Genomic DNA, 144179 nt, shown 5'->3' on the forward strand with positions numbered 1-144179 from the left:
AGGTATTTAGCTTTAGAAATGACATGCCACTTTATACATATTAAGGCATGTTCAAAATTCCTAAAAATGATGTTTATCTATGGGACAACAACAAAACAAGCAGCAACAGAGAGGCAGAAGCTTTGGAGCAAAAGCCAGTATGATCAGCCAGCCACTCCCCAGCTAGCTCCTTTCCAACATTTCTGGATTGCAACTTTCAGAATTCTTAGTCTTTGGCCATGCTTATGGGAAATGTTGGGTGTTGCAGTTCTAGCACATCTGGGTCAGGTGCCAGGCTGGGGAAGGCTGTAGCAGGTAGACTTTTGGCTCCAAGTTGTAAACAGGTAAAAAGGGGAGTTCCAAGCCTGAAAAGGCTGGATGCCAACTTAGCAGGTTCCCGTTGTGGAACATCAGGTGCCATCTCCAACACAACGCTTGAGGGCTGCCAAAGCCAGTTCAATCTATAACACATTAATTTTGCATTCTTTGCAAAGAGCGTTTTTTCCTTGGTGGAAAGCAAATGACAGGAAATACTTACTGAAGGCATAGAGTACTTTTGCTACATCAGAAGCCTAAAAGATTCAGTCCATCTGAGTATTCCAATGCATCTCTAAACTCCCAGATTAGTGGAAAAAAGATGTCAAATAGTTACAGAGCATGAAGGAAGGATATACATCTATATTTGAAGAGAACTGTAAGGAATCAAGGCTGTTGGAAAGTATTAATTTTCTATCCCAGAAGGTTGCAACCCTCACAAATGCAGATGTGAGCAACAATTGTGATTATTCAGTATTCAGCAATGATGATGGGAAATGCACTTTATACATGCTCAAATTCATGAGTTATCCTACCTACAGTCAATCAATGTATGTATTCAGCATTCATGATGGGTCTCAAGATGGCATAAGGGAGATTTGATTTAAAGCAATCTCTTCAAGATGGTCCATAGCCAGACCAGCTTAGTTTCTTGCAGGATTGATCCACACAGCGTGAAGGAAATTACAGCAAATAGATTGCAACTAAGCATCAGGATTCCATGTCATGGCAAACTATGAGTTTTTAAAACCATGTTTTGTTGAATGAGCCACGAATAGCTGGCTTCAGATGTCACACCGTTCTCTACTGGATTCGTGAAGTGACTGTAATGCCCTTATGATAAGACCGTTGTGCATCATTCCAAACTTACAGCATTTCTTGCAATCTAGCAGACTGGGTTTTCAAAAATGTATCGATGGGTCCTCTTCCTCCTTCATTGTAGTTATTCAGACTTATTACTGTTTACTAGTCAAGTACTTTGGAATGAGGCTTATTTGGTATTTGACTTTTTAATGGATAACAGCAACAGAACTGAGTCTGATGAGTCTGCAAATGTGCGTTTGCATTGTGAGCTTGTTATGTGTTGCCTTAATTTTTGTAATGATTAACTATATTTTCCATTTTGTATGCTGGTCCAGACCTATGTATTTAAGATGGGCAGCTATATAAACTTGCTAAATAAATAAGTAAATAGCGTTTGTTAATTTTTTGATGATACTGCAGAAGACAGCTACTAGACAAATATTTTTACTGTCCTATTTTGTTTTTAGCTGTGTTTGTGCATGTATGAGTACAGAAGCACTGCTTTTAACTTGGATACTGCTTGTACATTTTGTGTTTTTTCTCTTTTATGGTATAGATTCTGCATGGGTAATGCTTATATGCATTTTCTATATATTGCTTCTCAGCCTTTTGGCTAAGATCAAGTATAGTGTGTGTGGGTGTGAGATTTTTCTCCAGGCCTTGGTTGTGTTGATAAATTGTTTTGTTTTTGCTAGTTGGGGCTGTAGCCACAATAAATTCATTATATCTGATTTTTTTTTTAAAAAATCACTGGATATTTTTCCCAGAGCTCCCACAGATTTTAAAAGTAGTTGGCAATAGCAGGGCAGCAGCAGATTGAACAGATGCTGCCCACAGATCTGTTGTAGCTGCCAAATCTTCCTTCCTAAATGGGGGCAGGAAGCAGCTTGCAGCCATTTGCCTGGCACAGCTGCTTCTATATCAGGACTCAAGGAGAGAAGAGGAAACCACCTTACTTGCCTGCCCACTTTCTGCTGCTGCTTAGGACTAAGATGAAGGAGAGGTCATTTTCCAACAGACTGGAGGATGGTGAATCAAAAATCAACAGCACGTGGTCAGTATGATACAGCAGTTTTGTTTTACAGGTAGTCCCTGTTTAGTGACTGCCTCATTTAGTGACCACACTTATGATGAAAAAATAACTTTATGACCAATCCTTGCATTTATGACCTTTGCAGGTCTGTAAAGCAATGGAAAACTGAAGTAAGATCATAGGCACAGTCACGGTTTCACTTAGAGACTGCTTTGCTTAACGTCTGAGTTGCCAGTCCCAATTGTGGTTGCTAATTGAGGAGTACCTGTACTCATTTAATATGTTCATATATCACTTTCTGATATTACAATCTTGCAGCAGTTCCAACAGTTTAAATATATATATTTTAAAATTTAAGATTTTGTTTTGGCCCAATTTATTACTTTTTGAGTGTGACTCCTGGAATGCTGCTCAAAGGCTGATTACAGATTACAGCCATGGAACAGATAGCATATCCTTCGGTTAGTTTCACATTAAGGGCTCACACATAGTACTGTACTAAAATGTTGCTTGTCTGGGGTTAGCTTGGTGTGCTGTATAAAACCCAGCTGTCATGGCTCATAAATCATGGTTTATGATTCAGTGTAATATGTAAACCAGGCCACTGTAGCATATTCAAACCTTGGTAAAAAATAAACTTTGATTTATCACAATGTGTGAACCCAACTTGAGACTTGGATTTCTCTCGGCCTGAAAGCACTGGTTAAACATGGCCAGCCAGTCATTGGCTGGGTTTATACAGTGTGCTAAGCTATGGTTTATAAGCCATAAGAGTTTGGTTCACATCCTGCTACACCATAAGCCATAGTTACCAAACCACAATGGCTGGGTTTTTGGCAATATGCTAAGTCAAAATCAAATAATCAAGTATGGCTTAGTTTGATTTGTGGGGCCAGTGATAATCTCTTAGCCTAATCAAACTCACATGGTTGTTGAGATGATAAAAATGGGAGGAAAGGAGGAAAAAAAAACTGCCTTGAGTTTCTTGGACAGGTAGGATATAAATGAATGAATTAATATACCAGCATTCTGTTTGCCGTATGTTACAGGAAGTCGTTAAAAAGCACCAGTGGGCACTTTTCTCTGTTGTAATGGGAACTTACTCCTTTGTAACTCATTAAATCCCACTGCCCTGTTGTCTTCTAATATGCAGAGGGAAAAAGCAGCCTTTTGCCCCACCTTTTTAATGGAAAGTAGAGGCATTCTGATCTTTAAAGTCAGTAGGATTTGGAGGGGAGGGGAGAGTTATCAATTACAATCCCTATGAGACAGACAAAGATCTTGGGTTAAGCACTTAGATAATACTAACGGCTAACACATTTATCAAAAAAGTTGAGTGTAAACTTATGACAGGGAGCAGCAGTTTTCACTTACCTTGGCTAGCTACCAGCCACTTTGCAGATGCGACCCATCTGATTTGGTATTGTGCTTTTCCTTTTCCATGTTTCTGTTTTATGTTGCTATAATTGTATGTGTCTGTGTATTAAATTTATATGTACAAACCATGCACTCCTGGGACAGGTTGTCATGCAAGTCACTGGCAAAACACTCTTCTGCCACTGGAGTATGAGCAGAAATATCTGCAGATTTATAATCCATGGAATGTGCTCTGCAACTCACAGAAAAGCCTTATGAGCAGTGCTCAGAAGAGACACCTGCTTTTCACTGAGTCCAAATTAAAAATTCCATGGAAAAGTGGGAATCCATCACAAACATTTCAAAGAAAATGGTTGACTGTCATCCAAGACTGTGTTAACTAATACTGGGCTACTGGGAAGAGAAGAAAAATAGGCTCAGTGATACAGTTCTGGTCTCAAGATGATATGAGAACTGACTGAAAATAATCCAGACTAATTTTGATTATAATAAAGACGTTTTATTTCTTTGTAGTTTTTTTTTTTTTAGTTTTTGCTGTACTATCCTTCTGTTCCAAGATGGGCCAACTGTTTTACAGCTATGCTATAATACACTGTAGCAATTAAACAACAGACAAAACGCAGTAAGATAATATTTCTTGCAGTTTACAAACCAAAACAATACAGAAAGAAACCACAGTTTTTCTAAGGGCTGACTAACTCTTTAAAAATTATTTAAGCATTTGAAAACAGCAAACAAGAACTGAAAGCCAGACAGAATAGATGTGCTTCCCTATGGATCCCTGAAACAAAGGACTAGAAGTTACTCATAGAAAAATAGATTTTGTCATCTCATAGGGTAAAAGATACTGAGGGAGGGGCAATTTGGAGCAGGGAAAAGGCAATATTAAATTTGTCATCTTGCTCAGAATAGCTTCCCACAATGTGTCTTACAAGTTATCATGCATGCAGATCCATAGGCACTGCCCAATGCTTGAAAATGGCAAAGTTGCAAACAAAACTTAAAAATTGCCTACAAAAGGCATATAAAAAGAAACATACAGATGACGCTTACAGTTTTTCTTCAAGGGATGATTTTTGAGCATGTGAATGCAAAGATCGGCTTCAATCAACACAAGGCATGAGACTCTTCTCGGTGTTTGGGGGGGGGGGCAAATAAGATATCCAGGAAGCAGCTAATCTTTCTCTCGTTCTGTATATATTGTGCTGTCCAAATGGACAGGTGTGATTGTTCTATAGATCTTGATAGCCTATTCATTATTCAAACTTACTTATTTTATTAGTTAGATTGATATCCTGCTTTTCCTATGATATCAGAAAGGAGCCAATCACACGTTGCTGCTAGAACTGCAGTTCAGGAATGTCAGGGACTTACAGGTTAGTCACCATCACTTTTCAAAGATCGGGTGCTGTTCAAGGGGATGTCCTGGAAAAAATAGCATTTAATTTTCTTATGTATTTTTATTGCACTGTTCTTCTTGTAATAATATTTTATTGAAATTTTTAAATTACAAGGTTAAAAGTCAAAAATGAAAAAGAAAATGAAAAATACAAATTATAAGAAAAAGGAAAAGAAAACGTGAGATAAAGTAAAGGAAAAGAAGAAAGGCATGAAAAATAGATAGCTTCCAATCTATCTCTGGTCTTGAGAATAGTAAGAGTGTCATAGGTGCTAGTTTTTAATGCATTAAATAGGAATAATTCTTTGTCAAAACATATCCCATTACATTTATAATTTAATCTTCAAATCCCCATGTAAGCTTCGCCCCGCCTGCATTTTGTAAATAGTCCATCAATGGTTTCCATTCCTTAAGGTAATTATTTGATTTTTCTTTTAATAGACAAGTCAGTTTATCATTTTCTGCCATTTCCATCAGTTTTAGCAACCATTCTTGTATTATTGGTAGTGTCTGGGTTTTCCAGCACTGTTCTTCAAAATACTTTAAAGTATGAGTTTGGTCCCCTGTTTTTTATTTTTATAATAGCCCTGGGATGTAGATTTGGTTCAGGGCATAGGACTGGCCCATTTCCTGAGCCCAGGAAGCTCTGTCACAAGACACGGATAGGAATCCTCACCATTGGCCACTAAACCTGCTTTTCTAATCATATACCACACTGCCCACAATTACTGCCTCCATGGGAGTCTTTTAGTTGTGGACTCCTACTTTCTTTCCTTTAAAAGACAAACAATGAAGTGGTACTTTTGCTTTTTTTTCTAACCAAGGAGGTTTTAATTCCAAAGGGGCTAACTTTCAAAGGTTTCAAATATTAGTTGAAACTGTTTGGCAGATAGGAAACCTCAGGGGTAGAAGGAGCTGGCAGGCAGGTAAGAAAAGAATTAAGCCTCCCACCCCCTACTGTTTATCTGCTGCCATTTCTCTCGCCTCTAAATGCATTTCACAAATGAATAACAGTTCATAAGTGCTTTTGGCATAATGTGAAATTAGTTATTAATTTCCCAGCTGTCAGAATGGACATCCCCACAGGTCTGCATCACATTCTGGGAAACGTACATTCACTGCAGAAATTGGGGGTGGGGTGGGGTGGGGGGAGATCAGAAGGGTGAGATGAATTTAGTTCTGTGCTTTTGTAATCCAGGTATTGCCCTGCCTCTAGTGGATCTCCCTTGCCTCCACTGCCTGGAAATCTCCATTTGGGTAGATAGAGAAGGATGTTGCATTTTGTAGAACCTCTTGGTTAGCCAGATACAGATTCACAAGATTCTCTGCTGCCTGCTTTGCACTTAGGCAGGCACATGACGTAAGCCAACAGCCTCCAAATCATATTCCAAAGAGGCACTGCCATGTGGGCCACACATGTATGCGGAGCTCAGGAGCTCTTACAGCTGCTGCTGCCTCTTAAAAAAAGCCTTTTGGTTGGTATTTCATTCTATTGAGGAGCATGTTGGGGATCCTGATATTGATAGTGCAGGAAAGAGCCAGTGATGCCTGCATTCAAGACCCACTGGGGGGAATCAATGAGGGGAGTTTTAGTCCAGCCTGTCTGGAGGGTACCACATTGGAGAAAGTTGATCTGGGGAGTGTACTGGTGCCATTTAATCCATCCTGGTTGGCAAGCCATAAGGATTAAGTTCACACAACATGCTAAATCACAAAGTGATTATGTTTATTTTGAGCTTAGTATGTTGTATGAACTCAGCTGGTGGGTGGGGAGAAAGAAATGGGCTGACAGGCTCTGCTGGATTCACTGACTTATGTGGAAGCTGGCTGTGATTCCTGCCTCCTGTTACAATTTCCTTTAACCTGCCCCAGCTTTGTTACTGAGGCAGAATAGGATCGGGCTGTTGGGACAGCTAATTTCCCCTCAAGGACTGGTGGACTGATATCAGCCTTACCAGGTAGACCAGACAGGAAACATGACCAGATGAGCTAATTCTATTTTATTGTAAGGCTACATTGACAGAATCTTGCAAGTCTGAAAGCACAATTCCCACCTCCCCTGCCCCACCCCAGTTTCTTTTATACCTTGAGAAATTAGGGAGGTTCTCTTCTGAGCCTCTTGCCCTGCTTACTATCCAATTGCAAACTATGCTGTCTCTTATCTGACTGTCCCCTAGGCTGCATCCCTGGGCCCAGTCTCCCAAGGTCATTCCCACATACTATTACATCACATACTGTTACAATTGAACTTTACCATAGCAGTCTGGATTCTATGCTTCAATAGAATGGAATGATTAGGGTGGCTTTCCCCAAACTGGCACCCTCCAGATGTGCTCGGACTGTAACTCCCAGAATCCCTAAGTAGCATGACTTTGTTCCAATAGCTTGGGATTCTGAAAGCTGCAATCCCAAAACCTCTGGAGTATACCACACAGGCAGAGCTAAGGGGCCTGGGAAGAACAGTGAACCGACTGCCACCATTACTATCTAGCATCTGCCACTGGAGGCAGCTGTTTCATGCTGTCTAATGGTAGAGCTGGTTCCATCATCCTACTCAGAATGCCAGGGTAGTTTTTAATGAGAGGCCCAGAGAAAGCCTTCGTTCTGCCTGGGGCCCAGACAGGGAGGGAAGCTGCTTGAGGAGGTGAAGTAGAGCAAGAGAATATCAAGTAGAGAGAAGGCGACAAAAGCAGGCACGGATGAGCCAAGGGCTGGGGCAACCCTTCCTGCAGCAGATGGGCAGCTAGCAAGAAGCTTCCTGCCAACTTGCCCGATTTGGAAGAAGCAGTTGGGAGGGGGGAATAGCAGACCTGGTGCTAAGCCCAAAATTAAACAGAAATGTACCACAGGGAGGAAGAAAGCCTTCACCATTCCTCAGACTTCATACCCAGTTGTGCCAGAAGGGGGGGAGGGGGTTGTGTGTGTGTGTGTGTGTTGGCTGAGCACTTTTTTCCTAAGAAATACAAACAGCAAGAACAATAAAGGGACCTTACTAGGCAGAGACTCAAGGAGAAAGAAAGCAGATGGTTTCCGAATGCCAGGGTGCTTATTAAGTAAACAGAAAAAAGAGTGGGTCGTAGGACACAATTTGGGGATTTACTCAAAGCCATAAAGCCCAGAGATAGGATTGGAGAAGGAACTGCAGAACTCCCTCTGCTCCTAGCCCTGTCCCTAGAGAAGTTCCCTGCAGGATTAAGATTCCCCAGCTGGCAGAAGGGAAGAGACCAAAGACAAAGTCTTTGTAATGTTTGAGAAGGTGGCATCAACAGGATAATGGCCCTAACAAGAATGGGTGACACATCTGGGTCCTGCTCCTACTGGAAGTTTCCAGCCTTCTAACCAGAGAGGTGGGGGTCTGAGAATGGGAAAAAGTAATTCTGCGCCAGTATGAGGTAACCCAATAGTTTTACCAACAGAGGTTTGGAGGATATTTCTATGACCCACAAAAAGGGGTTAGGGAATTGTGGGTCAGGTTGCTGATTTAAGTAATCAAATGGCTGCCACCTGTCCTGAAAACCAAAGAACAAGAGGTAGAAGAGAGAGTCCTTGAACAGTTCTTGCAAGTCCTACAACTCTACTTAGCGACTGGGTTCAAGAACATATCTTGAGAGGGGCAAAATGGCAGCAGAACTAATGGAGGGTTATTTGGCAGCCTGGAGAGCAGAAGACGGATGTGGAGGGATTTCTGAGTCCCTGAGAAGGAGGGGTAGCTGCAAAGAAAAAGAAAATCCAGAAAACAAAGCCTCTTAAGGCAGAGTGAGCCAGAGAAAAAGAAACCTCAGAGAAAGTGAAAAAGCACTAGTGGACAAAAATGTCTGTTGTATTTGGGATAACACAAGACACTGGGCTAAAGCCTGCTCCAAGCAAATATCAAAAACCACAACTTTAACTCTTCAACACAGTTTCCAGTAGAAAGTGGGAATGAAGTCAGTGGCCAGGAGGTAGAGGGGCTCTTAGACAATGGCAGTGGGAGAATATTAGTGATGCCATACCTGGTCAGAAATGTTCACAGAATGTTTAGTGTCTTCGGGATAACTAGAAAAGTCCCACTGGTTGAAGCCTGGATCCGAACCTCAGACCAGAAGCAGAAACTACTGGCATTGTGAAAGGCTGCTGTACAAAGTAATGATTGACACTGACATGCCAATGTGTAGGTTAAGTGGCAGTTAAAAATACTACACTACAACCCCAGCAGCAAGAAAAAGGTAGCTGGAATCACAACCAGGACTCAAGCAAAAAACTTAGAAAAGCAATGGGAGGAAAGAAGAAGTTGTCTGCAATTTTGCCTTCCCACCCAGATCCCATTGTTCCTGGAAAACAGCCACATAAAGAGAAAGCCAGAGGCCAGCCTTAGAACACAGATGGGGGTGGATGCAAGGCCATTCCAAGAGCAAGGCCTTTTCTTAGAAAGCTGTAGCAAGGCAGTGGTGGCAAAGCATGGCAAGTAGGTAAATAATCTTGCTTTGTTAAAAAAAAAAAAAAGGGAACCCTATTTTGAGTTATAGGAGACCCTGGGAGGGTAGAAAAGGTGGAGCAAGTGAAATTCCACATAAGTTCAGAGCAGACTTACTGAAACTTGCCCATGCCAACCCTTTAGCAGGCACAGGGGACAAGGGGGAAAAAATTAATGAAGCTTTGAGACAGACTCTTTTGGCCAGGAATGACCAAGGATGTGGAAGCCCATTGTCAATCCTCTCCAGAGTGCTAATACATTAGACCTGAAAGGAAACAGGACAGAGCAGCCATGAAAAGGATGACACTGATGACTGTTACATTTTCAGGAACTGCCATGGATATAGATGGATGCTTGCCAAAGTTAGCTGAAGAAAATCAGTACATTTTGCTTGTATGTTATTATGCCACCAGATACCCCAAGGCAATGTCCTTGCACACAATATTGCCCAACATAACTGGGCAAACTTTAAGTACTATTTTTTAAAATTTCTTTTTCACTCCCTTTTCAAAATAACATTTGCTTGAAAAATTGCATGCATGCTTGAATTAATGTGGCCCTAATAAGGGTATACAGTACTCACATATCGATTTTGAGGGTTTTTTCCTCATGGACCAGTACTGTAAAGCTAAAATTGCTTTTTCTATCTTTTCCAGCAACTTTTCTATCCCTCTCCCACCCCAAGAAGCTTAGCAACAAAATTACAAGGTCAGGCTAATATTGCAGAAGTTGATAGCATAACATGTCAGGAAGTGAATAAAATCTGCCACAGGTTTCTAGCAGAGTAAAATGGAGTTTAAAAAAAAAGCACAAAACCCATGTACATTGTAGAAATTGTATAAAAACAAAAATGTGGAGTTTCCTATATATTTTTTTAATAGAATATAAAAATTTTAACAGAACAGAATAATCAGAACAGAATAAACAGAATAAGCTGTGACACTTATGTGGACTGGGTTTAAACCCTTCCGCATATTCCTAGTAACAAGGAATATGGCTTTAAATGCAACAAAGTACCTTTGTAAATGCATGTAGGTATGGAAGTGACATTTTCTTTCTATTCTGGGGCGTGCCTAATGCAATGATTCAACAATACAAATACTGATTTAGCTGAGCCCAACACAGAAAGCAAGTTTGGAATTCACATACCCACTTCTGATTTCATTTGATGCCTCCTCCTTCTTCATTGTTTGTAGCAGCAGCATGAAAATACTGTTTTCTGAATTATGTATTTCCTTAATTGGTCGAAAGGTTATCCATCCATCCATCCATCCATCCATCCATCCATCCATCCATCCATCCATCCAAAAAGCCATGGCATATTTATCTAATTATTACAGCCTAATTAAAAGCTGCTGTAGTTCTACAAAAGGGAAATTAACCAATATGCTCCAGTTCTGTGAAAGGGAAACTGGATCACCTATGACCCAGATAAGCCTTCTGTAGCTGCCAATCAGAGCAGGCAGCTCAGCCAAACCAATGACCCCAGAAACCTATTTGGGTCAATACTTCTTACATTTGAGAGAAACCCCCCATCTGAAGCAATCTTTATGATAAAACCCTTGTTGTACAGAAAACCATAGATTTTGGCCAGAGGAAGTTGAAACTGCCCATGGCGATGTTCCATCACTTCATAGGTGAATTTATGAGAAGAAGAGCTATATACATATGGATGGTCAGCTTGTGTATTGACTCCTGGAAAGGTTTTTTTCCTTCCCTTCCCTTTTCTTCCCTTCTTTATCAAAGTGAAGGTTGAAAGAGTATATTGCTTTGCTGGCAACAAAGCCTAAGTGGTAATGAAGGTTATAAAAAGTGATTTTACGATCAGCATCTGAAAAAAACATGTCCTCACCTTCCACACTACTGCAGTTGGTTGGAGCCATTCATTATGGAGAAGATACTGGCAAGCTGGAGAGAGTTAAGAGGAAAGATAATCAAAGAAAAACTGGAGAGGATACAGAAAGGACAGTCCAAGAAAAGAGATTCTAGGAAAGGGAAGAACAACACAATTACATCTTATGGAGTACTCAAGTCTGAACAATATATCTGCCTCAGTTTTGGGCCAACTCTCTGCCCTTCTGTTGCTCATGTCCCTCTAAAATCCAGTCCCAAATATCAGTTTCAGACCTTTTTCTTCATCCTAGTCAGATGTTCACATATTCCATGAAGACACAAAACACAGACATTTTCTTCCTCACACATCACACTGATGTACTGCCCAATCTGCAGAGGGTGGGAAGCCTCCTCAGCATGTTATGTGAAGACCTCCTCTGATGTGGCTGGTAGTAGTATAGATATTTGAAACAAGCAAATAAATCACCATGTAATTATGAGGCTCATGGGATGACCACGGGACAGTCAGCATCTCTTAACCTAATCTCCTGCGCAGGATTGTTGTAAGGATAAAATAGGAGTGGGAAGAAACCATCTAAACTATTCTTCCTTGAAGGAAAAGGTTGAGTAAAATGTAATGAATAAATCTGTGAATCAGTTTTATTACTTCTAAAACAGTTTATAAATAAAGATGGCTCCTGCTTCCAGAGCATCCTGCAGAGACAATACCTACTGTGGCTCTACTATTAGGCCCAATGATGCAATTCCCAGGACAAGTGATCTTCAATATCATGAAAAGGATTTTTATTGCCAAGAAAGGGGAAGAGACTTGATAGATCCCGCCCCCCCCCCACGCCATGTACAGAAATAACCTGACTTTGACTGGACTTGGAGATAGATATGGGCATGGTGGGAAGGAAATAACTTACAAAAAATCTTGGACTGGTCCTTAAGCTCAACACTAGGCACCAGATGTGTTCACAGTGCAGCTCAGCAGGAGCTTGTGTGCACTGAAGCATGCCATGTTTCTAAAGTGAGATGGTAAGAAGTCTTGAAACAACCACATCCAGTCCTCAGATTAGAGCTATCTGAATCTATGATGCCTCCATAAACCCCACCTCCCCATAATTCACCCTCTAAATACCAAAAATATATACTTCAAACTCATCCCTGCAGGTTCACATTCTTCAAACAGTGATAGATGCACCCCTGGAGCAAGTAAGAACTTCATAGATGATCTGCAATCCATCTCCTCTTTTTCAAATGTCTGGGCTGCATTCTGAATCTCTGATTCAGAGAGCACTTATCAAGAAAACAGAAAGTGTCCTGGCTAAAGTTTTAACATGGCATTCATTATTAAAGCCACAATTAAAGCCATAAAATGTCTGATGAGCAACTAGAGAGTCTATTCAAACTAAGTCATGCTATTGCTGCACAATACCCAGAACTGATTTATTGAGCAGAGAAAGAGTTGTAACATTCAGAAACGCTGGTTCTTAACCAAGTAGGCAATTTAGTTACTCTTAAGGCAGGCAAGTTGGAGCTGAGAAGGCAATGCCATGAGATACAAGGCAGGACTGGCAAGATACAGGAAGCTCTGAGTCTGCGCACAAAGATGGCCAATTTTGTTGAGTCAGACAATTGGATCCTTGTTTCTGTCACAATTGATCTAATGGAGGATGTGGAACAGAGTTGTTTGAGATCAGGGAAGTGAAAAGCATTGCAATATGTTGGAAGTGAAAGAAAGAGAGAAGCCCTAAAAATAAGGCTGGTCTTCCTATGAAGCAATATAAATCTTTAGATCACATAGATCTGTGATTTCAAGCTATAGATTCCAGGAGACATTCTTCCCCTCTGATTCTCCATGTGCATCATTTAAAATGTAAATGAACTCCACTTGCTAGCAGGATTAACTTTTTTAGTTTAGCTGCAGCATACAAACAGGGCTTTCCTTCTTCACTATATTTTGTCATAATTAGCTTTTTTTCCCCTTGTTACAATGCACGGTACAAATTTGTGTGTGTGTGTATAAAGATGAATATCAGCTGATAATCTATTTCATGAACAGATGTGCCTATACTATTGAAAAAAAATGGAAATCTATATAATATGTACAGAAAAAACTCTAAGTATATAGTGTGCCCTAAGAGTCAGATATAATTGTATTCCATTCTGCCATAAAGTGTCAATCTCATCTTGTTTTTTGTCAGAACTAGCCAGGTTGCAGCCTACCCCAGTCTGGCACTCCAGATGGGTTGGAGTACAACTCCTGTAAGTTTCAGTCAGCATGGTCAATCCACCTGGAGGCCAAGAGATTTGGCAAGGCTGGGGCATAACATTAAAAAGAATGGCTCCAGATAATTCATGGCCATCTGGATAACTTCTGAGGGTCACATGTCCCACACCACAGTTAACTGCCAGCTTACCTTCTTCCTGGTTAGTTTTACCCTGATCCCTCTGCCTACATTCATCTCTTCAGCCAGGTGGACTCTGATTAGAAAAAAAAGAGAACAGAAATGCAGGATTGCATGAGGGCACTGGGTGCTTCCACAGAAGCATTTCCCAAAGGCATGGCCAGATTTTCTTTTTAATGGATTTTGCAGGAGAAGGAAGATAGGAAAGAAAAAGGTGAAAGCAGCAGCGAGAAATCACAAAAAGGTTTCTCAATGGCAACAGCCACTGGTCCCTGGGCCCACCTCTGCGTTCCCATTCAGTGGTGGAATCACTGGAAGTGATTTAAAATCTTTTCCTCACTCGCTGAGCTTAACTTAACATCTTTCCTCAACTTTCAGGAGGACTTAAAAGAAGTTTTATGGGTGGAAGAGATGTAGTGAACCAAGAACCAAGTGATTTTCTTTGATATGTTCTTCCTGGGGGCCTGAAAGAAGGAGGGGTTGTCACGTCTCCGTTATTTGTGCGCTCTTTAAACCACCCAGCCAGTGGGAGGAGAACATCGATCGTTTTAATACTAATTTAAAAAAAGGGGGCCGAGCTTACCAGTTACAGAAAGCAGGTGCTGTCCGGCTCCCTCAGTTACTAGCGCTGCCTCCGTTGCCACCGCTGCTCTTCTTCTCTCCCTCCCGCCCCCATCCCGAGACGCGCCTTGGGGAGGGAATGTTTAAGAAGCCTCCTGCCTCCCCTCATCTCCTGGCCGGCATCTTCCTTCCCTGCGCCCAGTTTTACCTCAGACGATCATGGAGAAGACGATGATCTTGCTATGGGGCTTGCTGCTGCTTTCCAGGGTGAGTGGAGGGTGCCAGTAGGGAACCGGCCGAGGACCGACGGAGCGAGACGCGCTGGGAGGAATTAGGGAATGGATGGGAGGATGGAGAGCGCGCGCGCCCCTCCTCCCCGTCAGGCGCCCGTTCCATTCCGGGGAGGGCAGAATTGGGATGGGGCGAGTTCGCGGCTTTTTTTTTTTTCGGGGGTGGGGGGAAGGAAAGCCTAGACGGGTGAGTATCGCAGCGATGGGCCCTGTCTAAGGTGCTTTGGGGTGGAAGAGGGGGTCTAGGACGCAGAAATGGGGCGGCGGCGGTGACGGCTGCCCTCAGGGTGGCGAAGTGACCGCCGAGAGCTTCGCCGCTCAGGCGTGGGAAGGTTGGGATGCGCGCGCGTACGTCACGTGTGAACCTTCGCGAGAGCAGAAGGCATAAGCCTGGCAAAGGGAGAAGGGCTGATGGAGTGAACTTTTGGTGCGCCCCAATCCGATACAGGGATGAGGTGGTGATGATGGTGTTGTAATAATGCATAACAAATGCAAACTGTAAAGATGGTAGACCGAGCGGGTAATTCTTAGAGGGACAGCGGGCAGCGCCGCAGCCCTCGCTCTCGCCCTCTCCGCCTACCACACCTCACCTCTGGTCGTTGGAATCCCCCGAGCAGAAATCAGTCCGGCCGAGGAAGGCGTGAAGAAGGAATCTGGGGATGGCGATTAGAGTCCTGAGTGGGGGCGGGATGTGGCAAAAGGCCGCCCCGGTCCGGGAAGCGGGTGTGGCGCTTCTCCGAGGGGGATCCCAGAGAGCGATCTTCTTTCCCATCCAGCTCCTTTGTGATGGTTGAGCGGAAGGGGATGGAAGCGCGCCCGCTGGAAGCGAAAGGGCGGATTTGGGGTTCGGAGACTTGATTTCACTTTCCTTCTTAACAATTCCCGGGGGAGTGAAGAGATGTGGGATAATAAAGGAGGAATATTTTCGCGTGGCTTCAGAAATGATTGGTTGCGTACTCCTCGTGCATAGGGAATTTAGCATTTCCTATTGCGGACGAACGGGATGAGAGTAGATGAAGGGGCGGGTATCCGGACAAGCGCCAAGTAATTCAGCAGCAAAACTTCAAAAGTCTACCAAATTCCCACCGACCTTTCCTCAGACGAAGTGTGGGTGGTGAGGAGAGGGTCATCTTCGTTTCACATCTCTTCTGGAAAGTGAATTAGGCTGAAAGACAAAGATTTGCTCAAGGATGTTCGCTCGTTTTTAAGTGCTAATAGAAGCCGCAGGGAGGCATTTTTTATATTGAAAACGAGCTCTTGGAGAAGGACTTAACACTTCCTCTTCGCAATTTTTTTTTAATGGTTAATATTTCGCTGTTCCCAGATATTTTATTCTGCCGGCAAATAACGGCTTTGATTCCATGGATGTGTAATTTTATACTGTGGCTTTGAGACATGCTAGAAAAGGCACCGAGACTCCCTGATGCTGTGGCAGAAGCTTCATTTGAAATGGTATTCAGCTGTAAAACCATGCAGCTGCAAAGAGGACCTCTGAGCATGTGAAGAGGTCATATAAAAAGTTCTCTTTAATCATTTGATCAAGGGGAAGTCCCTTGAAAGAAAGCCTTCTAGTAATCGTGATTTAGGGATAAATTTAAACAGCATGCTCAGATATCAATACACCCCCAGTACTTTGCAGGTTCAGTGGAACAAGAATATGGAATTCTACCCCAAGGAACCATCTAATGTTTGACAATAGGGAGAGAGAAGGTGGAAAGGTATCATGGCATGGACATGGGGATCAAGCGGTAAGTGTAATGGAATCCAGCGATACATGTTTAGGTTCTGTAGTTGAAGGTGTAGCTGGGCAAGAATTATGTGTAGTTCTATAGAAAAAATGATGGGCAATGAGGCACTCAGAGAGGACAAGTCATGTCATCAGGATCATGAGTTGGCCCTGAAGGTCAGGGTCCCCAAACACAGCTGAGTTCCACTACTACCACATTTACTGTAAGACTGTGTTAATACCATGCTCTTAACTTGCAGTTCACAAAACAGGTCAAACCATAAACAGCCTGGGTTTGTCAAGCATGCTTATATGCAAAACAGCTCCAGGTTCAAACTAACTAAGCTTTGCATCTTTTGCAAATGCTTGGTCTTAAGCTCTCATGGCTAACAGAGTGTCCAAGCACAACTTGGGTGAAGTTGTCCTCAAAAGTGAAAAGCATTGTGAGTGCTGTAGTAAGGCCGGAGTTTAAATGCACTATATGAAAAGTGGAGTAATATCAATTTTGTGGAGAGTCTCAGGCATAGAAGGCAGGGAAAGGAGGGTGTGGTTTCTCAGCCCTGGCAACTCAGTTTTAATGAGTTAAGCACTGTCTACATCTCCTCTGCCTGTCTCCTCAAGCAGTCTCCAACAGATGAGTACAATCCATTCTTTCAGTGCTGAGCATAATCTTCGGAGGTGCCCTTCTGCCTGTTTGTGAATGCAAGTGGGGAGGGGGAAGTGGGGGAAAAACTCTCCTGTGGCATCTAGTGTAGCTAGGATTACAACATCAGTCCTTGGGACCTGGAGCCAAGCAGGACTCCAAATTCAGTGCCATGCTGTTTTGTTTTCTTTTAGTCAGCAAAAGCCTGCCAGCTTGCCTGCCTGCCTGCCTGCCTGCCTGCCTGCCTGCCTGCCTGCCTGCCTGCCTGCCTTCCTTCCTTCCTTCCTTCCTTCCTTCCTTCCTTCCTTCCTTCCTTCCTTCCTTCCTTCCGAATAAAAATGCCAAGAGCACCTGTAATTCCTATTTATGGAGCACCTAATCTTCTTTATAAGTAGAAGAAAATAAAATGTGTCTTATTTTGAGGGTCAGTGGAAATGGAAGAGCACATTCAGGAGAGGTAAATTGGAAAGTAAATCCTCCCCCCACCCCCCACTCCCCAGAGTAGTGAGTATATCCTTAATCCTGGCAGGGCTTCTGTATAGCAGAGTCAATAAAATGTGTGTCCGCTTAGGGCTGGTCCTGCAATTAGGAGGATGAGTCGGCTGCCTGAAGCAGATGCTGAAGGGCAGGGAGTGGTGGCAAGAGATTGAAGGCACAGCTGTGTGTGCTGCAATCTGCAATCCTTGCCCTGGACTCGGTAAACCAGCCGGCTGCTTTCAGGTGTCACGGAGGATGCTGTCCCATTGCCAACCCCAAACGAAGATTTGACTGTGAAACCAATTGGTTCTTTGTGTGGAAAGGAGGAGCATTCTGTAGGGCTTGTAATCATGCACAAAAGACTGAGAGAAGAGAGATAGAGGATTAGAAAATAAAAAGCAGAATGTTCCAGGACTAAAAACACTCCAAGCATCAAAAATACAGACCAAGCAATTCAATTAAAATGTTCCAAAACATGTTTATTCCTAACTTTGCTGAAGTGAAGGGGGAAATCTAATGTGCATAATTTCCAGAAACGCCTTCTGCCAGAAGGGGCTTGGGTGTTATTGTGTTGCTAAAAAGAGAAACAGCAGAACTGGGTGGTTGTTATCAGGCCATCTGACTTTTCAAAGTGGCAAGGAGACTTCCATGTTATTCAGGGCATTGTTTGAAAGTTACTGTACATTGTTCTATGAACAGAAACTGGGTGGGGCAAGGGAGTAGGGAGTAGAATATGTAAGGTTCTGATCAAGGGACATTATAGCCTTGCAGAGATGGGGCAACGAGATGGGAAAGAAATCAGTTCCTCCCATGGAATCCCCACATCTTGGATAATCACAGACATCCATGAGGCTGTGCGAAAGGCCATGCCTAACTCAGTGATACAGGACATGTTTTGCATTCAAAAGATCTCAGATTTAATTCCCCACTTCAATGCTGAGCTAGCAGATGATATGAAACATTTTGGTCTGAGATCCTGCAGAACTATATTAGGTCAAAGATTAAAAACATTGGCAGTGTGGTCCCCTAGTATTTTGTGACAGGAAACATACTCAAATTGAGGCTTACGTTTTGCCTTTACTTTTTTTAAATTAATTTTTATTGAAGAAATTTTTTACAGAATAAAAACAATACAAATTTAAACAAAAGGGAAAGTGAAGAAAAGTGATAAGTAAATACGAAAGAGCTAAAAGAAAAGGGTCAGAAAAGAAGAAAAAAAAAGATGTAAAGGAGTGGCTTCTGATCTTCTTTACAGCAGTTATAAATATATTCGTATTTTATCCTCTCTAAGGTTGTATCGTGGCTCCCTTCTTTCCATATTCTACCCTTTCTAATCATCAAACCCATAAATCAAAAGTTCATTTTTTTTCTGTTTTCAGCAAAAAGTCCATAAGGGGTTTCCAGTACCTAATAAAAGTATCTATTGTCTTTTCCCTAATCAAACAAGTCAATTTTGCTGTCTCTGTAAAATTGTCATCTTCACCAATCATTCCTCCGTTGTGGGTATTTCAGAATTTCCCCATCTTTGTGCATATAATCTCGCTGCAATTACTATATACGATTTTCCAGAAGTCTTTTCTAGTTGTCTGTCCATTAGTCCCAGCAAAAAAAAAGTTCTGGTTTCCTTAAGTTTTGCCTTTATTAAAAAAAATAAAAATAAAAAACTCCTTCCAACTCTCCTAGGAAATTAGAGAAAATCCTGGGCCTGCTCAGATGTGTGACAAACCTATCTACTTTGCATAATTACCCTGTCTTTTGAGGCCCTTGCCTCCTAAGAATATGCTAAGTGGCTACCAGAATGTAGTCCTAACCCAGGTCAAAACTAAAAGGGAACTGTATTGGCCATATGAAAGCAAGTTGAAAAACCCATTAGGTCATACAGTATGGTTATTAAGCCAACGCAGAGGTCATCTTTTTTTTAAAAAATGAAGCCTTATTTTTGTGTTCTCTTAATTGATCTAATAAAGGTATTGCCTTACAACATACATTAGAATCTCAACCAAGTTTATTTAGACTTGCCTTCCACTGGAATCAGTAGCAAATCTTTCTGAAGGAGCATTTTATAAGGACACCAGTATGTCTGCGTGTCTAAAAAGGTTGCCTGCTACTGGTTAGTTGGAATCTTCCAGGGCTGTAGATGAGATTGAGAAGCTAAAAAATTGTTTTGCAAGAAAGCAGTGGCAAACCATTTCCATACCACGCAGAGATGTGTCTATGTACAGTCTCTAGAAATCAAGCTCTGCATTTTTCACTTTATAACATAAAACAAGTCTGTCTATTGATCTTTCTGGCCTGCTAGGATCAACTTAACCTCTGGCCCTCTACCATAATCTTAAACCTATAAACTGCTTTTTAAGAACTCGTAACAGGAGATTTATCTGGCCTGCTCCTATTGACTGAGGGAGCCACTTGTGCATTTCCAATTAAAACATAAGAGGGTACTGGTGTGCATAAAATGTACATATGCTAATTTTGTATTTAGATACAAAATGATTTAGATGTAGATCTATAATTTGACTAGAAAAGCAATGTATCTTACCAAAGTGGGAAAGGCCATAGCTAGATCTAATAACTTGTCAGATGCGGGGCTAGATCCAAAGGTAGACCCAGTAGGCCTGCTGTCTGGGGACTAATCACTGAAGTGCCGTTTCAAGGGGCTTGAACGCTTTCAAAATGGCCTGGGGTTGAATCATTCTTGGAATAGAGAATACCCTGAAATGGAAGGCACTCCTTTGGTAGCACTTTATGTGTCCTATATGTAGGACTCATAAGCACTCTGCTCCTCAAGATCTTAGGCAATTATTTAAACCAGGCTAGTTTCTTGTTTAACTGAAGATGCTGAGGATCAAACCTGTGACTTCTTGCATGCAAGGCACCATGCTGTCGCTACTCTATAGTCTTGTTGCACAACAAAACAGGTCTGAGCTTGGTGTCGAAGCCAAAAGACATCCAAACACGAGGTGCAGAATAAAGGGTTGCTTTTATTAAGGTACCAGAACAAAAGGACTCCAGCCTGTAAGGCTGCTAGAGCCCTGAACACAGTTTGGTTACAATTTTTATACTTCCCCAATTCCCTCCCCAGTTCCTCATTGGTCAGGTACTATGGAGTTTACAACCTATCAGATACGCCAAATACAATTCCCGGATGTCCCGCCTTAGTTTACATCTCTCACTACTCTACTCCAAAGCCCCCTTGCCCCTATTTACAATTATCCATATTTGGGACTTCTACTTATGTGTCATCTTGAAAGCTACTGTGTTCCTGTAGTTTCTTAAATAGCTATAGTCTGTGGTTAAACTAGCTGTATCCTGTCGCAACTATCTACATTCTTCCCCTTTTTATATAGGTGCAAACTGCTTTAAGCCTATAGCTAAATTTCACACATCCTGTTTTCCAGGTTGTGGGCCCTCTTGCAAGCGTTTCAGCATGTTACCCACCCCCCCATCCTTACCAGCTGTCCCAACGGTGGGTGATTGGGCTCATACCTCCTCTTCAAAATGGCGTTGGTATGGCCTCAATTCCACATATGAACCTGCATGGAGATTACCCCCGCCCCCCGATCCTGACCCTTCAGTCTCATCCCCATTTTGTCCTCCCGAAGGCTATGAAATAGGTTTGCCTGGGAGTCAGTGAGTTCTGTGGCTGAATGAGGATTAAATAGGTCTCCCCAGCCTTAGTCTGATAATCTAATCCAGCCTTCCCCAACCTGGCCCTGTCCAGATGCTGTCTGAGAATTCTGGGAAGTATAGATCTACCCAGAACAACTTGGGAGGGAGAGCTTTCTTTTAAACTATGTACCACACTAGCTCTCACAGAGTAACTGTCTGGTGCCCACTTGCTCTCATTTTTACACGGCAGGATTGCAAACTTTGTTTGATAATGCAGTGTTGCATCAGTCCCCCGATAGAAACAGCTCATAGGGACCCTGGATTAACTGATGGCACCTTAGAGGCTCACTGATTAATTGTGACAAGATCTGTCATCAGAAGAGCTTATTTCACTGCATCAAGCACTGAACAGGTTCCAGGCCCATATAATTTACAGGATCTGCAGTCAGTGGATGGAGAAAGAACCAAAGGTAACAGGAATTTAGAATAGACTGATTAGTTAGAGACCTAAATACCACTCTGAGTTGTTTAATGCATAACGTAAAATATTCTCCAGGGCAAAGAGGAGAAAAACAACAATAACCAATTGCCATGGTGGGATCAATTTGAGTAAGGAAAAGAATTGTGATCAGATTGGGAAACATCTTTCATCCCTTAAGGCACTCATTATAACTGTCCCAATGCATTTTTGTCGTGTGACTACAGTGACCCTGGGCCCTCCTCGAGATAAACAAGAGGATAAAGAATCAATATAGTTTGCTCTGCCATTAAGGATCTGGAGGAGGGTGAAAAATCACAGCAGGCTGTAATATTTCAACACGTTGTCTTTAAAGAATAAAGAAAGCAAAAACTGACTTACAAGGCTTTACTGGCTTGTGAACCTTCTACTTTGAGATGAGCAGGAGGAGAATTAAAATAAGAGGGAGACAAATGGCCTCTTCAAATTCCCCACCAAATTTGCTGGCAAAGAAATTGGCTGAATGAATTCTTTGAATTTCTCCCAAGGATAGAGGCCATTTTTCAACCATTTCTTGATTAGGACTTCCTATTAATGGCAGGAGTAATGCTAGTGAAAAATCCGCATGGGGCATTGCTTCATTTTTTCTTGTGGTTTAATAGGATCAGAGACGCTATAGACATCTGGAGAGACGGGTGCACAATGAAAGACAAAATATTCACACACATCCTTTGGCCATCTTGTCACTCAACAAATGTAATATCACACCCCACCCATAAGGATGTGTCTGAAATTCTCTTGTCCTTTGAAGTAACTGCTATGGCAAATTCTCTTTCATCAGATTGAATGGGAATGGGTAGGGGGAATGCAGAATTTCTCCATGTGGCATTCATTAAATTCCCCCTCCATAAACCAGCTCAAAGAGCTTTTTTTCCTGCTCATTGCTCACAGAGCACATTTAATAATTTGCTCTTTGTGGCATACTTTTACAATCTGTATTCAGGGTAGATTTCAATCAAGCAGGTCCATGCTTGTGTTCATTTTACAGATAAGAAAACTGAGGATGAATGAGGGTGGTTTGTCCTAAGCCCTATGGTAAATTAGTGTTAGAAATAGGACTTTTCTCATTGCTGAGAAATTGAAAGGGGCAAATTATCCTGTTTATTCCAAATGAGTCAAGCGCAAGACCAGATTTGTGGGTTATGAATATATTTACTATCTGTAGGGCACATTTGCATGGTAATCTCAAAGCAGCATAAGTGTAATCATGGAAATTGCAGTGACCCATCCCTAGACCTTGGTTTATATGCATAGCACCCACGTACCTTGCATGGTCCCACCAATAAATCTAAGCCAGTCATCAGAATTTCCAGGTTGCTCGCAATCTGTTACCTGTAATTCCTATATTCCAACTTCAGTTTGCAGATTATCATGTTATCCCAGTATTCAATGCCCAATATTTTCTGCAGCTGTAAAGATCAAGTGATTTTATTTCTGTCCTTTCTTTCCACTAGAAGTAATACAGTACTCAGAACAGCTAATAGTAGCAAAATGCAGACAAAATGCAGTGCTGTCATTAAAACACCAAGAACAAGTCAATAAAATATATTTCAGTTAAATGCACCCACATCACTATAACTCAAAAAACAAAAGCCTGTTAAAAAGTTATTGTCCTTCTGATGGAAAGCCTACGGTGCCAAGGAGTTCTCTGGCTTGGGAGCTCAATGCTTTGGCTGGGGGAGGATCAGAGAATCATACCTCTTCTAAGGATCTGCAGACCCAAGCAGGTTTATATGGGACAATGGGATCTGCCTTCCAGAGGATTGCTCCTCTTCCAAATATTTATTACTTGCCTACAGTTCCCTGGAAATTGTACCAGTCTGTTAAAAGATGTAATGTAGAACAAAAGATTAGGAACAGAAGAATAGGACTACAAACTTAGGAAAATCATAACAATAATAATAAATACAAAATATAGCATCTATAAAAAACTAGGAGCAAAGCAACATTCTGTGACCCCAGAATGGTTTTCTAAAATCCCTGGGAAATAAATCGGTCTTCACTTGGTGTTGAAAAGACTGCAGCGTAGGTAGTAGATATGGGGTTATTTTTTTAATCATTATCACAATTATTGATAGACACTCTCTCAAGTTGAGTCACCCCTCTCCACTTAGACTTATTAAGCTTATCTCTTAAATCTTAGTGATCCAATAGAAGTTCAATTATTTTTCTTAAAATTTGTTGGGATATTATTGATGTATACATTTTTCTTTACATATTCATATGTTGAGTGTAAAGATTGCATTTACACTTTCATTATGCACTTATGCATAATAATGTATCAGATAAGCCCTTCTGGGGAGGACATTCCTCAAAGTGGATGCCACTATTGAAAAAAAAACTTTCTCCTGTGGCTATTTGGTAATAATACAAATATCATGTGGCCTCAGATTTTATCCCTATGGAATGGTTTATCACAGCACATTTCATCATCGTGAAATATAGCTTTTCATTCCCTTCCATAATCACAAAATTAAATAGTTTTGTGACTTAACAATTTTTGAAATAATAGACTTTTAGAGGTAACTAGTACTACTCAATGCAGGATCCACAGTGAAGAAACAAAGACACCATCATTGACCATTCAGCCTCTACATGCAGATAATTCTTGCTTAGCAACTGCCTCATACAGTGACATTGCAGTTAGTTTCTGACCAATCCTTGCATTTATGACCTTTGCAGGTCTGTAAAGCAAAGGAAACCTGAAGTAAGATCATAAGCACAGCCACAGTTTCACTTAGTGACCAATTTGCTTAACAACCCAATTGTGGTCGCTAAATGAGGACTACCTGTATATCTTACCATTTCTACTGTAGTTCTCTTGGATGCAACAGAGAGCAAGTTTGCTTCCTTTTCTTCAAATATTTGAAGACCCCTCTCATAATTTCCTTCAATCCTCTCCTGGCTAAACAGCTCCTTCAGTCATTCCTTTGAGAACTTGGTTTCCACCTTTCTTCAGAAGTAACTTTCCTTAAGTTTACTGGGATTTTTTCTATCCTAGGAAGCATGTTTAGGACTTTGTAGGGAGACACCTGTGCTGGCAAAAATCTCAGGAGGAGTCTGGTAGCACCTTTTCCAACTAACCAATTTTATTAAAAGGCATACGCTTTCGTGAGCTCACTTTGTCAGATACAGGGTAGCTCCACATCATTCAAGACACTGTACGCATCTGATGAAGTAAGCTGCACCTTATGAAAGTGTATGCCTTTCAATAAAATTGGTTAGTTGGAAAACGTGCTACCAGATTTCTTCTGGTGTTTAGGACTGTAATCTTTGTTTATGAAATAAGATTCCAGTCCAACCCATTGGCCATTCTTTACATGTAGTTCAGCTATCTTGCTGCTGGCTGGTTTACTCAGTGATGAAAGTCACACTGTTGCCTGTTGTTACAAAGTGTAGTAAAAAGGTAGATGTTAATAAGTATGTGCAGAGTGCCCTTTCCTACTGAATAAACCATCTTCCAAGCTAAGCTCTGACACTGCAAAGAAGTTACGAAGCTCTACTCCTGCAATCTTGATAACAAACAGTAAATCAATGCTGCTGTTATCAGTCAGATTAAGATAAATGAAAGAGGAAATCTACCTTGTCTGAAGCAAATCTCAGTTTCTTCCATTACAGCGATAAGCAACCTGGGTTCTCCAGATGTTGTATTCCAATTCCCAGTACCCCTAACTAGTATGGTCAATGGTGAGGAATGATGGGAATTTTAGACAAAAGTCATTTGGGGGGGTATCCTGTATCCCTTTTTTCGATCCATAAGCTAAGGAAATTCCCAAGTCAAATAAAGCAGTCTCAAAGTTTGGAAATGTAACGTTTATCTTCTCAGTTCCTTGTATTCCATTGCATACATATACACACACAAACAAAATATGAGCCCAACTTTAAAAAGCAATTAAATGCTCTCCAAATGTTTCATTATTCTCCCCACTTCCCTTTTGTTCCACATGTTAGAATGCTTTATGAGGCTAATACCTATGTCAACAGGAGTCATGTTAACACAATCAGCTATTAACCAGCGGGAAATGCTGGAGACTTTTTTTCAGTGCAAGAAAACAGTCCTGAAAAATGTGGAAACAGTAATATGTCTTTATTTGTTATTCAAAAATCCAAATAACTGGCCTTTTACAAGAAGATATCCTATAGAATCATATGTTTAAAAAATCAGTGCATAATTAACTATTAAAATAGTAAAAGAAATAAAGTATTGAATATGAGGTCAGATTTAATCATACATAGAGTAGTTGCCATAAAATAAATATGATAAGTTGATATATAAAAATCCCATTGATTTCAGAAACTTTGCTCAAAATATGACAGGATGGATCCAATAAGAGTTGCTTCCACAGTGGACCTTCTTTCGTTATTTCATGGTAACAGGAGTCATCCACACGCTTTGGCTGACATGTTCAAGTTGAGGTTCTGCCTGCCGTTCTTGGCTCAGAGGACCAACGTAGATGTCACATGACTTCTGACATGCCTGAAGTATATAGCCTGGTAAGGTGATTGTCTGCTGCTGCTCTTCCATGTTGTCCCATGGCCAAGCAGACAGGGCTTAATGGTGGGTGACAGTGTCTCCTGTCACAGTGCAAAGGACTGGAAACATGCAGGCAAGCTTTGTCTTTTGGCTGCAGATGTGTGCAGGTGAGGAGAAAAAAACAGCATAAGGGATGGCAGAGCACCAGGAATATTTAGATGCCTGCAAGGAGCCATTGACAGATCTCATGCAGCAACAGTGGGGTCATTAGGAATAAGTCTGTGTGTGTGTGTGGGGGGGGGGGGGTTGCATGTTTTAGACCTTCATAATTTCATTTCAGAAATTAAGTCCTGGAGAACTCCACCAGATAGTTTTCCTCAATCCGGTGCCCTCCAAATATATTAAGACTGCAACTCTCAGAATTCCCAAGCCCAAATATTACAAGTATTAGTTGGGATGTCAGAGATGCTGGTCAATAGATACCTGCAACTCTGTGCATCCATATTCCAGGTGTCAGCTGAACAAGCAGTAGATGTACTGATAGCTTTGGGGCAGGATTTGTTTTCACCAGTAACAAAATGTTGTTTTTTAAGGCACCAGTCTGCCCACAGGACAGGAGCTGTGATAGCTATCTACAGGTATCTGCTGTATCAGCCAGAAGATGAAACAGAATTTGTTCTCTTGTTCCAGACAGCAGAACTAGAATTAATGAATGAAAACGGCAAGAAGCAGATTTTATAAAGTATTAAGAGAAATTTCCTAGTAGTAAGAGCATTTTAATCATGGAAGAGCTTTTTACCAGAATGTGATGAGTTCTTCTGCACTTGAGATTAGATGGCAATTGGGCAGTGATACCATAGTTGCCCCTTGCATTGGAGAATCTGCACTGAACAGTGGAATAATAGACCCATATTACTGGAAGGAACCATTGAAAGCTGGATGATCTCCAAAGTCTGTTCCATTTCTAAAAAATCTTTTTAGTATACAAGATGAGCAGCACTCAAATCAGGACAAAAGCACAGGCTCTTCAAAGAAAGCATAATTGTAACCCTGACTATGACATGGCTAAGGAAGGCATATCGTAGTTGTATGGTAGGAGATTGGATTTCATGAGAAGGGCCCTAAGGAAACCTTTCTATGTTTTGCCCAGCAATGAATAATGTCAAGGGAGGGAGGGAACTCAACATATTGCAGTTTGAGAAATCAATTCACTGTCACTTAGCAAAAAAGTAGCTAATTCTGTTGCATCTGCAGTTCAAGCCAGATTTGTGGGTTCCTCCTGTAGATGAATCTAGGATTGATCACAGTTATCCCCTCAGTTCGGTACACATAGAAGTACACATAGGTAAAAAAATTAGCTCTTACCACACTGCCCAAAATAAATTACATAAACAATTGCAGGTAGTCCTCCACTTACAACCATTTGTTTAACAACTGTTTGAAGTTACGACAACACTGAAAAAAGTGACTTATGATCAGTCCTTGCACTTACGACCATCCCTGCAGTCACATGACCAAAATTTGGGCACCTGGCAACCGACATGTGTTTATGATGGTTGCAGCATCTTGGGTCATGTGATCGCCATTTATGATCTTCCAAGAGGGCTTCCAACAAACAAAGTCAGTGGTGGAAGCTGAGTTCACTTAACAACCACATGATTCGCTTAACAACCATGGCAAAAAAGGTTGTAAAAATGGGCACAACTCATTTAATGACCACATCCCTTAGTGATGGAAATTCCAGTTCCAGCCCCAATTGTGGTCATAAGTCAAGGATTACCTGTAAAGGAACTCTTTCTGTGCTGATTTCCTGCTCTGATCTTATCAACATCTGATGAGCCTCTAATCAGTGCTGGCTTTTATTGGATGTTACTGGGTAATTTGGTCTTTCCTAATAGGGCTATGTATGCTTCAAAAGTGCTGACACACAGCACCTCCCTGCTCTTCATTAAAACAGTACAACATTTTTCAGACTTCAGTATCTGGGGAAAATGTAGCAGGTGCTTTAAGAATCACATTAACTTTAAATGTCAGCTGAAAAAAGTCGGGCTGCTTTAATGAGTAGCAGGGAGGTGCTGTGTTTGTGTGAGGTCCAAAGCACTTCTTTCTAATCATGTTTCAAGTTCACCCTTAATTCTTAATGCATTTCTTTCTTCTTTTTTTTCCAATTAAGCGGCAAGCCCAGATCATTAGCATGCATCTGGAAGGGCCCTTTGCCTCCTCCTGTCTTCTAACAATTGCTAAATTTAGCTGCTTTTCTAATACTTGGACCTCTCTTTGGTAATTTATTAGCCTTTGTGTGCTTCTTTTTCTGCCCTGTTGTTTCTTCTGTCTTCAGATGAGTCAGAAAATCTTGGCTACATCTGTTCTTGTTTCTTATTGTATGTTATGCTTAAATGAGAATTGTTACCTTGATAAATTTTCTACCAACTTCAGAAAAAGTTGCCAACTCTCACCTTTGAACCCGTTTTTTTTCTTAGTGGTTGGGAGGGCATAGCTGAGTTTGAAAAGGCTATGCAGGTTGGACCTGGCATGTACTTGGGAAGCCTACATAGGCTAGACTGGGAAGTTAAAAATATATTTATAAATATCATCTGTGAAGAAAGTACTACTATATTTTTGCTAAGAAAACAACATGTATGTGTTCATGTAGTAATCAGACATCCAGCTCTGCGGATACTTTACTTCAGATATTTTGTTTATTTGTTTATTTATTGAATTTATCCCTGCCCACCTCCCCCTAATGGGGGACTCTGGGCAGCTTACCACTCGTTAAAACAATAAATAAAAATACAATTACATAAAACCTAAAAGCTATAGAAAACAATTACTAAAAAAGAAAGAGTCCAGGAGGCCGATGGTTCAGAGCAGCAAACGCCAGGGCTCTAAGGGGCTAGCCAACCCCACACCCGATGTCTTCCCTCCCCACCCCTGGCCAGATGGCAGAGCCAGGTCTTCAAATCCCTCCAGATTTATCCTCCTTTTCAGTAGCCTTGCAGCCCCCTGCCTTTTACTTAATTTTTGCTGGTGCACAGTGCTGTCCATTTTCCATCTTTTGCACTGGGGGAGAAGATGTGACAGAGACATTTATTTATTTATTTATTTATTTATTTATTTATTTATTTACCTACTTACTTACTTACTTACTTACTTAATTTTTCAACCGCCCATCTCCCCCCAGTGGGGGAACTCATTCAACATGTTTTCCAAAATTACAAGTAGTTCAATCATCTGATTTCTGATAGAGGATCACAATTCATGGCATACGTCTTGGGACTTTATTTCAGCTATTGGATGTGATGCTTCACCTGTCCTTGGCCCACCAGCCACAGTTGGATGGAGAGAGTAAGGGGAGAGACATCACCTTGGAACAATTATTTCACTGCTATGTTAACTTCTGCAAGACAATTGGCCATATCTTTTATCAATGGCAGAGTTTGCTTATGTCCACCCTCCATTTGGCTATTAGTCTTTGAGGCCACCTAATTCTACCAGCCTTTCTTTCTTCCAAACATCTCCCTGACTTCATCCATCCCAGAAGCCTTGCAATTCCTTCAGGAGCTTCAGACAGGAACCCTCCTTCAGGAACAGCTAGACTGTGCCAAAGTCTCCTACACACACATGGCTGACCATTATTGCCCCAAATCCCCCATTGCTGTTGGGCATCACATCTGGCTTTCTATCAAGTATTTCTCCTATATATGACTGTCTATGAAGTTGGATTTTATTGGACTACATCTCATGTTGGCACAAGCAAATTCACTGACTTTTTACTTGCAGCTCCAGCCACATTGGAAGTACATATGGTTTTCCACCATTCCCTCTTGATTTAAAAACATTCTACCTGCCTGGTATGATCTCAGCTCTTCCATCCATTTCTGTCTCTGTAGATGTGGAGGAGTTTTCAAGGTGGAGTCATTCTGGACCCTCATTGCGAGAGAATGACTTGAGAATTTGATTCACTGGAAGGTTACTTCCTGGGAAGCCATAAATGATGTGCATGCATCTCACCTCCTTTGTCAATTCCACTTGCAGTACCCTTGTAAATCCAAACTGCATGATTGGCTACATGAGAAAGTTTCTGCAGTTGGCAGAGATTCTAACTCCAAGTAAGCAGGAGATAGGTAGAAGGTTAGGTGAATAAGGAGGGAGGTGCAGGGATAGATCTCCTATTGCTTCTCAGCTCTCACACTGGAAGAGATTGTATCTCTTCCCAGAAGGGCGAGGGAGAGTTTGACACTGCAGGTATCTTGATAGCTTCTGCCAGAGATGGGCCTTCTGTGATAGACACCAAAGAAGGAAAGGGGAAGTTCTTTCTGTTCTGATTCTGGAGGGCCTTCTGCAATGGCAACAGGGAGCAGGAAAGGAAACACATCTCCTTTCTGCCACTCTGAATCAGGGGGAATGAGGAGTAGTCCCTGATCCTTCCAGACACTTCTAGAAAGGAAGGGGTAGAAGATGGAGAGGAGTATGTTGGGAACTCGTGTTTCCCAGAGCAGGAATACTGGTTATGTCCACATCAGAATATCACCTAGTATTAAGAATGAGAAATGCAAATCAAAGTATCTGTTAAGTCATGGAAAAGGCAGGAAAAAGAATCACCCAATCTAAATTTCAGGGGTATAAGAGGAGTGTACCCTCGTGTTGGCAAATGGCAATCGACTCCTTAAAGTGGCTTCGTTTTAGTATGCAGTAAAGATTTGTATCTAGCCATGCAGTGTCAAGCGTCTGAGTAGTTTCTGCTGAATTCAAGCCAGGGGAGTCTGACAGTAATGCTGCTGTGAATGATGGCTTTCTGAAATGGAGCCTCTGGGTTGTTCCCAGTTTTTTCCCCCCAGCCAGTTCCCTCTTCACGGTGCCCTCTCTGAAGAAATGAAGATGACAGCGTAGGGCTCTCTAGGCCAGTGTTTCTCAACCTCAATAACTTTAAGATGTGTGGACTTCAACTCCCAGAATTCCCCAGCCAGTATGCTGGCTGGGGAATTCTGGGAGTTCAAGTCCACACATCTTAAAGTTGTTGAGGTTGAGCAAGACTATTCTAGGCTGTAGAGATATGGATCTGCAAACAGTGGTCCAATTAAATAAGAGAGATGAGCAAGGAGAAGGTAGTAACTTTTCTTTTCACTCCTCAATACTTGGAGATAATTTCTTTACCAGATATGTTATATCAAAGTCAGGTTGGTTGAAAATCCATTGTGAAAATGACTGGCACATTTTTGTTTGTTTTGGTTACTTTCTTAAGCGATCATAATGGTGAGGATATAATGAATAAGGATATACAGGAGGTGCAAAATCCACAAAATAGCTTATGCTGTAATTCAGCATTGCTGAAAGGGAAATTGAGCTTGCTCACATTAGAGGCTTGTGACGGTTTAGCGAAGGAGAGAGAAATTAGGGTATGTCATAGCTCTTTTTTTCTAGTTCTGTTTGTGAGCTGTCATTACATTTTTCTTTTAAAGAGTAGGTTTTAATTTGTTGTCATGCAAAGGATTAACCCAGCAATTTGAAACTAATTGTGGAAAGCAACTGGTTTTTTGGGGGCGGGGGGTGATTGCTGGATAGACTTTTTTCTGTCCAGAAACCCTCCAAAGGCCTCATGCCGCTGCACACACAAATGGGGAAACAAAACAAAACAATGATTAAATGCAGGGTTGGTGGCTGTTCAGTAAAGTGGAGTGTGCATGGTAGAGTTTCTTTCAGATGACATTATGTTACATCTTTGTTACATCCTTTAAGCACCCAACTCTGTTCTCTACATGATCATAATGATGTAAAAACAACTCTTACTTCTTACTGCACATAAACAAACTTGTGATTTTATTATTGACTAGGTAAATTACCAAGCTAAAACTGAATCTGAAAACAAGAAAAGGGGAAGTCCAAGCATAATGCGTATATAAACTACACAACCTGCATTTTTCATGATCCCTTAAATCAGAGGTGGGGTATTTGTCAGCTTCTAGATGTAGCTAAATTATAGCATCTTCATTGTTATAGAGCTACCATACTGGAGCTGCAAAAATCTAGATGACTTTCTTTGCTAGTACAGTGGTACCTCTAGTTACGAACTTAATCCATTTTGTGACTCTGGTTGCAACTCGAGTTGGTCTCAAGTCGAGGTAAAGTTTCCCATAAGGTTCAATGTAAATCCGGTTAATCCGTTCCGCCCTCCGAATTTGGTCGCACCACGAGGCAAATTTCCCCATAAGGTTCAATGTAAATATGGCTAATCTGCCCTCCGAATTTGGTCGCACCCCGAGGTAAATTTCCCCCATAAGGTTCAATGTAAATACAGCTAAACAGTTCTGAAACATATGCATTTTATTTTTAAACCTCAAAAACCTTCCAAACGCCACAAACACCTTCCAAACGCCACAAAACACACCACAAGCCTCACCGAACGTCTCCTTGCTACCGCGATCTCGCTCAAAGGAAGCCGCGACTGTGTGGCAGCAGGGAAAATGGCTGCGGATCCGGTTCGTAAGTAGAGGCGAGTTTGTAAGTAGAGGTAAATTTTTGGGGCCGGAGCTGGTCGTATCTCGAAAAATTCGTAAATAGGGGCGTTCGTAAGTAGAAGTACCACTGTATCTAGTAATCATCCAGATTTTTGCAGCCCAGATATGGTAGCCTTAATTACTGGCCACTGTAGATGAGGCTTCTGCAATTTGGGCACAACCAACAACTGGAAAGCCATGTTTCTCACCCTGACTTAAATAATCAAGGAGTCCTTTTAAGTCATGGAAAATCCACCCTGATTCAGGGGAAATCTTGAATGAACAGATTTTTGAATTCTACTGTGTTTTCTGAGCAACTAACAGTATCATACACAAACACACACCAGCAATATATTTTATCTCTGTGTTTCTTCAACAAGCTCAAAACAGTCTATTTGCAGTTTCCAGACCATCTCATATTCAGGGTCTAAATTTAGCAGATTCAGTTAACTTTAGTTTCAGCAATACTGTTACACCTGATCATGGCTGATGCAAATGGATTTTGATTTGGCATAGCATCTACAATTTGAGCATTCTGTGCATAATGTTCTGGATGAGACACTGCCGTCCCAAATAGTAGACCTTGTGCCACCAGCCCCAATCACTAGGCAGAGTGTGAAGCTGCTTTTCTTCTACTCCTGGTTTGCATGCTTTACACTCAGCCTTTGAGTGTTGTCCTGAGAACCACATTTCAAAAAGACGATTTTTGTTTGATTTATTGTATTGCTTCTTGCACAAAAATACCAAGAAATTGTGCCAGTGTAATTCAGTGGCTTACTGCCAACTTTCAATAATGTGATTTTAGGGTGTTCCAAGGCTGTGGATGCAAGCCCATAGGCAATCCATGCAACCAACAGACTAGCTCTTTGCGCTCTCTAAGAAAGCAATCGCTTTAATCTGAACATGGCAAAAAAGTGACCTGTAACTGTAGGGACTAGTCCAGGTGGTTGCCAGGAGTCAACACTGACTTGAAGCCACACGCACACACACACACACCCCTCAATGGGAAGCATCTACTTCTCCCAAGTGGATCATTTTGGATCCTGTGCTGACTGTTCTTCTACTCCGTGCCAGATGTTGCCTTCTAAACACAGAGCTCCTTGTATGCAATAGTACCTTACCTGAAAAAAAGAGGCAGATGTTTATTTGTAAGCCAACTCTTCTCCTAAGAGACAAAAATGCATCTCACATCTCCTGACATTTCAATAAAGCATTTTAAAATGCATGTTATCAATTATTTGACCTTTGGATTCTGGGGAAGATCATATCTGTTCTTATTCTTTACTGGTCTAAAATAAATTGTGGGAAGGCAATTTTCTGCAGCCCAGTAAACTATTAGTGGCATAATCTGATTTTATAACAGAGCAAATTTTATTGGCAATAATTAATAAATCCTTATTTTCACAGACTACTATCCTCTTGCAAAACTTACATTGGCTTATTCAGATTAAATTCTGTTTGAGCAAGTGGTTTAGCTTTTGCAAAGAGAGCTAAAATAATTTTCATGTGATGAAATTTAGGGTTTTTTTAAACATTACAAATGTCCACATTTTATTAAATTATTTGGATTTTTTAAAAGGCTAAATCTTAAGTCACACTAATAAATATGAAGGCAGTAAAAGCTTGTTGAATGCATCCCTTTGGCTTGGTTCTATAACAGACTCCATTTAGTGAGTACCACTAAACAACTGATTATGCAATATACTAACCCAAGTTTAGGCTTGGGTTAATATGTTGCATAATCCAACCACTGTGGTTTTTAAACTATGGTTTATGGATTTGCTGATTGTGTGATCCCAGCTAATAATGGTTTATTTAATAAACACTTTTTAAAATAAGCCATAGCTTAGCATGAGAAGCTGGCCAGGTCACATAATGGATGTGTTAAAGACCTAGCAACTTGTTAAAGTTTGATTAGTTTTAATTGTTAGAATAGGAGTGAGGTTGGTGGCATAGTATGTTATGCAAACCCTGCCCATTTTTTAAGATTTCTTTTTTAATCCCACCTTTATTATTTTTATAAATAACTCAAGGTGCTGAACATATCTAATACTCCTTCCTCCTCCTATTTTCCCCACAACAACAACCCTGTGAGGTGGGTTGGGCTGAGAGAGAGTGACTGGCCCAGAGTCACCCAGCCGGCTTTCATGCCTAAAGTGGGACTAGAACTCACAGTCTCCTGCTTTCTAGCCTGGTGCCTGAACCACTAGACCAGTGTTGTCCAAACTTGGCCACTTTAAGATGAGTGGACTTCAACTCCCAGAATTCCCCAGCTGGCTGGGGAATTCTGGGAGTTGAAGTCCACTCATCTTAAAGTGGCCAAGTTTGGACAACACTATCCTAGACAAAACTGGCTCTGTCAGTCTCGGTATATTGTTTGAATCCAGCCACTGCTTACCTATGCCAAGCTCTCCAAAGCTACTTTTTTAAAAAGGAAAAAAAAAAAAGGAAGCCAAACGATGCACTCCTACATACTCTTGCACGTAAGACTAGTTAGTATCATAACATCTTTGTATTTATTAGGCAAAATTAGTTTCTTCCAAAATGAAATTCTGCAGAGCTGCGTTCTCTCTGTGCTGGGTGTCTGTAACATTCAAACAGCTGCTGGCTAGGTTGCCTGATCATTTGTAATCATCTGAGAGAAGGATGTAGGCAAAGAAAAGAGTTTCTCTTATCTTGCTTCTTCTGATATCAGTAATATTTATTTAGTGAGTTCATCTCTGCCCTAAGTAGTTCTGAGAAATACATATTTTTAAGAATTGTTCTCTAATGTTTCATCTATTTTCAAGGCTGTAACTCTGCTTTAATAGATCTGCTGATTAGTTAGTACATTCCGTAAAAGGAAAGGATGATGGGGATGAAGGGAGTTTATTGTAACAAGAGGTATACAACTTTTGGGGGCCAAGAGCTGTGCTTGACTTTTGAGTGGCATGCAAGGGATGGAGTCAGTAAATTAAATTTGATTTACTCTTAATTTAAATTTCCTTGTAAATCACATTTCTTACATGCATTTAATTTACCTGTAGGGACATGTTAGGGAGCCTGCTTATGTTCTGGACACCCTGATGCTTGGTGTGATTCCCTGCCTGAGCATCTGGATCTAGTCTGGGGGCTAGTGTTGGAGTCTCAAACTACATCAGGGAAACTGAGGGGTTGGTGGCAACCGTGGCTTTTTCAAAGTAAAAACTGCTCCAACACATGTAGGTGATCATATGTTTGTTTTAGCCTTGGAGCAGTTGTTTGATGATCTGAATATGGAAAACATTACACTCAGCCACTTGCTTTTGGTCATATCATTTCCTGGTCTAGGTGAGATTGACTGCTCTCTGAGTCCTCCACAGGGCAAACAGGCCTATTAGGATGGTCCACTGAAGGCATCTTATAGATCCAGAGGGATTCCAGGGTGTGCTTGGGGAATTTCCCAGCAATCTCACAGGCAATTCTATTGATTGCCTGATTAGCCACTGCAGTAGAAGATGATTTGGGTGGAGACGTTGCTCACAAGTAGCCTCTCTGTCTTTGCTAATCTTGTTGGCTCCCTGGTTTATTGAAGAACTCCAGAAGACAAAGTTGCCAAAGCAATACCTACTGTGCTGGAAGATGCAGAATGAATCTGGCTTAGCACAGGTATAAGATAAATTTCAAGTCTAGATCATGTCAATAATCAATAAGCACCAGTATTTCTCCTTGATGCAGTGGCTGCCCTTATGGCTGGCTGGCCTTTTGGGGAGGGAAGAACAGGTAGATCTTCTGCTGTGACTATTTTGCACAGCATTTTGTCAAAAAAGTTGCTTAGATTTGCAAAGTCTTGACTCGTCATGGGCAAAGTCTTAGATCATGATTGGGGTGACAACTTGCCATGTTAGCTGAGACTCCTTTTGGCTTGTATGAAGTGGCAGGGTGCTCTCTAGTCTATCCTATCACATGTGCAGGCTAGACCCCTGCCTTTCCTAGCTCCAGCGTCCATCTTGGGCAAGATGGTGTGCAGCAGATGGATGATCTGGGTCTGAAGTCTTCCAGTGAGCTTCTGGTTCCATCCTCCTTTTATAGTATTCTTGCTGTTGTTCTTCTGAACACAACACGAACTGTTCATGAGCTTTGCCTCTGGGTAAAATCTTCTTCTTTTTACTGAATTATGCTATTTTCAAAATCTGCTGCTGTGCCTTTCCTGGCCCTTGTTCATCTATACCTGTTCTTGGCATTTTAGAGATGATTGGCTCTCTGCTGCTGTTACAAAGCTTTTTTTTTTTTTTTTGGTCTTCTTTGGTCACTAAGAGTTCCTCATAGTTTTATTTTGGTTCTTTCTCTGACTATTTTCTATAACAGCTGGTGATGTTCCAATGTCTGGAGGCTGTTGGGGCCTGGATTGGAAGAAATAGGGTGAAGTTGAACCCAAGGAGACAGAGCTGCTGTTTGCTCATCAAGGCTCTCTGTCTGCTCCTGTGTGGTCTCTTGCGGGAGTGGTGCTGCCCCTGAAGCTGCAGGCTTGCATCTTGGGGGGTCCTCTTAGACTAATGGCTACTGCTAGATGGGCAGGTGGAAGGTGTCTAGGAGAAGTTTTGCCCAGCTCCAGATTGTGTTGATTAGTTTTAATTGTTAGGATAGGAGTGGGGTTGGTGGCATAGTATGTTATGTGAACCCTGCCCATTTTGTCAGTCTCAACATCTTACCCATTGTGCCTTTCCTACACTGAGAGGATCTTTTGAAACTCATATCGCTTTTGCAACGCAACTCCATGGGGCTGCTTTAATGATCAGCCAGAAACCATAGTTGATGCAAAATAAGTGGTCTATTTACTAACTGGCACTAGGGGCCAGTAACATATTATACCTGTTCTGTGGACCCTGCATTAGCTGCCAGTACACTTTGAGGTGTGATTTAAAATGCTGGTTTGAATTTATAAAGCTTTATATGGCTTGGCACCAAGGTATCTGTGAGACTAACTTCTTTAGCCAGAATCAACCCTTCTGAAATATGCATCCCGGGAAAATCTGCTGGTGATTTCTCACTTCCATAAAGCCCAGAAGGGATGAAATCAGGAGGCAGGGTTTTTCCATCATGGCTCCTGTTCCATGGACTGTATTTGTTCCGTTGATTGTTTTCTGGAGATTGGTTAAGACAAAGCTGTTCCGGAGGGCTTTTTTAGTTTAATTGGAATGATGCTATCTTGTGAATAAAGATAGTTTATTTATTTGTTGTAATCTGCTCTGATAGTTGTTAAGAATGGATGTTGATTTTATTTTTATTAATTGCTTATTATTGTTTACTGTGGATATTTCATTCATTGTATACTGTGGACATTTTATGACCTTGGACTATGTTGGGTACTGCCAAGATTTAGATTGTGATGATACAGAAATTTAACAAATAAAGAAATAGATTATTCCACATGTATTTTGCATCTTCTATCATGTCAAAATTTACAATTTAATGGCAACTTGTGGATGGGCTTCGGGGCACTGAATGTGGACCTGAAGCCTCAAGGTTATGATCTCCTGTTGTTCAGATAAAAAAGATATTGAATACAAACACGTTCACATTGTTACTCTGAAGATGGTGATTCTCTCCTGGACTCAAATCTTCCTGTGTAAAATGGGGAATTGTAAACTGGAATGACATAGATGCTGCACAGGATTTTACAGAACTGTTTGAAATCTTCCTCTTCAAAATATTCAAGGCTATCTACAACCACGCACCTTTCCAGATCACCATCTGACCAATGGCCATGATCGGTCACACTTTGAAATTGCCTGGTTCATCAAAGGGACTAAAGCAGCTTTCCCCAGGTAGATGCTCTCCAGATATGTTATAGTAGAATTCCCATAGGTCCCAGCCCACAGTAGACTTTGCTCGGGCTGGACTGGGAAGTGTGGAAATTGTAGTGTAGCACATCCATATGGCACCATGGTGAGGAATGCAGACTTTCAGTTATGTTTTCTGCTTGTTTGCCTGTAGCAAAAAGTCGTGTCTTTGGGTATATCTTTGCATCCAGGGTTAGAAGAGGTCTGACCACTGTCTTCTACTTTTCCTCTTGCCACAGGGCTCAGCAGGGACCAAGGAACAGTGCTCCACGGGGAAATACACTACCAGTGGGGAATGCTGCCGACCCTGTAATCTTGGGGAAGGAGTTGCCCAACCTTGTGGAGTAAACCAAACCATCTGCGAACCGTGCCTGGACAGTAAGTAATATATTATTGATTCACTGCACTTATATCCCACTTTTGCTCTGAGAACTCAAGCAGCATTCACAAGGGCTTCTCTTCATTTTACTCCACAAAAACAGTCCTCTTGCATAGGCTGAACTGAGAGAAACTGACTGGCCTGAAGGTACCCATGCTTGAGTGGAGATGTACACAACCTTTTGGATCAGATGTCTAACCCAGTATCTGAAGGACCACTCAGGTCAAAGGAGAAACCTGTCTGCATCCTTTTAAAGGTGGAGAGGATGCTCATGTATGACCAGTGACCTTGATATCCTACTGGACCACCTGTGGAGGCTAGGGATTGGGGGTACTCCTTCAAGTGGGTAGTTCCAGTTGGTAGTTGTGGGGAAGGAGAGGTCTCCAGTCAGCATCCAAAAGATCATCCAGCAGGATACCATAGTCAATGGTATCAAAGACCACTGAGAGACTTTAATGACTTTACTATCTTGGAAACATATGAGCATTGTCCTGAACAGCCCTTCAGATAATATTACTCCTTTGTATTGAGGAGGGAACCAAAGTTGAATGTACATTCTGATATGAACTCACATTTTGAAACATGCTTTGTGGAGGCAAAGGGGAAGCCCAACAAGTAATAGCATTTTTAAAAACCTTAACATAGTTGTTGTTTTTCAAACCTAGTACTTTCTATCTTATTTATCTATTTATCTGATTTACATTCTGTCTTTTTACTTAATCAGGTAGAAAAGTAGGCTATATACTCAGTTAACTAATTATAATAGAAAATACAGAATGAAATGTCGAAAAACATAACTTAAAGCTAATTGTAAATTAGGAGTCAAACACTAGTTGTGTGGGGCTACAGTCCTCATCATTCCCAGGTTTCATGATTATTGGGCGCTTTGGCTGGACATATGTAATGGTATGTAGGAAAGACCTTGGGAGACTGGGCAAGGAGATGCTGCCAAGGTAACGGTCAGATAAGAGACAGCATAGCCTGCAGCTGGATAGTGGATGGGGCAAGAGGCTCAGAAGGGACCCTCCCTAGTTTCTTGGGCTGTAAAGGAGACAGGGAGGGGGGAATTGCAAGATTGATGTCAGCCTTGTAGTGTAAACCAGATAGGAATCACAACCAGATGAGCTACTTATTGCAAAGCTACATTGACAGAATCTTGCAAGTCTGAAATTACAGTTCTCCCCCCATCTCCTTTACAGCCTGAGAAACTAGGAAGGGTCTCTTCTGAGCCTCTTGCCCCACCCACTATCCAGCTGCCTGGAACACACATGTCTTAAAGGCTGCTGCTGCTGCTGCTCTTTCATCTCCACTGATCTGCTGAGATGATTGCCTAACTGTGCCTAATGGTAGAACCAGGCTTCCTGCTGGCCAGGATTAGGCACATTTGAGGAGCCAAACTGATATAGTAGCATAGTTGGGTATGTTTAAGCTGTGTTCTTTTTAGACTGTAAATCTGCATTTATCCAGGTTAGCAGTCATGCATTTTCATCCTTCAAGATTTTCTTTGCACAAAGCTAAATCTGTGGTTGATTACCCGCAGATACCTCTGATGTCTTCAATTTTCTTGGTAACTGAGCTGTTTTATAACTGCTATGGAAATTCTTTGAATATGTATGTTTATGATTCCAATCACATTCAAGGAAGATCTTCTGAGTCATTCTGGTAGAAAACCATTTTCCTCCATTAAATATTGAAAAGTTGGTCCATTTTTTGTTTCAAAAAACAAAGTCCAAATATTTCAGCCCCATTTAGTCTGGAAGCTCTGTGGTTTTCATCTAAATTCCTTAAATGAAAACCATGTTGCACCTTTTTGTGCTATTGTTCTAGAATTACCATCTAACAATGTTTCCCTGGATATACCCTTTTTAAATCCTTTCTGCTTCAGTTTCTAAAAAAATGATAATCTGTCCAGTATTCTGTTACATACTGTGTACTATATTGTAGTACATAATATATCTGTTAGCCCTTCGAGATAGGCCAGGTCAGGAAACAAACACCACAAGAAATACTGGGACTCTCCTTTATTGATACAGGCTATAATAGCAGATTCTTGAAAGGATGACAGCATTTCCCTTTCACTCCCTCTTATATCAAAGAGTATCAAGGTGGGGCAATCTTACATTTCTTTCTCACATATTCTTGTTTTCCTGGGCTAAGCTCATGTTTTACTAGTGGTTGCTGCAAAAAGTTTCCAAGGTCCTTTCTGTGTTCCTCTACAACAGTGTTCTCAGCCTTAGGAACTTTGAGATGTATGGACTTCAACTCCCAGAATTCCCCAGCCAGCTCGCTGGCTGGGGAATTCTTGGAGTTGAAGTCCACACGTCTTAGAGTTGCCAAGGTCGAGAAACACTGCTCTACAATATCAAATGCTCAGTGTCTTGAACCAAAGAGACCTAGATTCAAATCCTGACTAGGATTGTATGTCATGCTTTCATTCGCTTAAGCATTCTTGTTGAGTTTCTGCAAGGCTAAAATACCATCCCAAACTCCTTCTATGGACTGTAGGATAGGATACAAATAAGTCAGTAAAAACACATTTGAAACCCTCAGTTGGGCCCAGAATAGTAATCCATTCAGGAAATTGTATTTTAATGCTTCTGGAAGATGCTTAGTTTTAGGCTTTGGAGGTTCTCCAGGAGCAGCAGGAATAATTACAGTGTTACTGTGGTTATTGCTTTATGTTGTCTTTCACTTTCTGGGTGGGGTACTGTGAAACTGATTAAAGTACACGCCTCTCCAAAACAGTTATGCATTTCTTGTTTGTGTCTTAGAATTATCTTTACCTTTGCTTCAGAGGCTGATGGAAAAATAGGGTATGTAATACTCCCTCCTTCCATTTGATCCCCCAAACGGCAACCCATTGGGTAGCTTGGAGTCAGAAATCCATTGAACACTTTTCTGGAAGAATGCTAAACCTGTGTTAAGAGCAGCCCAAACCGCAACTGACAGGCAAGGGAAAGGTGCATGAGACCCCTTTCTCTCTGGTGCTTCGTTGTGCAATCCCATCTCTACCCTCCACTTACCAGCTATTGTTCAGGCTGCTTTTTGAACACAGGTTTAGTGCGGCAACCCAAATAGCAGCTAACAGGCACTTTGAGAAGGGTCATGGTTGCACCATGAAGCAGCAGAGAGATATCCATCTCACTCTGTCCTGCTCCACCACGCCTCATCCTCTCCATCACCACCATCACTACCACCCACTGGCTTCTGTTCAGGTTGATCTAGGGATTGCTTTGTAGACCCACGTGTAAAGAGAGAGAGCCCACTTTGAAACAATGGAGGAAAGTGCCCAGGTACCAAAGAGTAAGGAGCGTGCCAATACCACCCAAAAGGAGCCAAGAGACTCTGTGCAGATGCCTCCCCCTCAAGGGTCGCCTGACAGTGCCATAAACAAAATGATTGGTGAATTTTGTCAGACTCTAACATGGTAAAATTGCCATGACATATCGGCTCCTAAAGGAAAATATCCTATTTTAACACTGGAGTAGCTAAGGATGGCTTTAGACTGCTTTACGTATAGGTTGGGGACAAGATGAAGGAATGTTTTGGGAGAAAGCATGAAGAAGGGGTGACCTGGGCACGCACCATGGTTAGATGCAGGTGGAAAAAGGCCTCTAGACTTGATCCTAGTGCAGTAGCTTAACCAGTGGCCTCCTCTGGAACACTCTTATATTCTGGTATTTCTCCACTTGCAGACGCACCATTTATTCAAAAAATCAAAAGGCACTTTCTTTCCTCCAGAATCATAAGGTTGGAGACTCAGGGGCACATGTACAAATTAAGCAATTGATTCAGTTTCTTGTTGTGTTCTGTTTGGAGCTTGGCTCTAAATATGAGCAAAAATAGGTAAGGATGGCTTTAGACTGCCTTAAGTATAGATTGGGGCTTTTTCTGCAAAACTCTGCAGGAAATCGCATTCTGGACAGGGCAGACCCTGCTCCCACACCTTCAAATGCATGGAGGAACCTGGCAATGAGAGGGCTGGGTGGGGGAGACCTGAAGTCTCTTCTGCTCTTCACAGCATTTGTTAAAATAGCTAAAAATAACCCTCCTATGCAAAATCAATGGCTGGTACTTAATTTCAACATAGAAGGGCAGCAGAGATGCTGGATATCAAATACCAGACCAAGAATCTGACCTTGGAAGAGTTGCTGTATTGGCATTTGACAGTGTAGAAAAAAATGGAGAAGCTAGTGACCATGTTTTGCAAGGCAAGGGGGCAGGGAAGAAATACAAAGCAAATTGCCTTTGTGTCTCAGGTTCTTGTCAAATCTCAGAGGGCTCAGATACCCATTTAGCACTTTTCTAGAAGAACACTCAGCCTGTACCCAAAAGGAGCTTCTTAAGCTGGGTGATTCATTTAATCTGGCTCAAAAATGGCCTGCCATCATTTCAAAACACCATTTATGTCTCATTTAAAATTTATTTTACACCTAGGGATGCCGGCAAACACCGTTACCCAAATCCAAGGGTAAAGCTGATCCTGGATAAAAGGAAATCAATAAAGAAAAGTAAGCAAAGAACGAAAAGGAAAACTATGTTCCAGTTGAGTCAGTTTCTAAAACACCAGGCCTAGCCATCACTTAAATGCAAGATTTAATCAAGAATGCCCAAACGTACTTCCAGGGTTTCATCTTCTCTCTCAGCCATCCTAAATTTAAATCTATGGGACTTGAAGCCCAACACATCTGGAAGGCTTGACGATGCAAGCATATCCAGTTGTAGCTATTGTTGTGGTTTTCACGTTCTTAGGACAAAAGTTAGTAATCCACAGAAAGAAGTATTCTTTTTTTACTGTGATTTCCATTTGTTTCTTTAAACAAGCATCCTGGATCCAAAACATTTTCCTTGCCTCTAACTGTCAAGGAAATTGCTGATCGAACTTGGATTTGAGTGGGAGCCATATTCTAAATAGTGAGTGTGGCTTCCTATAGAAATCAATTTACTGCAGGAAGAACGCCTCTTCCTTGAAGATTGTGGACTGTCATCTACCATGCTGGTCCTATGTGGGTTGGCAGATGTATGGTTTGACTTCGCAGTCTAGGGCTGAGAGAAAGTGACTGGCCCATAGTCCAAAATCACCTAAATGGCTTCTGTGCTCTAGGAAAGACTAGAACCTAGACCTCTCAAATCCTAGTCTAGGCCCTTAACCATTACACCATATTGGCTACACAAACACACACACACACACGCACACAGATTGATTCAATCTGGGCAGTGTACATGAGCAATGTGAACAATGAATATCTCCTTGCATTAGTAACTATAATTATAAGGAAAACAATGATAAACAATTAAAACAAAATAACACAGTAATGCAGAAATCATATACTGCCTTACAAGTACCACCAAGAGAAACTGGGTTCCCTCTCTCATAACTTTCCAAACCTTCAGACAATAGTGAGTTAGGTGAGTCACTTCTCACATCTGTCTGTCTGTCTGTCTGTCTGTCTGTCTGTCTGTCTGTCTGTCTATCATTTCAATTTATATAGCCATCCATCTCAACGCATGACTCTGGGTAATTAAAAAACTGCAAAAAGAGCAAAATATAATCTTAAAAACATATTTAAAAAAAATAAAACCACATAAAAACTATGTAACAGAATCCACAACCAAGGTATAAAAAACAATTGACACTCAACACAACCACTGCATAGGCTCTACTGCATATCCAGATCCCCAAGCCCGGTGGCACAGCCACGTCTTTAAGGCCTTACGAAAGTCCAGTAGTGTCAGGGCCAGTCTGATCTCTAGAGGAAGATGTTCCAAAGGGCAGATGCCACAAATGAAAAGACTCTCTTCCTGGGCCCTGCCAGATGACATTCTCTAGCAGGCAGGACCAGGAGCAAGCTTCACCTGCTGGACCTAATGGGATGGGTAAATGTAACTGGGGAGAGGCAGTCACTCAAATAACCTGGTCCTGTGCCATGAAGGGCTTTATAGGTCATCACCAGCACCTTGAATTGAACCCGAAAGCATTCTGACAACCAATGCAGCTCACAGAACAGGGGTATAATGTCCATCCATTGAGGAGTGCACATAACTGCCCGCGCAGTCACATTTTATACCAGTTGTAGCTTCCAGATGCTCCTCAACGGCAGCCCCATGTACTGTAATTGGCTAGATCCTATTGGTACAGATTCAATGAATAACTTAACTCTTACTGAGCTTTAAGACTCCATCTTGGTACAATTAGGTCAGGATCCAACCCAATGTGTATTACTTAATATCAGAATGTGGTAAACTGATCATTCTGGATTTGAGAGATCTTCTTTTTCTTCTGCTGAGTGTGGTCCTAGACTGCTGCCCTTAGGTCCTGTCTGATAGTATGAAGGACTGCAGAACTGTAAGTAGTATTTTCAGTTCCTCTGCAAAAAGCCCACAAAAGACTTTGCATTCCCTAGCAAAGTCATTGCAACCCATAGGCACACAACTCATCTCTATCAGAAATGTATGAAAAGCTGTGTTTATTATAAATGTTGTATTTTCAAGTTAGGATATAGATTTTTCCCTTTCTTATTTTTTATCTCACAATAGTGTCCTAGGAGGTATGGTCAAACTGGGAACTAGCCACACCAGTTGCTACCTGTCAAATCTCCAGGTGGATCTCTAGCTTGGAGATCTGGTTTTAAAAGAGGGATCACCTGGTAGGCTGGAGCTGCAAAGTAAAGGAGGAGAGAGATGTTTCTCTGACTGCCACTTCACCATGCGCCCCTCCCCATGGCTTCTCAGCTGCTTAGTTTGGTTCATGAACATGAGTTTAGTGATCTTTCAAATGGAGCCCAACTGACAGGTGGTGGGTAGGAGGGATTGCACGGTGGAACAGAGAAGGAATGACCTCTTCCTCCCAATGCACTGTGCAACCATCCAACCATCCAACCATAGCATGCACAGCTCCTTCCAGCAAAGACAGACCCCTAGTGCCGCTCTGTTGCATGGGGGAGAAGAAGGTTCTCCTTAGCTGGGCCAGGACAGTCCAAAGGAATACCAGGCCGGCCTCTGCCACTATAGCCATTGCAGTGAGCTTCACTTAACCAAGCTAATGGAATACTGTGGTGGCTGCTACAAGACATGCTATTAGGGCGACAGCTGCCCTTGGGAGGTCAGATGGCAGGATGGACAGGCCATGGCAAAGGGTAGCACTTCTATTCCTGGACAGCAGCAGTGACTCTTGCTATTTAAATACTACTGCCCCACAGCTAGGGGGCTTCCATGCACTTGCTTAGGTGTGGAAGCCAGAGGAGAGTGGAGAATCGATATCTGGGGTTCTATCAAGATCAGAAATTATAGAGAACTTCTGCATATGCAAATCCAGTAGTCAGAATCAGGTGGAAGAATTACAAAAGAGGGGGAAGCAAGTCCCATCCTCAGAATGCAACCTATGGGATTTATTTATTTAATTTCTATAGCCACCCATCTCAACCAAGTGACTCTAGAAGCAATACCCAGGAACTTTTGCAATAGCCATAATGGGAACATAACTTAACAGCTATTAATGTTTCCAGTAGGTTTCTGCTGCTTTACCATGCAACCCCATCAGTTGTTAGGCTTATTTTGAGCATAAGTCTAGACTCTCTTTTGACTGGATAGGGCAGTGGTTGGTGCAATGCCTTGAAGCAGCTGTAATGTACAGTCCCCCCTGCCCCCCGCCACTATTAGTCAGTTGTTAATCAGGGTCCTCAACCACTCGAAACATTTGCAAAAAGCCAGAATGGATTTTTACAGATGACTAAATCCGCTGGTCTAGCGATCTGTCAAAACTGGCCTTCTCCCCAGCACAGCCTACATTAAAGGGAGAGATCCCACCAGTTCTTTTCCTTCACATTTTATCTGTATGCTGTAAACAAACATAGCATCACTTGGGACAGCACCATAGGGATCACCGGGGGGGGGCAGCATTATTTTGTTAGAATACTTTTTCTGCCAGCTCAACGACTGGTGGACAGCACTTTAATTGAACTCACAGAGCATACTAGTCTAAGCTAGAAGGGGGTTGAGTAGTTGATGAGCAAATTATAGTAAGTGTGTGATATAAATCTTGTCATCGCATTGAGCTGCAATGGTTATTTGTTTGGGCACTGTATCTTACATGAACCCAACAACTGTGGTTTACAACCCAGCTCTAGGATGTTGTATGAATCCAACTTTGCTGTTAACTAGTTTTTACTAACCTTCTACAGAAATCTACCCTCCTGTGTTGTAAGGTCTTTAGAACTTGCTCTGCCTATTGGGACAACAGAGAATAAGACCTTTTCCACTTTGGTTCAACATCTATTCCAATCTTTTACATTTAAATGAAATGAAATGCAATTAGAACTCCAGTAGATTCTGTCCTAACCCAGCCTGTTTCTTTTCAAGGCTTGATGCAATTGGAAGGCCTCAAGTGCAGCTCCCACCTTGAAAGGAAAACCATTTCACCTTGCATTCAAAAGTGAACTAAAAAATAAATTCTCCCTCTTGGTTTCTAGTCTTGGTTGTGTCTGAGAGAGCTCATTCCTTCTTTTCCCTATTCATCCTAGCCTCAAATTCCAGAATGTTACTGGATGGAGATGTTTCCTGCCTCATCTGGGAGAACTATTTGAGAGGATGGGTGGGAAGAAGGCTTACTATTAGCAGATTTATTATTTGTCTACCACATTGGAACTGAAGATTTATGGTTTGTCTACTACACTGGAACTCCCACATTTGTCTACCACATTGGATGCTGCACAATGACGTGTGTGGGCGGTTGTGGGCACAAACACATGTGCTCCTGTTTTATGTTAACATTGCATACAGCTGACCTTGGTGTTGTCCTTGTGGTTCTGAGTTGTTCATAAACTGTTTCCAGTTCTGCAAAATGGGAATCTCTGGCTTGGAATCCATGGACCCACAGGGAAAGTTATCAAGAAAGAAGAAAGAAAGAAAGAAAGAAAGAAAGAAAGAAAGAAAGAAAGAAAGAAAGAACGAAAGAAAGAAAGAAAGAAAGAAAGAAAGAAAGAAAGAAAGAAAGAAAGAAAGAAAGAAAGAAAGAAAGAAAGAAAGAAAGAAAGAAAGAAAGAAAGAAAAGACAACAAATGAAAGATAATTTAAGAAATCATTCTAAGGGTTTTTCCCCATGCAGTGAAAAATGATAAAGAGGAAGTTAGAAAAAATTCAGGAAAAAGAGTTGCTTTATTGGCCCATAAGAAAAAAATTCATAGCTGGAAAACATGTTTATTAGAATTTACCAAAATATCATCCAGTAGTGAGATGGCTTGAGTTTTCCAGAACCTTGAATGAGAGAGAGATCAGTTTATAAAGTGTGTTCCAAGGCCAAAGTACATGTGGCCAGCTAGATTTTTTTTCTATTTTTGATACCTATGTACAGATTGAGTTTATTTCTGCTTAGTCCCTTTAGATATGGGGCAACTTACCTCCAAGTAAATGCACATAAGAATGCAGTTAAGAGTTGACTAGCACTGCAGATTTATCTGGCAATATTTTAAGAACGATATATGAATTATACTTCTTTGGTTTATTGTAAATGATTGCAGTGACAAGGACCTGAAGTTCAACCTGAAATTTAGTTCAGAGTTTCTAGTGGACAAAATTCCACTTAAATCTAAAACCTCTCACTTGCCTCATAACTATCCAAACTGGGGAAGCAATTCCTCAAAAGGCAGTTAAATTTCTCAAGTATGATCAGAACAAGTGTTTGCTCGTATTTGCAACTTGACTGACACATATACCCACAGGCAACTGTACAACTATTAGATTAGCTAGCCCTCCCATTTCTAAACATGTCCATATACATACATGAAAGTATACATTCAACTGCTTCTTTACCAACGGAACAAATATTTTCCTCATCAATAAAGAGTACACATGACACCTACCAGAGTTTAGGACCAAGCTTCTGCTAGGAGAGTGTTGCTTTGGAGCAGGTTGGTCCTCACAACCATCTTAGCATTTTTAAAATTAAGGATTGGGGTGAAGTGGGAGGTGGAATCCAGGCCTTTCTGGGTGCTGAGTTTTGCTACTATGATGGGTCCCAAGATCCTGATCTTTGGCAGTGAAAGGTTTGATTATTTATTATATACCCCTCAGGTGCCGTCATAGCAAGGAGTCTGGCTTAGCTCATCTCTTGTTCCAGGCTGAAAAGCTCACCCATGTGGCCCATTCATTTTCCTTCCCTGAATCTGCTGTCTTTTCTCCTCCTCTGGACCAGTCTAATGGCCCCCATCAATAATTCAGCGTAGAGTGAGGATTTATCCAGATTAATGGCAGCTGTGTGCTTGGGCAGTGCAGCCAAAGCTGGATGTAAATCCCACTACATTTAGAGACAGGAGAAGGTCTCAGCAGATTGGGAGAATGCAGAGATCTCTTGTGCCATTTTGGTAACATGTAGGGATACCATGATGGTTTCTATTTGGGGGGATGGTAGGTATCATGATGCACAACTGTACCTTCCAATAGCCTTGGATGAGGCCCCTAAAGTCCTTCCAAAATCTAGTTGCAATTTTGACTATGGCAGAAGGAGAAAAACTCAGATACAGAAGGGAAGGGTGCATACTAACTGAAATTAAATCAAATTGAGTCCTTGCCTTGTCTTTGCCAACTTCTTTATTTTGGCCATATCCATTTGTGGGGAGGGGGAATGCAGCCCCAGAGATACCAATTCAAGAAAAGGAGTGACCCAAAACCCTTAGTGTAGTTTTGAAATACATTAGCATTGAATTCAGTTGTCCAAGTGCAAGAGGCTAGCACCCTAAGACTCAAGATATCCCAAGGTTTGCAGAAGTACAAAAAGAGAGTCTGTAAAGCAGAATGAAATACAGCATTTTGTAAGAGGTTTCAACTGCCTGGCTGGTAACTATTCTATAGTTTTGGAAGAGGGTTTGGTGCTCAGGAAGATCAGTTGTCACTCTCTTTTGGTAAATATGCTGGGTGCAAATATTTGTATTATTAGTATATATATATATATGTAAATGCACAGAGAGAGAGAACATATAGATTGAATATATAAAGGGAGTGTCTCGCTCCTTTGCCAACCTGGCCTGTGGCTCCCTGGCCTGTATAGAGTTTTGCATGAGGATGACAAAATGTTCTGGGATTCCCATTTTTCTAAGTGCTTTCAACAGCTTAACATAACTGAAACAATCAAAGTCCTTTCTATAATCAACGAAGCACATACTGACTTCTTTGGGGTGTTCTTTGGCTTTCTCAATTATCCATCGTGCATCAGCAATAATATCTTGCTGTGTTCCATGGTTTTTTCTAAAGCCAGCTTGAACATCTGGCATCACTTTTTCCATGTAAGGCTCTAATATGCATTGAAAGATCCTAAGCATTATTTTGATAGCATGTGAAATTAAGCACATTGTATGATAGTTTGCACACTCTGTTAAGTCTCCTTTTTTGGGCATTGAAATGTAGATTGACCTCTTCCAATTTCTTGGCCACTGTTGTCATTCTCCAGATTTGCTGGCATAGCTTGGTTAGAACCTTTACTGATTCTTCTTCTGGGTATTCCATCAGTACCTGTAGCCTTCTGACTTGGTAATGACGGAGTGCTTATCTAACTTTATCTTCTAGTACTAGAGGTTCTTGAAAGTTGTGATGGGCAAAAAGGCCGATATAAGTATGGAATAACATCTAAAGTATCTTGGATGTTGACATATCTACTGTACAATATTTCAGTATACTCCTTCCATTTTTCTTTGATCTTCTTTGAATCAGTTACTATCTGTCCATTGTTATCCTTTAGCATACCAATTTGAGTTTGGAACCTCCTTCTGAGTTCAGAGATCTTTTGGAAGATGTTCCTTGTTTTTCCACGTCTGTTTCCACCTGTTGTTAATACTGTTTCTTGTCTCTTTTCACAGCTCTCTGAAATTCTTTGTTAAGTTTCTTCTGGAGACGTTTGTCTTTCTTTGCTTTGGCTTCTCTTCTTAACAATTTCCACAGTTTGTTTTGAGATCTAGTTTGCTTTCTTTTGTTTCTTCATCTTTGGTGGGTCTCTTTTCACATTCAGCTTTGGTAGAACCATGTACAAATCTAATGTCTGAAGGTAGATCTGTTTATATGCTTTTTGGAACTTCATGTGCTGTGCCTTCAGCATTGTGGAATAACAACAATTACCTTTCTCCAACTTTGTTATGTGAAGTAAAAGAAGGAAGAGTATTCATCACAAGAGGTGAGTGGTTCAGGAGAGTCTTTGAAGTCCTATCAATCAAGGGAAGGGGTTTCTCACCTCATCCTGATCGATAGTTCTTCACCTTACCAGTTTGAATCCAGTTTCCTTAATACAATTATCAATTTTGAAATAATTTTTGGCAACCATTGGATGGTTGGGGACTGTACTTAATATTTTTTGATGAGCTAAGGGCTGCAGTGGGCAGAATGATAATGTGAAGATGGTGGTATTCTGTTATACATAAGATCAAGTCAGAATTTTATGTGCTTTTCTCCTGGTTCCTGATGGTTTTCTTTAAAAAAAATTAGTTTATTTTAGAGCTTATGTTGTTAGCTGTGTATATTTCAAAATTCAACATGGCAGGAAACTGTTCCATTGATTTTTGGCATATATGCTCAGCAGGAAGTTTGGAGCTGCAAAACAGAGCTTTAGGCGACCTGAGGCTCTGGTGTCTCTGCCTGCCTGCTCCCTTTTAAATTCATTTTCTTCCTAATTCAAGTCTATTCAGTCTTTGAGCATCTCATGAGATTGGGTCAGGCAGTAACTCATACTTCAATCTAATACAAAACGTTGTGGAGATTTTATGAAGGGAAATCCATGTGTGTCTCTTTCAGCTCCCAGAAGTAACCAAAATAATACATAAATTAGTAATGAAATGAACCTTTTTCATGTTCCCTCTTTCTCACCTTTTGCCCCAAGTATTCTAATCCTTCCTCACAGGGATTTGCTTCAGCCCCTCTCTTGATCATTTGCAGTATCTTTGCTGGATCTTCTACAGTTCTACAATTTTCATTTTGAAGTGTGGTGACTCTAAAATTATAGAGTATCCCGGAGTGATGGCACCAGAGGTTTACATGAAGGCATTACACTAAAATCTCATGTGTCAAAGAAAATCACTGAAAACATGGCAGGAGAATAATCAAAGTAACTAAGTTTAGATTTAATTAAATATCAGTTAAATGAAATGAGAGAGCCAGTTTGGTCTAGTGGTTAAGGCAGCAGGCTAGAAACCAGGAGACTGTGAATTCTAGTCCTGCCTTAGGCACAAAGCTAGCTGGGTGACCTTGGGCCAGTCACTCTCTCTCAGCCCTAGGAAGAAGGCAATGGCAAACACTTCTGAAATCTTGCCAGGAAAACTGCAGCGATTAGTTCAGGTAGTTGCTAGGAGTCAACAATGACTTGAAGGTGCGCGTGGACGCACGCAATGAAATCAATATCTTATTTTGTCTTGGCCCATCGTACTACTTTTTGGAGTGCAGCAGTGAAGATCTTTTATCTTCAGCCCAGAAAGATTTTTGCACCTTTTGCTTTAATTGAAGAGTGCAAGGACTGTATCAGGGGCATGCATACAAACCATGTGTTCAGTCACTGAATAACAGCTCTTCCCCTTGCACAGAAGTCTTCCATAGTGCTCTTAGAATCTCCTAATGGTTTCAAAAAAAATCTTCCAGCTGTTTAATGTTTCTTTCTTGCAATTTAGGATTCATTACTCCTTTCCCAAGAGTTAACAAGGGGGGATTTGACAGAGGCTGCTGATGAGGGCAGGGACAAAGGCCATGCTCTCATTGATAGTGACAGCAAAGGGCAAGTTTAAATGAGCACCCAGCATGTTTTGATGGAAGTATTCAATCTGTACAGTGACTCTTGCATCCTGCTATTCAGAAGAAAAATGGCTGTTTCCCAAGAATGTCCTCAGGAGATCAGAGAGCTCATTAAGACTAATGTGGTGCACTAGATGAGAGAGCAAAATGGGGGGTGGGGGTGGGCAGGGTCTTGGACTGCTCTGAAAGCAAGATGGAAGAAGAGAGATCAGCAGTAGAGTAAAGATGAACTCTGTAGCACCCATGGCAAAACAGGATCAACCTCTTCGCTCAATATGGAATTATTGGAGGGTGGGGGCAATAAACGGGCAAAGAAAAATACCTGGCATAACCATCGCCCATCCTAAATCCAAAATGCCCCATATTTATTTGCCACCATAATTTGTCAGATAACAATTGTGGTCTCTGAAATAGGGCTGGGCACACTTTGAAAACTGTTCAGAAGTGCTTCAGACCTTACCTTGCTAAAAGTTATATATTATATTATATTTAATCTGCTATATAATAAAACAGCTTGACTTTCCACCTATGCCTGCAAAGAAAAAGGTGTGGCAACTTTAAGTGGAGTGTGACTGACCCCTTAGAACAGCCACAACTATTTTCAGACTCATGCAGAAGCCTGAAAACAGTCAAATGGCTTGAAGAAATAATAGACTGGTGTGCTCATGAGAAGTTCAATGTGCTTATTTTGAATGCTGTTTGAACTGTGCCCAGGTCTCATTCTGAAAGTGTTTTTTTCACATATGTTTGTGTGAGTGTGCATATACATGCATGCATGCACTCTAGCTGCCCAAATGGCACAAAAGTCTTCCAGCCCAGTAATTTTTCTGTGGGTTGGATTTTACCCAAATTGTGCTCAAGATCACACAACATACTTAGCTTTCTCAGCAAAACCCAATTTACTGTCTTAAGTGGGCTGGGTTTGCACAAAACCTTAACCAAGGATAAAACTAACCAGCTTACAGGGTTGTGCAGATACAACTCTTTAATCTGATTAAGCAAATTTTACACACTTCCAGGATATCTCTTTTTTGCACTCTCCACCATGGGAGCTCTAATTTTACAGAAGCAGAAGCAGATTCTCTCCATGAAGGAGAGGCATGTCTTTTGGGCCAGGGGCAAACTTGGAATTTAGAGAGCATGTGGCATATGTGCTCACAGTATAGCTGCTCTGGGAGACTTATCTATTTACTAAATGCCTGCCACGGTGGGCATCACCAGTCCTGAGTTCCTATTTAGCAGGAAATAAACTAATCCTTGCGAATATGCTTTCTATACAATCTCAGTGGGACTTTTGTAGGGGTCACAGGCATTCTGATAAATAAATATGCTGCCAGAGGCTAGAGCTTTACTTTGCTTCTAATTTTTATTTAAAATATTCTTTTTTAAAAAGAAGCTAGGGCATCAAGGGAAGGGTTGCTGGGACATTGGTTCCCTGGACCCCATGTTGCCTACATCTTTAGCAAGGGTAAATGTGTACCTTTAAGGGTTACTCCCTTTGAGTTAGGAGGTTAAGGCGCTGGATTCCAACAGTGACAGTAGGTGGTCCATAAGGAAAAGCAGTTATTGTTTTTCTACTGATAGGTCTGCACCAGAGAAATGCTCTGTATTCAGTGCAATATATTTGTGAGAAATTGAAATAAATTACCTATTAGGAATAGCTGCATTTCAAAATCCCTTGATAGATGTTTACTCCAACCAACAGAGACTTTGTTAAAATTGTTTTAAATGACTTGCTTGTGTGATAGTCCATAAAAGCCTTGTATGACCATGTAGTGGTCCACATAAGAAAGAACCTGGAAATTGGTGGGAGAAAGGAAAGGGCCAGGTTCCAGAAAGGAAAGTAGGTCAAAGAAAAGGATTCTTTCTTTTATATATAGTTCAGGATCAAAATAATTCAGTGGATATTTCTCGGTCCTGTTCTTCATTCAAAACAGAGAACACGGAGAGGCTTCCAAGGCTGAGTACTTGTGCTGTAAATAGTCATCCTGGGTATCAATAAATGCTTATGTTCTGACTTGCTCACATAAAAGGCCAATTCTTTTGGGCTAGCTGGTGGCTGTGTTCCTATAACCTTTAAAACAACCGTTCCTTCTTCAGACACTTTGGGGGAATGATGGCATGGGGAATTCTGTGGAAAAAAGTAGACAAGGAAGTTGGGGATGTGGGACAGGTCAGAGAAAGACTGCTTTACATTCAAGACTAAATTCCCTGCAGAGAGCAGCTGAAACCCAAGACGCAGGAACAAAGCGGCAGGTCAGCAGAAAGTCAGCGATTCTGGCGTTGTAATCTAATGTTTACATTGGACGCCACCATATTAAATCTTTCCCATAGCTAATAGACAAAAACAGATACAAGTGAGAGCATGATCAAACATGATCCTCCCCCCTACCACCCGCACACAATATGGAACAAAGGTGGTGGTGGTGGAAGGTTGCTAGCTTGATGTTTATTTGTTTGTTTATTTGCTTCTTTGCTTAGTTCACATTTTATAAGTGCCATTAAAAAAAAACTTTACCAAATCACAGAGAGTAAAAATAGGCTTACTGCTAAGCGTCTTCAAAAGACACCCCAAACAAAGAAGCTTTAATCTTCAGTTTGCTCAAATGAATCGAATGTTGATATCATTCTTTCTAAGGTGCCATGCACTTCTGGCGAGCCAACTTTGAAACTTTTTCTCCCCAAGCCACTAGGATAAAAAAAAGACAAAATCACAGCTGAACAGACCTGCCTGTTCACGGTTCACTACCCACTTGGCGCTGCAGGTCATCTCCTTCCTCTTTATTAAAAAAAAACCCTTATCACTGTTCTCAGCTTTGCTCATCCTTAGCACCTCTCAGCAGCTGAAATTTGGATTCCTTGTCACTCTTCTGTACTGTTTACTGTACCATTTTTGGTCCAACAACCCAGTGGGTTTGAGAAGACTTATTATATTACAATACCCACAAAGTCTATGCTAGCTGGGATTGATGGGAATTGATGCTTAAAGCACTGGAGGGCCCCAGATTGCATGTCTCTATTGCTGGGGATCTGCCATTCTTTTTATTTATTATTTATGAAACCATATTTTCTTCTCTAGACCACTGTTTCTCAACTTTGGCAACTTTAAGACATGTGGACTTCAACTCCCAGAATTCCCCAGCCAGCATGGCTGGCTGGGGAATTCTGGGAGTTGAAGTCCACGCATCTTAAAGTTGCCAAGGTTGAGAAACATTGCTCTAGACAGCCCTCTGCAGGCATTTGCTGGCATGCCTGAGAGTTTGAAAATGAGTAGAACAGCAGGGACAGTCACGATGGCCTCATCTCTGTCCTTGTGGTCCATGCACCCTGCCCTTTACTCTCCACACATGCATCTGGAAATTCTAAAGGAGAGTTGAAAATGAGTACAACCCACTGCACAATCTAGAAACTTGTTTTACTGAAGGTCCTGATTGTGCAGAGAGCAGTATTCAGTGAAAGCAAGTTAAGGAAAGCATGGGACACCAAGGAACATTGTGATATAAGCCCTCATGTTTTCAAGCAAATGCCTGAACATGTTAAGATCTTTAGTTTCACTTCCATTCCCACACAACTTGGTATCTTAGCCATTTGGTCTCTTGCTTGAGAATCCTATCTAGGATTCCTTTGATCTTGCTAAAATTGGCTTTCCTAGAATTTGAGGTACTCATTTAACTAAGCCCATTGCTAATTTTCTTTAAAATCAAGGATTCCAGCATTGCATAGTCACTTTCCTACAAACATTTTTTAAACAAACCATTGTGTAGTATATTAATCTAACAGCCAGCGCTATTTTTTTTGTGAAAAAATTTCCATCTCACATCACTGATTGTGCACCTAGGCTGATTTTCATTGAGTAATTTGCATTGGAAAGCTTTTCAATATCACTTGAAATTGGTATATTACCCTGTGCAGATTAGGTAAATCTGATAAGAAAACATCTCTCTCTCTCTCTCTCTCTCTCTCTCTCTCTCTCTCTCTCTCTCTCTCTCTCTCATATATATAATTGGATTCTAACATGCAGCTTTTATATATATATAAAATAACATTTTTTCTCTCTCTCATATATATATATATGACAGAGAGAGGAAAAAAATGTTATTTTATATATATATAAAAGCTGCATGTTAGAATCCAATTATATTTACAGTACTCTTTCAAAAATATGTGTAATTTGTCTCAGGAAAGTGTTGCTGAAACCTTTTCTTTGAATTGTAGAGTCCAAGCACAATGTTGTTTTCATGATTTTCCCCCCTGTTTATTTCTGTTAGATGTTCTTCAAACATGTCATTATGCTCATTTGTTTGGACTCCATGTTGCACATTTTTTGACATTAAGGCTACTCCCTCCTTCTTCTGATGCATCTCTTCTACATGTCCTTCAGTGGCTACATTCCAATCATGGGAGTCTTCCTGCCATGTCTCAGTCATACCTATAATCTCTCTTCTCCCCCCACCCCCACCCCTGCCATACTAGCACCATGTTGACCTTGTCTGAGCTTGAAAACTCAGGAGGCCTGGTTAACAACTGGATTGGAGAGCACCTGAGAATTCCAGGACTGTAGGCTACATTGAGAAATCAAATGCGCCACAGAAGAAGGCAACTGCCAGCCATTTCTTTGATGCTGAAAAGGAAACTGTATGAGCATGTTCATGAAGTCCTCAAGTCAGGCTTGATTTGAAGGAGACTTTACCATTTCAGACTCATCTTATTAATTTCTCATATTTTGTATTGTACATAAATAGATATATAGAGAGCTATTGAAGGCCTTGAATATTAGACTCCAATATTTCTCCAGCTATTTAATTATGGGTTTTTTTTAGGCATCCTCATTTTCCCCACTTTTAGTACCTCCTCTTAAGCTACTGTCTCCATCCTGCTCTGGTTTAAAGCTGCTTAGGTCAGGTGGACTCTGGCTCCAACAAATAATTTTCCCAGCCCTTGTAGTGTCTTCTCCATCTTTATTTACCACATACACATTTATTATTCCTGAACAACATACTGTAACTGGCAAGTGAGAGACGTGAAATGGTTTAGCAAGAACTAAGCTGCTTCATCAAACCTATGAATACTTTTCAAAGAGAGTTTCTTTAGCGGAAGTTCTTTTGTAACCTCATCTGGGCTGATTTGTTTGCTTAGATGGGAAGAGAAGAAACATTTTGCATAGATTCAAGTCCCTTGCAATTCAGATGGATGTAAATTGTGAGCACTGAGAAAATGACTGGGATAGGCAGTCAGGATTGGATTCAAATAATGATGTGTTACATCTGTCCTGCAATTTCTCCTGTTTTCTTTTTGTGTGGATGAGAGTTCTATTTTTCTTATTCTTAAGGGGCTTGATAATTTATTCTGGATTTCTTCTGGTGGTATTTTTCAGTTGATTTTATTGTTGGAGATGGTAAAGGGCACTACTATTGATACTGTTTTTGGTTAAACATCCTTCCATCATTCCTCCTTCCTCAGTCTGAAAGAGACCAGTGGGAGGATTTCTCTTATGAGGTCTTTCCTTAAGATTTATTGGAAATGTGGGAATTCAGGAAGAGTTCTGCAGACCACTGGAGAGAAAATTTCAGAGGAACCCTCATCAACCATCAGGCTTCCACTCTTCAGAACCTTTGGAGTCAGATAAATATGCAGTTGATAAACTTAAGACCTAATGGGGAACATAAAGTTAGGGGAACAAAGTCAGGATTCATTCTCTTAAAATCCCTCAACCATTTTTAACCTGTAATAAAGGAAAACCATAACATCAGAGTAAAGAACATGTGTTAAAGAATAGTACAGAAATAATAGTGAAGAAAAGTTTCTAATGTGAGCACAAGTAGAACGTGTCTGCTTGCAGTGAAAGCTGTCTGAGAAAGGACAAGATCAGGCCACATGGTTATTCTCCTCCTACCTCTTCTGGGAAGAACCATGGTGCCAGCTCCCATTGCCTCTCATGGGTCTTTCTTTGCCTCATAGATAGTTAGATTTTGGGGATTGCACAAGGCAAATGGAGATGCAGAAAATGTCCTGCAGATACCCACATTTGCAAGTTCATGTTTGGACATTCACAGATAGATCCTTGGGCTTCTTCCAAATAAATAAATGCAACAATATTGTATTCCACCATGAGAATTTCAGACAAACCCTCCTCTTCTTTGAAAGAAACGTTGGAAGCGGTTTGTCTAATTCTTCAGTTGAATTAGAACCGAAGGAAAAATGGCAGAAGAATTTTTCTGCATGGAACTATTTTCAACTGAATGCTCCTTAGAAGTGGTTGGGACTAAGAATCAAATTCTCTGACCAGTCTGTGCAGTTGCAGGTCAAAAAGAGCATCTCTTGGTAGTCTTCTCCCTCCTATGCCATCTAAATGTACCAGGTTCTTTAGAGGCGTGATCCTAGCAATAGATATTTAGCCCTGCCCAACCTCCAGCTCTTGATACCTGTGAAATTGGAGAGCCCCTGCTCTTGTTTTCTGTGTAGGCAGGCTCTCTGGAGCCGAAGCAACTTCCTAATGCATTGTTTAACCTTGTCGGCTTATGTGCTGAGCTCCTTCCACTAGTTTAACTTCCCATTAAATCATAATATATGGCTTCTTTAGGCACTGAAATGCACTTTATAATACTCAGTGGTGTGTGATTCATCCTATGAGATCTTTGTGAAGGAATCAGGTCAATTTTATTGATATGAGCAGATGATAACTATACAGCAATTAATAGCAAGTGAATTTTGCCTTCCAGACACAGTTACACATCTTCCTCCCTCCTTCAGGACTCACAAGGCATTGCTTAATTTGGGGATGAAACGAGGATCTGAAGGGGCAAGCAAGGGATATACTTAGGAGAATTGGTAGTTTGCCGCTTTCTTGAAAGTATGTTCAACTGGGGCTATCTTATCCTTATTTAGCATGATAATACTGGGTTGTTTGAAAAGAGGATAAAATAATATGGCCGAAACAGAAGTGTCTCGATAGCAATTTATAATGTGGACACTTATTTAAGTGCCTAGATCTGGCAGTGATTAATTGAACAATTGCCATAGGTCAAGGATCCCACAGTCTGGAGGGTCTGAATCATAGGCATCTTTGATTTTTCAAAAAACAGATGAGAACATGTCCCACCCACCCATTCAAATCTGCTGGTTGGCTGGCTAGATCTCTCTTTCTTTCTCCCTCTGTTCTTATTCTTCACCTTAAGAAGAAGGGAAACTGAGGGTGACAGAGAGTAACTGGGAAAGGATTGTCTGAAATCCATGGTTACCTCTCAGCCCTGAAAATACCACTGAGTGATCATACCATTCTAAATGAATGCTATGGACATGAGAATGGTGCATGAAGTGCCAAGCAAAAGACAGTAGGATTGGAAGCTGTGAAGGTAGACTTAGTTCTGCAGTTTAAGAAAAAAAGACTACAGTAGTAAATTGTGATCTCAAAAGCATCTCACTTTTTTTGGCAAAGACACCTGAGAATTCCATGGATAGCCAAGAAAACAAACAAATCAACCCAGAATTCTCACTCAAATCACAAATGATCAGGCTCAAATTATCATATTTTGGACACATTATGTGAAGACTTAGCTCTCTTGAGATGTCTATAATGCTGGGAAAGGTGGAAGGAAAAAGAGGATGGCCAGCAGTAAGATGGATGAACTCAATTACAGTGACAATGGATGCATTGTTAGAAGATCTGAAGGACCAAACTGGGGATAGTTCATCCCAGGGAAAATCTATCTATGTGGTCACTAAGAGTCAGGACTCTTGATGGCACATAGTCAATCATTCATACATGTCTATCCAACAATAAACTTTATGGAATTATTAGCACTTAATTGCAGGCAAATAAGTATAGAATTGCATTCCTATATGCAATTTCTGGAAACAAACTTATTAAATTCTATGGGAATTACTATTACATTGTCATAGCCAAAATACATATTACATATAAAACCAAAGAACTTTATTATGATTCAGGGGCTTTTGGCTTAAAGAGAAAGAAGTTGAATAAAGGATAACCTAACATAATTATGTATAATACAGTACGTATGTGGACATAGTGGATATGATTCATGTTAGAACCCAAGGTCAATTCAATGAAATTAAATATTGGGAGATTTAGGACAGATTAAAAAGAAATTATTCTTGAAGGAGTGCACAGCCACACTGTGGAATTCACTACCATAAAAGGTAATGATGCCCACTAATATGAACAAAGAGAATTAGTCCAGTTTATGGATGCTAAAGCCATTCATGCTTGTTAGTCATAATTTCTAAATATTACCTCCAATTTTGGAGAGTTGGTACCAGTTACTGGGAAATACAAGTTCCATTTATGTCTTGCTTGAAGTCTTCCTATGGGCATCTGGCTGGGCTTTGTGAGATCAATGCCCAACTAGACAGATCTTTTTCCCCCAGTCCAGGAGGGTTCTTTCTATGTTCTTATCATGTTCTGTGTAGAGCATAAAATAAGCCACTGAGGACTTGATTACTCTTAAGTAAGAGCAACCTGGGAGTAGAGTTTGGGAGTAAGACCACGGCACTGAGAAATCATATAACTGAACCTTTTTGCTCCCATCGTAGTTCCAATAAGTTCCTACAACTGCTTCTATTTAGCAAAGTAGGGAAACCAAGCATTTGATAGCTAAATTTCTATAGCATGGTTGGTTTGGTTCTAAGAGAGCAGACAAAAATTCATGTGGAGAAAGAAAAATGTTTTTTTCCTATCCCATAATCTGGGATTCAGGTTTTACAGTGAAACTGGTTGACAGATTCAGAAATTTCAAAAGAAAATACTCCTTCATACAAGGTGTATCTAATTCATCTAATTCATGCCAAAAGAGGTGATGGTGACCACTGGATCTGAAGGTTTAAGTTGGAGGGGGGGGGGGTTATTAGATATTAGTTTTTATATTTAAATAGAATTTCTGTATTACTGACCAATGCAGGTCTTTTACATCCTTTTTACTAGTTTTTCCTGGTGGTTGAGACTAAGGTTCCCACAAAGACATTCTGAGAATAGCAACTAAACAATAGACATGGGGAAGTGCTTTGGTCTGGGAAGGTTAAAATCCTACCACATTTTATCTTACCCCAAAGGCCAAGAAGAGATTAGGAGCATTAAAATGCTGGAGATTTGTGGTTCCTTCAATTAAACATGGATGTATTGTTAAAAAAAAAAGTTTTTGAATTAATCTACCAGAATCTTGCTGTTTGAGGGGAAAAGGGGGGAAGAAAAGGCAAACATTTTCCATTGAACTGATTACCTGTTATTATTTTTTTGTCAACAGAGGTTGAACCTTGATTAAATAAGTCTAAACAGTTTGTAACATGTAGCTTCCTGTTTTGCAATTCCCAGGTCCCAGAAATCACACCGCCAAATTTCTATGCCAAAGACAGGAGTGAAAGTTAGCACTACTTTTCAGGAGGAAAAAAATGCGTATCTGGGAAAAAATTGCTTTCTCTTGGGCCCACAAAACTGACACACGCTCCAATGTCAGAACCCCTAGAAATATTAGCCTATCAAGCTTCAATGACCCTGCTCTAACTTCTGTCAAGTAAAGCAGCATCAAGTGTGCTTGCTTAACCTCAGCCTCAGAAGTGTAAGCATGAGGGGTTTATGAGTGCTTCTGTCCTTACAGCTTTACTGTGGGACAACTTAAGGGCAGTGATTGGTGGTTTTCTCTGGCTTTGTTTCCCCACCCCATCCCCCCACCTAGTGTCACCAGCCAGTGGGAGGAATATCACCAATTGCTCTCCATACATATGGCGGGGCAGACTTGGACACCTGTAGGGGGTGCCTGGGACGGAACAACAGGTTGCTAATGCATAGGTGCTCCACCACAGCAACCTGTCTCTCTAGCTGCTACAGAACACAGGTCCACTGGTCTTCTGGAAGACAGGTAAACCCATGTCCAGAAATAACCTGGATCACAGATTAGTTGGGGGAGGAGACATGTGAGGTGAAGTAGGAAGGAACTCGTATGGCACATCAAGACAACTCCCTCCAGTCATCCCAGGCCTGTCCTGTCAGATCACAGGCATGGTCAGGTTACAGGCATGGTAGAGGGGTTGTGAGGAGCATCAGGGGTACTTCTACCTCCCCTACTTCCTTCAGCTCTGCCTGTGACCCATCACTTGGGCCAGAAGGGGAAAACTGACCAAACTCTTGTCAATTTCTCTCCAGGCCCAAAGCATCTCAAATGCTGGGCACAATGAGAGGCAAAAGACACCTCCCCCAAAAGTACAAAAAATTGGATAGGCAAAACAGCACCCTTCCCCCATGATAAAAACAGTAAAAAGCACAGTCAAACAACCCTCTCTTGCTAGGAGAAGCAGCAGAAAACTGGAATTCACTCCTTTGGAACAGAACCAGCAACATACAGCTGGCAGAACCAGCCCTTTTCTTGGTTCAAATTGACTTCCCATGCAGACAGCATTCACCTGTTTTCTAAACACAGATATAACCATCAGAGGTCAGATGCCTCTGTGGAAACCAGGTGCCTAATCTCTCTTGTTGCCCAACCCAAAATGGCTGTGGAGGGCAGGCCCCAGTGACCAGAGTGGAGGAGGTATGCCTACAGCAGCCAAAAGTGTCCAAGGAGAGTTAGGTGTAGATCTTAGCACCTGACCTGTGATCACCACCATAAAAGTTTATCAGGCTCCAGAGGGTGGACTGCTTTTGCTTTGGGAGCAGAAGTCGTGCTTTCCCCCTTCTTAATCTTCTGCTAAAGCAGGAGTGAGCAAGCTGAGTGTCTAAAACCCATTTTTGTATCTCTAAAGCCTTCTCCACTTGTGGTGCAAGTGTTAATTGTGCCGTGTTTTCCTATTTTTAGAGTAAATTAGGTTAAAGACCAGGGTCCATTTGGAAATTTGAGAGCATGTGATGGATACAGAACAGATGCTATGGCTGTGTGGAGAGCCATGGAGATGACGGTGGAGAAATAGTTACAAAAAAGTAAAGTTCAATGAAGTATAGTTCCAGTCCAACTTGTTGCATCTGTTTCCTGGCCTAGCCTACCTCCAAAGTCTGACAGACCAATCACAAAATACCCATTTATCAGAAGGTGAACTTGCTCCCAGGATACTCACTATCAACTCCATGGGACCTCACAACCCAATGACATCACTGACAGCGAATGTGATGCTGGTGATTGGTGCTTTATTTTGCAGCATGCCAGCCCTTGATTTAATTTTTCATTCCAAGAATAATTTTTAGAAGGTCAGCTTGACAGGCATTCTGAGAAGTCTCTAGGCTGTCCATGGGACCCACATTACCCTCCTTGGACAGAAGCCCTAAAATATTTAAAAGAAAACAAGCACCTTCCCCAATCTTGCATGCACAGTTTTGCCACATGTATGATAGAATGATGATTCATATCACTGTCCCATCCATTTCAGCCCTTGACCTTCCCATAAACATGGTGCAGGTCTCAAGCCTCCCCAGAGTTGCCTATGTCTCGGTGAAAGGAGCCCATTATGGTCCAATGGAGTGTGGCAAACTCAGTCATTTGATAACCCACCACTCAGTTCTCTTTTGACCTTCCAATGCTTTACAGGCATCAGCTATTCAGACACAGTGAGTGCCACCGAGCCGTGCAAACCCTGTAAAGAGTGTGTGGGCCTGGAGAGCATGTTGGCGCCCTGCGTGGAATCAGACAACACCGTCTGCAAATGTATCTACGGCTTCTACCGGGATGAGAGCAATAAGTGCAAAAAATGCCGCATCTGTGAAGTGGGCTATGGCCTTGTCTATCCCTGTGGGGAAAACCAGAACACGTGGTGTGAGAAATGTCCTACGGGGACATATTCCGATGAAGCCAACCATGTGGACCCCTGTTTCCCCTGCACAGTGTGTGAGGAGGACGAGATCATTGAGAAGGACTGTACCGCAACTTCAGATGCCAAGTGCAGAGGTAATTATACAATTTTTTTTTTTTTAAAGTGGGGGATTTAATTCTAACTCCTAAGTAGATTCCACAGTATGAGTGACCCAACCCAATTGTCATTGTGCACGTGATTACGGGTGGCCTAGCCATTTTTACTGTTCTCTTTTTTCTCTTTTCCAAACCAGATTGAAAAATAATGCTAAAAACCAAGCTGGCACAGCTAGGGTCAGTGCCATCCCAGACAAATGCTGGTAGGGCATCTTTGTTGGAAACATCCTCCCCAGCCACCAAATTAGTTCCTTCATGGTGCGGAATAGAGGAGGGAACAGCTGGTGTCCTACTTTTCATCTCTGCTGCTTCTGTTATGTACAGAGCAGGGTTAAGGCCAGAATAACCAAGGGCCGCTCCCTTTGAGGCTGTCTGTGCTAATTACTCACAGTGTTGTTTCCAGCTGCTCTGAAAAGTTCTGCTCTTTTCAAGATATTTATTTATTTAGCAAATGTACGTGGCTGCCACCTTAACCGGGTAATTCTGGGCTGCTTATGAAACATACAAGAAAAACACCATGCAAAAGCCAAAAGGCCACACCATATTTAAAATAATTGAGGCTCCTCAAATGCTTAACAGCATGAAAGTAAAGCACACATGTGGGCTTCCGCTAAAATCCTAGCCCCAGCTCTGGGAAAAAGCCAGGTCTTTAGGTCCTCTGGAAGGCCAATAATGTTGGGACCATCTGGATCTAGGTGTATAGATATGCAGATTATGTAAAAAATTTCCCTGTTGTTCAGTTCCTTTTCATCCTGTTTTTGCCTGCCTTATGTCCCATTTTGCCAGTTAAGTCTTTTGATGTTTGCTGATGTGTAACAAATAAACTTCAAGCTATATTCTTGTTCGCTGAACTGAGTGGTGTGCATGCTTGCTCTGATTTAGATATAGGGATTGATTGGGAGTCCTGTATGCTGGGGGCAAACTAAATGAGAAATTGCCCAACAATCTTGGCTGTCTCCCATCTCTTTCTGCTCATCAAGCACTTCCTTGTGGAGCCATGGGGTATATGTATAAAAACTGACATATAGTCAGAGAAACAGACCGTCTAGAGACTTTATCTCAATCTTTGGGTAGATAAATTACTCCCACCATACAGTTGATTAGGAGGGATCAGTTTAATCCTATGCAAGACTGGATCAGTTCAGGGTAAATCTAACCCCACCCCACCCCACCAAGTTTAGTTGACTTGGGTCCATTTTCTTGAGTTCCCATGATACGTTACTCCCCTGATTCACTGATGAATGCTATGGGAGCAGGGCCACAAAATGTTCTTATGACATGATGCCTACTTTGCTGAGTGGTGAAAAAGTCCTGGGGACTGTAATCCCTAAACTACAGTTTGGGTTATTTGGGAAGAGCACTAATTAGTGACAAAACAATTGGTCATCTTTGGGTTATTTATTTGTAACTAACAACATAGAGATGGAGCTAAACAATATGCACAATTCTGCTATTGGGCAGCAGAGATCCTGCCCCAAAGCAGATATTCAGAAATATACAACCAGCATTAGTGCTTCAAGCAATGGGATAGGGATGGGGTTCAGCAAAATGTCCTTTGGACTATGTCCCTGATTTTTTTTTTTTAATCCAACTCCAGGCTGTCCTGGTTTTTTTTTTTCCCCCACCACTCTTTCCTAGGCACATTTAAGGAAAGGAACACTGATTTGTACTTTTCTTTTTCGTACCACTGCTTGAACCTTCAACAAACAAAATCAAACAGCCAAGCCATTGGGCGTTATCAGCTACAAGGAGATTCTGATGGCCACCAATGGGAGGCTGGAGCTGCCCAGTGGGTGAGCCAGAGCAAAACCAGTTTAAGATAAATAACCTTAAGAAGAGAAGTAAGCAGAAGGTTTTGCTGGCCCCCAAGCAGCAGGCTGAGCAAGCACACGAGTCACCTGATCACAGTTTCCCTCAGTGGTGAGATGGTTGTCTTTCTTTATACAGTATTGTCTAGCAATAATTTCTAAATAGACTTCAGTATTTTTTAATGAAACAGTGCGAATGTTATGCAAAACTATGCCCCCTTTTGCTGTCTTTGTCATAATGATACATTTACGCCTAGTATGAACTCCACCCAAAATATAGCCAATCCTGCTGGCTCTACCCTTTTCTGTACATCTAAAACCAAAGATCTGGAAAGGGGTGCCTATATCCATAGAGATGTAACTGAAGGTGTTTTATGCATCCTGTATGATCAGAATTCCCGAGCATATCAACACCTTGATATGCATGTGCACATAACCCAAAGGAACATGTTTTTAGACTGTCCCTTCTGTAAAAGGAGATTGAGGAAGGAGCTGTACAGTGAGGTGGCATCAGGACCAGACTGTTGAGCAATCCCTTTCTTCCTCTACATATTCACACTACAAGTACAGGAGAAGATTTGCAAGGAGCTCATGCTTCTTAGTGAGACAGTGAACTTCACCGAACATTGTGCTAATGTTTCTCCCTGGAGGAGCGCAAAGCAAGTTAACAGTCCCTGATGTCTTTTGTTCCTGATTCTTCAAAAATTCACTCTCAGGTTTATGCTTTGAATGGATAAACAAATCAATACAGAAGTGGAAACATATTGTGAAGTTGCATAAGTGTATGAAAAGATATGTAGCCAACGACATGCCCAATTCAACCCCCACTGGTGGGAGGTGGCTGTGATTACAATTTTCCATTTACAATTTAATTTTTTTTAATATGCTCCTGAAGCCAAAGCATGCACCCCTCCCAATCCCCCGCCCTGGATACTATCACTCCCCCAGTAGTCTCATCTTCCTTTTCCTAGAATACAGAAAATACAAAACAAAAACAAAATGAAAACAAAGCCAGAACCACCCAGGATGCATTCCTCTCTTTTGGGGCTCCTCCAATCCCATGTAACTATCAGAATTGTTCCGCTGTCTTGGGCAGCAGAAACTGAAGCCCATCTTTTGACATAAACATTGAAGCAGGTTTGTTTTGCTTTAACCCACAGAGGGATGGGTTTTTCCTATGACTGACAACACACTAACAGAAATCAACCTGCTCTCTTCCTGTTTCTTGAGCATGTCTTGATTTGCAAAAGGTAACAGGTAAAGCTTTCTATGGCATGGAGATAAACAGGAACTCCTGATAGCTGCTCCAGGGAAAGTGGCAAACTGTACAGTGAAACATAGCAATAGAGTGCAGTTCTGAACATGGCAACCAGTATCAACCTCAGAATTGGAGGATTGTTGGGAAACATGTTCTTAGTAGACTTTCCCCATTTGATTGGGCCATCTCCCTGCCACCGTTACCACTGCACAGATGACCTCTCCTTCTTGGTTCAACTTCCATCATTGTCTAAAGGTAAGGATAAGGCTAGTAGAGGCTTGTCTGCCTCCTCCTCCTCCTCAATTCCTCCTCCTGTGCTTGGAGATAGCTAGCAAAACAGGTGGCAATAGCAAGGAGAAGATCTGGGCCAGATCAACAGTGGACTCTCTTCTGAAATGTGGGTGGTGGGCTATAGCAGGGGCCTGACTATATAGCTTTTGGTGCTGATCCTCTTGCCAAATCCCACTTTCCCCTTTCTTCTCAATTGCTGGAAAAGAGCCAATAGAATAAATGTGTCATTAGACCCATCTTCTGCCTAACCTTAGCTGTGTCCAATTATCTAATACTTGCTTATTAAGTCATTAGAATATTTCTTGGGATTCTCAGAATCCCAACTGCTGTTTGATGTGTTGTTGTCCTCATAGTGGAAGGCAAAAACTTGACAGTATAATGCAAAACCTGGAAAGCAATCTCTTTTGCTTGGCAACATTTCTGTTCAAAAGATAGGAATTCCAATATGAGATTGATTTCTTGTCAGCCTGGGCCTTCACATATGGGCCAGTCTGGAGAATGGTAGCAAGTGAAGTTATTATCAAAATGCAGATGTCTGTATATTTCATGTGTGGGACGAAGAACACTAGGAAATGGGTAGGGGTAGCTTGCAGAAAAGCATAACAAGGGGAGATAGTTAAGAAATGCTCTCTTCAAGGTATACCATTCTTCAGCTGTATTTTGAAGCTGTAGAGGCTGAATTTAATAAAACAGACACAAGCAAACAGAAGACGAAGATAGTCCATCACTATATTCACACTTGTGGTAAGCCATAGTGTGGTTTAACTGTCTGTAATTTAACGTGTGAACTCAGCCACTGTGGTTTTGATATCATGGCTTAGTGTGAACTGAGCCAGTTGTGGTCTATCCAGTAAAGCATGGTTAAACAGAAGAGTTTTAAGTCTGAGCTGTGGGCAAAATGAAAGCTGACTTAAAGAAACCAAACAAAATTGCAGTCCTATGCCCACTACTGTATCTGAGAATAAAGCAGATGTGCTTACACGATAAGCGCCAGAACTGATGTGGTTTGATCTGCAAGCTGATTCTGATCCCAGCTGAGCAACAGAGTTCCTGGACGGTCTTCAACAAGCCTAATCTTTCAGTGTTCGTTATGTTGATCTCTCTTTCAAGATTGCTATAAAGGTTTCCGGCATTCCAACTTCACTGATTCAGATGTAATAACTCCAGTCTGAAAAACAGTGATCTACAGACCAGGTGCGAGCCCTGTCCCTGTCCCTGCCCACTTTCCCTTTCTCTTTCTCCCCTTGCATGGCAGAGATTGACAATATGACTCCTCAGGGTAGCACTCAGGGTAACAGTGGGGTCCCAACTTATTAAAAATAATATTTTCCAAAAAGGCCAACATTTTTTTATATAATGTTATTGTGCTAGGTGAATGAACAGAAAGAAAATATAAATACAACGATATAACAGTACTCTCAATATTTGTGAAATTGTATTACCTTCAAAAGTAGGAATAAGAATAAAAAGAGAGGAAAGAAAAGAGTGGGGCTGAAAAATTAAGTTGTAAATAGAACAACTCCAAAAACTGACCACTTTTCTCAAAAGTCTTCTTTCTTGGATATAGCTAAGGGAACAGATGCATTTTTAACATGCAATTTGTTTACTTATTTATCTAGCAAATTTTTATTTCATTTTCATGGCAGCTTACAGCAGTTAGAACATCTATGGTAAATATAACAATAAAATATCCATGGTAATCCAGAGTCACATTAACAATCCTGCTGATTTCAGCTCCAAATGCAGATATTTAGGATAAAACCAAAAGATATGGGTTGATATTCTAGCTTTTGAATTACATTTCCAACAGCAAGGTGGTTGTAACTATTTTTTATTGAAAATTTTCTGAGGTGTCCAGTATACACAAAACATTTTAACCTTTAAAATGTTTTAACCTCATTTTAAGATTATCAAAGACTAATTTCACATTATTTGCAGTGATCTATTTGTTTACAGAGATGCTACATCATGCCTGCTATTCCAATGGATGCGCAGATATCATATATCAATTTCATCAGTTTTCTTCAGCTTCTTATAAAAATGGGTTTTTGGCTTAGGAGCCACTGTTAATTCCTCCAAAGTCTCTAACGACTGTACAGTTTCTGAAGCAGCAATAGCATCTGGACTAAATAAACCAAATAACAGATGATTAAACTGAATATACTGCCAAGAGCACTCTGAGTTCAATAAAACTTGTTTTTTTAAATTCTGTGTTAAAACAGCTTCCTTGAAACTAAGATGATCCTGATTAATAATGTTGTGAGAAGGCCAGTTTACCCAAAACATTGATTTAGATGTTTAATTTAAGCTTCTCAGGGGTAAACGAGTCAAAATGCTATCTGCAACCAAGTAATTTTCGTCTGTACCTCCCAATGTTAAAAGTAAGTATTGAAATAAATACAAACAGGGCTCTCAGTACAGTATTTGCCAGGATTTCAGTGGGTTCAAGTAATAACTCTTGGTTGTGCTAAAAGAGGAACTGAATATTGAACTGGTAACCTACAGCCAGTTACCAAAGCTAAGTTAAATGCTAATGATAAGCCTGAAAGTGTGGAAAACTAAATCCACCTTTCTCAACAGGTAGTTGTAATTTGTGCAATGAAGATCTCCCAGGATATCCTTGCCAAAAAAGTCTATTTGGTTTTCTTCACTTAAAATAATATAATGGAATAAATGTAAGTCAACCCCAAAGGTTAAACTCTTGCAAATGTTTTATGATCTCACCCAACAAGATTGGACAGTCTTTCCTTTGGGTTCCTTACAAGGAGGATTTTGAGAAAGGACTTTGTTCAAAATATATTGGACTTTGCATTCAGAATGGTTTTGCAAAGCACTTGGAGTTTCTTCTTTTCATTCCTATGCCATTATTTCCCTTTTTTGGGTTGGTTTTTTATGACCTAGGCATGCAAGGGAAGTAGCAGGAGAAGCATTCTTGCTTATCCCGTGGATGGTTCACTGAACTAGGATTGTTACAGCAGAGCCAGCACTACGTCCTATTAATTTAATGACCTATTTGACTGCTGTATAGAAATCCTACTCTTACAAGGTGGAGGAATTTACAAGAGTGACCGGGATAGAATCTTTGGTCATATTTAGGCATTGTAGCCAAGCTGGGCAGAATTGTGGGACATTGGACCAATGGCCTTGATAAAGGATGCCACAATCAAGTTAGTAGTGCCAAATGTAACTTTCAAACCAGAACATGGTAAATAATGGATGTTCTTTACCTTTACCTTCTCTTTACAGAAGAGAAGAAAATGCTAATCTCTAGCCAGTGGGTAGAAATGTAATGGCTGAAGTATATTGTCTGAAGATGAGTCAGTATTGCTCTGGCGTCAGCAGTTTCCAGGCGGGGAAAAATGGTGAAATTGCAGAGGCTGCAGGGCAGAAGGCACAGCTATTCCCTTTGGCACGGCCAAACTTCATAAAAGCCACTGGGGGGGAAGGGGAGCGGCAGTTTGCAGTTGCATGGGAAGGTCTTCTCTCTGTGGGACACTGGGTTTCTTCCTCGGAATGGAAACACATCCAAATGCAGAGTTTTCCCCACCTATCCACCCACATCATGTTAGATGGGCAAAAGGTGCCAGAAAGGGGATTATAGGCCAGGTTTCTTCTTTCCCTTTTCCAGAACACCAATCACATTTAGAGCCATTAGAGAGTACCTTGAAAAGAAAGAACGCATTTCTGAAGCTATTGTGTGGGATTTCTGACTTTCTAAGGACCACCTATCTTGTTTTGAATCTGACCAGTTAATAAGATTTGCCAGAGAGGTTCCCACAGGGGCTAAGCATCAGAAATGTGAGAAAGGGCTTTGTGCTGCCTCCAGAACGATGATTGCCTACCTTTCTCTCAAGAAAAACAAGCAAATCTTAACCTTTAAAATTGTTTCCTGTATTTTATTGGTGTAATCGTTTTAGAATGGTTTCACTGGGTGATTTTATTGCCATCTTATTATTTCAATTTGTTGTGCTTCTTAACAGGAAAAGATATATATATATATTAACAATATATATATATTGTTACTAGTCAGTGTAGGGGGGAAAAGTGATCTGTTCAGAATTGTTCATACCAAACATTCCTAACCTGGCAGTCTTTAAGTATTACAGATTAAGCTTAAGACATCAACTTATTTAAGACCATAACACAAACTGTGGGGCAGAGTGAGAATTGGAACACCAGCCTCCTTCACATCTGCTTCAGCCTGCCTTTGGAAATGGTTTCACACTTCTGAGTTTACTTTACTTTACATCTACTTTCTCTTGCAGGAATTATGGTGTTTCAGCACAAGTGTGCTAAGAATTTCTGTGTGTCCACATCTGCTTAGTTTCTTAAATCTTTAGTTAATTATTTAGCTAATTATGATTCATTTCTAAACTTCCCAACAACCACAATTTCACATTCTTTTTTGCTAAATTCTTCCTGGTTTTCTTGGCAGCAGTTAATCCAAGATTTGCGATGACAACCAAGGTCCCGATGGATTTCTACACCAGTGATGCAAATACAGATGCAATCATAGATGTGGAACACGGTACCTTGTTTTCCTTTCCTTACACTGCTGAAACAGTTCTTAATTTGCTCAGATGGTCTAACTCCCACAAGGACCCTACTAAAAACTTTGACTGCATGAAATGAATAAAACCACAGTCTAAAACAACATTTTGGAACTCCTCAGGGAAGGATTATTCCAAAAGTTTTCTGGAGGGAAGCCATAAAGGTAAAACCATTACTAACAATTATCAGAGTTAGGGCCATCACTTTATGGTGACTCCACTCCTACCTTCGTGGGTGGTTCCAACTGGTAGTCATAGGAAGGAAGCACTTGAGCCCACTGATACTCCATTGCAGATCCCACAGGACTCAGGGCTCTCCCCTATGTGGTTTAACATCTACCTGAAACCACTGGGAGAGGTCATCCATTCGTTCAAGGTGAGGTTTCATCAGTATGGGCATCCAAACTAGGGGCATATGATGAAATGAACATTGCAGCGTTGTGATGCCAGCTCCACCACTTTTGTACATGGGTTGCAATATTGCACACATGTATGTAAGGGGTGGAACTTGCATTGCAACATTGCAATGGGTGTTTCATTGTTCTCTAATGAAAACTATGGATGCTTCTGGATACGCTTTGCCACCATGGACTGAGCCAGAAATGCCATGAAAGTCCTGAATCCTTGTCTGGAGGCTGTGAGGATCTGAATGGGGTGAAATAAGCTGAGACTAACTAAAACTTATCAAGATAGAGCTGCTATTCTTCAGTAAAGGAGCAAGCAATCTGATAACATTGGCCCCAGTAGGTACTCTGGACAGAATCATGCTCTCTCCAAAGGAGCTGATTTGTGACTGGATGTCCCCCTGGACTTTTGGCTCCTGTTGAAGCAGCAAATGGAAGCCAGGGCCACTGACACCTTCACCCTGCTCTGCCCGGTGAGCCAGCCCTACCTGGACTGGTATGCTCTGGCAATGGTAAATTTTGCTTTGATCACTGCTCAATAGGATTACTGCAATACACCTTACATGGGTGTCTTTGGAGATGACCCAAAGGCTGCAGCTAGTACAAAATGCAGCACCTTGATTACTGGTGGGATACTCCTGCCAATGTAGAATAACACTACTTTTGAAGTTGTTGCATTGACTACTACAGTAATAGTTCTGGGGCCAATTAAAAGGGCTGGCTATTACTTTGAAAGCCATACAGGGATGTAGCACAAGGATATTTCAGGCAACATCTTGCCAATATTGAATCTGCCTGTCTTGTCCATACATCAAGAGAGGGTCGTTGAGAGTTCCCCTCCTCAAGAGGCACATAAATCATGGGACAGGTAACAAGCCGCCTTGGCAGCGCCCTGCATTTTTGGAACTCTCTTTTCCTAAAGTTACATATGGCTCCTACCCTGCTTATATTTCATCAGCAAGTAAAATCAATCCCTTTTCCACAGACCTTTGGCCCTGGTTGACTGTGGGTATCTACCATAGGAACTTTAGTGAATTAATGATTACATTGTCTTGATGTGTGTGTGTGTGTGTGTGTGTAATTTTTGATTCTATATCATTGGTTCATCCCCCAGAGTCCATCCAGATTGGAGCAGTTATAAGGATCATTAAACAAACAAACAAACAAAATTCTTTTGAGGGAATTATAGGGTTTCAGCAAAAATGGGATAGGAATTTTTGATCATGTTCACACTTGCTTAATTACTTACATGTTAATTATGTGATACATTCCTAATTTTCTCACAATTTCTCACTCTTTTGTTAAATTCTTGGTTTACTTGGCAGCAACTAATCCACAATTTACAATGGCAACCAAGACCCCGATGGATTCCAATACCAGTGATGCAGACACAGATGTGGAACATGGTACCTTGTTTTCTTTTTCTTACATTGCTGAAACAGTTCCGAATTTGCTCAGTTGGTCTGACTTCAGCAATGGTCCTCTGAAGCCTTTTGACTGCATGAAATGGTTAAGACTACAGACTAAAACATTTCTGAAGCCCTCAGGAAACTATTATTCCCAAGCATTTTGGAGGGAAGCCATAGAAGTGAAAGTATAACTTACAGTGATAGCTTTATTTGCAGGTAATATAGTATGATGTGATTGCAAGTACTAACAGAATCAGCTACCTCATTAGGAGCCAGAAAGAGAACTTCAAATTCTTTAAAATCCCAGTGTAGAAATGTTCCTCTAGCTTTATTTTATTCTAGATTTTTAGAATGCTTATGATAAATAGGGATATATTCTATTTGCTTGCCCACAAGGATATAAGAATGATTGAGATACTTTGACATGAAGTAGAACAGTAAATATCTGCAGATCCATACAAAAAATACCCAGATTACTAAAAGAAAAAAAAAAAAGCATCATTTGTATATTTCTGTTTCATAAAAGGGGTTTCTAGGCCCCAAGGGAATTTGACATTGTCTAGAAAGCTGAACATTTTGGTGCACGAATTGCCCTGATTATAAAATCAAATCAAAGGATGATTTTTCAACTTTAACTTAAAGATGGAAGGTATGAAATGACATAATTATACAGCATTATTTCAAAGTGATTGAAGCTGCACTCCAATATATACTTACTTGTGACTAAACCTCATAAAACCCATGGGACCTACTTATGAGAAGACATTATATGAGTGTGTGCACACTAATAAATATTTGGATAGTACAAAGTTCTGACTTCCTGTATAGACATGAATCTATGTTGCTGTTGTGATGGTGGTGGTGGTGGTTTAGATTTTTATCCCACCACCCAGTTCAGGAGCTCATGGTGGTATACATAACACTTCTTTCTCTCTCTTTTCCCTACAACAACCCTGTGAGGTAGGCTGGACTGTGAAAGATCAAAAGTCACCCAGTAAGATTCTATGGCTAAGGATAGACTTGAATCTGGGTCCCCCTAGCATTAGTCCGCATCTTAACTACTGGCTTTTTGATCACCAATATTGTGGATATAACATATATGCAAAGGAAAAATAGATAAACATAAATGCAACTTCATCTTTTGCATATTATCTGCCCAATTGCTCTTCTGTTTCCTTACCTTTCCATATTTTTACCCAGGAATTCCCAAAAGTCCTTTTCCTATTACAAATGGTTCAGAGATCCTGGATATTTTGAAGAGCACTGTAATGACCACCACAGTGACCACAGTTATGGGCAGCTCCCAACCTGTCATCCGAAGTGGGACAGCAGATAACCTCATCCCTGTCTACTGCTCCATTTTGGCAGCTGTGGTGGTGGGTCTGGTGGCGTATATTGCCTTCAAGAGGTAAGTAGGTCAGAGAGATTCCAGAAGATGAGTGTGCAGGAGTTCTGGGACAGATGAATGGGCAGTCACGGGCGTTTTCCAAGGTTGATCTTGCTCACGGACTACGTGTCCTTCAATTGTTCAAACTGCTTCCCTTACCTGCTATAAGGATGTAATTTTGGTTGGCCATGGGGAAGGCAGAGACATGATGGAGCATATTTTGCAGTTAAAAACCAGTCTGGGACTATAAATCCCAGCATTACCAATGACAATATGATGGTTTGTATGCAACTCTCATTTTCCTTTCAAGGGAAATAGTGTGTAAAGTGTCATATTATCACTGACTACGCTTGAACAGTCCTCTAGGGCCTAAATATTGCTGCCTTCCCCTTCTCCCACATAATTGGGGGCAGGGGAGGCCTAGGACAAGGAAAGGAGAAAGAGGTGGCTGCAGAAGAAGAGGCCACTGTGAGTATGTGCTTAAAACAGATGCACAACATTTTTCATACTGTAAACCATATTTGACCTTTGAATGTCATTCCTGGGGAAACCCTCAAGAAAGTAGATGGGGTTAGGATGCAAATTAATTTGATTTAATTTCAGATGATGATGATTCTTCATATTTTTAATAATTTCTAATGATCAGCAACTTTTGGTGGAGCTCAGGGGCCACATCCAAGGCTTTCAGAAACTCTGGAAATAATTAGGGAGATGATTGTGCATCTCTGGCATTCAACAGGGAAGAATGCAACCATTCCCTGCTCAACCTCCCCCCCCCCCCCCATGGCGTTCTACATGTATTTTGCATCCTCCCCTTAAGTGATAGGCATCTTTAAAAAGGCAAATAAATGCGCTCCAAATGATTTCAGAGCTGGCCACATGCCACCATCCTTGGGCGGCAGTGCACATCCTCTAGAAACAACTGTTCAGAATTGAAATTTCTCTTAAGTTGCTGTGTAACCAGAAATTAGATCCTTCTCAATGCCAAGCCAGGAGCATCTTGCCTCTAAGATTGCCAGCTTTTAAGTGGTTGCTCCAAGTATCTGATCATAAAAGAATGGGAAGATGATAATGATTATATCCGTGCTATGAATGATTATCTCTGGCTGATTTCTGTAGCTCAGGTAGCTGATAAAAGCATAGAAGCAGGCCAAGCTGGTTTGTTGACTTTTCCTGTGAGTGATAGACAACCCAGCATTACTCATTTTTTGCAAGAATGCTGGCTTCTATGATAAGTTAATGTCCATTATCTTATACCTCAAGTTTAATCACTAAATATGAAATATTCTGTTACTGGGAAGCCAGTTGTTTTGGGCTGCAGATGTCATGGGTTGCACTGGAAGGCATTTCCTAAGATATAACCCAAAGATCCCATGCTCCTGCCGCTTCTTCTTCCCACTGATGCCTAATGGCCTTCCTTTTCCAAGAACGAGAGACAAAAATAATAAGGATCACGTGGTTGCTTTGCCTTCTAATCAGCAGTGCTATGGATTGGCCCGAGAGAGAGAGAGAGAGAGCGTGAGCGCAAATGAGAAATAGACCAATTGAGGATCCAAGTCCACCCCCCCCCTCCCCAGCTCAAATATCTTGAACCACCAGTGTTAGGTAATATCACTACCAGATCTCAGATTTGTACATACAGTGGAATGTCTTTATCCATTTGAGGGCTCACTGACCCAACTCCAAGCTCATATAAAAGGTGGCTTCTTGCTCTCCTAGTTCAGCATGGTAGTGCCCAGGTCTTAGTTAGAAATCTTCTTAGTATGGATGGACTACAAATCCCATGTTTCCTCACCACTTGTCATGTTTGTTAGAGTAGATAAGATTTGGAGTTCAGTAATGTCTGGAAGGTCTCATGTCTGCACTGTCCTAGGCAGAAACAGATGCTTTCCCCTCTGGATGAAGAAAGAGAGGCAACCCTGCGAATTCACAATAAGTGTTGGCAATCACAGGGACTTTCAGGAGCCAGTACAGATGAAAACACCCTTATCTGGATTGGCAAACTAGTCCATGGAGTGAGAGTTCTGCCTGGGCAAGCCTTGAAAAGATAGCATTCACCACACCCCAAACCTCATGATCTGTAGGAAGGAATTGATTCTCAGTGACCCTGCCAATTTTGTGGTGTACCATGGGTCAGAAGAAAGAACAGGTATCCTTGGTTCAACTGTCAAACACTTTCACCTCTAGGTGGAACAGCTGCAAACAGAACAAACAAGGTGCCAACAACCGTCCTGTCAACCAGACGCCTTCCCCAGAAGGAGAGAAACTTCATAGTGACAGCGGCATCTCAGTTGATAGCCAAAGCCTCCACGATCAACAGCCACCGACACAGACAGCATCTCTACAAGGCAAGGGATGGGTCCAGCTGAAGTTGGGTGGGGAAGAAAGGAAAGAGCAGGAGTGCAATTCAGAAAGACAGGGAACCACTAATTACTGAAACATAGTCCTGGCAGACACCAAGAGGACAGTTAATCTGAGAACCATCTCCTTTCTAGATCACATCCCTCTTGTTGCTTGTCCTGTAAACCAACCAATGAAATCTCAACTACAGTTTGCCCCAGGCAGATAGCAAGCATACACAAGTTTTTGTTGGTGCATCTGTAACTAACAAACCAAGTAAAACACAATAGGGAAATAGGCAAGGTGGGGCAAATAGCTTGATTCCACTGCCTTCAGGTTTCACATTTTTCCAAAAATATCAAATTCAGTGTTTTTCCATTTCACCTTTTTTTTGGGGGGGGGGGGCACATATGTCAAGTTAAATCTGTCATTCTGGAAATTCTTTCTAGTTTTTAGTTTGTACTAAAATTTGTGTGCATTGTGATGCATATTGCTCCAAACTTTTTTTGCTTTCAATTTTACTTATATACACAAAAGGATTTTCTAGTATAGTAGATAATTAGTAATATAATGTCTTTTTGTACATAATTCATGAATATATACATTTGTGGGTTGACTTTTCCCTAATATATGTCTCTTTTAATTGTTGGTGAGCCACAATGCAGTATTCAGAGATTTGCAGATTTAGGGTATCTAAGGTTTGATTTGTGTTTTATTTTAAAAATATATCAGATCAATTTGCATTCAAACATAAAGCTAAACACATTCCTCCCCCACCCCTAGCAAAAAGGCTGGTCTTCTCCACCTCTTTATAGACACCACTGCCAGTTGAAAGTGTGGAAAATTATTTATTGGTTTCCCAAGAAATACTGTAGGGCACTGCTTGCTTAGATTCAGATTTCAGTCCCAGAACACAGTTTGGAAAATCAGTCATACAACAGAATATGTAACTACAGAATTAACAGGGCTGGAAACCCTCCCAGGTCTGCCCTGCCCCTTTTCTTTCTTTCTTTCTTTCTTTCTTTCTTTCTTTCTTTCTTTCTTTCTTTCTCTCTCTCTTTCTTTCTTTCTTTCTTTCTTTCTTTCTTTCTTTCTTTCTTTCTTTCCCTCCCTCCCTCCCTCCCTCCCTCCCTCCCTCCCTCCTTCCCTCCCTTCTTTCTCTCTCTCTCTCTCCTTCCTTCCTTCCTTCCTTCCTTCCTTCCTTCCTTCCTTCCTTCCTTCCTTCCTTCCCTACCTACCTACCTACCTACCTACCTACCTACCTGTCAGTGTTGACTTCTAGCAACTGCCTGGACCAGGCCCTGCAGTTTTCTTGGCAAGGTTTTTCAGAAGTGGTTTGCCATTGCCAGCTTCCTAGGGCAGAGAGAGACAGTGACTGGCCCAAGGTCACTCAGCTGGCTTCATGCCTAAGGCGGGAACTCACAGTCTCCCATTTTCTAGCCCAGTGCCTTAACCACTACACCAAACTGGGTCTCTTGCCCTATTTGCAGAAGAAAAACAACAGCTCCAAAAACTGCACCTCTTTCGTTTCCTCCACTAAAAATCAAGATCAGCTTTCACTCCACTTGGATGAATTTCTGTGCAGTTGGCAGGAAAGCTAGTTTACTTCTAACTATAAGACAGATAGGTGTGGTCACTAAAACCATACTTTGCTTAGTAATTGGGATCCACTTTTATGCATATGCCAAAAAGAAAGACTTAAAACTAAATTATTCCTATAACTACTATGTCAATTCTCACTCCATGCATGTCTGCTTCATATGTACTTCACCATAAATAGATTATACTGGGTAAAACTTAGAATTTTTCAAAAAGATCCATCCATGAGCTTCGTAGCCTTCTTCAAGGGCTAGGGTTAGGGATATGAATCATTTGGATCATTCTTTTTTAAAAACATAGTTTAGGGAAAATAAGGCATTTGTAAAAACACACACACACAAGATTTTACTTTTAAGACTCTTGGCAGATCAGAAAGGTTTTCCTATATTAAGAACCAATTTCTTTTCTGACTGGTGCACTTTTATTAGATTATGTTGTTGCCTACCATTGTAACTCTGTCATCCCCTAGTTATGACCCACTCTATGAGCCCATTTCCCCCCCCCCCCATGAGTCTTTTCCAGGTTGATATTAACCTATGGCATCAGGGCTACATTTGAGAAGGGGTCCCATTTTTGGCTTTTAGACCCTTAGATCCTCTGCTGTGCCTCTTTGCAATTTCTACCTCTGTGCCCCTGGCATATAAACAACTAGCGAATAGCCTCACTTGTCATGCCAAACCCTAATTAATGTAACCATAATATATGTAACAAATCATCATTCTGTTTCACAAAACACAGTAAACCATAAACTATCAATTACAGGGTCTGAGTTTGTAGGTCATGCTCAGCCAAAAAGAACAAGTCATATTTCCCTTAAACCAGTAAATGGAGCAAAGAGTAAAAAGAAAAATTACTCCTCTACTTCTGGGAGTCCATGCCAACTGGGCTGTTAAGAAAAGATGTTAATATGGAAGAGGAAGAGGAAAGCCCACTCAAGAACAAATGTATGTGGAAGAGAGAGCACATTATCTTCCAGTAAATTTTTTGTGTTATTTTATTTTATTTTATTTTATTTTATTTGTCTGGTCTGGTCTGGTCTGGTCTGGTCTGGTCTGGTCTGGTCTGGTCTGGTCTGATTTGAATGCTACTCCCACTCCTGGCAATTTATAATAATAAAAACAGTCTAATAAAAATGTATAATGACTTGAACAGAGTTAGGCACAAATGGCCTTTCTAAATTCTCCAACAAATTCATGAGTGGAGAAACTGGGTAGGCCATTTCTTTGCCTTTCTCTAAGCATACAAGAAATTCTCTTAAAAGGATAGGACTCCCACTCAGTAGAGACAAGAACATCACTACTGAAAAGGCCCCGCGGGAGGAATTTTGGCCTGAGATTTTCCCTTGGGGTTGATGTGAGGCATGAGAAGCCAAGGAGGCTGGAGAAATGCATCTAAACTCTGTCACTTCTTAACTAAGGAGGTTCCAGAACACCACACTCTTTTCTTCTTTGAACCTCTCCTGCCTGACACTGGGCTTGCACAGGCAGCCCTGTCCTCTTTTTCTGCTCTCCACATGTTCAGCTGGGAGGCCTGAAGAGAAGTTGAACAAATGTTTGTTTTAATATATACAGCTTTCCATGCCATCTGGAGTCTCAGATCACACAACAAGCTGCATTGTGTTCCACTGATGGCAAGTAGAGCTCTCCTTCAGACAAGATGCGCTGAGGTTAGAAAGAGCTGTGTGGTGAGGGTGAATGAGTAGTTTTGTCCTTTACCCATTTTCAAGTCCATGCGTTCAGATGATGGCCTCTCAAAATTTGGATCCAGCACTCTTCCTTTCTACAAACTCATTGGGTTTGTACCCAATGAGAAATCTCAGAACTAAAGTGAACATTTGAACATTTTGAATTTGAGAGATGTTCAGAATGGGGCAGCTGAGACATTAATTGTGATACAGGCAAAGAAAAAACAGGACGTTAAAGGCAGCTTGAATGTTTATGTTTGTGTGAGAATAACGGTAGATATAATCTTACCTGGATTATTTAGAACAATTCATTGCTGCCTTGCCACAGTGAAGTTCATGAAATTACCCAGAAAAATCCCCATCCAGATCTTGATTATAGTTCACCTTTGGAAGCATATTGATCTGTTTGTATTTCTTATAAATCACAAAACACAAACATCTATGGTTCCATGCTTTTCAGAATGTTTTAATGCAGTTTGCTATTTTAAAAAGACACTAAAATGCTTACAGTATGTGCTAAAAAGCATATCAAAGGAATTTTACATGAAATGCAAATAAACATAGGTATTTTACTGTGAAATGCATCTACAAGGCTTACATATTTTTGTGCCAATCTTTTTTTTAAGCATCAGTTAATGCAGAAATAGGATAGAATAAACTCACATGAAACTGACCTGGACCAAAAATAGTCTGAGCCAAATGTTGGGCCTCCCACAGTAAGGGACTGTCTATGGCTCCCACAATAATAACTGATCTTTTCCCCATTTCCTCCTGGGCTTTCCCCCAGGATCATGCATAATTGCTGAGGATTGCTGTGGATAGCAGCAAATCATTCATTTCAAATTTGCCACATTGCTCTGGGGCATTGTGGGAAATCTAGAATGGCTTCCAGCCATCTACTTCTAGTTAAAACCAACTTTGGGAACATGGAACAGGTAAGTGAGTAGCCCCCATGCAGTTAAGGTCTTTTTAACCCTTGCGTGCTCTCTATCCCAAACCCATTTCTCAATTTTAGGTCTTAAAGGAGATGGGAATCTTTACACCAGCCTGCCACCTAATAAACGGGAGGAGGTTGAAAAGCTGTTGAATGGTTCCACGGAGGAGACATGGCGCCACCTGGCCGGAGAGCTGGGCTACAAGGAAGATCACATAGACTCGTTTACGCAAGAGGAATACCCAGTTCGTGCACTGCTCTCTGATTGGTCCAGCAAGGACAGTTCCACCATGGATGCCCTTTATTCAGCCTTGCGCAAGATCCAAAGGGGGGACATTGTGGAGAGTCTTTACAGTGAATCCACCGCTAGTTCACCAGTGTGAAGGAGGGACAGGGGGCAGAGGCATTCTGAGTTAGCTTCTCATTTCCTCTGCCTCACTGGTGCCTCTTGGAAGAAGAACATGTGAAGGAAAAGTAGAGCTTATGCTTTCTGGGGACACTGGAACAATCCTATAAGCACTGATTCAGTTATTTTTTCTCCCTCTCTGCCCTACTGGCCTGGTATTTTCATCCAACGGCTCTTGCTAGTAAAAGACATAAGACGGTAAAAGAAAATGAAGGCAGGTGAAGTGGATGTCTTGTTCGTACTGTATGTGCTTCTTAAAATCTCCTGGACTGACAGTGGGCTGCTGATTCTGAACTGAGGCAAGGGTGAAGAAAGACATCTGTCCAAAGTCAGTTGCTTGACTTCTCTTTCAGGTGCCTCTGACATTTATCCCATGTACTTCTCCCATGTTCTCGTCTATGTAAGTTCTCTTTCTGCACTTGCACATCTTCTTTCCTTCAGTCACCAGCTTACCCTATTTAAGCACATCTGAAATCAGGAAATAACAAGGAGACCAGCCAGATATGTTACAGAGTGATGAAGGATTCAAAGAAGGCAGAAAGAGCAGGAATGCTGGGCCTAAAACAGGGGGACATATGGTGTTATGAGGACAAAGTGAACATTTGTTTTGAGACAGCCTCCTGAAGGGTCTCTGAAGTGGGAGGGAAGAAATGTGGACCAGGTTTCTAGCTATCAAAACTGACACTGTGAAGATCAAAGCGAGAAGTTTAGGGATGGAGCCCAAAGAGAAAATAACCACATTTCCATCCAAGTACTGGTGACCACATCAAGACTATATCTAATCCTGCTCTTGTTTTCTTGCTCAGATACATTCCTCTCTAGCTCAATAAGCATTTTTTAAAAAAACCGTGTTGCATTTTTTCTCTTCCTGGCTTTGACTGAAACCAGGCAAGTCATATAAACCCTTGCTTAAAGGAGCCAGATAAGCCATGGCGAAGAGTGGAGCTAGCCAGAAAAAAACAAGGCAAGCGGTCAGACATATTCATGGGTTTTCCAAGAGGTGTTGCTTTGATGATGCCACGCACTCTGCATTCTTCCTCAAACCGGTAAACCAATCACTGTGGGTTAATGAAGCTGTTACCTCTGTTGCATTAAAAGGGGAAACAAACAAACAGAAAAATCCCTTAGTGGCCTTAATGCATGAAGTGGGGAGCAATCTATATGAAAACGTTGTAGCTGCTCTCAGAGGTAGAACTTTGTTGAATGTTATTCCTGCGCCAAGTGATGTACAGCCATCAGAACACCCTGATGTTTTCCATTTTCTTAAATATTAGAGGGATCTGAAAAGTACTATGGGGATAGGATGGTGGGGAGGTATTCTACAAGCTAACAAGAATCACCAAAAGCCCTTGAGCAAGAAAAAAAAAATGAACTGGAACTGAACGATTCTCTCCCTCTGTATATCTATTACAAGATCCACGCCGGTTTCTTTTATTCTTATTCTGAATATTCAAGTAGTTCTGATGAAAAAAAAATGGTGGCATTTAAAAGCTGACGGTGTTTTAAACAACTGACTGGGCTGTTCATGGGGATTGTTTCGCTGCTCATCTTGTTCCTCTGAATTAAAACCACGGAGAAGAAATTCCTCCATCACATGCTTGCACACACATGTGTATATAACTATGTACTTAGAAAGTAATGGAAATACTTCCTGGGGAATGTTAGTTAGGAATGCAAATTAATTTCCTATCTCAGCCAAGGAGATGATTAGGGAAGCATGGCAGTCTCTGAACAAAATGTTACTATTCTGATCATTTTTCTTCCATCATACTAGTTTTAATGGTTTGCCTCACCAGAAACTTCTATTTTAACCTTGACATTTTTGCTTTCAACAAAACTTAGTAGCAATTTTAAATAGGGTGGTACAAACAGATTGAGGAAAGTTTTTTGTTTTCTATTTAAATACTTTTTACAAAACCACCAGAGCCATGACTTTATTTGTGGGATGTTGCCATCGCACGACAATAATCATAAAGAAGGAGCCAGAAGAAGAGCCAGGAACTTATCCAATGAAGTCCTAAATTGTTTAGAAAGAAAACGTGGAGGTACATGGAGGTAACTGTGGCCTGCCTGGTTTTGAGTCAAACTATTGGCCCGCCTAGCCTAATATTCTTCTTTGATCTGGCAGCAGCCTTCGTTTATTCGGACAGAAGCTTCTTCATATCAACTCTGAAACCCAAGATCCCTTTTTAGTGCTACAAAGGGCATAGAACCTGGAACCTCTACACCAGTGGTGTCCAAACTTGGCCACTTTAAGATGAGTGGACTTCAACTCCCAGAATTCCCCAGCCAGCATGGCTGGCTGGGGAATTCTGGGAGTTGAAGTCCACTCATCTTAAAGTGGCCAAGTTTGGACAACACTGCTCTACACACACGGCAGGCGCTTTACCTCAGAAGTCCAACTCACAATCTAGTTCAGCCTCCTCTTGGTAGATAATTTGGAGGTCACTCAAACAGCCCTTTTATCTTCTTGTGGAGATACAGGCCTAGTTCTGCAGTGACTATCCCCAAAGAAGCAAATAGTGTGCCAAATGTTTTTGCTTTTCTCAGAGATGCATGGCTGTTAAACAACTCTGTCTTTTAAGATATACTGCAGTAAGCCTGTCATTTTTCTTTTGGAACCACCAAAACTCCACAGATTAAGAGAGGCAAGATAGAAGCCCCACTGGAATTCAGTTAGTTTCAGACTATAGTAAGTAGAATTTATCTTAGGTCAGCAGGTACATTTTGGCACAGGACACAATATACAGTCTGAGTTTGGAGCTTGCTCTCTATCCTCTGCAATAGAAAGAAGCCCCTTCTCCTCAATATGCGATGTTTCCTTATTGTTCAGAAGACAGAGCAGGAACAAGCAAACCAATAAATATAAGAGACTGAATGATTAGTATTCCTCAATCATAAAACTACGAAGTATAAATGTGTCGTATTGTAACTCTGTTATGCAACAGCTGCATCTCTTCCCAAAATCATGTTCTAGCTGCACGATCCTAGGAAAAGATGTGACTGCTTTAAAACATTGCAGAGAAGTACTATATTTGTCCTTCAAAACATCTTTTTGGAATGAAATCAGAATTGCTGTACAGTTCTGTTGATGATCAGAGCCATGCTGATGGGTTGGTGCTGTTACTGCTGGCATATGAAGAACCCTCCTCATACTGGACTAATAAGGACACAATATTAGTGGAGGACGGTGCCTTTGGAGTACAATGATTTTTTTCTTTTCTTTTAACCCAGGAAGTTAAAAGATGGTGAGTTCTTATGCTAACAACCCCATAAAAAGAGATGGAGGTATGAAGGGACAGGGCAGGGAAATACGGCGCCTACATGGTTGGAATCCGGCCTATTTGACATGGAATGGAATTACCCTGGATAAAGTGTGTATCTATATCAGAGCCATGCTTAGTTGTAAAGGTGTGTGTGTAGAAGAGAATAAAATGGGAAAATGACATTTTATTTTAAATCATGGTTGGCATATGTCTGCATCTTACTCACTGCATTGGACAACAATTGGGCACGGTAAACCTGTGGCTCTCCTTTGTGGGTTCGGATGCCAGAATATACACACAGCTCAATATCATCACAGTCTCCTGCTAGCAGGGTGGAAGGAGAATGATTTGTGACTTTTCTCAGGGCTATTTAAAAAATGTGTGTGAGTGTGTGTGTGTGTATACCCATACACACACACACACACACACTAGCCTCTAGGCTAGTATAGAACCCATGTTACTTAGGGAAGGCAAGTGGGTTGCTAGATTTGGTGAATCCAGGGACACCCCTCCCTCCGTGCCTCATTTGTTGGAAAAAGATGTCCTCGGTTGCTATCAAGGTACAAGAAGGAAGGTTTCAATGTTGAATTTCTTCCTCCAAAATTGGAACCCTCTCTCCAACCTTGGCTGAGCTACAGTTTGTAGTTGAAACTATTTTCATTCTTCATTTATGTAGGACTTTTATTTTGTCAATATCTTATCCCAAGAACCTTCTTATCCTGAATAAATATTTCTCTGACAGAAGCACTGGACTGGCCAGTAGGTTTCACCAAGATGGCCCAAAGACCTAGTCCCTTCACTTCTAAGTTGGCATGGATGGATGACTTAATAGAGATTCTGGGGAGAGAATGGACACATCTGTGTGACTGTAAATGATTTTGTAGCAGCTGTATGGCCAGCTGTACCTGTATACTGTTCAGATATGAATAAACAGGCATACTTGTGCCCACAGCATTGTGTATGTATTCCAAAAATCAGATGAGGAAGGAGTACAACTGCAGTTCTTGCTCTTCAAGAGGTTTGAATTTCTCTGCCCCCCATTCTTCCCCACTCCCTGAACCAAATTGACAATGCAAAATTTTCCCTAAATTCTGCAGCCCCTCCGAGTTTACTTTGCAATCAAAAAAGACAAACTGAGCAGATTGAGATAAACATATCTAATGGGCCTACAGCTGTTCCAGACATTCCAGTACAGACACAGATGTTTGCTTTTAGCAATAAATGTTCTGGACTCTGTCGCTTATGTTAACTGCTCTATGTGTTTGAGCTCATTTCAACTAATTGATGAATTATGATTAGCCAGCTCATGATTAGCCAGGACTGCTATGTGGCTGGCTGGCAACAAATCACTTCCAAGGGCAGCACCTTCACAGCGTCATCATTCAACAGCATCATTCAATTTTATGTGTTGTGTCCATCTTCTTTTTTTCAACCAAGATGCTTAACACGGTATGTGTGGGCTATTTAGTATATGTGTGGTCTCCCATCCAACTGCTGCTCAGATCCAAACCTGCTTACCTTTAGAAGCTCAGTTGAAACAAGGGCACTTCCGTAAACATAGGTTATAACGCTTGTAAAACATGTTTCTTCAGCTGCAAGCTACAAAAGAGTGGAACTGTGACTGACTTCCCACACCATCAGCAGACGTTATGGCTTTTCCATGTATTCATCCCATTGTGTTCTTTCTTTTCTCAGTCCTTAGCACTGTTCTTTTATCTATTTAAAAGATGTACTTTTGACATAGTCAGGGACTATCAAGCAGCTAAACCTAACCTAGATAAGCACTTAATAACCATTCCATTTGTAATATGATTCTATTTTTAAATTATCTTTAGCACCAAGATATCTTCACAGCTTTAGCTCTATTACAGCAAAACACCACTTACATGGAACCTTCCGAAGGGCTCTGTCCCTGTGATGTTATAATGAAACATGTTTCCAGATATAACCATTTTAACAAGTAGTCAGTGATAAGGACTGAATAATATTTTTTAAAAAATTGTTAGTGTAGCATTATATTAATGTAGTGCTAAAGCATTGCAGCGCTAATTAAAATAAAAATAAAAAGAGCTACTCTTGGTCATACTGATAAAAACAACTGGAAAGAATATTCTTTCATTAATAACACACTCGTTTACCTGGAATTTTGCTTTTGTGTTTATTTTATAGATATAGATATAGATATAGAGAAGGAGAGGGAGAGAGTATAGATACAGTATAGATACACACACCACAGATGCGCACAATGTTTTGGTGCTTCTTAGAAGAGCAGTTAAAAAATGGATGGCTGTTAAAAGGGCATCTTCTTTAAAGGTTATGCAAGCACGATGATGAACTGTAGGTTCTTTTGGTCTACCCAATCTAATGCCACACTTTTACAAAAGCAGAAAAGTGCTAAAGCCATCTACCCCTGAGCGACTTCCTTATTCTTCCCCCACCTCAACGAAGTCATGGAAAACACCACCTGGAAAATTCAAGAGAATTATAAATGAATGATGGTATTGTGTAGACACTATAACATTTGAGTAAATAAATCATGGTTACTGTAGAATAAACCCTCACTGGAGAACAGCCCAGGCAGTTCCAGACTGTGATCCAGGGGTCAGACTGGAAGTAATACCCAAAACAAGAGCATGTTGTTTGAAGCTCTGGACTAGAAGCCAAATGGCTTGATCCCATGTATTGGCATGAACCAAAATTTCCCAGCTCAGACCCATCTGAGAATTAGAAGGGATCCAGTGCTTAGGATGAAGAACCAAGTCCCTCTAAAAGTTGCTACCCAATTGTAATGTTTAATATCACAAAAGAGGGAAAATCTTAAATGCACTGAGAATAATTACATTCATTTAATTCAATCAAAGCACATTTTTGTCTTGGGCCCACCCATTTCTTTGTCTGTTGGACTTGCCCACTTTTTGGAACCTGTGCTCTAGCATACCCTTCAAAGATTAAATGTGGTCCTCAACTTGAAAGGAGTCGTACCTCCCTATTGTAAGCCATACTTTGTCACTTCCTCCTAAGCCTAAAGGAATACACTCACACTGCACACGTACTGTACTCTAGCTACTGCGTTAACCATTTTCTGGTTCACACAGAACTATGAACTAAATGGGCTGAGGTCATGCAACAGTCCAACCCCTGAAGAAAAAACTAAGGTTATTACCAACCAAGCTTAGGAGGTTGTACAAAGGTAGCCAGCAAGAATTCAGCTGATGAAGCATATTGCGTGAACACAACCATTGTGGAAGTGATGACTTACTCGTTAGAAAGAGGAGGTGTTTAATGCATACTTGGAGGTCCTTGCCTCCATTATAACACAAATGCTTTGGAACTGACAAGCACATAAAAAAAGGCAGGGCTTCAATCAAACAGTTGTGACTGCTAACTTGACTTTCTTGATACCCCCACCCCACACATGCCCCTGCATAAGGGGGCAGTCCATCACTTGTGGCATTCTCCCTCTTTGTACTACCCAGATACCACCTAAAAATAACAGACACATGATGCCTACAGGTAAAGGGTGGATGAACCCAACTTTCTAAGACCCGAAGAGCAAATGATGTTAAGCAGCAATTCACTTGCATCCATTTCTGTCTAAATCCCAAACCTCCCCCAGGAAGGCAGTCTAAAAGGTAAGTAACAAACAGTGACATAAGCAGCCAGCACCAGGATGAGGAGCCCAGATGTTCCTTATTTTAAAGCTGAGTTTTGTCTTACATCTTGTTTACATGCTAAGAGATACCCAAAGTTGTTTAATTCTGTGTTATTATCTTGACTCAACCTTTTGTAACCAGATCTGAAAGTGGAAATCTTTCATAATCTCAGATGTGGAAAGGAGATTGTGTGGTTACTCTCAGATGAGAAAGGCTCTCTTTACAGGCTCAGGAACACATGCTCTACTGTGGCCATGGAAAAGTCTTCCCTTTCACCTTTGACCTATCAACAAGCTTCAAATCCTCATCTATCCACCCACCCACCCACCCTATCTCTCAACAACCAAACTTAGCTCACTGGGTTGCTGAGTGATTAAAAGGGACAGCAGGAAAATGTATTATGATATCCTGAGGTCCTTATAGGAAAGAGATTTGATATAAATGTGATAATAGAAAGAAAATTGGGTAAAACTTACAAAGGGCAACAGTAGCTTTTGAGGCAGACCTTTAAGAACACCTTTTGAATCCATGCACACGTGAAGTCATGTACAAACATTTATTTATTTGTTGGCTTCCATTTTGAGGCCTCCTGACTCCACAGCAACTCTGCCTGGCTTACAATTAAATTTAAAAAACCCAACTTATATCCAAGAAACAGAATACAGATGACCAGAAGGGGCTCAACCACCATCCTAATCCAATGCCTAGGAGAACAACTGGGTCTTTAACAATTTGTGAAAAGTCAAAAGGGTGGGAGCAATATGGTTCTCGGGGGGGATATCATTCCACAGGGCAGAAACCATCACTAAGAAGGCACACTTCCTAGGTCCTGCAAGATGCTGCTGCTTAACTGACAGGCCCTGGGGCGTGCCCGCTCTAGCTGACCTCACCAGACGGGCAGAAACACATGGAGACATGCAGCCCCTCAAGTAACCAGGCTCTATGCCAGGAACGGCTTCTGTAATGGCATGTGGGAATGACTTCGGGAGACAGGAAGAAGAGCCGCAGACTAGGAAAAGGTCAGATAGGAGGCAGCTGAGCCCGCAGAAGGAATGGCAAACATCTCAGAAGGGACCCTCCCTAGTTTCTTGGACTGCAAAGACGAAGGGGGAGAGATGTACTTTCAGACTTGCAAGATTCTGTTAATGTAGCCTTACAATAAAGTTAGAGCTAGTCATCCTGAGTGTGCTTCTTGTCTGGACTACTTTGCAAAGCTGAAAGCATCATAGATGATATCCAGCACTTTGAATTGCACCCAAAAGCCAATTGGCAACCAATGCAGCTCATGAAGCAGGTAATTACACGTAAACACATAATTTGCATATGTTGTTCAAGAAAAGGAACAGACGTGAGAGCAGGAGTGTCCCCAGAGGAGTCAAAAAGTTAAGAGGGCAGCCACAACCACACAACTCCGGGGGAGATGGTGGCATATAAATTTAATAAATAAATAAAAGAAACTGAAGCCCCATCTCTTTTTTTATATGCAACATGGTTGCAGCCATCAAGTTGACTTCAAAGGAGCTTGGCTCAAGTCCCTTGTTCAAAACAGTACCACCACCCTCTGGGTAGGCATATCACTGCACAATGTTTTTGCAGGTAGAGTGCCACTGACCAAACTTAACATACGCAAAATATGGGCTAAGTAATTAAGAACTCTTCCCCCGACTCTGAGCCTGTGCAAACCTCACTTTTCTCACCACTGGGCTTGCTTGTTTATTTGTTTGTTTGTTTATTTATTTATTTATTTATTTAATCTCTGCCCATCTCCCCCTAATGGGGGACTCTGGGTGGCTCACAAAATCCATTAAAACAATAAATATATAAAACAGAAACATTTTACAAAACATTACCAAACAAGAAAAAGTCCAAGAGGCTGCTGGTTACCAGAGCTGGAGATGACAGGCCTCTAAGAGGCTAGCCATCCCCACACTAGGTAACTTCTCTCCCCATCCCAGGCCAAGTGGCAGAGCCAGGTCTTCAGATCTCCCCAGAAGGCCAGGAGTGAAGGGGCCAATCTCACCTCTGGGGACAAGATATTCCAAAGGGTGGGGGCTACAGCAGAGAAGGCCCACCTTCTGGACCCTGCTAATTGGAGTTGTTTTACCAAGGGGATCTGAAGCATGCCCTCCCTGTGTGATCGGGTGGGACGGGGTGAAGTCATGGGGAAGAGGCGGTTCCTTAGGTAACCTGGTCCCATGCCATGTAGGGCTTTAAAGGTGATAACCAACATCTTGAATTGGACCCAGAAGCAAACTGGAATCCAGTGCAGCTTGTGGAGCAAGGGTGTTACATGGGACCTTCTTGGGGCTCCAAAAATAGCCCGCGCGGCTGCATTCTGGACAGCTGTAGCTTCCAGATACTCTTCAAGGGTAGCCCTACGTACAGTGCATTGCAGTAGTCTATATGGGAAATAACAAGGGCATGAGTGACCATTCGAAGGGCATCCCGATCCAGGAAAGGGCGTAACTGATGCACAACCCAATGTTGTGCAAAGGCCCTCTTGGCCACGGCTGCCACCTGCCCTTCAAGCAGGAGCCGTGAGTCCAGGAGGACTTCCAGATTATGCACTGGGTCTGTTTGGGGCAGTGCTACCCCATCCAGCATCAAAGATGACAAAGTCCTGGATACAGAGGAGCCATTAACCCACAGCCACTCTGTCTTACCAGGATTCAGCTGAAGCTTGTTCCCCATCCTGACCCTTACAGCCTCCAGGCACCATGAAAGGGTGGTCACGGCATCACTTACCTCACCTGAGATAGAGATGTATAACTGAGTATCATCCACATATTGATGATACCTCATCCCATGATGGCAGATGATCTCGCTCAGCAGTTTCATGTAGATGTTAAAAAGGAGCAGAGAGAGAACCGAACCCTGCAGCACCCCACAAAGGAGGGGCTGAGGATGGGACCTCTCACTCCCAATCACCACCGATTGGGATTGGCCCTGGAGAAAGGAGGTCAACTAGCACAGAACCGTGCCACCCACCCCCAACTCCCTGAGCCATCCCAAAAGGATACCATGGTCAACAGTATCGAAAGCCTCTGAGACGGACGGTTGTACTTGCAAGGACAGTTGTACTTCCACCACCCCGCTTCCGCCAGAGATCATCCATAAGTGCGACCAATGCCATTTCTGTTCCATATCCGGGCCTGAAACCTGACTGAAAAGGGTCCAGATAATTCGTTTCCTCTAGAACCCTTTGGAGCTGTGACACCACCACTTTCTCAACCACCTTCCCCAAAAAGGGGAGGTGGGAGACTGGATGAAAATTGTCCAGTACAGTGGGATCCAGGGAGGGTTTCTTGAGGAGGGGGTGCACCAATGCCTCCTTAAAGGCAGCCTGAAACACTCCCTCCTGCAAGGATGTATTAACCATCGCCTGGATCCAACCACATGTCACCTCCTGAGCTGCTTTCACCAGCCAGGAGGGGCATGGTTCAAGATGGCAAGTGGTGGCCTTGACAGTCCAAAGGATCCTGTCCACTTCCTCAGGATCAACAGGATCAAACTGTTCCCAGATAACTGGGTAAGAACAATCCCCTGGTATCTCCCCAGACCCTGCCCCATGCTCGGAGTCTAACTTGGAACGAATCTCAGTGATTGTGTCCTGCAGATGCTCCTATGATATGATATCATATCACAGATATGATATCATATGATACCTCCTTGCTCTACTGGCAGCACCCTTCCTAACCCTGCATTTTTCTCCTCCCCAGTGGTACATACAGTAGCTATCTTTTGAGAACAGTTTTAAAATCATAGAGGAAGGTAGAGACAAAAAGGAGGAGCATGATGGGAGCCAAACGTGGAAAAACAAAAACAGATGAGTTGCTCTCACAAGGTGGTCAAATAGGCAGGAATCAGGAGACAAGTATTTCCGCTAACCCCAACAACAATTTATGGCTAATGCAGGAGGCAAAAATATTATCTGTAGAAGATGGAAATGAGCATGAGGTTAATATCAGCTTGGAGAAGGGAGGGAAAAATGAAGGGTCAGAGAATTTCCTCTTCTTTGGCAGTTTTATAGCTTTCAAAGGAAAAGTAGAAAAATGAATGAAGGAAAGCATCTTACATCTGGTTTAATTGGATTCACCAATTGGGCCAACCTGGTTCTTGCTGATGTGCTGGAGCACATTTCCCATCATTCCAAGCTGGCATGTCCAATGGTCAAGAAAGCATTAAAGTGAAGACCAGCATTAATTGATGAGAGCACCTGGCCACAAACGAAATTGGCAAGTTCTATTCTGGTAAACATCTCTGTGGTTTCCTGTTGGACAACTCCTAGTTGCTACAGTCTACAGAGTTTGCACAGCTATTCAATTCCACTTTTTGCTCCTTAACAGTTTTTGTTTTTTTTGTGTGTGATAAGGAAAAAAATGTGGGGATAATGTGGAACAGTGATAATTGGACTTACCTTCCCCTTTAAACTCCTGAAAAATTGCAGGGTAAGATCCTTGTTTGGAAGGATCGATATCCACTCACATTTCTTAATTCAATCATTCCAGGTGATTGAACTGTGCTTTGTAATCCTGTGCCACTTCCTTTAGCTGTAATGGTCCATATATGCCTAAACCAACCTAGTTCATGCATCATAGCATCATGGTTGAATTATCATAACACCCAGAGCCAGAACCAAATATACCATGTGATATGTGAACCCAGCTATTCTCTCTTCTTTCTCCGCCTCTGAGGGCCCACTTCCAAAACTCCTTCTCTAGCACCCTGATTTTGAACATCCTGTACTACCTTCTTCCATATTCTTTAGGGAAAATTCTTTTTTAACTATCCCTAATTCTCCATCAGCTTCTGGCTTCTTGAGGTTGACATTTGTCCTGGAAAAAGAGAAATGGTGCTATATGCTAGAATGTTATAATAATACATCTACTGATTTCTCCTATGGGCATTTATGAATCCATAAATCTTGGAGCAGGCATCCTCAGGTGATGTGGGATTACCTCTCCCATGATTCCCAGCCACTGTGATCCATGGAGATGCTGTCTCTAAGAAGGTAGATTCTAAGAAGGTAGCTGTAGATCAATACATCTGGAGGCAATTGGTTGCAATTAGCATCCCATCCAAAGTACAATCCAGTGTTTGGAATGACAATATTTTCATTCAAGATAGTGAAAACAGGGAAGCCAAAACAGAATCTCAAGAGTCATTTCTGTATTTTGAGTTTCCTCACAGAGTCTTGCTGGGCCAGTGACTTCAGTGAACAAAAAACAGTGGAGAAAAAAATAGTACACGGACATAGGATGTGACTCAGAGAGAGAAGGTGTTCAAAGGAACCTTCTGCCCTCAGTCCTCTCCATCTTAACTGGACCCTAGAGACTATTCTGCATTGGCCTATATTATCCCAGAAAATTACTGGCTGTCAAAAAGGAAGGATTCACCTCTTGATTCTTCTCCCCTTTCCCCTTCTCTCATTACTTTCTGGGAAGGAAAGGAAAAGGCAAAGATGGAAGGAGTCAGGCAGTCAGGCAGTGAAGCAGAGCTGCCTGGTTGCCACCCCATGTGCCCCAAGGCGCAATCTGCCTCCCAGATGTAGAAGGGAGCAGGCGCATTCCCCAGTAATGCAAAGCAGGTTGCTTGCAAAACCTATAGAGGCGGCAACGTGTCGGCTACATGCCAGACTGCAGGTCAACTTTGCCCCCCAATAGCGCAGCTTCATGTCTCTATAAACACAGGGGCCGCTCAGAGCAAGGAAGGCTTGATGTGGAGAAAATGCAAGGATCTCTAGTAAGAAGATCCTTTGTCACTCTTTTTCTACACTGTCAGGAATGTCTGGGTCAGATTAGGAATGGGTGAAAAATTATTTAGTTCTTAAGTTAAGAATTAACAAGCATTCACATATTTGTTCACCAGCAAGATGGAAAGAAGATGAGATTCTGAAATCTGAATGTGTGGGAAAGCAAATGGGTAGATTTGTCTGTTTATTCAGAATGCTTTTGGGTTTAAAGCCTTGTGTATTCAAGCACTTTTGTGATCTTGAAATAGAGTTGCTATTTTTTTTTTCTTGACTTGCTCCTCATCTTTAAAGCTACACAGAAGGCAGGTACACTTTTAGCCTTTCCACAGATTAACAAATAATATCATTTGGTTCATTTCTTAAATAAGAAATTATTATAATTCAGCAACTTTAATACATATACAACTTCAGATGTATCAAGATTTGAATGTGGGAGCAAACAAACCTTAAAGACTGGACTTAATTTTGAGCCAGGTTTTGACCTGAAATCTCCCTTTAGGGTTCAGCCCTATAACATGCAAAGCAAAGAGCATCTGAGCAGAACAGGGGTCTAAAGCAGATTAGCAGGAAAGGAACCTTAACCATCATTTCTAATTTATCTCTGGTGGAGTAGCCATGGTTAGATTAGCAGTTACTATGCTTCTAGGAGCAATGCCTGTGCCAAGATGTGTGGAGATCAAATGGTAGTGAGTACCTACAGCAATGGTAGAAAGGATAAAGGCTGTAGCCTAGTCTGGTGTACTTGTAGTCCTAGTGGCCTAGTGTGTCATCTGGGTGCCTTGGCCAAAGTAGCTTTCCAGGAGACCAGACTCGCTGGAGAGACTTAAATCTAACTCTCTTTGAAGCTCATTGGGTAACTGCGTCACCTTAGTTCAGACACAAGCCTCTTAGCTTCATTCCCTTATAGGGTTTTCATGAAGACAAATAGGTGAAGAATGGTGTACCTATTGCCCTGAGCAAGGTACGAATTCAATAAATATGGAGAATAATAAAACCCACAAAGGAAGTGGGCAAGACAATTTTCCCTATAATTCTAAGTGCTGTCTGCACAAGTCTGGACGGGGGAAAACGAAGTGGGTTCCAACTGTTATTACCATGTTAGGAGAGAGAAATTATTTATGCCAGCTCCAGGATGGAGTCAAGTCCTCTCCATGTGGTGGATCCCCAACCGTTTCTTTTTTTATATAATAACTTTATTATTTTTTAAAGAAAAGAACAGTAAAAACTAACAAGAACTAATATTAAGAGAAAGAATAAGAAGAAAGAAAAGAAAATTGAAGAAAAAGAAAATAGTAAAGATCAAAAGTGCAGAAAAGAAAAGAATAAAAACAACAAAAACAAAGACTGGACTTCCGACCCTCCTTGCAACAGATATAAGTAACAATATACATCAAACTCTAAACTTAAAACATAACTTCCATTATTTCTATTAACCCATATTATTTCTAATCATCAAATCCATACAATGTAATTTCATTTCGCTCAAACCCCAACCCTTTCTGACGTGCCTTCCTTTGGGCCTGCTCTGGCATCAAAGCAAATGAGGTCTAGAAACTCCCTGCTGCGAGGAAACACTCAACAATCTTGAGAGGTCCCGGGATGCCTTTCAAAGAGCCCTTTGGACAATAGCTTAGGCAGATCGCCTGCAGCCAATGTCCTCATTGCTGCTTGAATATGCCCATGCCAAATTGGTCAGTGTAAGAAAATAAACACAATAATAATAATAATAATCTCAAACTTGGGCATGTAAGTTACATTGTTTGGACACGTCCTTACAAAACATTGAGCAAGGCAGGGCTAGCGTGGGGTGATTCCTGTCGTCCTCAGCCCCAAACCTCCCAGATATTACTCCCTCTGCACTGCCTTAAGTATTATGCTTCGTCATGACACAACTCCCCACCCCCTGCCCCGCAATCCTCTTGCTTTGACATTCAGAAGAAATACCCAGTGCCAACTGGTGGAGCGGGGGAATGTTTTCAAACAATCTCTCTCTCTCTCTCTCTCTCTCACTCCAGAGAACAGAGAATTGACTCAACTGCAGACAGCCCACGTCCAACCATTGCTCTGTGCCGTTGCTCACTGCTTCTTGACTCACGCTCATTTGTATAAGCCCCTTTGGGCATTTGGCACTTGCTCTACAGGGAGTGGTTGTTTTTCAGCCAGGGAGGATGGCTTGTGGAGCATTTATAGGATGCTCAACAAGAGTCTGCAGCTGAAGAAAAGGGCAGAGCAACCTCTTTGATCGTCTTTGGGCCAAGATCATATAAAAGGGAAGATTTGTGCCTCTAATTCTTTCCCCCTTTCTGGTTAATTGTATTCTGAATTTGAATTGCTCTCTCTGGCCATTTTCCCTGCCTTGGCGGCATCTAGAAATCCTGGCTCACTAGATGAGAATTTTAGGAGCTAACCTGCTGAAATAGCTAGAGGACGTTGGGTTAGGGAAAGTGGGACCTCTCTTAATCTTCATGCCTACCTGAGCTGCAAAGATGCAAGCTTACAACAGGCCACAATAACAATGTCCTTTATCAGTTCAAATTGATTCAACCAACAAATAGGAGTTTCTATGATCCCAAGGCTCCAAAGAACATTGGGCTATGACCTATTGTAGATTTCTGCCCTTCTGAGATGCACAAGCGTTCTTGCTGGCCAAAAACACTGGGATAAATCCAGAGGCTATCTGAGCTTTTGAAAGGTCACTGTGCTTTGAAGGAGAAACACAGGGTTGCCTCAGCCTTTACCAGGACTACTGTAACTTCCTGTTTGTGACATTCAGCCATCTAAGGAAACCATTCTGTCCTTGATGAAATGAGGAAGCAAGAAACCATGTCATCATCATCATCATCACCATCACCATCATCATTTTACATTTGAAGGGTAGGAAATATAAAAAACAATTTAAATTTTCCACCGAACAGGCAAGAATGCCTACTATAATTTTGTAATGTTAACTGGGGCTGAAAGGTGAAATGCATAAAGCAACACCCATTACAAACTTAGTCTGAAGGTTGCCCTGCCATCCAACCAGCACTTGTCACCAATCTTCTTGGCTGAAACCAACTGTTCACTTTTCTACCTTTTGTGGTTTGCAGCATTGTGCAGCAAGAAAAATTGGCAATCCTCCTCTTCACTGTCTTTAAGTCTCTTCTTTAACTTTGGTTGCTGGAAAAGACAAATGGATTTTTGTTTAATCAAGTCCATTGAGTTAGTGCGCAGAAACACACACCCAAACATATTATACATGGCATCTGACATGCTTTTCTTCCTTATGCAGTCCATGACCTACAGAATCCTGCCAACTTGGGTTTTATTTCTACTTTATTTTTTTTCAGCTGGGAGACTGCCTTAGATTGAGGCAGCGTGGGGATTTTATTCCCAGCACAAATTAAAAGAATGGGCTGAAAAGGAGGTGAGGATGTATCCAATTCACAGCTCTGTTCTAGATATCTGTCACATTTCAATTTTAGCTCCTTCCAGGGAGAAATCTCACTGAAGCAGAATTGTTCACAACGTCAAAACATGATGGGGTCAGGACATCCCAGTCCCAGAGATGCAGTTTGTGTGCCAGTCTGCTATAACGGGGTATCCAAGCAGATTAAAAGCCCATTCAGAAAGCATATCTTTTGGGGGCCAGTTTCTCAAAGATCTGTCTGTGTTTCCATAAGAGACTTAACCAGGTGTCAAGACCTAGAGCTCTTCCTCATAGCCGAGTCAGTAATATCCCCCAGTCTTGTGCCAACAGAAAAATATGCAGACATTAAATGGACTCTTCCCAATTGTTGATCCTTGTTCTGCCACAGGTCAGCAAATGATGTTGTCCCTACTTATTAAGGCCAAGTCAAAGAAAGAGATTGGTGGATTCCCCCAGGTCCATCTCAACTCCCCTCAAGCATTACCTGCTGTCAGGAAAGCAATTATCAATTGCTCTCGCTAATGTGGAGCAGGAAGGGACAGGACAAGTTTAGGCAGATGCTTCAAATGGCAAGTTTAGCTTCTTATCAAGTTGCCTGACTAATAGATGGCAGGCTCTAACTGTGGGCGGAGGCTAAAAAAGCAACAGAGTGCTCTTGATGGTCCTCCTTGGGTGCAAACCCTCCTGTTGATCCCCTGTTAACTGGGCTATACTTGAACATGGACCTAGTGCTCTTCTGGAACAGTGTTAAACCTGTTTTTTGTTTTAAATAGCCTGATTGGCAAGTCACATACATGGGAAACTGGTGTGAAGTGTGAGGGACTGATAACAAATGACTCCCATCCTGGCTAGTGCTGCAAGGGAATGACAATGCTGGCAGAAAGTGACTGAAACATTCATGTTTGACTCTGGGGCCCACAGCGCCTGGAAGAAGCCACCAGACAGCCATGGAGAATAGATGCACTAGTACAGCAGACTTCCAAAACGATGCAGTTGTGATTGCCCTGTCCATAACAGCCACATCATCACCATGGCCCCAACTGCTGCCAAAGCTGGAATGGTGTAGGCATAATGGTGCCTCCTTCTCCCACCCAGGGGGACAAAGGGGACCATGAAGTGTGCACAAGGAGCCTTAGGGACTGCAGCGGCATGAGGTCGTTCCTAGAGTAGGGTCCAGTCAGAGCAAAGAGTTGTTGCCCTCTTCAGAGATAATGAAAACAATATAAAGCATGACCACATAAAAACCCCTGTTGGAAGAAACACTAAATAAATATATGGTTATGGCGTGCCACAGATTTAGCCCACCAATTCTGCTGTGAAATATGTTACACACAGATGTGAGCAGCACATTTTCAATAACACAGCATTGTTTATCTTTAGAGAATTCAATAATAGCGAAGATAACCGTGCCGGTGAGCCTGTGCAAAATTCATTTATTTATTTATTAAATTTCTCCCCCGTCCATCTCCCCCCAATGGGGGAACTGTGGGCGACTCACACAAAACCATAAATATTAAAACCATAAATATATATAAATACATAAAACATCAATTTAAAAACATTACTAAAAAAGAAAAGGAGAGTCCAAGAGATGAAGAACCTGGGGCTGAAGACAGCATTATTATTATTTTATTATTATTTATTATTAGTATTATAAAATTATTCCTTCTTTCCTGACAGAGAGCTCATCTCCCCTCCTATCATCTTGGCTTAGATTTTAAAACAATGCAGTCCACCCCATCAAGGACGGTGAAGACCATCAGCCTTTTGTGGTGTGATTCCTCAAAGCTCTTCCCACAGAATTTATATCACAAATACCCTTCAGGTAAGAAAAAATAGCTGACAATCCACTGTGCTAATCCCACTTCATGCAACTTAGAAAAGCGCCACACCTGTGCACTGGCTGTTTAGAAACACTTCTCTCCTTCAGCTTTAACATCCTACAAGGAGATGAAAGGCACTAAATAAATCATGGAGGGCTGAGCCTCCAGGGAAAAAATATTTCTTATTTCTTACTGATTTTTTAATTTTATTTTTAAGCATTCTAGCTCTTTAGATCAGGGTTCCTCAACCTTGGCAACTTTAAGATGGGTGGACTTCTACTCCCAGAATTCCCCAGCCAGCATGGCTGGCTGGGGAATTCTGGGAGTTGAAGTCCACCTGTCTTCAAGTTGGCAAGGTTGAAGAACCCTGCTTTAGACAGTTTGATCATTCTACATTTTTCATTAACAGTTTTTAAGTGCTTCAGGAATTTCTAATGTTTAATTGGTTCTAGTTGCTTTATTTATTACTGGATTTTTCTTGTAAACCACTTAGAGAGACAGGGATAGGTAATATATAAACATAACAAGCCAGCACACACTCTTGAAGGTTACTTCATGAAGCTTGGATCCTGCTTGGCTGAGGCCACATGGATGCAGTTGTTCTTGGATACTTTGATCGTTGCAATACATTTCTTCATATGTTTAATATTAACTTAATATTTAATATTTATTTCATAGCTAGATTTATCTAATATTTAATATCCTTTTAATATTTATGTGCATGAAAGCAGGGTCATAGAGACTCATTGTCATTTAAGTAGATATTAAGTACAGTAGATTCCTAGTAGACCACACTAGGAAATCAACTCCACAGGAAGGCTAAAACTACTTTTATTGAGAATGGCTATAATAACAGAATCTTGTAAGGCTGATTGTGCTATGCCTCCTCCTCCTTTCTAGGAGTTTCTACTATGCATGTGTTTTATCTATATATCTATTTCTATTTCTTTATACACACACACACACAGATGTGCATGCCCACCCACCCACACGTTTTGATGTATTGTATATATTTCTTAGGAGTAGCAGACCTGAGGTGCAAATGTATGATTGACCACTAGATGGTAGAAAAGAGACACAGAAATCTTTAGCTCTTTCTGCCATCTAGTGGTTATTCTGTTTTTGTTTTGTTTTTTGCAGCCAACATCGGATAGTTGTAAGAAGACCGAAGCTGGATAATTGGCCATGTTTTCTACAGCAGCCATTTTGTGAATGCCATGAGCTTCTTTGACCAGAATTGTTGAAGACCTCGGCATCTCCAGTCAAAAAGATGAGGGAGCAAGTTCATGGGAGAGAATGTCTTTTGGAGCCTGGCGAGTTGCTGACTGTGTTCACACAATATGCTTAACCAGAGAAGTGAAACTCTAGCAACTGCATTTGTATACCATGTCAAACTTGGTTCGAATTAATTTTTGTTAGTTGATTTGTGTCTGAGCATACAGGGCAAACCTAGCTAGTGTGGTTATTTTCCCTTCACTGCATTGTGTATATCCAGAAAATGTGATGATTCAGTAGCAAGGTTATTGCCATGTATAAATAGCACCACTACTGAACTAGCTGTCAAGAGGCAAGTTTGGGATGGATCCATAATGTTCCCAACTACACAAAGATTGTCAATCACACCAACCTTCGTGTACTACATTTCACGCACTACAATATCGATAATAAATGAGGTGTCACTCCTGCTGTGCCACAGAAATAAATGTCAGCTCACAGGAGCACTAAGGAAGCTAATAGGCCTCTGCAGGGTTTGGCAATAATCTGGAAGGAGTGCTTCAGACCTCGAGCACCTCTCTCTTATTCAGTAAAGTAATTGGGCTTTTTTCAGCCTTCTGCTCATGGCCTGAAAAGGGTTGGGGTGGGCTATGAGAGGTGCTGTACATGTGTGAAAGCCCCAGCACTTCCCCAAGATCATTTTCAGAGTGTGCACTGCCCTTACAAGAAGTCAGATAATGCTGCATTAAAATATTTATCCTCCTGCGATTGGAATCAATGTGTGAAACAAGCCAGTATGACTGTCCCATTCAACAAATGATGCTCAGGGTTCAAATGACATCTCCCTTGACTCGTGAGATTTCTGAATGTGATTTTTTTTTTTTCTTTAATACATTAGACAAGAGTTCCTCAACCTTGGCAGCTTGAAGATGTGCGGACTTCAGCTCCCAGGATTTCCCAGCCAGCCATGCATTAGACTAATTCTGCTCGTCAAAGCAAGAATTAGAACTTGGTTCCTAAAATGTGCTATGATTTTAAAACTGGAATGTGTTACTATCGAACATTACTTGCTTTGATTTCCCAAAACTTTCCACTAAAGACAAGAATGTTAGGGAACAGAAAAAAACACAAAATGATGCCTTGTGTTTCAAATCCATAGCATATGAAAACAAAAGCAAAGTTAGTCTATTACAGTATATGTAATTCCCTATTAATTCTGACCAGAACTCTGTAAGTCAGGGTGCCTCAACCTTGGCAACTTTAAGACGAGTGGAGTTCAACTCCCAGAATTCCCTAGCCAGCAAGGAATTCTGAAGTCCACCTGTCTTAAATTTGCCAAGGTTGAGGAACCCTGCCTTACAGAGTCCTGTACTCCAGATCTCTGTTTCTTGCTCCTCTTTGATTTGCATTTCATTTCTCTTGTTCTTATAGATGGATGAGACAGGAGAGGCAGGGCAAGGGGATCCACAGGGCAGAGTCAAGAGAGTGGCCCCAATGGTGTGATCAAACCTCTGCCCTTTGGACTAACAGAAGTGCTGTATATATGGCCCTACACCTACAAAGCACCTACAAAAATCTCCCCCATGATCCACTGTGATGACCCAATGAAGACTCTGAGAGGTCTTCTCATTATGCCATTTATAGGTCATGATTAAAAAGAAACACCTTCTTGACTTTTTTGACCCTACCCTGCAGACATCCCAGGGCAGAGATAAACTACGCTTTTAACAAGAAAGTACCACTGATGTCAAGAGGCAAATCTGGAAAGAATGATTAGCCAAGATGCCAAGGTACTTGTGGAGAAGGAAAAAATGACAAAAACACTTCATTCTCCTCATCCCAGGAAAGATGATATGCACACAGTTCTCTCAGCTGAGACTAGGACTTTTGATCTGAGACAGAGCGGAGTCTGAGAAGGTTTTTTTCAGGGCTTGAGGCCAGTTGGAGAATTTGTAAAGAGATAATTTAAAATATCATTGTCTCAGTGCAGCATATACAGGATGACTTTAGCTGATCACCAAATAAAACAGTGTTTCTCAGCCTTGGCAACTCTAATATGTGTGGACCAACTCCCAGAATTCCCCAGCCAGCCTTTAAGTCCACACATCTTAAAGTTGCCAAGGTTAAGAAACGCTGAAATAAACTAAAGAGTGCTACAAATCTTAGTTCTGTGTTTTAATTGGTACCTCATGTATCTCTCTAAGGCTATTCTGAGTATATGCAGCCTTTCTCATTAGGGTCTCCTCCAGATGGATTTGGACTAGATCCCTCAACATTCCACACTAGCTTAGACAAAGACCACAGGCTGGGAATTTTCAGGGTTCTGGTTCTAAGACACATGGAAGATAAAGGGCTAACTTTCCAATTGATGCCCTCTAAAAGTGATGGAATTCAAGTCCAAGATGATCTGCTAATATCTTTGTTGGCCCTATTGGTTGGGAATTCAGAGAGCTGTAGTCCCAACACCAGTAAAAGGCAGCAGGATGGAGAAGGCTGGAGTAGTGTTTATCACTGCTCCCTTAAGACCAACTTTTGGACGCCTGTAGAGAGTTAGCATTAAGACCGGGGTGAGACTCCAGAATTAAATGCTTCCCCCCAAACTTTGGAGGAAGCTCCCAGAATTCTTCCAAACTATACTTTTTAATGGGAATGACAAAATATACACTATAAGGAGCAATCAGTACTGACCCTTAATGAATTCATTTTAATTTGATTAGAATTTAAATATAAACAAAAATAAAATTCAGTTTTATCCTGGTGCATTTACTTTTTTGTCAGGATCCTTTTTGGAGGATGGACCTTTTTGGATGTGTAGACCCTACCCACAGAACCTGGTTTGGCCAAACTGACCAGAGTCTGCAAAGATTCTATAGGCTATCTCATTGGGTTGTTGTGAAGACAGGTGAAGGAGAGAACCATGTACAAAAAGTGAAAGGAATGGATAAGATGGATGGATGGAGAGATAAATAGGCAGGGCAAATGTTTTGGAACAATGCGTATATTCCCAAATCTCTCCCTGAGCATCACTTAAAGCAAAATTTAGACAAAATACCTGGTGGATTTCAAGGTTGGTAATGACTGCAAAAATGTTGGTGGTACCAGTGATAAGCGGAAAGAAAGTTTGCAAATCTGTAGTTTGTTGCTTTATTGCATAAAGCTATGCACCAGAGGATTTTGGAGTGAGATGAGTCTTAATAAAATGACTGGCATTTCTTCGGAAGCATGATGTTGTGATTTGCACATCTGATGCCAACAGCAGATGTGCTACATTAGCCATGCCAGCTTGTTAGGCAGGCTGGCATGGCTAATATAACCAAAGATGGAAGCTATGAAAGCCACTTATAGTCACTTGGTTAGAAGGTTATTCATGTGCAGATACTTCCCACCCAGATCAAGTGTTGTTCTGTTCCCTTCCTTCTACCAATATTACTGCAGATGGAGTAATGGGGGAGTTTTCCTAAACTTGAACAGCTTTCCTCTGTTGTGATTATTATCACTACACTTTAGCTCCAAAGGCTCCAGATCAAGGGTGTAAAAAGTACAGCTCGAGCACCATACGTTGCCTGCCAGGCATCCCTTTTGTGATTTTCCAAAGCCCACCAGCGTGGATGGAGCCAGACATTTGGGTCTTCTTGTTTTGCATTGGGCATTTGAGGCTTAAAATGGGTGTCTTAAACATTGCAAATATTCAAACCATCCATTTTATATCTGAAACTGTAAAGGGTCTTGACTCTGCCCATGTTTGCAGTATGGTGTAAATCCTGATGTGATCCTCATGCCATTTGATGCTTGATGATGGAAGATTTAAATGAAAAGAAGCACCATGCCTTTTTATGGTGGTAGATATCTCTTGACTAGGCAGATCTTCTGTATTCCAGAAATCAGACATCACCATGTGGCAGAAAGCCAGAACAGAGGAAGTAGAGGCAAGATAGAGACTGCCAACATTAAACAAATTTAATGAAGGTATAGTTTTCTGCCAGGTCACTGGTGCTTCAATAGCAATTTAACTGAGGATTCATGCAGGGTAACTTTGTGGAGTGGGCAGAAGAATACCAAAAGTCTTAATTCAAGGGTGGAAAAACTTTTGTTGCTTGCATTGGGCTGCAAATAGCAGTAGGCCAGATCAAGCCACAGGTGGGTGTGATCAGAGCCAAATGTGGGTGGGATCACTGTCATCCCTTTCTTTCAGAAGGTGCACAAGTTTTTGCCAAAGTGATCTACAGATCATTTTCAGGCTTCTGGAAATTAGGCCGAGCACAATATGGCATTAGGTGGAGGGTTGCAAAATAGTTACCCCAGATGAGATCCCAGTCTCAGTTATCTGGGGCTCTTAATGAAATTATGCAGCCAGGAGGTTGCCCGAATTGCTATGTGTGGGTGGAAGTTTCTCTCTTTAACAGGGAAGTCTTTTTGGCTTTTATGCCAAGGATGAAAAATCTTACACTATCATCTTATCAATGTTGGGTACTGCTAGGAGTTGTAGTTCAGCAATATTGGAACAACACTCATTCTAGTTTATGTTCTCCTTGCAAATATTACCAAATGAATTAAAACAATTGATTACCTATCTACCCCTACCAGAGATTAACAAGGATCAACAAGGATGGAGCAGAACTACTGCACTCATTCTTTGGGTGGTATGAATCAGCCAAGATTCTATTAGTATTTATGATTCCATTTGAAGAGTTGATTTAACTTGGAGTTTTAACTAGATTCAAAGAGTCAAGTCTTTGAATCTCTGGTTTTAATTAATTTGAATCTGTAATAGTATGTGGGAATGACCTTGAGAGACAGGAGGAAGAGCTGCAGATTAGGCAACCGTCAGATAAGGGGCAGCTGAGCCCACAGAAGGAATGGGGATGTGGCAAACATCTCAGAAGGGACCCTCCCTGGTTTCTTGGATTGTAAAGGTGAGGGTGGGGGGGGGGAGATGTACTTTCAGACTTGCAAGATTCTGTTAATGTAACCTTACAATAAAGTTAGAGCTAGTACTCCTGGGTGTGCTACTTGCCTGGACTACCTTGCAAGGCTGACAGAATCTTTTAATCAATTCAGTTTGATTCAAAGGTTCAGTTCAATGTAAGTATATACCTGGATATGCAGAAATCCATCAAATCACTAACTCAGTTTGAAGGCACTTGATTTAAATTGACGGACCAAATTAATATGGTTAATTCAATTCAAAGATTTAAATTGGAAGACTGATTTGGTGACATCAACTTGCATCATATTGTAGAATAGTTTTGCTGGGGGGGGGCAGCTTAGTCATCCCAAATGAATTCATTCAAATGAATTCATGAATAAAATGAGAGAAAAATATATACATTGTATGTTGTGAAACTAAGAAAAAGGGGAAGGATATAACAGCTATGAGGAAAGTGGTCTGAACTTCTGAAGTGGAGTTGATCAATACATGCAAGAATGGAGGTGTAGGATTAATTATGAATGAAAGAGCTAATGTCTGTGTAAGAAAGCATGAATAGGTATCATCTAGTTTGTTTGGGGAGCATATGAAGCATATGAATCCACAGGCTAGTGACAGCGGTAGGTTACACATTAGGAAATCATCATATTATAAGAACCAGATATGAGATCTGTGAAAAATTGTGCACCTTTCTGAATGAATGCAATCCAGTGGGGAGGGGAAAATTAGTCCCCTAGGTGATATGAATGGATGGGGGGAATGAGAGAAGACAGTACCAAAAAAAAGAAAATGATTGGGCCATTCAGACTCAAGAATGAATAAGAATGACTGTGAGCACACAGAAAAGCAATGAATCAAAACAGTGGATTAGTTGGGGGTACAAAAGTATGTTTACTTGTGTATGCAGATGATGTCATGCTGTTGATTGAAAACTTGAACGATCTGCAGCAAATATTAGTGTGTATGATGCATTGATGAATATGGCTCTGACAATTAATGTACTGAAGACCAAGGTAGTTGTGCTTGATGGGGTGAATAAAAAAAAATGAATGATTTTATTTTATTGAAATTGTGTCCTTTGACAGAATGCTCAGCAAAGATAGGAAAATAAACTGGGGAAAAAAAATTTAAGACATGGGAATACAGATAAAAAGATGGGTAATACGAGTTCTGCTGTGAGGAAAGAATGTTTATCAAAAGATGGCCATATATAAGAATGTTCTCCTGCCCACATAGTTGTATGGGAGCTGTGTGTGGCAGGAGAAATGTAAAGTAAATGGAATTCAGTGGGAATGGGAGACTAAAGAAGTATGCGTGGTAAAACAAGAAGAGAGAGGATTAAGAATGGTTTGATGCTGAATGTTTATAGACTGAATATAAAAGTGAGTGAACAATATGAAAGAAGTCAATTGAGGTGGACTGATTATACAGAAATAATGAATGAGGATCGGATTGCAAACCAAATATATGAAGGGAGAGTGGATGGCTAGAGAGGCAAAGGAAGTAGTGCTTGAATAACATGGATGAGATCCTGTAAAAAGAGACAGGTGAGAAACTTTTAAAAAAAGGCAGTATACCTATATGAGGTGGTGTATAGAAGCAGTACAAGCAAAGATAGAAAGGTAGGAAGAACTATAATGAATGGCGTTGGTGTAACTTATTTTTCATTTTCTTTCCTTTTCTCTTACTTATCTCAGACTCTTATTTCTTTAGCTCAATATTTCTGACTCCTTATCTACAATCTGCATAATATTGCATATCCCAAAAGGGAATAGGATATGATGTGGAATGTCTAAAATATCTTTATTCTTTATATATGTGGTATCTTCATTCATTCTTTATTCTATTCTCTAGATGTATCCTTCTATGATTCCATGTCCAAATCCCACCCTGTTCTATATTTCTAGCTGATCAGAAAAGGGGAGCAAAGGGAAGAACAAGATAAGAGAGCTAAAGAATACAGATGATTAGCCTTTCATGAGGCTCTGAAGACCTGGCTGTTTCCCCAGGCGTTTGGACCAGTTTAGCCAAGCTCTGTGGGTTGATGTGATTTTAGGATTGAAATGTATCACTTACCTCAGGTGTCATGGGGCCTTGTTTTTAACTGTTGGGTTTTTAATCTCTGAACATCACCCTGAGTCACTATGGTGAGAAGAGTGGCCATATAAATTATTTAAATGAAATAAATAAATAAAAATACCATCAACTGGGTACCATATGGAGCTGATCAACAGAAACATCTATATCTTTATTTCCTTGAGAAAAGAAGTGACATATGAAAATAAGAAGAGAAGGGACTAGGCTAGAACAAAGTGTGAGAATCTGCACAGATTCCATGACTGGTATATGAAATAAAAGATGGAATTGTAGCATTGGAAAACTGAGATTCTCCCCAAAAGGGCTCTTTGGAATCTCCCAAGTCCTTTCATTCATTTGGCCAGTGGAGAAAAAGGGTACTCTGTCAACATCAGGGGTGTCCACAGGATGTGGTCAAAAAACTCATAATGGTGACCATAACCTTGCTATCAAAGTTCCACCTCTGCTCTTTTCTGTCTACTTTTCTTCCTTTCAGAATGCATATTATCTGCATGTGAATGGATGTGTAGGTGTGCTTGTAGAATATGATCTAAAGTAGATCCTGCTCTGCTTGGGACCTTCATGTCCTGCTCAAACACTGCATATAAGATCATATATATTCTGTAACTCATGATGGATATGTATATATGTATGATTTCCATAGAATCCAAACATAGGAAACAAACAAGAAAACCATCCTTTCCTTATGGTGAGCTGGCTGAGTTTTAGAAAATAGTAGATTATCTACCACCAATTTCCCCTTCCCCAAACAAACTCTATCATGTTCTTTCTCTCTCTCCCTCTTTCTGTCTTATGCTGCTCCTAGAACAGCAGATAATAATGTATTGCTTGGTTATGTTTTTCCCTTGTCCAATCAAAGGATTCAAACTGGTATTTTAGTGTTTATTTCCATGAAAATGGATCCGGCTGGGAGATTTTTGACATGCCCAAAACAATTAGACAGCTAGTGGGGTTGAGTAGGAAGGAAGTGGGTTTCCTATGTCAAAGACTGCCAAGACTAGCAGGATGGCCTCTGCAGCATCTGTGCTCTCACACCTGGCCATTCCCCTTGGCAAGGACTATCCTGGGTCCATCATGGACAAGAGAGAATCTATTCTTGATAAAAACTCACCAACATTCATGAACAACTTCATAATGGAGATTTTTTTAAAAACCTCTCCAGAATGCCTTCTTGAAATATTGATATTGATTGTTGTACAGGCTTGTAAGAGAAATGTGTCAGTGACAGTAAGCATCTGGGATGACACACCTCCTCTTTGCCTGCCAGGTTTATAAACCTGATGGATCGATGCCAGCACCTAATCAAAACGCAGGAACTCATTCTGGGGAACAAAGTATCTGTCTCCCGTTTGATCAGCCAAGCACCTGGCTTCTATGGGTCAGGCTCAAAACCCACAGTTTATATGTTATTTTGGCAGGAAGAAGAAAGAAATCAGTGCATTATATTTTGTATCCAACAACACATATCACAAAAAGGGTTGAAGCTGTGACTCAGAGATTTTGCAAAGCTTCAGGTAGATTTGTAAGCATGCCATGTGATGGATTTCCAAAAGATTTTCTAATTCAACTTGCTAAGGAAATAAAGAACATTATCCTATGTACGCAGAACTAAAATCATTGGAAGGCTAATTAATGCAGGTATAGGAACATTAGGGTGATAAAGCTGGAAAAGGGAAGGGTACAGAATTTAATATGGTTAATTGATTAACATATTTACATAGCACGTCTCTTTTGTTAACCCCAAAGTGATTTACAAGAGTATAGTCAAAGAATGCTGTAAAACAGATGTCAGGGACCTTCTTGGATCAGTGGGGACATCTGGAATTTTGAGACCTGTCCCAGGCATTCTTACAAGACTGCTGCCACAGAGAGCAAACACAGATATAAAAGACACATTTTACCAAAAGATAAACTAATATACTTATTCCATGCAAGCTCTATTAGCCCATACATTCGCTACCACCTCAGCTTATGTTTGTGGGTTTTTTTCTTGGTATGTGGACTGTTTTTCAAGCCAAGCACTTGAGGACAGCTACCTAACATGTTTTATTTCTTGAGAATGCTTCTACCTGGAGTCCCTGTGAGAATCAGAAACATTCTTGAATGTGTGCTAGTGTCTCATTTTCTTTCCATTTATTTAAAAATAAAAATCAGATGGAGCCTGGCAGATGCCAAAAGAGGTATTACTGGACAGATGGGCATCCATGCTGTTATGCTGGCAATTCAGGGTATAAAATAACTGGAGATGGAAGGTACCAGATTGAGAAGATTTGATAAAACCATGGTAATATTATTTATGTTTATGATTTTATTTCAGGTAGCTTGTCCATGGGCCATATTCAGTTCTCCTTTACCTTGGTTGCATCCAATGCTACATCACTACAACTTGGTGGTGGAATGCCCAATTTCAGTGGTACAATTTTCATTTCAAAATGAAAACCCCTCACAGGGTTGTTGTTGTGGGGAAAAGGAATATCAGGACTCAACTCAAGAATTGCTGCCTTGAGTTATATATAACAAAGGTGAGATAAAATAATAATAATAAGAACAGCTTATATCCTGCGACAATACCTTTAATACCATCAAACCATCAAACCACAACATCTGCCTATTTTAGGTCCTTGGGAAGGACTTGATAGGTGGATAAAAATGCCAGATCCAGTCTAAATATCTGGCTGACTGTGCGATCAATCATCATCATCATCATCATATCTGCCTATCCCAGGTCCTTGGGAACGACTCAATAGGTGGATAAAAATGCCAAATCCAGTCTAAACATCTGGCTGGAATACAAGGGGTAGCAACAAGCACTTCCAAGCCATTACCCCAAGCAGAAAGTGAGATCAGGTATAAAAATCCAGAGGGCTTCTGGGAAAGGAAATTTAAGACCTTCATCCTTCTACCCGATTTCAAGCATCACTGTCTGGTTTCACTTAGTTGTTGAAAGTTCCAGACCAATCCAGGAAAATAACCATGGTTAAAAATGTGAAGTCTGGGGAAGGAAAACGTTATGGGTTAAGTTGTATTTTCTCAGTTTCTTTCCTGGGAGATATGAAGGTTGGGGTAGGAGAATAGAAAAAAAAATACTAGGAAAAAAAAATATTTGGAAGTATGTTCTGTTTGCATTTTGCTCCTCAATTTTCTTACCTTTAGCAAGATCATACTTCTTAGTCTCTCCTCTTAATAGTGGCTCTCCAGGAGGGCTAGTTTCCTGCTAGAACCAAGGCTTGAATATTAAGCCCTCCTCTGGCTGTATATGCCAAATACAGAAACTGACTAAGCTCCCATTCAACCTCAGTTAACAATGACAACAAGATGCATATCCAGGTTTATCTTTGTAATACTTCCCAGCTGCTCATTCATCATTCTGGCACACAGTTGCTGTGATGTGCTAGAATTTCATAACATAAAAGAAAAGCAATGTGTTATATGCAGGTTGCCTTTTGGAGTGTGGAACCTTGACTGGCCAGGTCTCAACTCACTTTTCAATCAGTGCACTTTTCCAACAATACCATCAGAGACACATGAAGAGAAAATGGTTGGGGCCAGTCCAAGCAGCACAGAAGAAACATCACCACCATCACAACCGATTTGATCAGGAGGATGAGATCAGCTTAGGACAAAGGTGGAGCAACCTCAGACCTTTCAGATGTTCTTAACTAAAACTCCCAGCATCCCCAGCTAATGTGACCTAAGGTGAGGATGGTTGGAGTTGCAGTTAAGGAACATCTGGAGTATTACTTAGAAGAAATGGTGCAAGGCTGAAAATTAGTCTTCCTTATCTGCTTTCTGAAGCATCAGCCTCATGCTGCCCAATGTTAGAGTTAGCTTTGCAATATGAGAAAGCCTTGTTGTGGGAAATATAGTGAATAAAAAGGTGAAATATTATGGGAGAACACATATTATGTCTATGATAAGAATGAAGAATCTCCTTCATTCCTACCCCCAATCTCCATGATTCCTGCATAGCAGAACATACATTTCAGAATCCCGTATTTGCTGAGGCACACATCCTTCTGATTTAAGAGAAACAGAGCAGAGGTTTTGCAGCTGGCTAGAAAAAACAAACACACACCAAAAAGCTTGGATAGCATGCTGTGACTTTTGTGGGAAATCTATTTTAAAGCACCCCAAAGTATTTTGAAGGCAACTTTGCTTGCTTCCTTTGGTGAGTGCTTATCAGTCCTTCTGGTAAATACACAGCTACGATAGAAATGCCACATATATTGGATATCTATATATCCAATGCTGGCTTGGAGCTTCCTACCACTTGGAAAAACCAAATATGAAATGGCACACTCCCAAATCATAGGAAACTGTCTTAAACCACAGTTGCCAAACTCTTGGTTCATCTGGTTCACTTTGGTTGACACTAATTGACAGGCAGCAGTTTGCCATGACTTCAGGCACAAGTCTTTCTCAGACCATGTGGAGAATCTGGAGATTGAATAGAGGACTTTCTGCATTCAGAACATGGGTTCTGTGGCTGATCTACAGTCCTGATTTAAACATACCTGAAGACCATCTCCTCTGTTACGTGTAACTACAATACAAAACAAATCTCATTACAAACAACATGGGACTTTCCAAGCACTGAGCAGTCTGGGTACCATATCTAATCACCTAAAGCACCTAAGAACATGTTCCTGCCTCATAATTGGCTCACCAAGGACTCTTCAAAGTTTGAGCCTGAGAACTCTTAGAGTTACTGCTATGACCTTCTCATTTAATGGCTTCTTAGCAGCATTGGCTTAAGCTGGTATAAAATCGTTTTAGATTTCCTTACAGTGTTTGACAAGGTCCTTTACACTGCTGGCCTGGACCAGTATTTTTAAGAACTATCCACTATATTCAAGTACCTAAGGGAAGTTTGAAGAGTGCAGAGGCCTAGGGTGGGGGTACTACTTCAGGGGAGGATAAAAAGATTGCAGAGAGTGGCAGAGATTTACACCAATTTATGAAGGAAGCCTGCTTTCAGAGAATTGCACTACGAAGGAAGAAAAAGCCAAGCCAGGCCAAGCCAAGAATTAAAATAGATGACTTTGGATATGACCACGAAAGGAAAGAAGTGACTGAGAAATAGCCCAGACGATGCTCAACAGTGCAAAACAAAACAAAACAAAACTAAAGTGGGGAAACAACAAAAAAAATGTCTCTTTTCTTTCTAAGGGAAGTTCAGGTTAACTGGTGTAACACAACCCAAACCCACATTTCTTGGGGATATTATTTTGGAAAGCAAAATGAGTATTTTCCATTACAGGCTGTTTCAGTCACATTCTCATCTGAAAAGCGGGGAAGAGAGAAAAAGAGAGATTCCTCACACGTTAATAGAGAAAATACATTTTTGTCTGAGCATTGGTCATTGTCTTTATTGACCAGCTACATACTGCAGACTCAGATGAGAATATACATTTCTAAGCACAACCAAGCAGTTTTCAGCACGATTTCCCTCTTCCCATCTCAAATGACATAAAAAGGTTGAGACATTTATGATGGAGTCAAGGCTAAAGTTCCTGGGAAAGGCTGTTCTATATCATCTGGACTTTGCTTTGGGGACATACAGTTTGTTGAATGCAAGGAGCTGTTGAGCTTCTGGTTCTCATTATCTCCTTGATTAATTTGCTTTAGTTTTAGAGGGCAACTCCTGAGCTTTGCCCTCTTATTCTATATTGGGGGCAGCAGTGCCATAGGATATGGGGTGAGGGAAGGTTAAAGGCGTGTGTAAAGTATAGTAATCGGTGGGGAAACCTGAAGGTGAAAAGCTACACAGAGACATAACATAGGATATTATATTTCTGGAAACAGGGTGGTCAGGTATCCTATTTTACACGGGAGAGTTCTCTGGTTGAAGCAGAGAAGACTGAAGGCTGCCTCTGTCTGAAAAGCCATCCAGTCCAAATCCAGACACATAAGGTGAAAGGAGAGAGGAGTTTGGAAGTTGCCAGCACCTTCAGCACCTGGACAGAGAGAGAGAGAAATAATCTGACTGTGCCAGTTGGACATGATGGGAGTGTAATCCAACACAGTCAGATGGCACCTGGATGAAGAGAATATTCCTTTCCTTTTCAATTTTACTGGGTACTTACTGTTGTTCCCAGCACCTGAAAAGCCATTGAAATTAGTTCCTGCATTAAAAGAAGGTCTTAGCCTTATCTGCCAGAACCATAAAATGAAACAATACAATCCCAACCCTCGTTGTGGTTCAGAAAGTATCAGTGACAGCAGAGATATGAAAACAGGCAACCTCTAATGCGCAAGATCTTTCCTTTGTGTTTTAGATTCAATAGCTCTGAACCTAGTTTCTCTGCCAACAGAGAATGCCTGAGGAGAGTGGGAACTTTGCAGTAACCTTCGATGACTGTTGGTTTTCCCAGACCCTTATTGACTCCCAGCAGGGCTCCCCCTTTGGACCTGGAGTCCCATCAACATTTTTTGAGTCAGGCCAGCTCTCTGGGTCAGCAGAAGCATGAGTTCTGACAGTACTTCAAGCAGAGGCTGATCTTATGACCGCCCTTCAAATACTGGTCTGTCTGCTGGCAAGCCGGGCACAGGAGCAGGACTTACACTGCAGCTTCTTTGGCATATGACCCACCAAGTTTTCAGAAATGCTCTTACTGCTCCAAAGGCACATGACAGCAGTGCAGTTGCTGATGGCAGACACATTGCAACATCCACTGTGTTTAGAACATCAGCATGAGCCACACACCCAAGAAATGGGGTGTCAGAAAGACCATATGGTTTTAGCAAGTGATAGCTCTGTGCTTGTTAGCTCCTGTGGCTGCCATCTGGTTTTTATTTCAGTTTTCTGTCTGTAGATGTGTATATGGTGGTTCTTTGATTGTTCATTCCTGACCATTTGATGTAGGGTGTTTTTTGAGGGGGAGGGTACTTTTTGTTTGAGGAATCAATCCTTTTTTTGCCCAGCAATCCCTAAGGACACCTTTCCCCAACCTAAGTGTCCACCAATCTTGTGGACTATCTCCCCAGCTAGCGTGACCATTTCTAAGAATTCTGGGAACTGATGTGTACCCATCTGGAGGACACCTAGCTTAGGGGAGGCTGCCTATGGGGAAGCCAAGAGCAGGAGTGCGTTCTTTTCCCCAGCACCTTGGCATGCTGCCTATTCTCTAGTCAATTTCACAATCCATTTTGTGAGAGAATCAGATCAACTCAAGGTTATAATCCTATAGCCAGTTTTGCAAGGCTGATAGAAATTCCCTGTTTATATAGGTAGCCTTGTGCTCAGTCCAGCATCATCTCACTAATAAAGCTGATCACGCTGCATCTTTGAAACACATCATATTTGGTGGTACACAAAAGCCATGATTGTCCAAAAGCTCTTTTGAAAGCAGTAGGGGGGGGGGGGAAGGGATTTTGAAGGAAAATAGCATCTGGACGATGGGTTGAAATTTGCATTCTAATACCCAGCTGAGATTACTATCCCACATGGATGAGCTATTAGATCTGTATAGATATGGCCACCCTAACAGGGATCAAAGTTTCCCTAATATTTCTCAAAAGCGTCTGTATTAAATATTAGTCATGGTGTTGACCTACAAACTTGACAATGGAAGGAAGGGTACTTAGCTGCCCCAAAAGTTCTGGAGGGGTCTCTTTTCCAAGCTGAGATTTTTGGAAGCTAGCCAGCTGTGTTCATTCACAGATAAGACAAGGCATTCTGCATGTGTTATTTTAGTTTGTTATCATATATATTAGAAGGTGAAGAACTGGGACCTTAAACCATTTCAGAAACTGGGGGTGGGGAATGGCATTTGCTTTAGTTCTGGCTCAGATTCAGTCTTGGTCTCAGCAAGGTGCAATTTGTCTCTGTTTATAATGGAAGCTTAAACTTGATCCAGCTCTAATTTTGTTCCCCCAGCTCTTATTGCTTTACTCCTACTCAGTTAACACTTTCTCCAAATGTACTTAGCATTCTGATTTATGTTCACAGCCTCAACCACATTCAACTTTTAAAAAATCGCTTTTTAAAAAAAAGCATACATTTGCCTTCTCTCCCAAGAAATTTATCTCCCCATTTCCTCCTTTTCACTCAGAACATCTTGAGGATGCCTGAGCTGGATTAAGCATTCCAGCTCATTATATTTCCCATTTTTGGCACTGGATAAGACAGATGGTCTTCCTCTCTTCCTATAAATAGAACCATGTGCGCCAGAACCGCCGCGTCTTCAGGGCAGCAAGACAATACCGAAAGAGGCTCAAAACGCCTTCAGACCCCAAGTGGAGATGCCCCCCTGCCTCTTTCTAACCAGACAGGTAACCATGTGCACCCAGTCTGCCCCATACCTCTGTAAGCCTATAATGGGGCAAAGGTGTTGGCAGAAACCGTGCTGCATTGTAACATGCTGTTTATTCTTCCACCTTAGTGGTCACACAAAAAAGTTAGAACTCAGGCGACTGAACAGAAAACATGGGTGTACAGAAGCTTATACAAAATAAGCACCAGCATTTGAGCAATTAGTGCATTGCCATAGTAAATGATTTCTTCATTCAAAGGAAGGTCCAAATGTAAACCTTCCTCGGTTCCGGAATCAGCCTGCTGGATGAATTTGGAACCAATCACAGCCTTTAAGGCATGCCAACATTCTCCAACATATTTCTCCTATTCAGAAGTTGCTGTGAAAAACTTTCAGGACTTAACACCAGCGGTTTTCTTCTCTCTGCCACACCCCTGTGCCCCAGCATCAAAGAAACATAAATGTTCTCAGTAAAGCTGAAGAGATGTACGTGCAGTTAGAAAGTGCCACAATGCATTTTCACCTCAACAGCTGTCCTTAGTAAGTGTCTCAGGAAGCTGGTATCTGACTTTTCACCTGCAACCTTAGAAAGATAAATAATGATTTTTATATTGGGGGGGTGGGGGGCATCCATTTATGAAAGCGTAACCTGGGCAGTTTCCCATTGCGGGGCAGTTTCTGTTTTTCTCCATTCTCTACCACCCACATTTACACAACTAGGATTCTTACATGGATTTGCCTCCATGTAAGCTTTAGACAGGCTTTTGAGTGCCAAGGCCAAAGTTATTTATGTTTGTTCAGGCGTCTGGCATGCATAATGGCTTAAGCATTTATTTGGTGACCTTTCTTACTCAGTCTTCTGAAATAATCCAGAGGAGGCGGCAGCAAACCAGTTAATTGGCACCCAGCACAGCCATACTGAGAAGTGGTGTTGTACTTTCTGCAAAGTCAATCTAACCAGCATTAGGATGGCCTGGCCAACATTTTTTGGAACCAGGAAGCATTGGATCCTGCCCTGAAATTTTGAGGGAGCTTACATTGTATATTTATAAAAACAGGTGGCAGCATATCCACAGCTGGCTCACAGCTGGCTTACCACTTGAGTAATAAATGCCTGTGCACAGTCCATAAAATAGATATTGTGAGTCTTGATGCCAATGTTCAAGGGCATGGGGAGGGGGAGGTTAAAAAAATCAAGATGGTAGTTGTACCCACATTAGCACATGCAAAAAAGGGGATAGGGCTTCAATCACATATAAGTACCCAACATCTTGATTCTTTCTGAGATCCTTCAGCAGATGTCCCTGCCCATGTTGAATCCCTGTGTCCAGGCAGCTGTTTCACCATAATATCTCAATGTCCCTCTTCCATTAGACACAACACCTCCAGTTTATTGGAGTGCACAGATGTTACTGTGTGAATGCAGCATTGCCTTGGGAGCAGGAAAGTAACCATTTTAAAAGGCAGAGAAATGCAGAGCTGTGCAAAGCTTTGAAACATAGGTCTGGGTTGGGCTTTGATGAAGGCTTATGAGAAACACTTTCTCATTCTAGAAGTGAAGTGAAGCAGTCCCTTTGCCTCACTTTGTGTCACTCTGACCTGGAGGAAGACTGAAACAGACTGTTTGGGAATGGTAGAGGCTGCAAGGGGAGCTTGGTAACTTAGACATTGGTGCCTGAATTAGAGACCTCCATATTCAAAAACTATTAAGCGTCCTCAGCCTGCCTCTCAACTGCATTGTCCAATGTGACATTCACAAGGAATTGGCATGATATTGATCCTTTCAACCCCAGCCGCCATATGAGGTGGAGGAGCTGATGCTCCAGACCCTTGAGGACCAAAGGATGGTGTATGACTACAATGTGTCACCTGGCAAAGACAAAAGACTTGGATGGTTTCAACTCCCTCCTTTCCATCAGTGAGGGCATCTTTCCTCACCTTGACAAAGTCTCCACTGTTCTCTGTCTTTTGTTTGCTGTGAAAGGGAGGGAGGTCGGGTTTCAAAATTACACCCATTTGCCTTCTCCTTCCAGCATCCCATTTTCTTCTCTGTAGATATCTAGAGATCTTCTCTGCCAGCTAAGATTTCCCTTCAGACAAAGAAGCTCCAGCTTTACATGAAAAGCTCAGGTTCTCCCATAACAAGGGAATGTGAGCGCCCTCATCTCTTTGATGTCTTCTGTGGGAGCCACAAAGAAGAGTAGCAGCAAAAAGAACAGGAATCAGATCAGACAACATTACCCAGAGGAGATCGGATGGAATGGAGGTTAGGGGAGGAAAGGAGACACCTCATTAACTCCTGGCCGAGGAAATGAGAATGTGCAATGCTGTGTATTTTTATTATTACGTTATATCATTATTGTCGTAGATACAATTTCCAGTTAGGAAAGGAACTGGAAGATGAAGTCCAACACATCTGGAGGACACTAAGCTGAGCAAGGCTGATCTGATCCATATCCATTTAGCCCAGGAATAGGTAAACAGCTGCTTCCCTACCAGCAATGCCGACTGAAGCTTAGAGGACTTTTAATCAAAAACGTCTAAAATGTAACAGGCTTATTCATTTTAAGATATGAAACATGCAGATTTTGTATCTTCAGCTAGTTAGATTCCCCCATTCCCTCTTTTTAAAACAAAAAACACAAAAACCTTGCTTGAGAGATCTGGGATTCTGACAGCCTTCCCACCAATTTGGTGTATATGGAATTAGTCTTGACACAGAGATGTCTCACAGAATGACTAGGTTCATCCATCAAGCTCAGTTCAATATGATTTGCCTGGTCCTGACCTACGGTAATAACTGAGCTCAGCCACTGTTGTCTGCAGATTATGGTATGCTTGGCGTGATGTGTGAACACAACTTTGTGACATTCAACAAACTGTGGTTAAACAAAGCTATGACTTTGGATGATAGATGAACTCAGCCAGCAGGTTTTGGAAGTTTTATTTTTTTCAAGCATTCTTGCGCGTTCACTTATCTGCTTATTATTTGCCTTTCTTCCCCCTCACTCTTCATTTGCAGACTTCACAAAAGAACACACAACATCAGGACAGGAAGGCATTAATAGGAGCAAACCTTCACTTGAGGGAAGGAAGAGATAAAGCTTTCCTCAGATGGAACTAGCCCCAGCAGGCTACAAAAATGTAAAAATGAGAAAATGGACTTTTGTTAAATATATTGAAAAATAAGTCTTTAAATCTCTCTGAAACAGTCCTAAAAACGAAGGAAACACAGTCTATAAGGGGAGCCTAGTGCTTCAATTTGGCTTTCTAGGTAGGCAAGAAGGAAAAGGCCATTTTATGAAGCTTCACGTGAATTTATAAACATCCAAGCAACCCCAGAAACCATAATTTCCATAAGCTGAGTGGGCAGTTCATGGGGCACATGTGATCTCCGATGAGTTTGAATAGTCTCTGTGTCGTCCTTTGGGACATCTGTGGTGCTCTTTGCTGTTTCATACTGACAGTATTGTTTGCCACTGAAATTAGGGGTCAAAGAGTTGTTTTGTAATTGTCAGCCCTTCAGGGTAGACCAGACTAGGAAACCAATGTCACGTAGGTCAATACTACTTTATTGTAAAGCTACAGTAACAGAATTTTGCAAGTCTGAATGCACTTCCCCCCTTTTTTCCTTTACTTTCATGAGAACTAGGGAGGAGCCTGTTTACATTCTTGCTCTGGACTTAGACCTATTTTATCTGATTGTTGCCTTGGTAGCAGCTCTTCCTCCTGTCCCTCAAGGCCACTCTCTCTTCCCTCTACAGTAATCTTATGTATTTTATTTTATTAATTTTACAGTACTTACAACTAATTCCAATCCCAAAAGACTTTGGGCAGCATACATAATCAAACAAAAAGAAAACAAAAAGCTGTAATAATTATGACTAGAAGATGGCAGCACAGTATTAGAGTTTTCTGTATCTCTTTGCTGCTATCTAGTGGTCATTCAAATTCTGCAATCCCAATGTAGTACAGTAGCCCTATTCTAGTTTACCCCTTTGTATAAGCTGGGCTCACATTCTTGCCAAGGTGCTGTATATAACTTGGTAATTAAATCAGTTAATAAAAGCTGCCTTCTGTAGTTAAGGTTCACAATTGCGGGGTTGGTTCCTTGTCTGAGCTTATCAGGGATCTAAATCTATGTTATATATTAAACTTACCAATAGTCACTGGTTTACTAATAGAGCTAGTCTATTCCTCCCCAGAGCAAAGAAAGAACCTTGACGCAATGAGCATTTGACAGTAGGGACTGTGTTTCTGTGGCCCACCAGAGGAAAAAAATGAGTGAGGTCTGTGGTGTGGTCAGTGGGATGTAGCTAGAAGCCAGGCTATGCTGAATAGGGGGGAAAAAGGGCAGGCTGCTGATGAGAAAGAGGAATTAATTTTACTTGGTGTTTCCCAAACTTCCCAGCTTCCAGATGTGTGGACTTCAATTCTCCAAATTTTCAGCAACAGCCATACTGCTTGGGGAATTTGGGGAGTTGAAGTCCACACATCTGGAAGTTGTCAAGGTTTGGAAACACTGCGTTATGCTGTGGGTGCTGAACTCATAATTTTATTTTCAGCCTATACACCTATGTAAACAAATCTTGTTTTTTCCCCCAAGTTTCAGGAAAAAGGTTTTGTTCGTTTGTTGATTATGTTATTTTAGACCTACATTGCACCAGGCTCCTCCAATAATGGGTGCCCTCCAGATGTGTGGACTTTAACTCCCAGAATTTCCAAGTCATTGTAACATTGCTGAGGATTCTGGGAATTGAAATCCACACATCTGGGAAGTTCCCAAGCTAGGGAAAGCTGGACTGTAATCTTCATGTGATTTCAGAATAACGGAAAATGAAATGGAGTTAAAATGCTCCAAGAATGGGCTGCAGCTTGTCCACTTCTGTTTATTTGTATATATATTTACCACACTAGACAGGATCCAAGGTGCATACTGTGCAGAGAGGCCTCAGAGACAGTCCAACACATAGTGGCAGGGTGTAAGATGCAAGCAGGAACAGCATATACTGAATGGCACAACCAGGTAGCTGGCATTGTGTACAGGAACATCTGCACAGTGTATGGGCTAGACCCTCCCAAGTCCAGATGGGAGATTCCACAGAAGGTTGTGGAGAATAACAGGGCTAAGATCCTACAGGACTTCCAGATCCAGACGGACAGGCAGGTACTGACCAATCCACCAGACATCGTGGTAGTAGACAAGGACCAGAAGACAGCGGCGGTGATAGATGTAGCGGTGCCAAGTGTCAGCAACATCAGGAAGAAGGAGTATGAGAAGCTGGAGAAGTACCAGGGCCTGAAGGAGGAACTAGAGAGGATGTGGAAAGTCAAGGCCAAAGTGGTCCCAATGATGATTCCTAAGCTGGGAGAGTGGCTCCAACAGATCCCAGGAACCACATCAGAGCTCTCTGTCCAGAACAGGAACAGCTAAGATACTGTGCAGAACCCTCAAACTCTCAGGCCTCTGGGAGAGGACTCAAGATTGAGGAAGACACATACCACCCACAGGGGTGAGAGGGGATTATATATATATACTCTGTGTTTTTTTTCCAGCTTGTCTTATTATCTGCAATAATACTGAACATGGATTTAATTGGATTTCACGTCTATTTAAATAATTTAATAGTTTCTATTCCACATTTCAAAGTCCACGGACTGAGGGAAATCTCCAGACATCGTCAAAGCAAAGCTGTAAAGCTGAAAAGTTAAATGTTGGCTACAAAGGAATTTCAGCCTGCCTATCCAAATTCTCTCCAAAAATCTGCTCTGAGTTTAGAGTTTACATTAAACCCCAAAGTCAACCAAGTTTCACATGGTTTCAGATTTCTCTATAAGACTTTTAGTCTTTCACACACAGATATATAAAGAGAAATTAAAAAAATTAAAAATATCAGAAACAATTCACCATAGAAGAGAAGCCTTTTTTTTTTTTTTTATTCTCTCCTCTGGCGTAACATGCCCTGGGATTAACAAGGGCTAAAATGCATTTTAAATTCTGTTAATGATGCTTTAAAAAAAGGGTTTTTTTTAATTCTGCTTCCTGGGGAAAAATCTTTTCTTCCCAAAGCTGTGATAGATTAGATGAACCCAGCTTGTAACAGTGGTTACAATTTCCTTGAGCTGTTTGACTGTAGTTGCTCACTTTGCAATTAATCAGTCAATTAACCAATCAATGAAAAACATTTTGTAAAACTTCCATCAATTGAAAAATCACTGTGGCTTGAAGAATTGGCCCAAAGGATTTTGTTGTCTGGCACTCCTTCTCCTTTCCCTAATTAACTGGGGGCCATTTCATTACTTGACACCCATTGGGAAGTTCTTCTATGATGTTTCGCTGTAATCATGGGGGGCTATGCAAGAACATAAACTATGCACATTTTTCTTTTAGTTACAGTCCAGAACCCAGCCTCCCACTCAAGCTTTAAGCTCAGGTAACCCCACTGCAGGCCTGTAACCCTGTGCTCTGAATGCAGGTATCTCACATTAGGTAAAGCCTCCTTCGAGATACACTCAACTCCTGGTGACTTCATGGACACATCTATATAGGGTTTTCTGGCAACATACAGAAGTGATTTGCCACTGTCTTCTTCCAAGATTTGTTTCAACTTCCTAATCTAGCCTAGAGTCCTTCCATTCCCTAGGGGACTTCCATCCCAGTATTAATCCAGGCTTCACGGTATTTAGCTTCTGCATCAAGATAAGACACCACACCTGCAATTATTTCCTAAATTAATCACCTGACATAATTGCTTAATAATAGGGATGGGCCATATTTTTGCCTCCAAGGACTATATCAGCTGCTGAGTGATTCTACATCTGTTTACGCATTCATAAATATGAGGGTGTGCGACACGTCAGATTCAAAGGCAAAACAATACTGTGGAACATGTGAGGACACAACTATTTAACATGTTAAAGCAGCTGTGCCTTTTTGCACAATTCTCATACTGCAACACTGGAAGAAGACACATTTGGTCAAAGCTGTGGACAAAGGCTACGTCTGCACCACTGCATATTTCAAAGGATCTTTTCACCTTTGACTCTGAAATGCTGCATGACCCTGAAAACCTGTTTTTATGCACCATGTGAAGCCATGGTTTCCTTACAAAAATACTAAGCAAGCTATGTTTTCTTAATAAACAACAGTGGACTAGGGGATTCACACAAGGACCACAAACAAGCAAATCACATTTTGGCTTATGTGTTGTATAAATCCAGTGAAGTTTCCCTCTTTCTTCCTACTAGGCCAGTTAACCACTGCAGAAAACGAGTGATTTTGCACAGCATTGCTGAAGCACAGAAGCCTTGGCCCCAGTGAGTTTGCTCAAAGACCCACAGGAAACCAGCACGCCGTTCCTCACTAGCTAGCAAAGCACCCAAACCAGTTGGCCAGTAGGAAAAATCCTTGGGGGTTCAGGGATAATGTGTAAGGCACGCATACAAAGTGCGGAGGGCCATGTCACACGTAGTGTGCTCTGCATTTTTGAGGGAGAGATTTAGGCTTTTCCCCTGTATGTTTTTGCTACATGAATACCATTTTTCTGTATTTCATGCCTCAAAATGGTGGGAACCTGTCTTGCTCACTTTTGGCAAATTAGGTTCTGAGCAGCACAAAAAGGGGGTGCTATTTGGAGCCCTGAGGAAAGTTGCCCATCCCTGCACAAAATACTTATACAAGTAAAATAGTGACTATTAATGTATTATGGTAACTGGATTATATAACCATTTTCATTATATGAAACAAATCAGAATACCCTCTTCTGCAAATCAAAAAGAGCTACATAAAATTCAAAAATGTCAGTTGGCCAATATTCCCAACTGAGCATCCTTTTGATTTTCTCACAGAGGCTTTCTGGAGAACAATGCTCATCATATGCTGGAATATCTGTTTTCCTTTGTGGCATTTTATTTCAGGGGGGGGAAAAAAACCCTTCTTGGCCATCAGTGATTGCTGATTTGACATTTTCCAGGTTTTATTTTTCAGGAAATGAGCCAAATTCCTCTTAGAAAACCTTGGTTTGGGGATAGGTTCTCATTTTCTAGTTGGCCCTGCAAGCTGCTTGCCTCTTCCTATCCAAGACTCTCTGGCAGGAAAATCTGGATTGGAGAAAAATGTCCCTGCCAAGTCAGCTGACATCTGTAGGGAAGGTGACTTTCCAGGCATCTCACCCCCACCTTGCTTATCCACGTTCCTGGTCAAGAGACAGGCTGAGGATGGGCTGCAGCGGTCCCTGGCCTCTGCTGGCTTTTGGTGTCTGGAATACGGAAGAGGAGTGACTGAATTAGGCTTCTCTAAAAATGGAAGACGGAACATCTGCCCTCCAGAGATTAGGATGGTCCGGACCCTGCTAGCCTTTTGTAAGGCCCTAAAGATTGCGTATGTGCCCGGGCCTGGGGCCCCGAGTGTATGAAGGGCCCCATTTCCTGATTGCATTAACAACCACGGATTGTAACATTCTTCTCAGAGACTGTGTATTTTAATTTTTGTGCTTATGATGGACATTTGTTTTTAATTTATTTTAAGATTGTTCACTGCCCAGAATCACTGGTTGAGGTGGGAGGCCATACAAATTGAATGAATGAATGAATGAATGAATGAATGAATGAATGAATGAATGAATGAATGAATGAATAGCTAGCTAGCTAGCTAGCTAGCCAGCCAGCCAGCCAGCCCTGGGTCTTTTTCAAACTCATGGGTTCAGATTAGAGAGCCATAAATGTATGACAACTCTATTTTCTGATGCTTGGCTTTAAAGCTACAATCAGGTGGGAAGAAGTGTGAAATTGGGGGGGGGGAGTGGGGGCTACCTCTGACTACTTCCTTGGAGGAAGATTTTAAACAGCATGGTCAGAAAAGTAATTTGGATGGGGCCCATGATGCCCTGGGGCTTTTGATTCCCAGCCTTCCTCTATTGTTCAGTACAAACCTGCTTTAAAAATAAAAGAAAGCACCATAGCCAGGGAATGCCCAGATGCTCAACAGTGCTCATTAAATAAGAATCTGATGGCCATCATTTACTACATGATTTAAATGCCCTAGAGCAGTGTTTCTCAACCACAACAACTTTAAGATATGTGAACTTCAACTCCCAGAATTCCCCAGCCAGCATGCAGAATTCTGGGAGTTGAAGTCCACACATCTTACATCCAATAATTGATTGTTGTAACCACTGGTCATAATGAAGTGCGGAATAGACAGCCATAAAACAATGCATTATATTGTTCTGAAATACCTGCCTAGATTTGCAACTCTAATGCATTCTATAAATAACATCAGGTTGATCCAAAATTAGCCAAACGTCTAAGAACTCTAACAAATATAGTTTGAAAGACTGCAAAACAATCATGGTCACTTGATAACCACAGTAATGTAAGGAATTATATCCACCAACAGTTTTCCCATTCAATTTCAGAAGCTATGAATTTAGCAACAATGGCTGACCCAGCCTTTTGCCTCTTATTGCTTCAAAAAGGCGATACTGTGGTGGCCTTTACTGTCCTTACCACAGCAACGAATGTGTTGCTGCATGAACTCTGCAAAATTTGCCTTTGAGACAGGCTGAAGACAGGATCAGAAACTGAAGGATGGTAAATGCCTTTCTTAAACAGACACCAGTGAAATTAAATAAGCGCACTGCAAGCTGTTTTTTCTTAAAGTGGGGATATCACAAGAAATCTTCAAAGCCTGGGACAGACCAGCTTCTCTATTAGCATCCTGCATAAAGAATCCACAATGAATTTCATTCCCTGCCTCAGAATTTCCATCTGTCAGAGGCAAGGGATGCACTGCTGGATCAGGAACAATATATTTGCCCCCACTGATTCTTCTCTCCCTAGCACCAACAGCAAATTTAACTAAATGCTCTTGAGGGAGCTGTTAAGTTGCCAGAAATATTTCAGCATTATCAGATGGATTCTGATAAAAACTGAGAGCAACATTGATATAACCGTCAGAATGGGAAGTTGATTCAACAGTACCACAGAAGAATGAATGATTTGGAACCGAAATACAGCTATGCATAATTAGTACAGCATAACTGTATAATAAACCAATTATTTCCAAATTCTGACATCATCATTAGCTGCATGTCACACGTTCTGCAGTCTTGGGCCCCAATTAATTGCAGTGATTGTTCACCCTTCTGATCAATAGCGAGTACATGGAAAGGAGAACACTAGATCTTGGCACTGTTTACTTCAACAGGATTGCTTTTTTTAAAAAGAAAAAAAAACATTACAATTTCTTTTGCAAGCATAATATGATACCATAATCAGGAGCAGACCAAAAGTCTGAGAGAACATTGGGCTTTGCCTGACCTTCCTCCCACTTTTTAAACTTTGCACTGATTTGGTTCATAATGTTACAGTGAGGCTGGCCTGTGGCTTTTTCATTTTAAGTCCCCGGTCAGAGGCATCCCACAAGGAGAGTCCAAAGAGTCAAGAAGGGGGCTGTGGCCACACAATTGAAGCCTTGCTCCTTTTTTACATGTATCACACAAGCAACACACATAAAATGGGGGCAGAGCTTTGACTGCAAGCTAAGAGTTGCCACCTTGACGGTTTTTCCCAGTAGGTGAAGCCCAGAACAGGATTTTCAAAATAAAAAATATATTAAAAAGCATGTAAAAGTACAGACTTCCTGAAACAAATTCAACTCCAGATGACTATCTGTGACTATCTGTACTACATCTGTGACTATCTACACAGATGACTATCCAGATGGCTATCTACACTTCTGTGTAGCTTCTTGGTAATAGGATCAAAGTGGTTCGCTACTGACTTCTTCTGAGATGTTCTTTTGATTTCCAAGTCTAGTCTATGGCCCTGGGATTCCCTGGACGCTGTCCTTTCCAGTACTAGAGAAATAAAAATTCTGGGAGAAAATAGCATGGAGGTGTCCTCTTTAAGAAAAGGAAAATCCAAGCAGGGGCAGAAAAGTATGCGAAGACAGAATGCAAGATGCATGCAGTAGGAATTCAAAATCAGAGCAATATGTACATCACCATAAAGGAATACCACAGAAGAGCAGCAGTTCCACACAGTCCCCAACCACTCTTACCCTGCCACTGTGTGAGTGTCCCCACTGCAGTGCCCCATCCTCCCAGGATGGCCACTATTCTCACTAACCTGTCAAGGGCTGCAATGGAAAGGGCCTCAAACATTGCTAACCTGTTCAATCTGTAGCAGGGTGCGCTTGCTCCTGTGCGCTGGAGTTGGGCAGCCTATGCATTTCAATAAATAAATAAATATTCCACCCCTTCCCTTGGCTTTCTGAAAAACCTGTCCTCCCCCCGCAAGCCAAATGGCATTAAAGAATGTTCAGAGGTGGCTTCCTACTGCAGAATTGCCTTTCCCCACGTACAGGCTGCTACTATTTCTTTGATGGTGTTTCCTCCTCCTAGGGTAAAACAGGAAATCCCTTTTCCTCTTCATTTTCAAGTAAGGTGTTACCCCCCCAAATCCTAGATAGGCAGGCCTAACAGTTGACATGCTGCATAAGAGACTGGCCTTCCATGAACATGGAACACAGAATAATTATTTTAATTCACCCAGAATAACTTCCATTCAAAAGTCACTGCTGGGGCAATGATTATACTAGCAAAAGCAAATCCAGAGAACAGATAGTACAAATTTAACCATAGATTATTCCCAATGGGTCTACCTAAAAGCCTTCGCTTCACTCAGTATCTACTCCTAGTGTCCTTTTCCTCTGTGTAGGTCAGAGTTATCCATCCTCCAGTGTCTCAGTTCCTCATCAGCTAACTGCCTTTTCCCTAATTTTGCCCCCTCCACTTTGCCAGAGGGAGAGAAATTAATTGCTTAGTGGCTGATTCCAGTGCAAGATGCTTGATTAGGCTAAAATGAGGGCAAGTAGTTAGCAAATCCAAATGGCATATTGAATAAGTCACCAGCCCATTTCAAGTAGAGCAGTTAGCAATTCTGCACATTGTGGGAAGCTATTGCCAACCAGGCTTTCACATTAAGATATCACCTGATTTGTTTGGAGACAGCATGATATGCGAGTCCACAATTGTGTTTAGCCAGATTTTGGGGTTAAGTGTATTGTGTGAATCCGGCCCTAGAAACAGAAGCAACTAAGCTATCATAGAGCACTTCAGTAAACAAAAACTCATGGCCTTCTTCCCCATCCCAAGACCCTTTTTTCATCTTTGAAATCTCCCCTTCCCCACAATGTCGGCTTTGACTGAGAGACTTCAAGCAGTGCCCATCCTGAGCTTATTATTACTGGGTCGGGGAACCATCACTTCTAATTGGGGGCTTCCTTTGAAAGACCATCATCCCAGAGCAAAGGCTTCTGAAAACACTCACCTATCTCAGAAACAAGAAAGAGAAAGGCACAGCTCTTGCTTATGCCTAGCAACCTAGTCATAGTTAGCCTCAGGGTATGTGTCTGCCCTAAATGTACCTCAAACAGGTGGTGTCAGTCTGCACTTTGTCCCCTGCCAAGTTTAAGCGTGACTTTAATGATCCTCTCAGCTGAAAATGTTCAGTGAAAAAACAATAACAGTAGGTTCAACATGTGTCTAGTTTCACAATTTGCATGACAGGCATACCTTCAAGTCAGACTCTGTTCACATATCAGGTCTTGGCTGTTTGCCTTTAAAAGGGGTGGGGTGGGGGGTGTTGGCTTGATCCAATTATACATGAGAATGCCAAAGTGTAATGGTATGTGGGAATAACCTTGAGAAATGGGGTGAAGAGATGCTGCCAAGGGAATGGTCAGATAAGAGAACGCAAAGCCCACAGCTGCATAGTGGGTGGAACAAGAGGCTCAGAAGGGACCTTCCATAAGTTCTCAGGCTGTAAAGGTGACAGCAGGAGAATTGTACTTTCAGACTTGCAAGATTCTGTTAATGTAGGTTTACATAAAGTAGAATTAGCTTATCTGGTGTGTTTCCTGTCTAGTCTACCTAGTAAGGCTGACACAAAGGCACTAGCCTGTCTGCATCCTTCATAGTCAGCTTTTCCAGGTTTCAAATCAAGTAGGGGTCTACAACCCAAACCTTAAGTGCAACTTCCCCAGCATCTTCAAAAGGAGAAAACCAGAGTTTACACATGATGGCTCTCTGGTAGCTCAAGTGAGAAAGACTAGTTATTTGCCAGATTGTAAAGCAGCAGTGTAAGACTCCTTAAATTTGTACCTGGGGCAAGATAAGGCCAGCTTCATGTGTTCAAAGGCAAAATTGCAGGAGCACCATGGTGCTGATATAAGTGGCAAAAGTAAGGGCTTGATCATGTGCAATCAAGTAAATGTATTTGCTTTTTTTTTTTGGTTCCTTCAAGTCGGTTTTTGACTCCTGGCAACCGCTGGGACTAGGGTTTTTCAGAAGGAGTTTGCCATTGACTCTTTCCTAGGGCTGAGAAAGAGTGACTGGCCCAAGGTCCCCAGCTGGCTTCATGCCTCAGGCAGAACTAGAACTCACAGCCTCCTGGTTTCTAGCCTGATGCCTTAACCACTGTACCAAACTGGCTCATTTGCAGTTAGGGTTTCTAAATTAAACATTTTAAGGGGCAGCCTGGCTTCTATGAGTAGTTTTACTTACAAGTAATCCACCCCAGCTGTTGTTCTCCAGAGCAGTTCTATGCATCTACATATGAGTAAGCCTATTTATACATCAAGCTTGCAACTTGGGCTAATATAATGGTGCCCTAAAGATGTTGACCTTCATCATTTTCATGTGTGTGTTATAAAGAGCAGCACAGAAGACATGAAAACAAATATACTCCAAAAGATTTTATCTTTGGATTTGACATTTGATTGTGAGAGATATTTCTAACTTGCAAAACCCCTTTCCTCATGAGCAAATCCAACTGACTCCAAATAACGGTATATCAGATCCAGGACACAACATGGAGAGGACTGCCATTTTTTTCTCATCCCATCACCTCCTATTTATTTTCAGGATGGAACTGCATTCAGACGTCAATCACTGGGTACTACACAAGGTAGAAGTGGGTACTAAGCCCTTTTTACAACTTCTTCCCTAGTCAAGGTTCCAACAGCAGAAAAGATGCTCACAGATAGTTGTTAGGGGGGAAAAATGGGTCTCCTTCCCTCATCTTTTGCTATTTTTTCCCATGAAATTGCTTGTCCACATTTAATTTATGAAGAGAGAGGTCTGCTGTAAATGCATATATTTCTACCCATTTCCTCTTTACTACAAATGCCACCTGAACTGGCAAAGGCACTGAAATCATCTTCTCTTCCATTTCGGAGGTAAAGGGGGGTGTTTGCAATTAACCAACTGAGGAAGTGGGTTAAGCTAATTGCCCATGTAAATTTTCTCACTTAGTTGTGAGGTCAGGAAACAAGAAAATGTAGCTTTATTACACGTACTTGAATAGAATGCTGGGACTTGATTCTCTTGTTCTCTGAATCCTTAAATCCTTCCCTTTTCAAATAAAAGCAGGCCAAAGGAGAGATACAGAAAGAGCCTCTCTGACCTTCTTCTCAGCTGAAATGACGAGTCTACCTTTTGGTTTATTTCTCTCTCTGTAAATTAATTTAAAATAAAGCATACAGAACACAGAATTGCACCTGGTTTTAAATTTTAGCCCCATCCCTACTGGCGGGCAGTGTTCTTTGGTGTGGTAAAGACATCCTGTTGTCCCCCAAGTAGCCACACACAGGTTCTTTTTCACACAACTTTGTGGTCAAGAATAATAGAAAATAAACCAAAAGAAAGAAAATAAACCATGAAAAATCACAATCTCTTTCCACCCACTTCCAATAAAGCTTTGCCCTCATTCAAATTAAAAAAAAAAAAAATCTTCTAAGACAATACTCTGGGACGTCCCCAGAAGCTGAAGAGTAAGTTGTGTGGGTTACACAAAGGGAAGTACTTCTTCAGACAGTGCTCAGTTAACCTGTGGAACTCTCAATCACATGATGTAATGAGGATCACCCAATTTCCAATAAGGAAAGTCATTTTGGTCTAGTGATTAAGGCATTCCTTAGGCATGAAAGCCAGCTGGGTCACTTTGGGCTAGTCGCTCTCTCTCAGACCAACTCACCTCACAGGGTGGTTGTTATGGAGAAAATAGGAGGAAGAAGGAGTATTAGCTATGTTTGCCACCTTGAGTTATTTATAAAAATCTAAAAAATATATATATAGAAACTTTAAAAGAGAATTGAAACAAATCCATGGAGAATAATGCTACTGATGACTCAACTATGACAACTATTATTTGCTTCTGTCAAAGGTATGTCTCGGTCTCCAATTTCTGGGAACAAGAAGAAGAAGAAGTTATATTAGTCTCATGCCATGCTTGTGGTCTTCCTAAAGCCTCGCTGGAAACAGAAAACTGAAGAAGCTGAACCTTTGGTTTGACTCTCTGGCTCTGTTTCCACTGTAAAGAGAATCTCAAACCAGCCAGTACAACCTCATTCAATGTGCAACGCCCACCTATGTAATTATGAGTTGCTTGTCATGCAATATCACCCAGTCAGGTTAGCCGGATAAACCGCACTTCAAATAACCATGGACAAGTGTCTGGTACAAAGATAGCCTTCTGTTCTAAGCTTTGGGGGTTTATTAAAGCCTTGACATTTTTACTTGGCTCAGATTAAGTATTCTCATAACAAACTTACTTGCTGGCTCATACAATGCCCTGAACCATAAACCAATCACACCGGCTGGGTTAGCAAGACGTGCAAAGTTGGAATGTGGTTGGCTGTTTACAGTGTTGTATATCTTGGGAACTAAGCTTGTATCCCCCCTGGTTCTGGCCCAAGGAGAGAAAGCAAGAGACAAGGAAAATTCTCCCGATTTTTCCTTTCTTGTCCTTCTCCGCTGTCCTGCCACAATCTCAAAGGAAGGAGACAAATGGGATGGATCAGTTTATTCGGGACTGATGGGTAAAGTCTGGGAGGAAAAAGAATTGGGGTAAAGATATTTGTCCCAAGCTTTAGACCCTTCCCCCATCACTAGTTTAATTACTAGGATCCAGGTCTTTGGCTGGCGTCCAGGCACCCCAAATTTATGAAAACACTCTAATAGACAAAGTAAGGCCTAACAGTATCACCAAAGGGCAACATATTGTTACTGACTGTATTATTCATTTTCATGCTGGGGGTGGGGGGAGGCATTTGTGGGGTTTTCTGCGTCTGCTGCCAAAGTAACATGGCCAACAGCACATGCTGTGTAACTGGAAGGGAACCTCTTTGCTTCTTTTCTTCAGATGCAAAATGACACCGGCTAATCCTGCTACCCAGCAGCCAGTTTGGTGTAGAGGTTAAAGGCACCAGGCTAGAAACTGGGAGACTCTGAGTTCTAGTCCTGCCTTAGCACAAAGCCAGCTGGGTGGCCTTGGGCCAGTCACTCTCTCTCAGCCCTAGGAAGCAGGCAATGGCAAGCCACTTCCAAAATCTTGCCAAGGAAACGGGGGGGACGAGGAGTCAACACTGACTTGAAGGTGCACAAACACGCACACTCCTGCTACACAGGGTCCTAATCAAAGAAACTTGCAAAGAAAGTATCTTCCGTTGCTGTTATACCCTTGGTGTACAGCGGCTATCAAAGGCCAGCCTGGGCAGTGGTTACAGTGCCAGACTAGGAAATCCAGGTTCAAACCTCCATTGAGTCCTGGTGTTTACTGGATAACACTGTGCCAGTCAGAATCTCTCAGGCCAGCCATCTTTACAGGGCCCTTGTGAGGATGAAATAGGGGCAGACTGATGCAATGCATACACTGATAAGGTACTTCCATATCAAATATCATTTGAAGAAACTTCAGAAAGCAAGCCCACCAGAAACCCCTGATACTGAGATCACACACTTCCTGCTTCAGTGTCCAACAAATATTTAAATACTTCTCTGCAAAAGTGGAATCTCATCAGCAAATAAGCAGGAATGATTGTGATCATCTGTCAAATAGGTGCCCAAATAACAGAGTGCTCCAGGGAGAGGCAACGAATAAACTCACGCTCTTTAACCTTGTGATCATTTTGTCTATTCCTCAGATTAAAATTAGACCACAATGCTTACTTATTTTCCTCTTTCCCTGCCAAAAATATACTTAATGGTAGAGACCCAAATCTTTCAAGCTGTCATCTGTTTTTGGGGAGGTCAGTTCACACAGACCTTGAGGAACTATTTATTTTGCATAAGTGTAGCAGCGGTGACATTTTGTTTTTAAAGCTTTCGCAATACGCTTCTAAAATGGTTAAATAAATATAGTCACCAGACCTGATTCTATTGTATGGGTGGACAGAATGACCCAGAACCTCACAGCTACTTTGATGTTACTGTTTCAGACTAGCCAAGCCTCATTAAAGGCAAGCAACAGGCTTCATTTAAGTTCTCATGACCAAGGTGCTGTAGTTAACCATTCTAGCAACCGGAGGTGGGGAGAAAATAATAAGTTAACCTTCCCTCCAGCTGAACTTGACTCCTGGTGACTTCATGTAATTTTCTTGGCAAAACTGCAAAAGGGGTTTGTTTTCTTCCAGAATGTTTTCAGCTTCCAGGTCTAACCTACAGCCAGGGCATTTCCTGATGGTCTCCCATCCACAGACTAACCAATTCTCCCCCTCCTTAGGTTTTACTTCTTATCATGCAGGGAGACTGACAAGGGGGAACCAATAAATGCATTGGTCTAAGACACCAGAAAGAAGGGGAGCTTTTTAAAATCTGCAATATAAAGGGAGGAATTCATTTTTAAAAAAATTAAAGAGGGAAAAATATGCAAACTCTGCCCCATGCAAAATAAATCAACGCCCTACTCTTTCTCAGCATGTTCCAACAAAACACACCTTGGTTTAGCTGTACTCTAAAAATCCACTGTAAACTAAGATGTGCTTTGCCCAGATGCATGGCACAGATCTGGGTTATTTGCAGGACCTCCTGTCTCCAACCCTTTCTGCCTGTCCCATCGGTTCTCACAGGGTGCATCTGGTTGACCCTGGCAATATGCCATCTGATACGTTGGCTATGGATTTTGATTCTTTCCATTCTGTATTTTTTAAAAAGCAAACGTTATAATCATTGTTTTTTGTTTGGTTGTTATTTGATCCACACTCCCCATAATCTCAATTACGCAGGCGGCTAAATAAATTTTCTAAATAAGCGAATACATTTTTCAAGTTCATGACCGCTGGGATGGTGACTTCGAGCCCTTCCACACACAAGGGCTGTTCTGACCCGCGATCAATGTGCGTCTCCCTGCAAAGCCCCCCCCCCCCCGCCCCCCAAGGCTTCCTGTAGACTTCACATACTAAGACGATTAACTTCAGGAGTTCATTGATCCAGATGCTACTCCTGAGAAAAAATGAACAGGGATAGATTTTTGCTCTATTTTCTCTGCAGCTACAGATGGTTGGTTCCCCGTTGGCAAAAACCTCTGGCCAGTCTGCTGTTTCTCTTTTGTTTCCCTGTCTTTTGTGGTGGCTCTGCCAGTTGACTTTGCCCTGCTCCTATGCAGTGCCCCATGGTTTTGTTTTCTTTTGTGGCAAAAAGAATTGCAACGATGGGAGGAAAAGGAAGGAACAGCTAGTGCTGTTGCTGCCTTAGAGTTCCCCAGGCCAGCTAGAAGGCTCCTTGGCACGTTCAACCAGGGGAAGGTGAGGACATGGAGGGGACAGGCCCGAGGCTCAAAAACGCTGCCCTTCCCTTGAGGAGGAAGGAATGTAAAGCATGGCTGTGTAGAAGGAGCCTAAGTGATCCTGGGCAGGGGAGAATCCCCTTTTAACAACTGTGCCTATGAACAAGCAAAGTGCGTATAGGGGCATTAGGGATACTCTAAGACAGTGTTTCTCGACAACTTTAAGCTGAGTGGACTTCAACTCCCAGAATTCCCATGCTGGATGGGGAATTCTGGGAGTTGAAGTCCACACATCTTAAAGTTGCTGAGGCTGAGAAACATTGCTCTAAGACTGAAAAACACTGTCATAAGGAGTATTCATGTAGCGCTGAATTGTTCCTTTTTCTTTTTTTAATTCGCCCTTTTTAAAGAAGCATAGACTTGTGGAGTTGGAAGAAACTACAAGAATCATCTTAGTGCGACCCTCTGCCATGCGCAGCAAAGCCAATTCAATCATCCTACAGAGGTGTTGGCTGTTGTCCAGCCTCTTCTTGATGAAGATGGAGGATCTAAATAAAAAAGAGAAATGGATGAAAAATTAGACTTTCTTCAGATTCAAAATTAGAGATTTTTCAGATTCAAAGGAGAGGTGCAGGATAGCTTATTCTGGCCTTCTTTTTTTCAGCTAGACTTTAAATGAATGGCACTTCTCTCCCTCCCAGTAGCACGGGGGCTGTCTTCTATCCCAAGTTGTTTCACTAAGAAAAGTCACCTGATTACATAATGTTGCATGGTTAGCTAACCTGGCTACGTTGCTTAGGTGATTTTTGTGAAGAAACAAGTGAAAATGAGAACAGTTCCAGTGCCTCTACAAATGAACAAGCTGTAGGGCTTTCTAAAGTCCACACAAAGGAGGGGGCTCTATTTCTACACTTTTTCCCATTTCCAATTTTAAGTGAAATTCTTTTAAACTCTGCCAAGGGGGCATTAAAAATCATTACAAGATTTGTAAAAAATTAAAAATTTGGGGACCAGGTTGCAGCCAGTTACTCTTTCTTTAGAGCAAGTGCTACTGTGATTCCTAAACAAGAAGAAGTGATGTCTTAAAGACTGATAGAGTTGTGGAATACGTTAAACTTTTTGGTAAAGTTTACAGGCCACAATGTGTCTCTTCATCTGCAAGGAGCCACAAAAAATCCTGTTGTGTGTTGCCGGTAAGTTGCTAATAAAGTTACCCCTCTTACAAAAGTTCCTGTTGCTTGCAAAAATAAATCTTTCTTCTTTAAAAGTAAAAACAAAACAGAAAAAGTAAGTGGGGAAAACATAACAGCGCTTCAATGGTATCTATACTACTAAATAAAATTTAATGTATTCAGGCAGGGCAATTGCACAGTAAAGGTCGTCTGTTTGGAAATACCCATGAAGTCTAGTCTAACTTCTTAAATAATAAGATGCTTTGGAATAAATAATAAAAATAATAATAGCATGCATTGTGCTAAGTCACGGTCTAGTCAGTCATCGTTAATTAAATAAAATACCATTGGCAATGTTGCCTGGACATCTTAAGCTATAAACCATTGTTTGCAAACCACAACCGCAGCGTTCACATGACATGCTAAACCAAGGACCACATTTTGCATTTTTGGAGGGATTGAGAGGCATAGAATGAGTGGGGCCGCATCATTTATGTGTTTTTTAGGCAGGAATATCTGTACCCCATCTCAACCTGGCAGCAAACTCTGCTTTTTATTTTCAGCAGTCATAGTCTGAAAGTGGACTCCGTCTCCAAATGGCCATGAAGCTGCTGTTGCCCACCTGTAAAGCTTAGCATGATGGTGCAAAGCAAGTGTTTATTTTCTTGCAAAGCTCTTGAAGTATCCTCTTGGGCGTGCTGGTGAGTATAAAAAAGGATGGGAGCATGATCCGAGTGTGTATCAGGGGACGTTTTATAATAGGATCAAACAGTTCTGCCTGTGGGCTTCGAGAGGGACTCCAGACAGCCTCAAATATTGGAAGCTCTCCATGTTCTGTTTTCTTTTTGCAAAGAAATCGTCCAGGTAAAAAAATGCAGCGTACATGGCCTTTGGGAAGAAAACACTAGGAACCAGGGCTGGCCCACTGCATTTTGCTTCCTGAGGCCAAGAAAAAAGATGGTATTCCCTCTCATGAAGGAGCTTATAGACTGAAATAGAGGAGAGAATGTCAAGAAGAAAATGGGTCAATTCCCATATTATGCTTCAACTCGCTTGCTAAATTAACTTATTTCTGAATCTATACCACACACTGAATTGCAAACTAATCAAACCACCTGGGTTCACAGAACATACTAAGCACCCAAAATAATCTAACCAAGATTAACATTACCTGAGCTTAAGCGTGAGGTACAGATTCAATTACTGGGTTTTTAGTGACCTGGTTAAGTGCACTGCAGGAACACAGCCAGAGGCTTGTCAGAAAAATGGGGGTCCATAACCCCTATAAGTCCTGGCCCCACTTACCTTGTGGCCCCCCAGCAGGCTACCCAGCACTCCTCAGAAAAAAGGCTGCTTGTTCCTGTTTTCCAAAGGGGGTATGGTCTAGGTTTGCATGAGATGCCCAGGGAACTACTGTGGAGGAAACACCCAGGTTTCTAAAAGCCTTACTCCTGACAATACAGGAGTCTGGAGCAACTTGCCTCCTTTCCCAGCTACTTTGCTAGAGACAGATTCCCCCACACAACAGAAGACAGTCAACTGAGACCTCAGTTTTACTGGCCTGTAGCCGTAGGCCAGAGTTGGTGGGAGGTTGAGTCTTCCTTGCCCTTCACACCCAGAGTGTTCCTCAACCTCAGCAACTTTAAGATGTGTAGACTTCAACTCCCAGAATTCTGGGGGATTCTAGAAGTTGAAGTCCATACATCTTAAAGTTGCTGAGGTTGAGAAACACTGCTGTAGTGCCTTGGCTTTCTTATTACCTTCAAAGCAAAGAAACATGGACCAGCACCAAAGCCAATGAGGTTAGCAGATGATTTCAAAGTTCTGACAGAATGCCAAGAATGAGCCAAAAATTTGCTGGGGAAAGGATTTTATGGACTGAAAGCCCCACAAGCTGCAGGCCAGCTGTGCTGAGGATGGTTGCAAAGAAACCAGAAGATGGAGGAATTGGGATTCAAGGACTCTCAGCTGGGGAAGAGGTGAAATTCAGCCATTGTCCAGCAATGTTTCTTCCTCTTTTTTTTTTTTTTTTACAGCAGACAGTATGGAGCCCAGATAAGAATAACCTTCAGCACCCAGAAATAATGCCTTTTCCCCCACTGCAGTGTGGGAACAGCTCGCTCTAGTATTTGCAGCAGCATTAGCATTGACAATTCCAGGCCAAAAATACAGCAGATTTCTTTTTGTTAGTGCTAACATTTCATGGCCCATGTGGTTTACAACTAAAAGTTGCTCCGAAGAATAGGAAGGTTCTTTTCCTCCCACCTGTAGATAAAGATAAATCGATACAAAGCCAGTCACCCTGTATGGATGGAGAAGAAGAGTCATTTTTAATTAAGGATGCCCCTACGATTGCAACAAACCAACTCGGATTCAAGCAGCATCTTAAATCAAGTAAAATAGAGACATTTTATTCTTCTGTGTACAGACTGACCTATTGACCCTATGAAGGTCAGAGGGCTCTTCTTGGCAGATGACATGATGATTAGTCATGAAAGTACTATTAGAGCCTTTGGTAATGCTAATTTGAAAGTAACTGATCATCTGATTCATGACAAATATTTCCAACATATTCGCAATCTGGCAGAATGAAGTTAGTTTTGAGGGGACGATTTAGATTAGAGCAGAAGTGGGCAGCCTGTGGCCCTGGGGTCAATTGCAACCTAGACCTCTTGTGTAGCCTGGAATCCCCTCTCACCAACAGTACAGTTTCCCACTATTTTGTGATGGAATGCTGTAGTGAAAGCCCTAAAACAAGGATATTCTCATTTTATAAACTCTACCCCCCATCCAGCCCCATCCATGTGTATAGTGTGACTCTATTCACTTTGTAACTCTCAGATGTGCCCCCCCCCCCCCGTTTTGCTTACCATGCAGTAGAAGGATTGCAAGTGGGGAAGGATTCAAGTAGCCCTAAGGTTTGCCTGCTTATTTTCCTTTCCTCCTCCTGTTGTTTCCCATATGAAAACTTGAATGCATTCAACTGTATTATTGATCACTTCTCTGGATTCAAACCCTGGCATTATGGTTTAGCATTATGTGTGAATCCATCTGATTGTGATTTATTCAACCAACTCTGATTAACAAAACCATGCCTTAGGCTGGTGTATAAATACAGTCTCATTTTTATGCATTTGTCCAGTCAGAACTACAGCCTTGCTTCTGACTCTAAACTTGGCTCTGTCCTGGCAGCTTGATGGTGATCACCTTTCCTTGTGAAATCTTTCTGCCTTACCTCCCTCTCACCCATATTGTTGAATTTTCCTGGAAGCCTTTGCTGGGTCATTGGTGCCTTTGGGTCTAAAGTGCATAAGGTGCCTGTTTTGGACAAAGTAAACCATTTCTTCCTCCCCTCCAGACACCCCTATTTTCCTTCCCCAATTGAAGCTCGGGCAAGAAATAGCTGTCAAGAGGAAAGAAAATAATGTGCTTTATGGCGGCAGAATGTCCATTGAAATGAAGAGGAATGAGAGATTATACATGTTAGAAGAATAGGCACTAGATGACAGGAACCAGCAGGACTCTAACAATATTTAAAGTGATTTCTAAGAAAGAGATGGATAACTTAACTCTGTCAGAAATTGGCTACTTCAGGGCCTAACCTGTTCCAGATATCAGTCTGATGGCACATTCCTCCATGTCTTTCCCTTCTATCTTCCCTTTTTATTTCTCAAACTATTTCCTTAAAAAAGGAAACACAGAGAGATGATTGAGAGACATTCACACACATACTCTCTTCACATACTTACAAAAAACCCTCAACCCCATCATTAATCATATTTGGAGTAATTGAAATGGAATGTGCATTTTCTGGCTCTTTTCCTAATTTCTTAAACATGAGGGTCAGCAACCTGGCTGAACATCCAGGTTCAGCCCACTTGAGGTCTGGAAATCAACTCAGGTCTTGTGGAGTTATCACTGAGGGTTGTCGGAGAGCATCTTGGAAGGAGAGAGAGACAATGGGATAGAGAATCATCATACCATTTTGCTTTCTGAGCAATGCACAACATGACCGATTGGCCATGCCTCCATGGCAGCCATTTTGTGAGAGCATCCATCGCTTCCAAACATTACCACTAACACAAAAAGATAGGCCTTAAATCTCATGTGTGGGGAAATCTCTGAACTGCAGCCCTTAGCATGTGGGACTATTAGCCCTGCTGACTGGGGCTGCTGGGAACTGTGTGTCAGCGACATCCGGAAGGCCACAAGTCCTCTGCCCAAACGTACATGCAATTTTTCTTCTTCCTCATCGCCTCGGATCTTTTCTTTTGCATAAATATTCTGGTTTGTTTCAGTCTCTCCTTCCCTCATCTCCCCATCCCACATACCATATGATAAATTCCCTAATGGAGGCGTATTGTAGATTCATTTATCCATGCCTCCCCCTCCGCATGTCAGCCAAGACTGTTTCTCAATGATTTCTTGCCTTCATTTTCTCCCTGCTTTAATGATTCTGTTTACTAAATGTATTTTAATGTGCTAACCTTCCACCTCCAGACTAGAAGCATATTGATTCGGTTTGGAGCATGCCTGAAGAGCAGTTGTTATCGCAAACAGACATGAGCGGTCTATCTTGAGCCGTAATAACACTTTTTAAAAGGTCTTTATGTCTTGCTTAACTGTATGCAATGCTGTAGGAATGTGGAATTGCTTTGATCATGCAGCTGTTGTGCAGTTTCATCTACTGAGCAATGTGGAGTTGGGCTCTTAAAAGGAGCTTGGAGTTGACTGAGCAGCTGAACCCTTGAAGAGTTTATCTTAATTAATGGCTACGATGTATAAAACAGGGAGGTGGACAATCATTTTGACCCCAAAGCCACTGTGAGCTGCCTGTGAGCCGCCTAGAGTCATTGATAGTGAGATGGGCGACGTATAAATTTGATTTATTTGATTTATTTATTTGATTTATTATTAAACTTGTATGCTGCCCATCTCCCCCAACGGGTGACTCTGGGCGGCTCACAATAACAAAAAAGGAAAAAACACCAATCCCTCCAACAATGGCTAAAATCCATAAATACTTAAAATAGAAACATACATTAAAAATGTCCTAAAACCCCCCTATAAATTTTAGCCCTAAAACCTTCCAGATGCTGGGGGGGGAGCCAAGCCCATCACCCCACCAGCCATCTCCACAGATGCGAGCCCCCCTCCGGCCCCCAGGCCTTCTGGCAGAGCCAGGATTTAACCCCTTTTCTGAAGGCCATGAGGGAGGGGGCACACCGGACCTCAGGAGGCAAGATGTTCCATAGGGTGGGAGCCACAGCAGAAAAGGCCCTCTGCCTAGACCCCACCAATCGAAATTCCTTGACTGGTGGGGTCTGCAACCTGCCCCTTCTGCTGGACCGAGTGGGGCAGGCTGAAATAATTTATTTATAATGATTTATAAATATATAAATAATTTATTTAATATTTATAAATATATAAATAATTTATTTAATATTTATAAATATATAAATAATTTATTTAATGATGTATAAATAAATAAATAAAATCAGTAAGTGTATCCATTCTCATACATATATGTATAACTCCTCATATAGTACAGGTTTACTTTCAGCGCAGGACCCTGTTATACATAGATGTCCTCGTTCGAAGATTCTAATGCTGACTTTGATCATCTATTCCTTAAACAGAGGAAAAGTGTCAAATGTGTTCTCAAAAAAAAATGACAGGTGTATCAGTAGCCATATGTATGTATATGCATATATGCAAATATAGACCTCTGTTTGAAGGGAAAGATGCCCTCCAGGAGTCCAGCACAGCTGGGGGCATCTTTCCTTTCAAACAGAGGATTGTTCTCAGTCAACTAGGGCACACACCATCTTTGTGACTAGGAGACACACTTCTAAGAAACAGAGCAGGTGGAAATCCAAACTAGAGGAGCAAAAGGAGAGCACAGTGTGGGAGTGCAAAAAATATCCAGTCCCAGTGACACTGCTTGGCCATTAAAACAAGTTTTAGAAGCTTTGAATCAAATTGGTTCTGCTTCTGTATCAAGTTTTCCCAACTTTCCCTGCCTCATGTTTGGGGACAGCTGGCTCTGGCTCTCTCAGGGATTTTGTTAGTCCCCCCTCCCCTACTGCTTTGTAACTTTGCCCCCACCTGTCTGTGTGACATCACAATTAGTTGTGGTAGAAGCAATTTATGGTGGTAATATATAGATAAGATTATGAGCGCCACCTTCTAAGAAAGCAGACCCATATTATTTTCTTAGCTGGGTTTAAATTTGATAGAAAATCAGTCCAGAATTATTTTCAGTGCCCAATAACCCAATAAAGCATCCGCGATCTGAACGTGCAAAAAGTGTTTTTCATTCACCCTTTAGTAAACACAGACTAAAAAATAATTTTCTGAGTTTAATAGAGGGCAACACAAATAACAATAACTGGATTACTCTACTTGGGGCTACTCTTGAAGGCCCTCCAGAAATTAGATTCTGCCCATCTTATGAGATCTGGAGAAGGCTTCCTCCAGGTTCTGACCTTTCTGGAATGTCATCTTCAGGGATCCCAAGGTCTGCCCCTTTCTCTGGAACAGCATCCCTCCCAATATCAGATGGGTCCCAACTCTGCTAGTTTTTTTTGTAAAACTATTAAAGACCTGGTTATTGCAATAGGCTTTTGGGATCCTAGGGGTTGGTTTAGTCTCTCTGGGAGAGCAATTAGGTATATGGACTGTGGTTGCTTCTCAGCTCACAAGACGTTATATTATTATTCTATTTATGTGTTATATTCTTGTGCTTCGTTTTAATTGTATTACTGTCTTGGAGGTATGTATGAGTCAGGCATGATTGGAACAGCATACAAGCCTAGTAAAATCAGTCAATCAGTCACTCATATAGCAAGGGGAATTAGACCTGCCTGAAAGCCTCGTCATCTGACCATGAAGTTGGTTCATAAGAGCAGATGTCAGAATAAATGTATTCACTATTGTCTTTGCTCTAAATCATTAACATAGATACCTTTCTGAAAAACAGAGAACTCTGTCCCTGAGCTTAGTTTTCTCCAGCCTTGTGCCCCAGATATGCATGGACTGCAATTCCCCTTGCTGAATCTCCAGACTAGCAGGAAATTTGGGAACAGCATACAAGCCTAGTAAAATCAGTCAGTCAGTCCCAACACATCATAAGAGCCTGTGGCCGGGGAAGTCTGCCTTAGCAAGATATCCTGAGTCAGGGATCTTCAACTATTCTGTGTTGGCAGAAATGCACTCTGCATAAGTGCAAGACACCCCACTGCTCTTGTGTGTCATGAACTAGACTTGAACTCAGTTTGATCTCTTTGAACATGGCTTGAGAAAGTAATGGCTAAAGAAAGCAAGGCTGTGTGCCTCTTTTATATGCATAATATTTCATTTATCCTTCCTCTTCCCACCAACTCTTTGATTTGCTTTAGGATATAGACATTGTTCCACTTCCTTCATCTTTCTGTTATCTACCAAGGGACTGAAGAGGAATTCAAGAGTCAATATGAGTTCACTGCAAAGACAAGTGCCCATTTTTTATTAGCCATTACTGGCGCCTTCTGGAGAGAAGCTTTCCAAGAACTTTAGGGAGTGAACTCTGGAGCCTTTACTGTCAATCTTGAGAAGATGCTCAACATCTGGATAGTGACAGCAGGCAGCAAAGATGTTCACAGCAGGCTTATTGACAATGGTGTATTGGCAAACTCTCAGAACTTTATTTGTCCAGAACATTTAATGACCCAATTATGGCTATGTCTGGGT

The 144179-nt window shown here is 41.5% G+C and overlaps 1 protein-coding gene and 1 long non-coding RNA gene across 5 annotated transcripts; one reads left to right on the forward strand and one right to left on the reverse strand.

Annotated features, from left to right (window-relative positions):
* Window positions 1-4019: 4019 nt before the first annotated feature.
* Window positions 4020-15252, reverse strand: LOC148215454 (uncharacterized). Of its 2 annotated transcripts, none has more exons than XR_015796631.1 (3): window positions 15049-15252; window positions 13620-13683; window positions 4020-11268 (listed from the first exon to the last, which is right to left on the reverse strand). It is a non-coding gene; the product is annotated as an uncharacterized LOC148215454 (long non-coding RNA). The 2 variants fall into 2 exon arrangements; XR_015796630.1 differs by lacking the exon at window positions 15049-15252 and adding an exon at window positions 14377-14726.
* NGFR (nerve growth factor receptor) lies at window positions 14204-83909 on the forward strand. Of its 3 annotated transcripts, none has more exons than XM_007433465.3 (8): window positions 14204-14435; window positions 38439-38577; window positions 63865-64221; window positions 72035-72127; window positions 73879-73959; window positions 75163-75370; window positions 77537-77697; window positions 81988-83909. In XM_007433465.3, exons 1-8 carry the CDS (start codon window positions 14388-14390, stop codon window positions 82287-82289), a joined length of 1389 nt encoding a protein of 462 aa, XP_007433527.1. In that variant the 5' UTR covers window positions 14204-14387; the 3' UTR covers window positions 82290-83909. The 3 variants fall into 3 exon arrangements, with proteins under 3 accessions (XP_007433527.1, XP_087999615.1, XP_087999614.1); XM_088143489.1 differs by lacking the exon at window positions 14204-14435 and adding an exon at window positions 15970-16206 and having other exon boundaries at window positions 72038-72127; XM_088143488.1 differs by lacking the exon at window positions 14204-14435 and adding an exon at window positions 15973-16206.
* The last annotated feature ends 60270 nt before the right edge of the window (window positions 83910-144179 follow it).

Source organism: Python bivittatus, unplaced genomic scaffold (assembly GCF_059951505.1).
Source record: "Python bivittatus isolate LINGU-HERP-01145 unplaced genomic scaffold, Pbiv_v1 ctg000410_np1212, whole genome shotgun sequence".
Taxonomy (NCBI): Eukaryota; Metazoa; Chordata; class Lepidosauria; order Squamata; family Pythonidae; genus Python; species Python bivittatus.

Coding starts and splice junctions, on each gene's coding strand:
- NGFR (XM_088143488.1), top strand. CDS start 16,144: ATGTTTGACAATAGGGAGAGAGAAGGTGGAAAGGTATCATGGCATGGA. Junction 16,207..38,438: donor ATGGACATGGGGATCAAGCG/GTAAGTGTAATG, acceptor CTCTTGCCACAG/GGCTCAGCAGGGACCAAGGA. Junction 72,128..73,878: donor AATCATAGATGTGGAACACG/GTACCTTGTTTT, acceptor TTTACTTGGCAG/CAACTAATCCACAATTTACA.